This window comes from Nycticebus coucang, chromosome 11 (assembly GCF_027406575.1).
Source record: "Nycticebus coucang isolate mNycCou1 chromosome 11, mNycCou1.pri, whole genome shotgun sequence".
In the NCBI taxonomy this organism is placed as follows: Eukaryota; Metazoa; Chordata; class Mammalia; order Primates; family Lorisidae; genus Nycticebus; species Nycticebus coucang.
The window spans coordinates 42,871,845-42,983,462 of NC_069790.1; the positions used below are offsets into that span (position 1 = coordinate 42,871,845).

General features: G+C 38.2%; 2 protein-coding genes across 2 annotated transcripts; one reads left to right on the top strand and one right to left on the bottom strand.

Moving 5' to 3' along the window:
• Positions 1 to 44,159: 44,159 nt before the first annotated feature.
• AGR2 (anterior gradient 2, protein disulphide isomerase family member) lies at positions 44,160 to 57,805 on the top strand. The gene is made up of 8 exons (XM_053608936.1): positions 44,160 to 44,330; positions 48,171 to 48,316; positions 48,563 to 48,626; positions 48,739 to 48,791; positions 50,272 to 50,345; positions 52,313 to 52,376; positions 55,245 to 55,328; positions 57,508 to 57,805. Exons 2-8 carry the CDS (start codon positions 48,178 to 48,180, stop codon positions 57,555 to 57,557), a joined length of 528 nt encoding a protein of 175 aa, XP_053464911.1. The 5' UTR covers positions 44,160 to 44,330; positions 48,171 to 48,177; the 3' UTR covers positions 57,558 to 57,805.
• Positions 57,806 to 64,554: 6,749 nt separating this feature from the next.
• Positions 64,555 to 104,236, bottom strand: TSPAN13 (tetraspanin 13). The gene is made up of 6 exons (XM_053608937.1): positions 103,912 to 104,236; positions 75,652 to 75,819; positions 74,908 to 74,988; positions 73,967 to 74,080; positions 72,848 to 72,961; positions 64,555 to 65,619 (listed from the first exon to the last, which is right to left on the bottom strand). The coding sequence occupies exons 1-6, from the start codon at positions 103,972 to 103,974 to the stop codon at positions 65,545 to 65,547; spliced, it is 615 nt and encodes a 204-aa protein (XP_053464912.1). The 5' UTR covers positions 103,975 to 104,236; the 3' UTR covers positions 64,555 to 65,544.
• Between the last annotated feature and the right edge of the window lie 7,382 nt (positions 104,237 to 111,618).

The following is a 111,618-nucleotide window of genomic DNA, read 5'->3' on the forward strand; positions in this document are numbered from 1 at the left end:
ACTTCTCATTTGAACTTTTAGTCACATATTTCAGCATTAACCATCTCCTTCCTTTAAATTATAATAGATGTTTAAAATTTAATCATACTAAACTTAAAATACATTTATAAATTTCAAGTATATGTTTTCTTTAACTTAATTATTAAGTAGATGTTTTAAAGCTTTAAAGCCACCCCCCGCCCAAAAAAGAATTCCAAAATTGCTTTGAAGGTTGGACTAGGCTCTGACATTGGTGCATAGCTTGCCAAGGGGAGCTCTTCAAAGGTGATCATAGTGATGTTCAAAAATGAGGTATGTAGCATTTTTTCTAAAATTAATTCATGAACTTAATTGTCTGATTTTATATATATATATATTTACTTTTATTACCTTTACCCTTATCAATGACCTAACATTGAATACACAATTCTATATGCATAAACATTTTTATAGAGGAAATTTCAACACTTTCATTCATAGATATGAAATAGTCAAAAATGTTGTATATTCAAAAGAAATTATAATACAGTTGGCAGATAAAGTACTGAGCACTATGTAAATTTAAATTAGAGATAAACTTTTTTTTTAAATGTATGTCTCTTGCAATGTTTGAACTGTACTTATACTAAAATATATGCCTTGTTTATCTGAAATTTCAAATTTAACTGGGTGACATATATTTTCCTTTGCTAACATGGGCAACCATAGTTTAGAGCTACTATACTAGATCCTCCTCCTCTTCCTTATCCTCATTCCCTTTTTTCTTTTGCCTAAAACAGAAACATTTCTTTTATATTTCAAATCAATCTCTCCATTTCTGAGCACAAAAACTCAATTATTTTATAGCACTTAATCTTTCCCAATGATTCAACCCTGAATTGCTACTCTGTGCCAAATACCATGTTTACTATTGTAAATCCAAAGATGGACTGGATAAAAATAAAGCAATTTTGGGTGGCACTTGTGGCTCAGGGAGTAGGGCGCCGGTCCCATATACTGAGGGTGGCGGGTTCGAACCTAGCCCAGGCCAAAAAACTGCAACAACAACAAAAAATAATAATAAACATAAAAATATAATAAAAGTTTGTAAAAATAAATAAATAAATAAATAAATAAAGCAATTTTGTTCCTGAGGAATTTGCAGTCAAGTGGTAAGATAGATCACCGATGAGGAATAACCCATTAAACAACGTAATAGGAAGGCAGTGGGATTGCCAGGCTTCACTCAGGGTGGAGCACTGGTGAATCAGGAGTGATATGAGAATGTATTTTGTCATTATGGAAGTCAATATGATGAAATATAAAATAAGGTATACCATAGAGGCTAAAGAAACTCTTCTTTATTGATTTAACCCTAAAATATATAGGTATACAGAGTCTTCCTGGTAGGGTCTTTCATAATTTTAGGTTAGAATTATTAAGAGTGCACCAAGCTTCAGGTAAACTTCCTTTTTTGAACACATGAATGTACACATAAAGGTACATAGAGATTTACCAGTAGTACTTATTAAAATGTAATAATATATAATCTTTCCCAACTGAGTAAAGAAAGATCAGCATTTTGTTTCTGCTTTTCAAATTTTTTTCTTCTGCAATGTCTTTTTCATTAAATATAAAGCCCTTGGGAGCAAAAGACAAAAAAATTTCACCAGCACCCCCAGCCCTTGCTCTTGTCCTTATGCTCTCTCTCTCTGTGGGTTAGAGTTTAGTGGCATTCTTGAGGATCTGCTGGCAATAGCCCAGATTCCTTGACATACCCTTACTTCACTCCCCTTTATTGAACACAGTACCTGTGGGACAACACCAGGGGGTCAGGAACATTCAGCAGTTTAAATATAGATCTATGGGTCTTGTGTTGGAAAAGTCTCAAAGGTTGAAATCACTTAAGGGTTAAGATATAAAGTAGCAGCATAGAAGAGGGAAGATAAAGTTTACCCCCAAGGCATTGTACCGTTTCTTTTTTACCTCATAATCTTATGATAATCTCTTTTGTCTTTCTTTCCATTGTTTCCTCAATTCATTGGTTTCTTTGTTTCTTTCTATCTGTAATAACTTTGCATGTTCCGTATGTCTTGTACTAACGAATTTTTCCTGGTTCAATAAAAGACCCTTGAGGTTTTTGTTTAGGGCAATGCTTCCTTGCTTGCTACCTGCTTGGCATGTGAAGTTGCTTGCTTCTCTGAGCCTCATCAGTTATTTCTGTGAAAATAATTGAATGTATACGAATAATTTACTTTTTTAGCTTTCCCCTCATGGAGTCATCCCTAAGAGTAGAACAACAACACATCTCTTCCTCATGTTCACACAAAATAAGTTGTATTTGTGTTGCATATGTGGGTACCCACAACAGGAGGCCATTAACACTTGGCTGTCCTGGTGTTTGCAGTGACTCAGTTTAGAACATATTTTCTGGAATGATCCACCTGAATACAACTGAACTTTTACTGAGCGTTGAGTGCTACAACTTCTGGAAGTATACTACAGTTATTCTAGAATAGTTTTCCAGCAAACCGGCCAGGCAGCAGGCAGAAAATAAGTTCTCCCTTACAGCCCTTGGAAGGAACCAGCACTGCAGATACCCTGATCTTAGACCACGAGGTGCCAGAACTAAGACAATAAATTGCTGTTATTTAAGCCACCCAGTGGCAGTACTTTTTTATGACAATCCTAGCAAACCAACACAGATGCTTTCTTCTCCCATCTCCAATTTGAATATTTCCCTGTGATTCATGAGGAAACACCAAAACTTCCTATCACACGCTTAAAAAGATCCTCTGCTAGGCCAGGGATAAATGGCTCACAACTCTAATGCTAATACTGTGGAGGCTGAAGCAGGTTGATCCCTTGAGCTCCAGAGTTCAAGACAAGGCTGAGCAAGAGCAAGAGCCCATCTCTACTAAAAAAAAAAAAAAAGAAGAAAGAAAGAAAGAAAAACAGATTAGCCAGGCATCATGGTGGGTACCTGTAGTTTGAGCCACTAGGGAACCTGAGGCAAGAGGATTGCCTAAACCCAGGAGTTTGAGGTTACTATGAGCAAGGCTGACACTAGCACTGTAACCTGAGCAATAGCATGAGACTCTGTCTCAGGAAGAAAGAAAGAAAAGAAAAAGAAAAAAGCCTGCTAGATTAGAAGAACCATTTCTTACAATAAGTTTGTCAAGTTCTAGTTTTATCCTCTAAAGAAATTTCTGCCCAATTACATATTATTTAGGTACTTAAAGAGTCTTATGGTTAAATTAATCAAGTTTGGAATATGAAAAGTCAATGCTGTGGTTTTAATTCAAAAGCAGAAGTCATTCCCAGAGAAACCTGATTATTATATTTGGTATTTTTGTTACTATTAAAGCAAACACATATTGAAGGCTTTCTATGTTCCTGTCAGTGTGCTTCCATCTTTGCCTAGAGTATTTCATAAATACCTCACTATGAATGTGAAATACTGTATCCCCATTTTACTAAGAGTTGGATGTGGACTTAAGATGTTTCATAATGTGATAAAAAGGTCACACAGCCAGGACTCAGCCTAGCAAGTTTGGCTCCTGAGTCTGTACACTTAACTACCATACTATTCTGCTTTGGGATTTTATGCTATTTAAAAAAACAAAAATTGGAGATATGCAGATGATGGCGGATGGGACGGATGTGTAGCCCACCTCTCCCAAGTCATCAGGTGAAAGGGAGGGAGCTCTGGATCTTTTCCCTGCATGGATTATTTGTGTGAATAGACAGCTGGAGATGTGCAGCCAATTGGCAGATTGCTGTATATGAGGTATAATTTAAAACCACAGACTCTGTTGTAGAGATTTCCCCTGCCTGGCCACTGTGGCCGGCAGCCGGCCCCTCCCTCATGGAGGACAGCAGTTTGCAGTTCCTGGCAAAACCCAATTGATGGAAAATTATTCCTGAGCAGAGTTTGGAGACCAGAAAGGGATGCCACTCAGAGCCACAAGGGGCTAAGCAGCCCAGTGGAAAATTAAGGGGAAGGTATCCCGCCTGGGAAACAGACATTTTGAATTGTCTGAAATGGCGGACACCTCCTCCCAGAACAACAGGAGTGATTAAATAGACTGGACCATTCCTGGCAGGGAATATTGGTGTGGACTGGCAGTTCAGGCTGTGTGGTGAACTGGCAGGTGGCTGGACTCAAAAGTCCAGACTCAAAAGTGAGACTCTGAGCCACAGAAACTGAGGAAAAGGTCTCCACACACTTCAGTGGCGGGAGATGGTGGCAGCGGGAGCTGTGGCAGCCAGCCCCTCCCCCACAGCCGATTGTAGTTACCAGTTTGCCGGAGAATGTGCGAGCAGAGTGGAAAGATTTATGAAGCATGGACTCCTGCACTGAGTTGGGAGGTCAGATAAGAGTGCTGCCTGGAACAGAGCAGCCAAGGTTGGACAACAATAAGGAAATAAACTATTATAGAAACTCCAAAAATGACAATCGGCCAGGTAGGGTGGTTACTGATGTAAGAATGTAAAGTGCAAATCAGGTATAAGCCTGGGAACCACTCACATCGCCACCTGGTGTCCAGAAAGTATATTGCATTATAAATATATTCCTAGAAAAGTTAACCCCTAGGTCATACATATAGATGTATATTTCTATATATATACAAGAATAATATTTTTGTAATTGGTGCCTTTTTTTCTCTCTTTTTTCTCATCCTTTTCTTGGAGGAGCTATTGTTAATTTTTTTTATTTTTATTTTTCTATTTTTAATTTTTTTCCTTCTTCTTTTTTAACATTTTTATGAACACCACTTTTTTTTCTTCCCGCTTCCTCTTCTTCCCTTCTTATGGTTTCTGAGAGTGCTTACATCAGATTTTGAGACGTTTGTTTTTCCTTTTTTTTCAATTATTTTACAATTATTATTTTTATTGTAGTTTGTTTTTTTTTGTCTGTATGTCTATGTGTTTCTGATTGTTCGTGCATCTGTGGGCTTGTGTGTCTGGTAGCCCTTTTATCTGTTTATTTGCTCATTTGGTCTCAATGTGTTTGGTGTTTTGCTAAATCCTTGGGTTGGCTATTTTCCCTAACTCCAATTTTCACATTCAACAAGAACAAGGGAAAATGAGGGATGATAGCTGATTGGAGCCAGCTCTCAATAGAAGTTCCAGTTCAGAGGGAGAGATAATGGCCAGAAAGAACCCAACAAAGCTGAAGGAGGGGAGCTGAGCTGAGAAATGAGATAGATAATTGCTCATCTTCCCTGCTGAGGCAAGCTTCAACTCCAAAGAAACTATTTTCAGGTACAGATCTCATCCCAAAGAGGTTGTGTGGCCATCCCCTCCTCTAAAAGAGTCACTTGCTTACTGTGTGATCTCTACTAGTGAGCGATAAACTGAGGCTCTTCTTCCTCACCCCACCAAAGGGAATTTCTGGAAGTTGGGACCTTCTCAAGAGAGCCCCCGCTGTGAGTCTAGGAATTCCCTTGTCTGGCAAGAAATTTGAACAAATATTTTCCTTGCCACCTTGATCCTTCAGTCTACCCTACCCCCACCCACCCCCATCCTGGCAGTCTAGAAGTCCAACTCCTCCAGAATCCAGAATGTCTGCATTTCTTGGCTAGGATTGGGCATTGCATAGACGGTGGCAGTACAGCTGTGCTGTACCTGTGAATCTAGTAACTGTACAGAAAGACATAGAGGGAAAGGTGACTGACCTGGCCCCACAAAAGTATCTCAGCAACAGGCTTGGGTTCCTGCACTGCGGGTAAAGGTTCAGAAACTTCTGAGGTGCACGAACTCATCTAACTCCAGTAAGATTAGCCCATATCACAAAATCCCAAAACCAGAGATGTTGGCATGGATGTGGAGAAAAGGGAACACTTCTTCACTGCTGGTGGGAATGCAAACTAATACGGTCCTTTTGTAAAGATGTTTGGAGAATACTTAGAGATTTAAAAATAGATCTGCATTGGATCCTATAATTCCTCTTCTAGATATATATCCAGAAGACCAAAAATCACATTATAACAAAGACATTCGTACCAGAATGTTTATTGCAGCCCAATTCATAATTGCTAAGTCATGGAAAATTGCTAAGTGCCCATCAACTCATGAATGGATTAATAAATTGTGGTATCTGTACACCATGGAATATTATGCAGCCATAAAGAAAGATGGAGACTTTACCTCTTTCATGTTTACATGGATGGAGCTGGAAAATATTCTTCTTAGCAAGGTATCCAAAGAATGGAAGAAAAAGTACTCAGTGTATTCAGCCCTAATATGAAACTAATTTATAGCTTTCATACAAAGGCTATAACCCAATATCAGTACAAGAATATGGGGAAAGGGGCAAGGGAGGGGAAGGGAGGGGAAGAGAGGGGGAGGGAGGGTGGAGGGAGGGTGATTGGTGGGTCCACACCTAGAGTGCATCTTGGAAGAGTGCAGGTGAAGTTTACTAAGTGTAGAGTATAAGGGTTTGAACACAAAAATTAAGAAAATGCCATAAAGGCTATGTTAACCAGTTCGGTGAAAATATTTCAGACTGTATATGGAACCAGCACATTGTACCTCACGATTGCATTATTGTACATAGCTATGATTTAATAAAATAAATAAATAAATAAATAGGCTTCCAGTGTCCACATCTGGAGCAATTTAAAAATCAAAATAAATAAATAAATAACAAAAAATTAATCAGAACTTACATTGTACAAATGAAAACATGTAGCGTACATCCTTTATTTTAAAAGGGCAGTTAACATTGAATTCAATTATGTTTTATAAAAAATTACAGGCCACCCCTCCTTTCTCAGCCTTGTGCTTCCATTTTGCCTCCAACAAACCAAATAATAAGTTTCTAACACCCTTTGATGGCTCAATGTAACTATAATGCTCACTTGAGAATCTCAGAGGCCAGGAGAGGATGGACAGGCAGTATTATTTCAGTATCTCATACATGCACATTCACTAAAAACATACTGATCTACATGACCCAGTGTTCTTATGCACCATTATGCATAAGAAAACTTAAAGGACAACAGATGACCTTTATCAGTCTTAACTTTCTTCTGGAATCACACACTGCCCTCTTAATATTACCCACTACCCAGAGCACCGCCTACCTGCCCTGCCCTAGGTAAACTCCTACTTCAGGTGACCTTTGCCCTCCTCAATCTCTCTTGCTTTCCCTAATCTCTTTCAAAACTTGTTAGCCCTCTGTCCAGAACCCTCTTGGAAAGTTTAAAGAATAAACCTAAGTCTCTTCTGTAGAATATTTGTGATTAATTATGCTTCCCTTGTATTTCCATGTTTAACAGTAGAAATCTGAGGAAATAAATAAAAGCTCCAGAGGTTCCAAGTGCCAATAGTAAGTGGGACTCTCAACTGCCCCTTAAAACCATCTATATTATCCGCCTAAAACTTGTATCTAGTAACCACATTAAAGTCATACTCTTCTACTACAGGGGTATTTGCAAAACTTGGTAAATGTAGAATGTAAATGTTTTGGCACAGTAACTGAGATAACGCCAGAAAGGCTATGTTAACCACTGTGATAAAAATGTGTCAAATGGTTTATGAAGCGAGTGTATGATACCCCGTGATCATATCAATGTATACAGTTATGATTTAATAAAAAAAAAGCCCCCCCCCAAAAAAAAAATAAATAAAGTCATACTCTTCTGATTTTATAGATCCTAGGGGATACTTAAAAATCTTATTAACACTGATCATGTAATTTTGGGGTGCAATAAAAAAAATTGTACAGTAAAGCAAGATATGCCAAATGAGGTTTATCTTAATTCACTTTCATACCTGAATTTAGCAAATAGCATGGATAAACTTGTATAAACTTGTATAAATCACCTCAAGAGTCTTAGACAATCATGTTTCATGGTTCAGGCATATTGGTACCAGTATAGAACCTTGGTAAAAATTGCTTGGTGATTTGTTTCAGATCAAATTCTTAAATTCTAAAATACAATAACCAGTTAATTTTCTGACTTCATTTTGTATCAAGGGTTTGCCAAAGAACAATGATCTCACAGTAAGTCTTTCAGGAGAATATTTTATGTGATGGGATTAACCTAAAATTTATGTCCTCTGGAGGATTTCTTCCAAAAACAATTGTAGTTGCTTTAATGAAGAACTCCACCGCAAATTCATTTTCCGGCTCCTATAAACTTACTGGTAAGTGGCAAGAACAAACACTTTAGGGAAAACTATAAGGCAAACTATTGTCCAAAAGTCTGTGTTCACTTTAAAATAGAGACTTAAGGTCATTTAAAGATAAGCCACCTATGAGTAGTGTTTTTTTTCTTTTCTTTTCTTTTTTTTTTTTTTTTTGTAATCATTCTCTCACCACTTTCCAGAAAAAGGGCAATGAAGATCTCTTTCTTGTTGACATCATTGCAGACTGCAAATGGAATATTCATTTATTTCATTCTCTGCCCTAGAGCATCAAGAGAGGAGAAGCCCTGAGTGTACCCAAGTACCCAAAGCTGAATGCATTAGCCTCTTTCTGGTACCATTACTGTAAAAAGATTTCCCTACAAGAACCTGAAAGTAATCTTTATGAATTGCAACAAATGTACACACCCTTTAGGAATTTTATCAGGTAATCTTAGCATGGGGCAGCTCAAACAAACCAGGGCCCTATAGCGTCAATTGCCTTCACTTAGTAGCTGGAGGAACAGGATGCCAGGCTGCATTCGTATCCTTACAGGTGGGTGTTGGCTTGTTTTAAGCAGATGGTGGGTTTATGATTCTAATGTGCTATGTATTTCTCAATAGACTAATATTTGTATTGGACCGGAATCAATATGAAAAAAATTCCTCAGCTTAGCTTCCAAAGAATATTGGAAGTTTTAGGACACCTCAGCATTTAAGGTACTATAGGAAGTGAGTAAAGGACACATGTCCAATCTTTCCTTTTTCTTCTGCTTAAAACCTTCCCTAGCAAATAAAAGAACATGTTTGGAAGAAGGCACATGGTGTCCAACATGGCATCTTTAGCTCTAATGAAAGGATTCCAGTTAAATTCCCAACTTGAGCCAGGAAACATAGCCTAACTTTTGTTCTTTTTCTAGTAATTATGTTGTTTCTTTTCAAAGTACAATAATGGTCATTTTCCCCCCAGATGTGAATGCACTTTTGAAGGAATTTGAGTACGTGTTCAACAGGTTTAACAGAACATTAGTGTCATGTGACACCTTTAGAGCAATGGTATCTGGGAGAGGTTTGGGGAAAGCAGTAGAGAGAAAGAGACGTACACACACACACACACACACACACACACGTTCTTTCCTCACACTCCTCCCTCCCACAAGTTTCAGAGAATTAGGGAGGAAACCAAAAGATCTTATGAAAAGTCAGACTATCAATTATGACATGAATCTTCATTAATGTTCTTTGAAAAATGCAAGTAATAATGAGAATATTGTTAAATTCTTTTTGTTGGATGGAGCCACATAAGACCTAAGAGTTATGTGAGTTAGAATCATCGCTTCAGTAAAATACTCCGCTTAGTTATGATTCAACATTATGACGCATGGTCCTCGAAGTGCAGATATTAGAATATACCTGTCTTAAATAAATATAAAGCATAATTAAATTATTCTTTAATTATATCTCTCTCTCCCCCAACTCAAACTCTCAGCAGACTTCACAGAGTTAAGCTCTCTCATGAACACTTGCTCTTTTTGTTACTATAACTCTCCATGCTCTGTTTCCCTGCTGCTGTTCTGGTCAATCTTCCCTAACATCCTCCCAAGCTCTTCTAATCCACCCCCAGACTTTGAAAGCCCTGGGGCTCTACCCTTGGCCCTCCTTTATTCTTTATCTACGGTCTCTCCATGAGTTACTCACATAATTTCATTTACTGAAAAATCACTTATGTGCTGATGACTGGCAAACTTTTATCTCCAGCCCTGATTTCTTCACTGAATGACAAACTGATATAAAAGATTACATATTTGACATATTCTTGTCAAATAAAAAGTTATTTCACACTTTAACATATTCAAAACTGAAAACCCTTGCTTTCTACCCATCCCCCAACCCAGCTGCTCCCTCATGTCAGTAAATGGCACCAACTTAATTTTTTAAACCAAAACCTTCCCCATGTTTTGGGAGAAGTCATTCATAATTATTCCTATTCCTTGTTACCCACAACCAACCCTTTAATGAGCCCTACTGATTTCAGCACCAAAATATATTTGTTTCCATACATATTTTTCTCTAACTTCAAAGTCACCACCATAGGCATATTCACTTTACTCTCTCAAATATATCACTATCATTGCATCTGTTTTTTTTCTTTTTGTGAGTCAATAAACATCTTTAGTATTTAAATCAGAAAAACATTTATTTATTTTTTTAACTTTTTACTTTTTTAAATTTCAGATTACTATGAGGGTACATATGATTAGGCTATGATCTGCTTTGGTAAGGTTACAGTTCAAGTTGGAGTTGTGTCCTTCACCCAGGAAGTGTGCCATACACCCAGGCAATGTATCCGCTGGGTGACAACTTACCCACCCCCTTCCCTCTTCCATCTTAATTGAATTTAATTGAGTTTTTCTCTCATGTGAGCATATAGTTGTTAATCTACTAGTTTCAGTTTAGTATTGATCTGGAATAACAGTGCTACTCCCTGGCATAAATTGACTTAATGGCTTTTCAGTAGACAGTGATGCTATATGCTGAAATAAGAAAACCCAAATCAAATTGGCTCAAACAATGAAGGCAATTTGTTGACTCTTAAAAAAAATAATCCTGAAATAAAACAGCTTATAATTGTCATCAAAGTCCCAGCTTCTGCTTTCTTCTGCCATCCACAGTGTTGAATTTCTCCTGATGATAACTCATGTCTATAGGACACAATCAGGATAACAGGCTTTCTTGTTTTCATGTCTGAAAGAAGAGAGCAAGGGTCCTGTGGTTTCCCCTAACTGGCTGTGTTGGGTCATAGGCCCACCCCTAAAACAGTGACTTAACCATAGGATTGAAATACACCGATAGGCCAAAGCCAACCAGGACCCAGTTGGGCAGCTAGAGAGTGGGGTCAGCTACCCTGGATGTACATGATCAAGGCACAGAGGAGTGCAAGACTCAGAATATCGGGAAAACCAAAAGGGGAAAATGGAAGTTAGGGAGGTAGCTAACACTGTCAACTATGCAGTGTGTAAGGTGCTAACCATATGTTTCTGCCCCTCGGACTTTTCTCCAGCAGTCTTGTATCCATCTCCTTCTTGCTCACCACGTCCAGCAGCACCGGCTGCTTAGATTATTCTGCCGTCCCAAGAAACTTTCCCACCTCACATGATTTGCACTTGCTGGCCCTGCCAAAAAACACTCTTCTCAGGCAGCTCCTCAAATGACTGCTCCCTTTTGTTCTGATCTTAACTCTGAACATTGCTTCTTTTGCTGTTTACTAAATTGTGACAATTGTATATACCAACTATTTAACTGGGTGGCCTTAGAAATCATTATCTCTCTGTGGGATTTCATTGATACAATATAACTACTTAAAAGGTCGTTCTAGCTTTAATTACCAAAATTCATATACTAAGAACAGAAATAGATCTTTATTTAATCTAAAAATAGTTACTTGCTATTTTCCCTTTGACACAAAAGGAGGTTCTCAGAGAAATATGAAAGGAATCAACCTCTTGAAATGTTGGTTCACTAGCAGACAAGAAATTCTTGGAGCAATAGCCCCACTTAAAAAAAAAAAAAGTAAATAAGTAAACTAACAGTTTTGGAGCGATGCAATCAGGGATCATAGTTACAGTGGCTTCAGTAGAGGTAGCAGTGTTACCACCTGCTTAGTGTAATGCCTCCCTTTCAGAAACACTTTCTGAAAGAATTCCAGCTCTTACTGTCCTGTGGTCATTCCTTTCATGAATATCAAGAACTCAGACTGGCCTGTTGTGGAACACATAGTCACTAAGTTAAGCCTTAGTTTAGGAGAATGACTAAACTTTGAAAAATTAAATACTGTGGATGAAAAATAAGAATCAGGTGGTGCATCTCACAAGGGTACATGTGAAACTTAGTAAATGTAGAATATAAATGTCTTAACGCAATAACTAAGAAAATGCCAGGAAGGCTATGTTAACCAGTGTGATGAAAATGTGTCAAACTGTTTATAAAACCAGTGTATGGTGCCCCATGATCGCATTAATGTACACAGCTATGATTTAATAATAAATAAATAAATAAATAAGAAAAATAAGAATCAGCAACATTTAGCACATTTGCTACTACAGATGATTTTAAAAGCTACAAATTGATAACAAAAGCTTACAAATATGCTGTGACATTTTTGAAAAAGCTAAATTTATGATAATCAACTTAGAAAAAATAAAAGTTGCAAGAGAAATAAATGTCAGAAATGTCTCTCTGCTGTAGAAGTTGCCTTTATGCACAGAAGATGGACTGATCAGACAGCCCAACAGCTCCCCAATAAATTTCACTGGGTTCTGGCTGTGTCTTACAAAACCTTGGTCCAACAGAGACTTAGTTAAATATCGATTATCAAGTGCCGATATGTCAAGACAGTTACCTGAGTGAAATGGAATTTTATATGTGTATTTGCAAGGCTGTGATGCAGCCTAGGGGCCCCATGCTGATTCTGTGAGGACTTTTTTTCTTGCTTATCTGTGGTGTTGTTGGATATCATGAAAAGTATGCACTGAGGTTTTTGTTTTTGTTTTGTTTTTTGCTTATCAGCTTTCATTAGTGTTTGTGTGTCTAAGGTGTGGCCCAAGACAATGTTGCTCCTTCCAACATGAAGCAGGGGAAACAAAAGATTGGACATCCCTGTGCTAGATCTTGACACTCAAGTGTTGTGACAACCGTTGAGAAAGGCTCTTGAGTTGTCATTTTCTTAGGCATGTATGCTATTATTGCAACAATAGTGTACGTCAGATTCCAGTATCTGATAGATTATTTAAAACAGAAATTGTAAAATCTATGCATTTTACCAAAATAAGACAGAAACTATTGTAAGAAAGACCATTCTTTTATATAGAACACTAAAAATATTGCCAATTCAACTGTGACACATAACCAATTGTAAAAGTCATTCTCATGTAAGAGGTGGTAAGATGTTGGAAAATGTGTAATGGTAAAAGTCATTCTCATGGAAGAGTTGGTAAAATGTTGGAAAATGTGTACCACAGAAGAAACATCATTGTAAAAGACAGAATTTAATGCTCATCTTCATTTGCTTATATTCATATAAATTCATAAGATACAAGTGTAATTTTGTCGCATGGATATACTACATAATGAAGTCAGGATTTGAGTATATCCATCACCTGAATAATGCACACGGTACCTACCGTGTTTCCCCGAAAATAAAACATCCTCCGAAAATAAGACCTACTTACAGGTTTCCTTCTGGGTGAAATATAAGGCATCCCCCCGAAAATAAGGTCCCCCCCAGGCTCTGTCTCGGAATGAAAATTAATTTACCGTAAACTGGTTGCTAGGGCCGCCCGGACTGGCGTCTAGCAACCAGTGACATTATGCAGAGTCCTGACATCACTGCTGTGTGGAGGCAGAGCAGAGGTCGGAGTGAGCGGTGAGCACGGGGTGGGAGAGAGGAAGAGACTTTCACAGATGCGTATAGAAGAACAGGAGGATCAGAGTGGATGGGACGTGGCGAAGGTGGTGAGTGCTGGTCTGTCTTTGGTGACACTGCCTGATGCTCGTGGCCGCCCTCATGATGACTGAAGGTAGGATTCAGTTTGTCTGGTTGGTGTTGACAATTACCGTACTACCATACCGTATACAGGTAATAAATTTCCTTTATTTTCATTTAACAATAAATGTGTACCGTATTCTTCTTCATGGAAAAATAAGACATCCCCTGAAAATAAGACCTAGCACATCTTTGGGAGCAAAAATTAATACAAGACACTGTCTTATTTTCAGGGAAACAGGGTATTAAGTAAGTACCTTACCTTTTACCTCTGTTTCTATCCAAGTCTCCACTATCATTCCATATTGTACACACATGTGTACACACTATTTAGCTCCCACTTATAAGTGGGAACATGCTGTATTAGTTTGTTTCTGAGTTATTTGACTTAAAATAATGGCTTCCACTTCCATCCATGTGGCTACAAGACATGATTACGTTCTTTGTTAAGGTTGAATAATACTCCATTGTGTATATACCACATTTTCTTTATCCAGTCTTCTGTTGATGGGCACTAAGGTTGATTACATATCTTTGCTATTGTAATAGTGATGTGACGAACCTATGCACAGTTATCTTTTTGGTATAATGATTTCCTTTCTTTTGGGTAGATATCCAGTAGTGGGGTTGCTGGATCAAATGATAGGTCTATGTATAGCTCCTTGAAAAATCTCCATACTGTTTTCCATACAGGTCATGCTAATTTATATTCCCACCCACAGTATATAAGTGTTCCCTTTTCTCAGCATCCTTGCTAACATCTGTTATTTTTTGTCTTTTTACTGATAACTATTCTGACTACTGAAAGATGATGTCTTATTGTGGTTTTGATTTGTGTATCTCTGATGATGAGTGATGTTGAACCTTTTTTTATATGCTTTTTAACCATTTGAATTTTTTTTAAATGTCTATTCATTTTCTTTGCCCACTATTGAGATGGTCACTGTGCTGTTGGAGCTTTTGGAAAATTCTGGACATTAGTGCCCTGTCAGATATATAGTTGGCAAATATTTTCTCCCATTCAGCAGGTTGTCTGTTAACTCTGTTAATTATTTTTCTGTGCAGAAGCATTGTAGCTTAATTAGGTCCCATTTGTCTATTTTTGTTTTTGTTGCCTATACTTTTGAGGTCTTAGTCATGAATTCTTTACTTAAACCAATGTCCAGAGAGTTTTCCCTGAGTTTTCTTCTAGTATTTTTATAGTTTCAGGTTTTACACTTAAGTTTTTAATTCATCTTGAGTTTTTTTTTATATATGGTGAGAGATAGAGGTCTGGTTTCATTCTTCTGCAAATGGCAATCCAATTTTCCAAAAACCTTTTACTGAAAAGGATGTACTTTCCCAAATATCTGTAGAAATGTGGCGTTGTTTCTTGGTTCTCTATTCTGTTCCATTAATTAATCTTGATTTCTAAGCTTAGATTTACTAATTCACAGTTCCTTGGATCCCAGAAACAGGTTACCAAAAAAAGGTAGGTAACTTCTTGTATTTTGTTTCATTCAAAGTTTAAAAGCAAGTAATTTTAAATGATTAAAATGTTTTTAGTATATTTGGAATTTAACATTTTCAAATCTAGATAGCTAAAAGTAGATTGAGTTCTTTCTTACCCAGAATTTTAATATTATTTTCATTTGCCTTGATAGAATATTAGACAGTTTCAGAGCCAAAGGTTAGTAGATATTTCACTTGAGCAAATTTTAGAACTTATTTATGACTCATTTTTTTTTTCATTTTTAAGTAGGAATAATAATATAAGTAATAGTTCTCTTTAGTATTATTGGAAAATTTTAAAAAGATATATACAGTGTTCAGAATGAATGGTGCCTGGCACATAGCGAACACTGAATAAAGGTACACTATTATTATCATTGCACATCCATTCAAAATACACACATAAATAACACAGAATTTAATTCTATTGACATGACCATGGGAAGAGGAAATGGGAAAAAAAGGAATTCATATTGTTCCAGACATGAATACTAAATAATGAAGCACCTGAAAACTTAATACTGTATCTTAAAGGAGTCATTTTATTATGCACACTAATTCTGTGGGTCAAAATTTCGTACAGAGCACAGCTCCACGATGGCAGAGACGTCAGCCAGGCAGATTTGAAGGTGGGAGGGGGAAGGCTGACTCAGAAGCTGAGGGCTAGAAGCACCCTAAGGAGCTCTCACTGACGTCTCTAGCAGTCAATGCTGGCTGTGAGCGGGGACTTCAGCAGGTCTGTCTGCCAGAAAATGTGTCTGTGAGTTCTTCATGTGGTCTTTCAACGTGATCTGGTCTGGGTAGCTGCTTCCAAGAGCAAGCATCTCAAGAGAACGAGACAGAAGTCTTATTGCTTTTATGACCGAGGCTTGGAACTTGTATAGTGTCACATCGTACTGCCAGCTTTATAAGAAGGAAACACGTAACACACATTTCAACTGGAGAAAAGCAGGATCACACTGAAAGAAGAGCATGTGGAATGCAAGATACTGTTGCAAGTTGTTTGAAATAATACAATCTGTGTGGAGAATAAGAGAGAGTCAGAGAAATTTTAAGACAACCTAAAAGATAAGGACCTTTTTTGCCACAATTTTATGCAAGTGTCAAATAACCACTACCTAAACAGAGAAACTCATTCAGAACTATTAAAAGCATATAGGGTTATAGTCTCTGAAAGAGACAGTCACAAATTTTTCAAAGTTGCTTCTCAAAGTAAGCACAGAAAGGTAAACAACATTAAGTTTTTGTTCTATTGACAGTCAGGACTTACAAATTAAATAAGGAGAAATTCAGTAAAGCTAGCATGTGCCTAGAAAAGGAAGTGAGCAAAAACAACTCGGTATGTTTATGGTTCTGTTTGTTTTTAGGATTAAATTGTAGAATTCATATGATTTTAACATCAGGACCCTTTATTGTGTACTTATGCACAAAGTGCTTCAGTACAATGTTTACTTTTTAAAATATCTGGTCTTTTGCAACATTATGAGATTAGCATATTTACCCCCATTTTATAGATAAGAAAGCTGAAGTTCAGAGAGTCTGAACAACACGACCAATTCTACCAGCATCCAAAATTCATGCACTTTCTGTTACCAAGAACTACTTTTGATTTGTTTGTAGAATTATCTTTTACAGGACATTTACATTCAAAATTACCCAAACAGACTCTTCTAGCCAGACTTGGACACAGGGCCAAGTTGACTTTAAGTATTTTTGTGAAGTTAAAAATCAAGAGAAAAAAATAAATATATTAACTTGAAACAGGTGGACAGCGAAAATCTTCAGAGAGATTTCATTATGTGACATAACACAAACTTTGAATAAAAACTATAAATATTAAGAGATAGTTCCAGGAATCAGCAGGGACAAAAGAGCAAACAACATACGAATCTGAAGTTGTCTGCATAAATTAACTGGAAGACTAAATACAGATGTTAATGTTTCTGAAACGTAATATTGCCATAAAAAATAGACATTGACAGGAAAATATTTTAGAACTTTTAATAGGACAGACTTTTTCACAGATCCATTATTTTTCTTTATCCTTTTTTAACTTCTTCCTAGACTGTAAACTGAACTTCCCTCAGGGACATCTTTAGATTTGTATTTTTCTTACTGTCTAGAAGGATGAACATGTTCTTTCCAGTTTCTCTCAGATAATTAAGTATTTTATTGAGCTAGTAAAATTGTGTTATTTAGAAATATTCCTTTCAATATAGGGCAGTGGATTTTATTCTAGTTTGATACTTAAGCCAAAAGGAATCCTGAATATTTTAAAAATGTGTTGCAGCACAAAGCAAACCATAGAACTTTATCAGAGATAATCTAACACTGATACTTTCATCTAAGTAGGACATAAAGCTCCTATAAAGTTGGCCATTTACCTAAAATCTTGGGGAAGAAGTTTGCAAAAGTAAATTAAGAGTGTTTGTTGCACTACATTTTTTCCACAAATAAAGTGGCTCTGACTATTAAAAAAAAAGTTCTTTTCCGAAGCCTTTACCAACAAAAATTTACATAACACAGTCTTCTAACAAAATATCAAATTTACCCTGACTGGTTTTAAAATCCAAGCTATTGTACATATTTGAGAGTAATTTTAAATGTGAACAAGTAACTATACACATTACAAAGTAGAATAAGCCAAGTAATAAAAGGGTTGGGGAGGGATTCTTGTTTTGGTTTTTTAAGTATCTTTATATATTACCTAAATCTGGTTACTTTTGGTTTAATTCCTTCCCTATTCAAAAAGTTTCTACATTTGAGACTCAATTTTTTAACCTTTTGGTTTAAGTTTTAAAATAGCTAATTAAAAGAGTGTTCTTTACCATTTTCCCATGGAGTAAAAATTATAATTTAGAGGAAAACAACAGCTAAAATATTTTTGCAGTAAGCAAGGGATTACCAAGAGAACTATTTGCAGTTCACTGCTAGATTATCTGGTTTGAGATAGATGAATTTGAACAAAACAACCAGAAACCAGTCAGGTACTTCTTGGCTTATGTGTAAATGCACTGGCTGTTTCAACCTAGTCCTCGACAAGGGAAATGATAATTTCAGACAGACCTGAATACTTAATAAACATTCAACATCATGTAATTGGGTAGATAGTAAAGGGCCTCTCATCACACTCTTCATCTTCAAAAATAGAACAAAACCTCTCTTTTGGAAACAAACACTGTTATTAGTTTGCACTTAAGGATCTCAATCAACTCTACTGTTGAGTGGGAGGTCATCTGAGCTAGTTTTCCAAACTCTGATATGGAAATACAAGTGGGACCCAGGGGGAAGGCAACTAGTTAGCAGAAGTCCAACCTCATCTGCTGGGGACAGCTTCATAAAAATAAAAATTTCTTGAATACTAAAAGTATACAGAAAGATCCTTGGGTTGGAAATACTCCAAGGCTTTCTGATCCATTCCTTACAAGTACTTTTTTGTGTTGTTTTGTCTGTTACCTTCAGAACTCTCAAAGTCTCATAGACGCAAATTAACCATCAATCAACAACCAGGCAGACTATTGAATTGGTAACAGATCCAAACTCTCCCCAGATCCCCAGAAGATGCCTCATTCTTTTTACAGGAAATAATATGAAATAAACTGTTAAGAAATATAGTTTACATTCAAATTTAGAGAGTAACTGGAGCTAGCTTATCCAATTTCTATTAAAGACTTCAGTGAATGGAAAAAAAATGCTCTCTTTGTTTTTGTTTTTCTTTTCTTTTCTTTTCTTTTGTTTTTTAAATCACAGGGCCACAGAGTCTCACTCCGTTGCTCAGGCTAGAGCACCATGGCATCAGCCCAGCTTATAGTAACCTTAAACTCCTGGGTTTAAGTAATCCTCCTGCCCCAGCCTCCCAAGGAACTGAGACTACAGGCAATGGCCAAACACTCAGCTAATTTTTCTATTTTTAGTAGAGCCGGAGGTGGGGAAGTCTCCCTCTTGCTCAAACTGGTCTCAAACTCCTGGGCTCAAGCAATCCTCCCTCCTCAGCCTCCCAGAGTGCTAGGATTACAGGCCTGAGCTACCACACCTGGCCCCAAATGGTCTGTTTTTAACATTTAAGATAAACTGCATAAGACACATTTATCTCAACCTACTGATATTTAGTTTTATAATTGCTCAAGTTTTTAATTAATTTATTGTTTTAAATAGGTAAATGTTCCCACCTGAAATCTTATTTACACCATTTTTTGGCATAGATTCCTTTTTCCAGAAGCATATCAAAGTTTAACGTCAAACTAGCCGGATATATATTATCATAAAATCCAAATTAATGATAATTGAAAGTATGACTTCAGAGCAAGACAAAAGACACTATTCCAAAGCGGCGTTTGTCATTAAACAGTTGTAATATTAAAAGTGTTCAACCTCAAGTTAACTTTCTTTTTCCTCTGTTGCACCTAGCTACTCAGACACAGCAAAGACAAAGGTTTAGATTAAAAGAACAAAAAAAAAAAAAGGCATATAATAATGATGCCCTCTCCTCAGAAGTCACACAGCTGCTACAGAACTTTCTAGTCAGAACTATCAAAGCAAAATAAACTCAGGGCAAACTTCATAGGATCTTAGCGTCAAGACAAACCACCACCCCTTTTAAAAGGGTATGGAGCACTTTTTCTGGAACAAGTTCGAGAACTTAATTGTCAGCCTTAGTAAAGCTGTCAGCTACATTAATGTGAAGCCTTTTCAAAGAGACAGACCTGGGCCTAATACTAACAAAAACAGTACTGCTATCTTCCATTTATCAGGCCCTGTTATGTACTTCTTGTATAAATTATTATTAATCCTTAAAACAAACCCTGCAATGCAGATCTTATCTTATTTACAAGTGTCCGGGCCAAAAAGTAAGCTTATATCTGTCTAGCTCCACACACTCAGACTGTGACTATTTATAAAGAGAATTTATATAGAGAGAATTTTATTGTAAGAATTTTTTTTATTACTCCCAGAGTTGTCATTAAGAGGAAATACCGGAAGAAATTCTGAGTTCAGGAGAAAGAATAATCACTAACAGAGTTAAAATCACAAGGGCCAACGACAACCCAGAGCAATTAGGATGTGTTGTCAGGAGAGAGGACTGAATCTATGAACACTCACTGCAGGCAGAATAAAAGGAAAATCCTGGCACCCACCAGGAAGGAGAGCAAGGTGTCAACTACCCTGATGCTGAGTCTAGATTCTCATACAAGAAGCAGCTTTCTAAGAGCTCTTTAGGCAGGAGCTAATCATATTATGAGAATTCTAGAAATTTTAGAATGGCAGGATAATTAAATGCTCCTGGATCATAAGGGGACAAATGAAGACGCACATCTTACAGATTTGGGTGCACTAGTAAAGTTCTATTCACTTTATAGAGAGCTCTTAATATATGTGCACATCAGAAGCAATCAAGATGCGACCCCAGGAAGTCCCCCCACTGTCTTGCACTGTAACAAGCAGCTTTTTTTTGGAGAGTAAATGATTTGGAATCTTGTCTACTCTTGCATTAAAACAACCAAGTGTTTGGTAGGCCCTTTAACTCCTCTGAGCCTTTCCTCGCATTTATAAAATAAGGGATCTGTATTAACTAGTCTCTAAAACTGCTCTCAAAAGTAAAATGCTATGATTCTATTGAAAATATCTTAGAGACAAACCTCTAAGCCTACTTATTTGAGGCACACTGTAATTACAATTCCTGTCAACTTGTGAGTTACTACAAGTAATGAGTAGTAACTTTCATGAAAGCTAACACAACTTCACAATGACCAATCTTTACCGTTCTTTTAGTATGTCATTTTCAACTGCCAGAGCACACCTTGACACCACTGTTTTCTCATAGAACATTTACTTTTTTCCATTTTTGCTTCCACATCCATAAACTTCTCTTTCTGTGGCTGCTAATAATGGTCCCAATAACCATTACTGGGGATCTCAGAAAGCATGTTGATAGATCAGCACAAACTAATACCATTATGAAAAACACAACCCAAGTGCATGTCCCCCCAACCAAGCAAGATCATAAGAGATAAGGTAATTTGACACAATCATGAAAAAAGCAACTATCAGCCAACACAGCTCTGTTTGAGCAGCTGGAGTGACACTACCCTTTTGAGTCACACTTTTTTAAGCTGAATAATGATATCAGCCCTACTTTCTCAAGGAGTGGTTTTAAGACTCAAATGATAATGCACACGAAAGACATTGGTGCACACAGAAGTCATTGGCATTGAAGGGTAAAGTAGGTCCACCCATCTAGGAATAGATTGCACATTATCATGTCAACTAAGCTGTGGTCTGAGTCTCTGAAACATTTATTTTGGTTAAACTTTTTTATACTAATTCAAGATTTCCTGGATCTTGAATACCATAGAATGTTAATAGACATTTTATAAATAACAAATAACAGCAGTGAAACCCCGTTCAAATTTTTTTTGATCAAATAATCTGGAAAAAATGCTTGGTTAAGCAGAGTTAGACTTCTTTCCTGTAGAACTTCATAAATTCTTGAGTAGACTAATAAGCAATCCTCCATGGGCACTGTGTAATATATAGTGATTTCCAAGCTTATTTGACCATAAAACTATGTTCCCAGGGAACATTCCTTGGGAATAATGCCCAGCAAGTATCATTTAGGAAACAAAGTACTAATAGTTACTTTTCTCTTGTATAACTTGCAGATTGAAGCAAAATTATTCGGCATGCACCCCAGAGCTGGAAGTCCAGGCAGACACACAGAAGGAAGGCAACGTAGCTAATACTGATTCCAGTTGGGTTGATCACTTTTCTAACCATGTTAAAACAGAGAGGTCTTCTAAGCAGCAGATGTTTTAGAGATAATACATCTTCTGACTTTTAAAGTAAAACCATAGGGGCGGCGCCTGTGGCTCAGTGAGTAGGGCGCCGGCCCCATATACCGAGGGTGGCGGGTTCAAACCCAGCCCCGGCCGAACTGCAACAAAAAAATAGCCGGGCGTTGTGGCGGGCGCCTGTGGTCCCAGCTGCTCGGGAGGCTGAGGCAAGAGAATCGCGTAAGCCCAAGACTGTGAGGTTGCTGTGAGCCGTGTGATGCCACGGCACTCTACCAAGGGCGGTACAGTGAGACTCTGTCTCTACAAAAAAAAAAAAAAAAAAAGTAAAACCATAGATAAGTAGATGTTCTTTGGTCTAAATTAACCCAGGCCCTTCACTAAGCTGTTCTCTCTTCTCATCTCCACCCCCACCCCCCCATATTCTAACGCTCCATGTTTTGACTACATTCTTTCTTTTACTATTCAAAACTTAAGGCCCTGCACTTCCTGATACATGGGGGAGGGGTGGGGTGGGGAATCCTAGTGAAGAACAGAAAACTATGGTTAATAACAGCTTACTCAGGAGCTGGATGACCAAGACTGCAGCCCTAGGTCCAGCATCCACAACTTACTAGCTGCATAGCCTTGAACTCTTCCCTTGGCCTCTGTTTTCTCTTGTAAAAAGTAAATACCTAAATTTCAGAACTGAACAGATTTGAATAAATCCTTGCTATCCAAACTCCCACTACTTGCTATCTAAAAATCTGGAACCAGATTGATTTGGATAGTGTGACATCATCAGTTTCCAATTTTGCTACCCAGACTCAATAACAAAGTAGATTTGATACTGTGGTACTGACATCACAGAATTGTTATAAGGATAAAATTAACCCAGCACTTAAGAGCTTATCTGGCAATAGTGTAATATTTGCTATTCCTATTATAATAGAACATTCCAGAAGGAATATTAATGATAGACTTCTTCCAGGCACTTTATTCTTATTTAACACAGGCTCTTGCTACTTTAATCCAGAGTTCTATTTAAAGATTTAAAGGACTGATCTTCAGATTTTATTTATGTACTCATCTGTTTTACTTTGTTTGGTTTCTTTTCTTAGGAAAGAAGAGAACATGGGCCTATGAACTAGAAGATCTCATTTCTAGTCCTGTCTCTGAAAAGTACTATTCATAACACATTAGGCAGGGAAATAACCTCTTGAAATCTCAGTTTACTCTTTGGAAAAATGGAACCAATGCCTACCCTTCATACTCAGTAGTATCAGCAGAGAAAATGAATATAAAAATACTGTGCAAATGGTAACATTAACACTCAGGAAAGAGACTGATTATCCCTCCACTGAAGTCACTTATTCTAAGACCTCCAAACTACAGTCCTAATCCTAAAACCCACATGAAACCCATAGTCATGGAAAATTTTGTTCTTGCAGAGGAAACAAGAGCATATTTCACACTGATTAACAGACTGGTGGTTATACAAATATTTTAGACATTTTTCAAACAATATTCTTTGACACAAACAATGTTTATTGAACATTTATTAGGTACTCAGAGCTGTTCTTGTTGCAAGCCTGTCTGAATCGGGGACATGTGACTCATTACTAACAGAACCAGAGGTTAATGTCAGTTTCCTCTCTCATCTGCCTTCTTGTTGATCCTTAGCAAGTCACACATATTCTTTGATCAACCTTCCTTTCTTTGTAACAATGGCCCCCTGCTTAATTAGAGTAGGGCTATTTGTAAGATCATGTTACTAACGTGTTTGCATTTCCTCAAAAAGAAAATGTAGACTGGAAACCAGTCTACTTATCAGTCCTGTATCAGGGGACTGATTTCCAGGGGCAATGCCTGCTTTGTTATTCCTTCATGTTCTTTCCTCAGAAATGTAATAACTTTATCTAAAAGGTTATGAGTCCTTCCTGCAGAGCAGTACCAAAGGTATTTGCAAAGCATTTAATATTTAGCTAACCCTTTACAATATCACTGTTTATTTTCCTCCTAGAAACCCAACATAATTCATTATTTTCATATTCTTTTTTAAAAAATGGAGACATGGAGGCCCCAATGGATACACAATTTATCAAATGTAACCACCAGTGTTATATTCATTTCTTTAAAGTCAAGTGAGTGTTAAGTCTTCGAGTTACACATCATTTTTAGCATTTTAAAAAAGTTTTATCCCATAAGTACAATTGACAATGCAAAGATTTAGTTCTACCAGGGGGAAAAAAGGCTCAGACAGGATATACACCCAGAACGAAGCAATAAAAAAATACTACTGTGTTATTTTATATGAAAATAAAATCTCCTTTCTCTCTCCCTTCAATATCCTTTTCCCCTTATCCCAATTTATCTGCTAAGTTACCCACAAAATATGCTGTCAGTTCATTTTATACCTATATGAAATTGCAAAACTGAGAAAGATGAACAACAAAGGCAACTAAAAATTTTAAGTTAAAAACAAATGGAAAAAGTCACTAAATAAATTGCAACTCCACAGTCTTTACTATATGACTTCTCCAAGTCAAAAGTAATTTGTTTTTCTGAATAAAAGGTGATAAACCCTGGCTGCCTGAGGACACTTTGACATCATGCTGTCTAATCTCAGCTTTCTGTCCAACAATTATTTTATACACCTTCATTAATTCTTATCCCATCCCCTGTTGTTCCAAATCCTTTCTTCCTCTAATACCTAACTTCATTTAAGTAAACAAAACCATCTGTTATTTTCCAGGGAAATTAAAGCCGGCTACACTGAACTCCATCAACTTCCCTCCCTTCTACCCCAATTTTTACCTGCTTCCACAGAAGAGATATATTCTACTCTCTTGTCAAGGAAAACCTTTCCACCAAAGTTTTTTCTCTGCCTCACTATGACTCCTCCTCTCTCTTTAATTTGAGCAATACTTCAGGATCCTTTTTCTGTTAACACCAATAAGCTTTGAAGGCTATTACTTTAAAATAAACCTTTATCAACTCTGCTACTGCCTCAAACTATCATCCTCTCTCTTGCATTCAATTTCTTGGATGATCAGTATTTTGTTTTTCACAAATTAATCTTTACCCAATTATATTTTAAAACCCTAAAAACTGGCTTTTGTTCCCAACAATCTATTTTCACTTTTTTATTCACTTACCAAATCCATTTGTAGCACATTCTTTGCAAGGTGCTAGGATAGTGATTGAGAGCTTGCAGCAGTCTAGTGGGAAATACAGCTAAGACACAGCTGAACAGAAAAAAAGCCACAAATATTGAGGTACTCCAGGAACAAAACGAATAGATAAAATGATAGGTGACAGTAAAGGAAGCCTACTTATTTGGGTACAGTGGTCAGGGAGGCTTTTCTGAAATAGTAGCCCAAATAGACAATTGTTCTAAGAACAAGGTAGAATAACTCTTAAGATAAAGCAATCAGATCCACAAAGACCGGAGGCAGGAAAGCACGCGGTGCCATTGAGGAGTGATCTAGTTCAGTTCAGCAGGTAGGACATAAAGTAAAGGGCCAAGGATGCTGAAAAGAGAACTCTTACAGTCTGGTAACCACTGAATGCTCAGACTCTGATACCAGTTTTGGTAGAAAATCCAGGCAGGCAGCAGAAAATATTGTCTAGAAGTGGCGGTTAAGTTCAGTCAAACAATCCCAGAAGAGAGGTTCAATTTGGAGAACTTGAGAGCCCTAAAATGGCCTGTTTCAGAGCATGGGAATACTCCGAAACAGGCCATGTTCAGAGATTTCAGTGGGTAACATGAGGGAGTTCTGTGAGCAGATTGCAGAGTCCCTGTTATTAAATTTCAATTCCAGGGAGGTTCTAGAAGAGTAAGGATGAAGCCCTATTCAGAAGGAGCAAGGAAAGGAGGAACTTATACGTGGGGACCAAAAGGAAGATGTAAGCATGGGAAATAAGATGAAAACCATTTATCAAAACTGGAGGAACTTGTTGGGCCTGAGCTCCTGAGTTTCAGCTTTTGAGTGGCAGAAAGTGAATACTAGGAAAGTTTAGATAAAAAATAAACTGTAGTTTCAAAGATTAAATCAAAGGTGTCCTTGTTACCTTTTCTCATGATTTGTTTCCAGTCTTCATCATCCACCGCCCCTCAGATACAATATGTCCATTCCACATTTATTCTCTTTCACCCAGTCACCAGACACCTTTTAGGCTAAAAAAGCTCATAAATATGTTGCCTCCATTTTTATACCAAATTGGTTGCCAATTCAGTCTCTTCTACCTCCTTTGTTCCTCATTTTTATTCCCACTGGAATTTAGTGTATCATTAAAGTCTCATCTAAAATTCCAAACAGTCTTCTACAGTACCTTTTCTCGCTATTCAAAACAATATAACAGATTTTTTTCTTTATTAAAAGCCTAGCTCCAATCATATGAGTCTCCCTTAAAAACATCACTATGTTAGAAGAAAACCTTTAGACAAATTAAATTTCATGGAGTTTATTTGAGCAAAGAACAATTCATGACTTGGGCATCAATCAAAACCAGAAGAGGTTCAGAGAGCTCCACCCAGCAGTGTAAGCAGGTGAGTTTTCATAGGTTGAACACAGAGTAAAGAAATCACTTGAATTGGCTACAGCTAGGCAGCTGCCTTATTTGAGAATAGTCTGATAAGGCAATTTCCTTATTTGGGCATGGTGTGATTAGTTGGCTGCAAGTGATAGGCTAAAACCTAGCTATTTGTTACAAAAATATACTCCTAAATTAGATTTCAGTTTCTTTGTGTACTAAGTTAGGTTGCAGTTTGTTATATAAAGAAACTCGAAGTACAAAGAAAGCCTCTGGTGAATTTCCTCCTACTTATGTAATTTAACAAGTAGTTTCCATTACTGACCAAATGAAGTGTAAACCCCTTATTGTGGCAATTTCATGTCTCCTCGGGTTTCAGTCACAGCTGCCTTGTTTGGAGTTGTGGCCTCTACCCCTGCCCCAAATATATTCTATGCTGTAATCAAATGGATGACGTGCATTTTTCTATCTCCTTTTACTCACTGAGTGCGTATTTACTGAACTTCCCCTGTGTGCCAGGCATATGTTAGATGCTGGCCATTTGGGGCTGGGCAAAATAAACAAGAGTAGCAATGAAAAACACAGTCGCTACCAAAACCTTTCACATGTTTTGTCTCTAAATTTGTTCAAAAGGAGTTTTTACTTAGGCATTTACTATGTAAAACAAAGTGAGAGTTGTTCTGAATGAGATTTGGGGCTGCTTGGTTTTCCTCTTCCCCCACAATCTCTTCAGAGATTCTGCAAAACTCTTTAGGCATCTTGATTTTTATATACTATATTTTAAAACACACACACTTCTTATAGTAGAACATAACTTTCCCCTTTTGCCAACTACTACTGTGATTGTCCTCCCTCAATCATATGCTCCTTTATGCAAACCTGGGCCAAGTTTTATTTGGTAACAGCTGTGCTACTACATAAGACTTTTTTTTTTTTTTTTAAACGAAGTTAAGCATGAATCGGGTGTCCTATAAATCTGCTTATTCATAAGCAAATACCTTAGCAAATCCTCAGATTACAGATGTGAAGTGTGAGTGGACAATTGTACAATAGCTTCTGAGAAATTCAAACATTTTTAGCTTCCTTGTATGTTGTATATTATACATTCTGTTCAAAACCTTAGAAAGATTCTTTAAAAATTCTATACAAAAATAAAGAAACAGCTTTCCCTGGGTCCACTGGACTGCTTGCAGAGCATCCCTGCTCCCTCTCCCTTACCTCACAACCAGCAAAACTTGTCTTTGTCATTGGAAATTAAAGGGATTTGCAGATGTTTGATGTAAACTTAGAATGACAGAAATGCTTTTAAAATGCCTATTGTCTGTATTAAGAAAGAATTGATGTTTTTATAATTTGATTTTACTGCTAAATAAATGATCAACTTTTCACATGGAAAAAAAATGATGCAGGTGAGAGACAGAGAGAAAAAAATTCTAAGTTTTCATTTACAAATGACACAGAAAATTTAAATGCACAGAAGTCACTTTTAATTTTATATATATTATTCTTGGTTTTAATTATCTTTACTGAAATTCTTTCTATAAAAATGATAGATTGAAAGACTATTAATAACTATTCATAAAAGCTTAACTCTAGAAGCTCAGTTATCCAAAAACTTCTGTATCATCTAAAAATTCTGAGATTTAAAACTCCCCCCATTACAGAATCTCTCCTATAGATCTCTTAAAAGTCTCTAGATGGTTCTTAATGGAGGAAGAAGTTGTATTATTTGTTTATGCAAGCAACAATTTTCCATGAAAACAGTGCAACTAGAAAGATGTGGTGGCTAGAGAAGAGGAAGAGGAGCAAGTTTGCTACTGGGAATAATATATAACATCTGTAATAACTGTTCTTAGTTCACGACAGATGTTAGGTCGTTTGTTCTTTTAAAACACCCTGTGCAGTAGCTACTATCTTATCCCTCATTTATCCATGAGAAAACTGACCTATGGAGAGATTAAAGCACTTCCTCAGGTCCCCCAGCAATTAGCCTGCATCCCACCAGGCACAGTCTTCGCAGTCCAGGCTCTTAGTCCTGCACCACACCATCCCGCAGTCCTACTGACATTCTGAAGCCAGAAAAGCCATCTGCTAGATGGAGTCTCAGAAGCTAAGCTGAAGCAGTACAGCTGACCTGGTCTACTCAGCCTCCCACTCTGTCCCCCACACCCCGTGATTATCTAGCTAAGGTCTCACTGTGATTGTGAGGATGTTCATCTCAGGAGACTCAGAGGAGGTAGTCACACATGGACAGCAGGTGTTGTGATACACGGTAGAATAGAGGTTACTTATGATGTTTCCTCTGATGATTCTCTTAGCTATTTTGTTAAGGTAAAAATCACCTTTCTGTCGTTTAAACATTTTCCATTGTTAGAATGGAGGCTGCATTAAAATGTTACTTCCTATCCGATAAAGTTAAAATTTTCTAGGCTAGTTTCCTTTGTATTTTGTTATAAAAGTTATTAAAATTATAACTGAGACAAAACAGAATTGAGAAGCTGCTCTTGCTCCGACAAACAGGGCTTGTTGGACCTAAACCCCATCTCTACATATTGGCTAACAGTGACAGGTGGCTGGACCCTCTCCGTCTGGTAACATTTCCAGCATAAAATAAGGCAATTTGTGATCACAGCTAAACACAAAACCAGATTTGTGGTTGCTTATGTCCTTGTATTTCAAAAATTACCAGTAAGTTCGCCCTCCCAGGAAATACCTCCTATTTATACATACTGCGGGTAACCGTGTCTAAAATTCTATCATTAGTGGAATTTTACGGTTCTTTGTGCAAGTCCCTTGCCTCCCCATCCCTCTTGCACTAAGTTCTCTGGGAGCAGGTGTCATGTGTCACCCCTCTTTACAACTCCCTGAGGCACCCAGCATAAATGGAACACGTAGTTACATGCAAAAGTAATTTTCTATGTGCAAGGAATCAAATTATCTTGGACCCTTCAAGGAGATTTATCTTCAAGCATCCTAAAGAGACAAAGTGGGTGACCTTACATCAGTTATCAGCAGGTGGCAGGAGGGGCAAGTTCACCAGACGAGTTAGGAAGCAGCCCAGCTGAGGGGAGGCTGCCGCAGGGCAGGGCAGGCCGAGCCTGCTGACGGGGGTGAGGTGAGCGTCAGAGAGAAGCTATGCGGGCCCCACCTCTCCCAGCGCTGACTCTGGGAACAAAAATACACCCTCTCTTACATCCACACATAATCTCAGTTCTACTCTTAAATCCAGAGAATCAGTTTGCCCCAGTACTCCAGAGCTGTGGCCCAGCGTTCTCAGTTCTGTGGCGACTGCTTCATGCTATCTGTCTGCACGGCCACTGGGTGTTTCCCTGGTGGCATCCCCTGTGCTGCCGGCCCCCAGCTCACATGGCTCTGGCCAAATGACCCCTTCCATGTCCCACCTTGGGCAGGCTTCTGCCCTGGCTCTTCCTCTGCCTCACGGGCTCCCTCACCGCCCTCTCTATCAGGCTTCCCTAAGCACACTATATAAAATCAGATACCTTCTGCCAGTGCCATGTCCCCTGACTTGCCATATTTTCCTCCATCCTTGTTATCTCCATCTGACACTCCATATGTTTTACCAGCTTATTTTGTTTCATGCCTGCCTCTTTGCACAAGATTGTAAATCCCATGAGGCTGGGAATTTTGCTCTGTTTTATTCACAGCTGAATCTTCTGTACTGAGAGGAGTACCTAGAAATAGTGGGGATGCCACAGTTCCTTTTTTTTGAGACTTTTACCCTGGGCAGAGTGCCTTGGCATCATCATAACTCACAGCAACCCGAACCTCTTGGGCTTCAGCAATCCTTTTGCCTCAACCTCCTGAGTAACCAAGACTGCAGCATCCACCCTTAAGCCCAGTTAGTTTTTATATTTTTAGTAGAGATGGAGTCTCACTCTTGCTCAGGCTGTTCTCGAACTCCTGAGCTCAAGCAGTCCACCTGCCTTGGTCTTTCAGAGTGCTAGGGTTACAGGCGTGAGCCACTGCACACAGCCCATAGTTACTTTTTGATTGAATGAAGTGTCTTTCAACTTGCATCATTTATCCCCACCAAAGATGCTAGCTGGTTATGTGCATACACGCATGCATAAATACACACCCCGCACACACAGGTAGTCTACTATATATATTAAAAACTGGCTAGTATTAAACAGAGTCTTCTTGGAATAAAGATGGAACATCCGGGAAAATCTCCTATCTCTCTCTCCCATCAGCTTAATTTCTTATTTGTGCATCCTAGGGCACTAGGGCACACACATCCTGAATGTTATCATTTCTCATTCCAAGTACAAATATGTAAAAGCAGGAAATAGAGGCCTTCTTCCACTTCTACAGGAAGAATTAGGTGCTATTGCCATTCCACCCACCCTGAAGCGGGCACCCATCTGCTGCTCAGCCTCTCTGTCATCGTGATTGGACTAGACCCCACTTTCCGGGACTCCCTCACCCACTGCCTTCTTCAGTCTCCCTGTCACCAATCAATATGAGTAAAGCCCGGGATGTCCCCACCAAAACTTTAAATAAAGCCACTCCCATGTTACCATGGCAATAATCACTCCTTAGACAACACTCTTTATGCTGTTATGCTGTCTCGCTGGGTCCTCTTTTCCAGGGAGCAAATACAACACTTAGTAAAAAGTAATCATGAGAGCTCGCATTAACACAAATCAATTCAGACCCAGCTAGTGCGGCAGACTGGGTTGCTTTTATTCCTTACTCCCCTCTACCTGACATTTCTACAGAATATTTGGAAATGTCAAGTGGATTCAGGAAAAATGATTTGGGTGTAAAGAAAAGAGCTGAAACTCAGAGCTCTGCTGAAACTATGGACCCTGAGGAAAGAAGTTAGAGAAACCACTCAGTAACCAAGATACCCAGGAAAGAAACTTGGCTTTTGCAGAGAGACCTACAAAGAAAATCAAAATAAAACAAAACATGCTCTTGTGAAAAAGCATAATCTTCCAAAGAAGTGCAATTAAAATAAAACTGACTATGCACCAAAGTTACCATCCAGGTATGTGTCGGAGACAAATTCAAAAAGGCTGTATTGCAGAGGTGTCCAACCTGCAGACTGCTGGCTACATGCTGACTTTTGTAAGGTGATTTTTGCTTGTCTGTGGTGTCAGACATGATAAAAAGTATACATGGGCCTTTTTTTTTTTTTTTGCTAAATAGCTCTCACTTATGTATTTACTGTGTGGCCCAGGGCAACTCTTATTCTTCCAATGTATGGCAGAAAAAAGGCTAGACACCCAGAAACTTGTCTATAACCCAGCACACCATTCTCTAACAGAAAAATAATCACCATAGATGATGCGTTCACAAAAAATGTAGACCATGGCAAGAAAAATGTCCCCTGAAAGGACAGTGAACAAGCAAAACAAATGGGCTTGTTTAGCACTTCCATTTTAAATATATTTAGCTTATTAAAGAAATACTTACAAAGAAAGAAACAGTAATGATAGAATGCTATAAAAATAAACAGGTAGGCTGGGAAAGAACCCAGTAAAACTTCTAGAAATGAAAATTAAAACCAGATACTCTCTGGGAGGAACTGATGTGATTCCATTTGTATTCTATTCAAGGAATCCCTTCCCCAAATGTCAAAAGAACAGACAATCGTCTGCCCCAATTCTAGCAATGAGAAGGCTGAATACTTCTCTCTTGATCCCAAGCGGCCTTATGCTAACAGTTCTGGTTTACAAGACTTCTTGTCCTAAGACAGCACTCTGCATACTGAATGCACAGGCATCCCTGAAGAGCATCTTTGAGGACAGCAAAGCTAGCTGCTGGGGCAGAAGCTGAGGGCGTAAAGAGGGCCAAGCAGTCCTAAAGTAGAGGAAGGTACTGTTGTATTTCTTTCCTTTTGCATTAAGCACTGAGTGCAAATGAGACCCTAGAACTGCTTCTCTCTCAGACTTTAGATAATAAGACAGAGTAAACAATGCATTTCTGTGGTCCCTGATGCTGACCTATGGTTAGAAATAAAATATAAAACTCTTTGGATTTAGTCAGCATCCCAGTTTCTAATTAGCTGCATACACTGGCCCCCTGACACCATGTTTGCACTGGCAACTTCCTTCTTCTGAGATTAATAAAACCGCTGGATTATTGCCTAACCTGAAATGCTCCCCCAGAGTGCCTTGCAAAAGAGAAAATGGCCTTGAAATCGGAATCTCAGCCTGGTGTGCACAGCTCTCTGTGAACGCTGTCGTTTGTAAAAGTCAGTCCTAGTCTGCATAGTCAGTTCCACTGACACTGGTGGTGTTTCTGAGTGACAAGATGTAGCAGGATGTTCTATTGCTTCTGGTATGATAAGATTTGGGGATTAGTTTTTTAATTTTAATCTTTCTTGGATTGCATAGGCCAGAATAAATATTATATTACTTTATGCCTGATCTTTGGTTTACTCTAGCTCAGAACATGTAGTCAGTCAATAAAGGAAGGCTGCTTTGCCAAATTCATTAGTGCACGCTGCTCAAAGGGTTACAAAGGTAACGCCCATAAACTATAAAAACATAAATTCCTCTTTTACTCATAAGATTAAAATTGTAGAAAAATTATTCCTTAAAATTCATGCCTTGGTGATCTTAAAGCAATCATTTTAGGTCCTTTTATCAACTCTTCCATAGTTCAGTAATACTAAACTATTCTCAATGACTCTAATAGGAAAAACTATGATAAGCTTATGATAAAAAGCTGACAAATAGTGCTGAAAGGAAAGTGGTGTGACCATGGCAACTAGTTTACTACAAAGATTAAAAAATATATAAAACATCAGATGAGTGATCAATTATATTTTAACAATACCATGCTTAATATATGAACCCCATAGTAAAACTTTACAAATTATAGTTGTAGATATTAACAATTGAAGATATATATTAAGATGTGCTTTCAGAAATTTTTACAATTTTCACAGTTTTTCTGTTTTATTTCTATTCCCCGTATTCAGGAAGTAACTAATCTCAGTTTTCTAAACTAATTTAAGCTATAAATGATATGGTTTGGACATGTCACATAAAAATCATATGAAAGTACTTTGGGGAAATAAAGATTTTTATTTAAGAGCAGTATAAAATGAGTCTCAGCCAGGCTAGCAAAAATGAATTGAATAAAACTAGTCTTTAAATCATAAACAAAATGTCTAGGTATTCATTTGAAAATGTATAAGTTACTTGCCTATGCATGCATAGTTTGGTGCTGATCTGAGTGGTAAGTCTAGTATTTTAGCAAAGCAAGCTTAATAATGCCACATGGAAATCTCCTTATAAAATGTTTACATTCCATGCCCTAGACGTATTCAGATATCTGCCAACCCATATTGGCAGCCTCAGCAAATTCATCAAATTCATCAAACAGTTTGATGCTCAAAGTAATTAGTTGATTGAATTACTTTACTGAGAGAACCTTTCAGTTGGCAACCCAACTTAAAATGGGAATAATAGAAAACTGGTTTAACTGTAATTAAGATACTCTTCTAAAATTACATCCTAAATATTTGCTGAATTGAAACCCATTTTCCCCATTTGCAGAACCTATAAATAATAAACAATTGAGACCTTTTCCTAAAAGCTCAGATTAGAGAAAAAATGCAGTGCTGTGAACATAGCAAAAGTCAGTCTTGAAATGATGACGAGGTCTTAAAGAAATCAGGAAGAAAGGAAATGGGACAAGTCTCTTCTCTGTTTGCTTTCTGGGCTAACCTATTGCTAAGGACTATGAATATAAAGTTATTACAGAATGAGTCATGTGGAAAACACCTGCAGACAGAAGAATACTGAGAACAAAGGATGTGTTATATTCTCATTGGTACTGAACTTTAAGGATAAAATGCAAGAACTGGACAGTGCAAATCATCCCAAAACGATCAATCTGTGAAAGCAATAAGTGATTCTGTTTTCTTTTTCAAGTAACAATCATAGCAGTTTTTTTTAATCCCTTGAGTTATTCAAACTCTGATTTTTTTTAAACCAATTCTTTCATTTAAAGAAATAGTATAACAAAATTAATTGGTATTAAAGACACACAAAACACATTAACCAAAGACAAATTGGAATAATATATCCCAGAAAAGTTATTTTGATTTTCCACAAAAATGAAGTCTCAGAAAAGTTATTTTTATTTTCCACAAAAATGAAGTCTTAGAAAGTTATTTATGGGTGGCGCCTGTGGCTCAGTGAGTAGGGCGTCGGCCCCATATACCGAGGGTGGTGGGTTCAAACCCAGCCCCCACTGAACTACAACCAAAAAATAGCTGGGTGTTGTGGTGGGCGCCTGTAGCCCCAGCTGCTCGGGAGGCTGAGGCAGGAGAATCGCGAAAGCCCAAGAGCTAGAGGTTGCTGTGAGTCCTGTGATATCATGGCACTCTACCGAAGGTGGTAAAGTGAGACTCTGTCTCTACAAAAAAAAAAAAAAGAAAGTTATTTATTACTATTTAATGGATTAAAAAATTATAAGCATAATACTTTTCTTTGAGTCATTTGTTTAATAGTAAAGTATGTTTCCTGTTGTGGATCCAAAATATTAAAATTCTTGGATTTTGCCTGTTAAAGAAAATGTTGCAAACTGAAGAGTTATGTGATCTAGTATACCATGAGTTATAGTTACCAAAATGGTATTTATATGTAATATGCTTGTTATTTCCATATTACATTGATATTCATTTGTTTCTTCCAAAACACCTGCCATTCCAGTATACAGATGGGTAGATAATAAGCTAGAAAACTCTATGCATGACCACAAGACATTAGATATAATAGCTTGCAAAGGAGTAAAGTAAAAAAAAGAATCAGAAATTTCACAGAACTTAAGTCCAAGTAAATCTATCTTCCAAAGTAAAATCAGGCTTTTGTAAAAAGTCACTTTCATGCTTCAAGAGAAACAACAGCTTCTGACAGCATCTCTGCTTATTCAGTGCTCCACCCTAAGAAGTATATTTGCCATCTAACAATATTGACTCTAGGGTCAGACGTCAACTGCTAAGGCCACGTCTGCTTAATATATATGAAATCTCCCCTTCATCTATGACTGAGGTATCTACTAGATCCAGGTTTTTGACCCCTGTGTCCAGCCTATTTGACCTCCTTAACAGCATATCACTTTATTGGAAATTCTAAGTATTTACTGAGATTATTCGCTTCAAATTCCAAAAGAATGATGTTAATGTGTCCTTTCTAAATGCCCATCTTCCTTCAAAAAGATTAGAGTTCGTGAGGAAATCTCTTAAGCACTTTGGAGGCTCATACATTTTAAATTACTTTTTATTCCTCCTTCCCTACAAAGTGTCCCTCTACTATGATCTAAAAGGATTTCCTGCTGTGTGCCTTTATTCAAGGAAAACAAGAGACTTGAATGGCTCTGAGACTAGGATTTCTTCCTCCTTAATATGGAGCATGAAATTTCTGCTAGCCAAGAAGAAATATTAGATTAGTGTGGAGACCTGCATGCCAAATTCTAAAGCTGTGAGCTCCTTAAAAATGGCTAAGCATAGAAACTTGAATGCTGGAGCAAATGTTTTTAACCTGGAATTTATGGTACCCTAAAAGAGATCTTTGGGTTTATTCATTTGTTTAAGTAAACCCTCTGAAATAATTGTAAAATTATGTGTGCACATACTGTATATATGTGCACACATAATTGCATTTTTGCTGCAAAGAAAGCTGGTAGAGTTCATCATGTAGACCATGTAATTTATTGCCCAAATCAAATATTTTTTGGACCCAATGTAAACATTCTGAATTAGTAGTATGCCTAACATCAGGCTTAAACTGAGGGTCTTCTGGGCAAACTGGGAAGTATTTTATTTTATTTATTTATTTATTTATTTATTTGCAGTTTTTGGCCAGGGCCAGGTTTGAACCCACCACCTCTGGTATATGGGGCTAGCACCCTACTCCTTGAGCCACAGGCGCTGCCCCCAGTAGGCGCCGCCCCCAAACTGGGAAGTATTTATGACCCTATTCACAACCCCAAATGGTAATACATTCCTGCAATGAGGACTTGGCTTTTTATTACTTTAACATAAGCAGTATTCTTGAATTTTGATTTAAGGCAACTGATCTTTATATAATCAGGTGTATCATCCAATTATCTGGCTAGGTTGCTGCCTTGTGGTTTGAAGTTCCTACTAAACTTGCATTCAGGGTCATGGCCCTATCCTGGATGCCCTCATACTTCCTAACTACTTTTTGTGCTTTCCAACTACCTCTTTTCATCACCCTCCTAAATGGATGATTATTACAGAGATGGATGCTGAGCTTCCTGCTCTACACTTGCCCACAAGAAATGCATCTAATTGTACAACATTAAATATATCAATGACTGGTTCTCAGCCTTTAACCCCATGTCATGGTCCCAAACTTTAGAACTAGGATCCTCTGTCCACCTGAGGAGTAAATCTGTTCCTTCTTTATTATCCCCTGAAAAGAACAGAAAGAAGAATAGAGCCAAAGAAGTTACTCAAACCCATAGTATTAAGACTTTTATGTTAAATTTAAGCTTTGAACAATATTGTAATAACATTTAGGTGGTTGTCATTTAAATGTTTGTAAAATATAAAAGAAATGTATATTTTAGGCAATCTGAATATTAGCCTTATGACTTTAAAGATGTGCCTAGAATTAAAATTCTAATTTGAAAAGTACAAAATAATTTATTATGAAGCAGCTTCTTGAGGAAGACACAGTCTTGGCTGCAGGAACCATGGTCTTTCCACTCCTACACCTGACTCACTACTTATCACTCCTGGCAAAGAATAAGTTTGTCAGGAAGCCTCGCCACAGCCAAGGCTTCTAAAGATACTAGAAAAACACCATGGAACTAGAGGTGGCAATTCACCAATTTAGAATTACCTTAAGGACATAATCAATAGACAACCTACAAAATAGGGAGAAAATATCTGCTATATATCATGCTATGTATCTGATAGAGGGCTTATAACCAGAATCTACAGAAAAACTCAAGCAAATCCCCAAGAAAAAAAAATCAACCCTGTTAAAATGTGGACAGAAGATATGAACAGAAACTTTTCAAATGAATATAGCCTAATGGCCAATAAACATATGAAAAAATGTTCAACATCTCTAATCATAAAAGAAATGCAAATCAAAACTACCATGAAACATCACCTAACTCCAGTGGGAATGGCTCTTATCAAAAAGTCTCAAAACAACAGATGCTGGTGCAGATGTGGAGACAAAGGAACACTTACATACTGTTAGTGGGACTGCAAACTAGTATAACCTTTATGGAAAATAGTATGGAGATACCTCAAAGAACGATTTGACCTAGAAATTTCACTAGAGGGTGTTTACTCAAAGGGGGGAAATTTTTTATGAAAAAGACACTTTCACTGGAATGTTTGCAGCAGCATAATTCACAATTGCAAAGATGTGGAAACACCCCAAGTGTCCATCAATACATGAATGGATGAATACTATTCAGCCATAAAAAAATGGTGATCTAGTGTCTTTTGTGACAACCTGGATGGAATTGGAGACCATTCTTTTAAGTGAAGTATCATAAGAATAGAAAAACAAACATCACATACTCAATACCAAATTGAGTATTTTAATACTTGATGAATACATCAACATTATGTACTCAATACTAAATTGAAACTAGTTGATCAACACTTATGCGCACAGTCAGGTAGACTGGCTCATGCCTATAAGCCTAATACTCTGGGAGACCAAGACAGGTAGATTGCTTGAGCTCAGGAGTTCAAGACCAGCCTGAGCTAAAACAAGACCCCACCTCTATTAAAAATTAGAATAACTAGCAGGGCATGGTGGTGGGTGCCTATAGTCCCAGCTACTTGGAAGGCTGACTTAAGAAGATTGTTCAAGTCCAAAAGTTTGAGGTTGCCATGTGTTAGGATGCCATGGCAATCTATCCAGGACAACAGAGTGAAATTCTGTCTCAAAAAAAAAACAACCCCAAAACATATATGGAAGTAAAACTCAATGCAAAACAAGTAGTAGGAAGAGGGAGGAGGATTTAGATAAATTCACACCAAACAGGTATAAAGTGCCCATTCTGGGCAAAGAGCACACATAACTTTGACTTTAAAATGTACAAAAAGAAACTATTTTGTAACCAAAGCATGCATATCCCTGTAATATTCTGAATTTTTTATGTTTTTAAAATTAAATATTAAATTATGACCTACTGACTTTAAAATGCTAGTCTAGAATGTATTTTCCTTTGGACAATGCTACATTATTAATGAAAAGAAAACATTATTAAACTAGAAAGTTAAACTTTAAAAAAATTACCTTAACCAGCAACAACATAAAATCCCTGGAGAAGAGGTATGCTGACTTGATCAGAGGAGCAAAGAAAATGCATCTCAAGTAAAAGGACCATCTCAAGTTTGGCTGCCTACCAAGACTATGAGAATCACTACAGGAAAAATTCCTTGTGAAGGTTCTGAGGTGTGGAATGATTCCAGATGAGAATGCAAAAGCAGTTCATTGACTTGCACAGTCCTTCTGAGATCATTAAGCAGTTTACTCCATCAATATTGACCTAGGAGGTGATGAAGACACCATTGCTGATGCTTAAGTCAACTGTTTTAATACACTGATTACCAGTTCTTAAAAATAACAATGACAATAATTTATTGTGAAGCCATATAAAAATAATTAGTATAATTTGATTTGCTATGTAGTAATTTGTTATTTATGATATTTATAAGGTGATATTTATGTTATTTATTAAACCCTTCTAAAATACTTAGAAGGGCTTTGCTAATTATGTTTGCAAGCCTGCTCTGTTGTGCATTTACAAAGTTTAAGAGAATTAGATACACAGGTATTAAATTATAAATATAGTTTTAACTAATTTAAAGATAAAATTGAATTTATTCTATTGAATTTATTATTTTATCTATTGAATTTAATCCATTTACATGAAATCTAGTTATTTCAGGTGAATTTAATATATCTGAGCTAAATGATGTATTAAAATTGTACCAATTTTGATATTAATTTTAAATAATGAGCAAAATTGAGCAAATAAACCACTAAGAAATCAGTAAAATAGGTGACTTTTATTTTTAGACCAATTTACTGTTTTCATAAGTAAAATATATTTTTGTATACTTTAGACAAATATATAAAGTATATATAATTTAAAATTAATGTGCAGTTGTCAATTTCAAAAAAAAACTAGATTATAAAGTCTTTCAGCTTCAATACCCAAAATATCAATTAAAACCCAGGTAGCTGGAAACAATTATTTCTGTTCACAAAAGCCTCCTTCAGACATTAAGATAAACTCAAATGAGAGCCAATTCTTCCTCCATATCAAAACAAAAATTTTTATGTGTCTGTTTCTCTAAGATAGAGTTAAAGAAAACTTATTTATTCAATAACTTGGGTCTGCAGTTAAATGCATGTTTTTGCTAAGTCTCCTTTGAGGCTTACCCCTTGTGTACAAGAAATCATATGCAATTCTCTCTGCATAAGGCTCATCATAATTCATTTTTGTTGAATTAGCATGAGTCTACGGATTTGCCTCATTACTTTCTGACATCAGAAGGCAGCCTGATGGACTGAAAGAAATATTGCATTAATTATCAACAATTATGGGAAATTTTAGGTCTTTACTCATCAGCTTTGTGGTTTCAGACAAATTATGTCCACTCATCTGAACCTATTTCTTTATTTTTTGAAGAAAAATAATGAAGTCTGGTGAAGTTGTTACCAAGTTAAATTAATTTTTCCAATACATAATACATCAAAAGTTTAAGGCTTGTGATAGGCTACAAAGAGCAATCAAACAAAAATTCTGCTATCATAGAGTTAATAGACTGAGACCTAAGAGATCATAAGAAAAGTGACCACATTCTGCATTAATAATTAAGATTTTTGAGTGCTTACTATGTGCCAGTCTGAACTCTATATCTATTATCTAGTCTTCCACAGATCCTCAAAAGCAGCTTACTTTTCCCATTTGGTAAGTATCTAAAGCACAGAGAAGATAAGGGATTTGCCTGGGTTAGTAAGGTAAGTAATAGTCATAAACTAGTGTCAGACTCAAACCAATCTGAATCTACACCTGGTTCTCCTACACTCCCTCCCAATATTTCATCTTGAGGGTAAAGTCTAACCTCAGAATGGCATTAAAACCCTCAGGCAAATAGCCCTGAGACACCTTTCCAACCTCATTGTCTATGAGCCACCAGTTAGGCTGGTCCTTAATATCCCACATATTTCACAAATTCTATGTCACTGCATCCATTTCCAAATGTTGCTTTCTATCGTCAGTTTGAGCATTCTAACGGGTAGAAATCTCTACCTCCTCTGAAAAATAATAACACCTGATGTCTATGCCCCTAGCATGTCCTTTATTGCATGCTGTTCTAATATGAATAGTTTTTAGTGTGGCTCTATCTTAATTCTTCCATCAGTTTATAAATAACATTAGAATAAGGACAGTGTTATAAACTATGGCTTTTCCCTATGGCATGGCTTATCGCCCTGAATTGCAATGTCCAAATATGTGTCTGACTACCTAAATAACCGGTCGTGTCTTTTTCATTTTTCTATTTTTAATGCCTGGCATAATATTTGCTACATAAATCAAGTTGATGAATATTTGACAAAGGAATGAATGAGTAAATAAATGAAACAATAGAGTCAACTACACAATGAATACTGGATACTCAATAATTGCTAGTTACTATTTATAAGCTTCTAGATTTTACTCAAAAATAGAAAAAAACTACTTTAAAATATGCTTGAATGAGAACCTCTGAAGTCATGACACAAATGTTTAAAACACAAAGGTGTAACATTCAGTTCATTATGACCATTGTTAGGGTCACTGGTTCTGAGTTTAGTTTTACTTACCCACCATTATACCTATAAATTTTACCTAGTAACAACATTTTTTTCTTTTTTTGAGACAGACTTTCACCCTGTTGTCCTGGCTAGAGTGTTGTGGCATCATAGCTCACAACAACCTCAAACTTTTGGGCTCAAGTGATCTCCTGTCTCAGTCTCCAAAATAGCTGGGACTACAGGCGCCCGCCACACTTGGCTAGTTCTTCTGTTTTTAGTAGAGATGGGGTCTTGCTCTTGCTCAGACTGGTCCTGAACTCCTAAGCTCAAGCAGTACACCCACCACACCTCCCAGAGTGCTAGGATTATGAGTTACTACACCCAGATAACAACATATTTTTAAAATATCAGGCAATTCCGGAAGACTGATCTATAACTGTTAAAAGTAATGAAGTTTTACAGCATGTAAGAAAAATCCCTCATCCTCTCGTCTGAAAGCATATTTGCACCATCTACAAAACCCTAATTGCTTCACACCAAGACTGCTATGCCAAAGATTCTGCAGCTACAATAGCATATGTAGATAAGTTCTAATAATTACCCCCCTCGTGCCACACCTTACCCACCAGGCAGACACTAAGTCTTACTGATGTAAGATTAGGCACAGAAGTACAGTGGAATAATTGTGATATCGTTACAGTTAATTATAACAAATCAGAGATATTTTTAATTACCAAGCGTTATCAGTTGTGTTCGTTCAGACTTCATATATTGATGTTCTAATACCTGGCACCTCAGAATGTGGCTATATGTGGAGAGAGAGTCTTTAAAGAGGTAAATAAGTTAAAATAGGTCATTTTGCTAGGCCTTAATACCATATAACTGGTGTACTTATTTTTTTTTTTTTAAAGTACATTATGTCACAGACAGGTACCATAGAAAAAGGCCATGTGGAGTCCCAGGGAAAAGAGATCATCCACAAGCCAAGGAGAAAGGGCCTCAGAAGAACCTAACCCCGCCAACACCATGATCTTGGTTTTCCAGCTTCCAGACAGTGAGAAAATAAATTTCTATTGGTAAAGCCCCCAGTGTGTGACATTTTATTATGACAGTCTTACAGGACTAATACACCAAATACTTTCTCATTCCTTAACTCATTTTATATTTAAAATAGTCATATAAGACAATATTATGCCCATTTTATGGATAGGAAAACCAAAGTTTCAGAGTTGTTAAATAATGCCTCTGAAATCATTCAGTGAGCAGTCACTAGGATGCAGGACTCAGGCTGAAATCCCATTACTCCAAATCCCATCCACTGTGCAGTTTCAGCAGATGAAGGACTAGAGAATACCTGGGCTCTGGTTCCAGCCTTGACCTAAAGCAGTGGTCCTCAACCTGTGGGTCACGACCCACAGGAACTGTATTAAAGGGCCACAGCATTAGGAAAGTGGAGAACCACTGCCCTAAAGCTTTCTGCAGCTTGTGGGACATATTCAGAAATCTCTAATTTTTTTGACATCTTTATTTCTTCATCTGCAAAATAAAGGAGTTGAATTGAATATTCCATGGGCTAAAAAGGTTAAGGATCTGTATAAGAAAGAGCCTTTCTAGTGTTGAGAGTTTAGCTTAAATCATTGTTCTTAGTCAAACTCCTAAAGAAATTATCTTTGTAAATTCACGTAGGATTGAAAGAAAATTTAATATTTTGAGAATCACTGTTTTGCCCACAGAATTCAAGGTTTTATTGAAAAAAATACATACTTAAAATGTTTTTGAAATATGTTTTTAAATATTTTAACTCATTTTAAGAAGATATTTTTCTAGGGCTTGCATTCTATTAGTTAATTTTCAGTTGTTAAAGGTTTCTCCATTCTGAGCTGTTGAAGACCAAATACAGCTTCATGAACAAAATATAGGATTAAAATTTTCTCTTTTTTTTTTTCTAGAGACAGAGTCTCACTTTATCGCCGTTGGTAGAGTGCGGTGGCATCACACAGCTCACAGCAACCTCCAACTCCTGGGCTTAGGCGATTCTCTTGCCTCAGCCTACCGAGTAGCAGGGACTACAGGCGCCCGCCACAACGCCGGGCTATTTTTTTGTTGCAGTTTGGCCTGGACCGGGCTTGAACCCACCACCCTCGGCATATGGGGCCGGCGCCCTACCCGCTGAGCCACAGGCGCTGCCAGGATTAAAATTTTCTGACAGAAAACTCCAGTTCTAAAAAAATTTGAAAAATTTTTCAAAATTTTAAAATTGAAAAATTGTACAATCTTCAGTGAAAAAAAAATAGTCGCAGACCTTAGTTTTTAGATCTGAAAAAATGTGGCAAATGATTTTCTGCGTGCCTGGGAGGAAAATTTGCCTTTTAATGAGAGAGTATCTATGAAATACCTTTGAACTCTTTGGAGAGAAGTTACTGCATATATCCAACAGTAAGGTAATTATTACAAGCTCACAGTATTAGGCTGTTTTTTTCCAAGAACTTCCTCAAGCTTTGAAATATTATATTGATTTGTATTTTTTCATACCTGTAGTTAAGGTATAATATATTTTTTTGACAGGCGGAGGGAAGTATATCGTGGAAAATATTTGTATCATAATGGAGTTTGGCAGGTTATATGACTCTAAGGGTTAGAATTGTGAATCATCTCTTGTGTGTTTTCAACTAAATAAAGGCAGTCTGCCCAAGGGGGAGAAAAAAAAATCTACAACCCACAAACTCCAACCAATCACAAAAAGACAAATCAGCCTTCAGGCAAATCAAAAGTCTTCATTTAAAGCTTACCTGGATTTGGCACTCTGCCCATGGTTTCCAAACCACTTAACAATATATTTTCACAAACAGTTAAAAAACCTGACTACTGAAAAGCATACAGCTTTGCCACGTTTGTTTTTAAAAAATAAGGAACCCTTTAACCCAGGGAAGACAATCGCTTGGGAAAAGGAAGGTTCCTTTCCGAGTTAGCAACATGTAAATACAGGATCAGTGGGTGGGATTGAGGTGCGTCTCGGTGCATAAATAGAGGCTGGAGCTGCACCTGCACACTAAGAAGCTTGGACTGACCTGGCTGGCTGCCTCACACAGGCAGGTGGGTGGGGAAATACAGGTAAGGCTCCTGACAGTAGCTGCAGAAGCGTACTGGCTAGAATGAGTTTTAGACTCTAATCGCTGTGTAAAGTTGCAGGCAATCAATAGACAAATGCAAGTTTCTAAGGGCAAGGAAGTGGGATTTGGAAAGGGAATGATGGAATTTCCACCAAAGGCTTATAGGGGCCTTTGTCTGGCTAGAGTTGACAGAGTGTTATGTTCCTGGACTGGTTCAAAGTAACGCTTTTTCCTGTAGGAAACAAGAGGGTTAAGAGTAGGTGAACTCTAGTTTTCAAGCCTGGGATGGGGCCCAGGGATTTCAGTCACCATCTAACGCTCTGCTTCTCTCCCCCGGGGTTAAAGCAAAGGCTTGTAGGCTCCTCAACTGTTACACCTCAGCTCAGACTGACCACTCGGAATGTCTCATTGCAAATCAAGAAACAATTTTCATTCTCTGTCTGGTATAAAGATACTCTTGTTGTTTCAATCTTTAAACTGATGGGACAGACTGTCAAATGAAAGATTTGCTTGTGAGGCGTTCACAAACGTGGACACTGAAACGTCCTGCAAGTTCATCCCTTGCTAAGGACAAGAAGACAGGGATATAGTGGCCACTAAAAACTGCTGGTTTCAGTGTGTGCATGTATATGTGTTTGTGTGTGCCTCCATAATATCAATACTTGCATGGTTAGCGTTGTATTTTGAGGTGGTTTATGCGGGAAGTTTGCAGAGCAGTCATTCCTGTTTTGAAAACTCAGTAGAGTGAATCTCAGAAAGTCACCCCAGTGCAGGATGTTTGGATAGCAGGAGTTATATTAGGCTTCTTTGAGTCATCATGCCATAAGACATAAGCAATAATGTATCAATAGTTCCAACCTGTAATCTGTGGAGCTATAGCAAAGGGTCCTGATGGCTACTGTACAACAAGAATTGTCAGTGGACTAAATGAAATGCTTTGCCATTGATTTACTACGATCTTTGCAAATTACACATAAATGCTGTTATAAATAGAATACCAAATGAGAGGCTTATTGATAAATTAGTCACTTGTCATGATAAATTTCTGAACCAGCCAATATTCCAAAAGTATAATTTTTCCCACATAAAAGTTCTAGGTTGTTTTAACATTAAAAAGAAGTGTTTACATAAGAGGGCTGGATATTATGGACTCACAGTACACTTGAGTTGTTTTTACAGAACTCTAGAAAACAAAAATTGACATTGGCATTTCCGCATCTTTATGGGTGCAGAAAATGAAGAAAGTATTTCCTTGCTTTCTGCTTATGTCTTTTCTGAGTAAGATATTTTGTGGCTATGTACTATGACTTTGATAATAATTGGTGGGTTTAACGCAAGACATCATTTGTATTTGGTAACTTAGCAACACCTTTTTAAAAATCAACTAATGCTTAGCAAAGGCTCCCACTCAAGCTATCAGATTGTAAAAAACTTCCCTCTTAAAAACACTAAGCAAACACAGTCCATCCCACATCCTTTGCCGAGTATAACTTAATTGAAAACCTATACCGATATTAGAGTTAGATGCTGTAGTTTCACATTTTATGAAATTTTAGTGTTTGGCTTTACCAGAATCTCAAATCTCTAGCTTTTCATGTTATGGCCCCTGGATCACCTTCGTGACTTGCTAGTGCTACTCTCTTCCACTCTTTCCCTCCCTCTCCTCCCCCCTCATGGAACTCATCTAGCCCTTCACTTTCCTGTTCATAGGCATTGGCTTTTAGCTTTTAGCCCTCTTAGCTTTTCCTAGGAATCAACTGTCATGTACCAAATGGGATCCAAGAATTTGATAAAGAGACATTGATGGTGTTTATTTCTCTGTGTTATGAATCCCACCTGAATATTCTAGTGCACTAAAGTGGATGCCCACCACCCCCTCCCTATATAGGCCCACACAGAGATTCAAAAAATCATTTCACTGGAAGAAGCTTAATGTGTCTTGGAGCTAAAATGGAGTTTATTCAGAGCTAATATGGAGTTTGAATAAATGTTACATGAGAGAAAGAGTTGCGTGGGTACCAGTCTTCAGTTAAGTGACAAACATGGCAGGTTCTAAATGAAATAATCACTTTACTCCTATTTCAGTCTTCAGTGGCAATGTTTCTACTTCAGCTGAAGTTATAGAAGTGTTTGTTCTAATTGTTTCTGGGAAGATGGGACCCAGCACTGCAATGTAGCAAAATCCAGAAACCTTTTGACCCCGCCTCTATTTGTCTCTCTTAACTTCATATTTTTATCTCTATAGCAAGGCATTGGGAGGTGGAAAAGAGGACATGACTCCCGAAGTGTTTTCCAGTACTGTGTTTTTTGACCTGCTCCATTTCCGACATGGGCCCGTTTACCCCTCCTTAGGCAACCTCATGACCCCATACTCCTGTAAGTCACCGTATTAATGCAGAACTTAGTGTAGACACCCCATAGGCATAGTGCACTACAGCACAGAACTCCTGGACTCAGGTGATCCTTCTGGCCTTACCCTCCCAAGTAGCTGGACCCATAGGCATGGGCCACCACATCCAACAATATATATATATATATATATATATATATATATATATTTTTTTTTTTTTTTTTTTTTGTAGAGACAGAGTCTCACTTTATGGCCCTCTGTAGAGTGCCCTGGCCTCACACAGCTCACAGCAACCTCCAACTTCTGGGCTTAGGCGATTCTCTTGCCTCAGCCTCCCGAGTAGCTGGGACTACAGGCGCCCACCACAACGCCCGGCTATTTTTTTGGTTGCAGTTTGGCCAGGGCCGGGCTTGAACCCACCACCCTCGGTATACAGGGCCGGCGCCTTACTGACTGAGCCACAGGCGCCGCCCCCAACAATATTTTTTAAATATAAAATTTAAATGTAGCTGTTTTCTTAAAATATAGCTATATTTATATCTACATACATAATTCCATATCTTTAGACATCTACATTTTTATATCTACGTGGATAGTTAGATATCTACACTATGTACAGAAAGTCCCAACTTATGATGTTTCAACTTAATTTTTTTACTTTATTATGATAGTGTGAAAACAGTATGACCTAAGTAGAAATGACACTTCTATTTACTCATACAACTATTCTGTTTTTCATTTTCAGTATAGTATTCACTAAATTAAATGAGATACTCAACACTTTATTATAAAATAGGCTTTGTGTTGGATTCTTTTGCATAACTGTAAGCTAATATAAGTGTTCTGAGCATGGTTAAGGTAGGCAAGGCTAAGCTATGATGGTCAGCAGGTGTATCACAGTGGTCCCCCTCATCCATGGGGGAGACATTCTAAGTCCCCTCATGGATGCCTGAAAGTGCAGATAGCACTAAAATATACACAGGGAAGCCATAAAGTTTGTGTGCAATTTAAATAGTGTACTGTTTTTTTCTATATATGCATACCAATGATGAAGTTTAATTTATAAATTAGGCACAATAAGAGATTTATGATAACAAAATAGAACAATTATAACAACATAGTATAATAATGTGAATGTGGCTTCTCTCTCAAAAGTATCTTGCTGTGCTGTGCTCACCTATCTCAGACCGTACTCAACCATGAGCAGTTGAAACCATAGAAAGTGAAACCTCAGGAATGGAGGGACTATCGTAAATGCATTTTAACTTAGATATTTTCAACTTATGATGGATTTATTGGCATATAACCTAATTATGAGTCGAAGAGCATGTGTGTTCTTAGGAAAATGGCTGTTTACTCCAATCTCCTGTGTCCAATCTCAACAGCCTTAGGTCCTGTTGTTTTCCACTATCGCGGCACTGCAATCAGCAGATCTTGAAGATGGCTAATTCCTTTTCGTTTGATTGACTTTGTGTTTGTTTTCTGTATCAGATTTGCCATGGAGAGAATTTCAGTGTCAGCCCTCCTGCTCCTTGTGGCCCTCTCCTACACTCTGGCCAAAGATACCACAGTCAAACCTGGAGCTAAAAAGGACTCAAAGGATCCTCAACCCAAACTGCCCCAGACCCTGTCCAGAGGTAGGAGTCAGCTTCTCATTGGCTTACAACTGCTACTTAATTGGAAAGGACTTTTCTAACTCTTAGCACTGAAACCTGTGTGTTTAACATTTTTTGGTATGTGTTCCTCCTAGATTTATCTTTTGTAATTTCTACTTTCTCCAGAGGTTTTTCTTCTTCTTTAGCACACAGAATATATTTATCTTTATGGTTGCTTTGGATCTGAAATTATGAAAGTTTTAAATATACTGGTTCCTTTTGTTTTAGGCTGGGGTGATCAACTCATCTGGACTCAGACATATGAAGAAGCTTTATACAAATCCAAGACAAGGTAAAGATGAGGGTTACGCAGAGCTCTCTCAAAGCTCTCATGAGCACCATCTAGTGGCATCTGTATGTAAATGAAATCTTATTAAAATTTATCCAATCTCTGTCTCTTAAAGCAACAAACCCTTGATGATCATTCACCACTTGGATGAATGCCCACACAGTCAAGGTAATTTATTCTTCTAAGTGTAATTTTGTATAGGTTTTTGGCCTTAGGGCCAGAGTTCAATTCACTTATCTTTGTATCCTTAGAACCTAGAACAGGTGAAAGAGTATTTCATGTAATAAAAACGTTTTATAGTAACTTCAAATATTTTCATGTTTTGTGTTAACCAGTGGTGCATATTTTGAAAAACAAGCTCTAGGATTTATCATCAATGTCTTTATTTCTCTTATATCCCACATCCAATACATCAGCAAATACAAGCTTTACTTTTTTTTTTTTTTTTGAGACAGAGTCTCATTTTGTTACCCTCAGTAGAGTGTTGTGGCATCACAGCTCACAGCAACCTCCAGCTCCTGGGCTTAGGTGATCCTCCTGCCTCAGCCTCCCGAGTAGCTGGGATTATAGGTGCCCACTGCAACACCTGGCTATTTTTTGTTGCAGTTTGGCAGGGACCGGGTTTGAACCCACCACCCTCAGTGTATGGGGCCGGGGCCCTACTCACTGAGCCACAGGTGCCGCCCACTAGCTTTACTTTCAAAACATGTCCTAAAACCAGGACCAGCTTTATGGGCACGTAATTCTTCAATCGGGGCTGCACATTTTCATTTTGCACTGGACTTAATATACAGAGTGACCGTCCACACGAACTTTATGGCCACCCTATATTATGTAGCTGGCCTTCCGCAAATCCATCCATTTCCTATTGCTTCCATAATCAGGTCTTGTCTCAACTACAGTAACTGGTCACCCTATAGCCGGTTCTCGACACAGAAGCTGGAGTGAGGCTTAAACATAAGTCAGACCCTATTGTTCATGTGTTCAAGTGGTCAAATTAAAACCAAATTCCTGACCATGAGTCACAAGGCTGGTCGTGATCTGGCCTACAGTTTCCTTTCCTTTCCTGTCCCTCTCTTGCCTTCTCTGTTCTCTCTGCCTGGCCTTCATTCTAACCCTCAGACACGCTCTATATTCAGCTCATTCCTACCTCTAACCTATTGCCCCTGCCGTCCCTTCGAAATGTATCACTCCTTCACATCAAGGGACCTTCTCAGAGACATCTCCCTTGACTAGCCCATAGTTCTTAATCACCTTCCTTGCTTTAGCTTTCTTCAAAGTACATATCTACACTGGAAATTGTTTATTTGCTTACTTATTTATGATCTGTCTCCCACATGAGCATTTGTGCTTTATGAGCAAAACACGTTCTTTTTTTTCCACTGTGTTATCCCTAGTGCATAACACAGTGCTTTCCTCTAGTAGCCATTCAATAAATATAATCTGGAAAGAAGTGGATAGATGCATGAATGAGTGAATGCAAAAAGCAGAGGTGGTCAATACCATACATACTAACTTCACTCATCGCTTGCTCAAAGCGCAGAGTAGAATATTGTATTTAAAATGCAATTCGGCATAAAATAGAACAGAGAACAATGATTTTAACCAATGCTAATATGAATGCTTGATGATTGTCTTTATATTATAGCTTTAAAGAAAGTGTTTGCTGAGAATAAAGATATCCAGAAATTGGCAGAGCAGTTCGTCCTCCTCAATCTAGTGGTAAGTTTACTTTTCATCATCACTAACACCCCCCATGGCTCTTTAACTGCAATGGGTGGTTTATTTATCCTGTACATCTTAGTCACACCACGTTAACTGGGATCTCTTCCAAATATCCTATCTCATGAATTGCAGAGAAGAAAAGAAATTTCATTTTATCCATAATCCATCTAACATGTCTGTTTTTATGGAGTAGTTAATAATCTTGGTTTGTCTGAAAAATACTCTCCTGTAGTATTTTCTCTGTTGCTATATTAAGTGGAAAGTTTCTGTATTTTGGAAATTACTCCCTGTGCGCATCGTCCTATAAGCCTGGCTTCTCTGCATCCATTTTTAATCCCTCTCTGCCTTCCCAATGCAGTCGTGGCCTCCTGTGCTTTAGTTTCACGCATTCTCACCTTACTTCACCTTCACCACCCCTCCTCATACACAGCTTTTCTGTCTTTGCAAGAGCTTTCTACTGTACACAAATGGGCTCCGTTTTCCTTCTGAATGCAAACAAATAAAAAATGACACTGACTAATCGTATGTGGCCATGACGGCCACCCCGGCCCATGCACAGCTCAGCTTCTGTAAAGATCAATCCACACCACCAGTCCTCTCGCCTCCCTGCCACGGTTTCCTCATCCTCTTTCTACCCTCGTTAGTGACTTGATGAATCTCTGCTGGACCCACTTTTCTTTTCCCAGTTCATGTTCTCAATGGACAACTTCATCTACACCTGCCTCTAATAGATTCCTACACACAGATAGTTCCCACATCTGACCCAAACATAAAACAACTTCCAACTCATCTATCCAACCATATTCCAGACATCTCATAACTAGCTTGGACCCAATATGCTGCACCCTGAATTAATGATCTTGGTTCGCATTTTTCAAATAGCTCTTCTTGCTCTATCCCTATTGGATTTAAAGTGGTGCTATTCAAGAAGCTTTGCACTTTTAAATTCTAAGTACTCCTGTTATTAGTGACTTCGCTATACACTCAGGACCATTCTTTCAATGTAAGACTTTTCCACTTTCCTATCTTGCTGTGGTGTGACTCAATGGCTTCCTGCCTACAAGATAAACTCTGTCTAATCTCACATGGCTGTCAGGGTAATTGCTTTAAAGACCAAACTGGGGTTCTGGTGCCTCTCTGACACCCCTTCAGTGGTTCTTAACTATTTCTGCACAAGCAACAGCAACTGTGCACAGTTGTCCCTGCACTGGCTCCTGAAGCAGCTCCAGCAGCCTCCATCAACACTGCCCCCTGCATTTCTGGTACTTTAGTCCTTCCCAGCCCCTGGTCATATGAGAAAATGCTGTGCCTTTGCTCTCCACACCTTTACACATGCTCTTCCCCTGCACAGGGTGGCTTTCTGTTCCACACGACTGGCTCCTGCTGATTTGTTTGGATTCCCTCTCATCCACTTTAGACAGTCTTAGTGGAACCTGCACCCTGGGCACCTACTACCCCTGCACATCCTCCATCCCATTTCACCCACTGGATCCTCAATATTCACTTTCCTGCCTCTCTTAGTGGACTCTGCATTCATGAGATAAGCGCTGTGCCTTGCTAAACAAATTCTAATAAAAATCGCTAAATGAATTATGAACACTCAAGAGAATCCTGCTTGTCTTTGTAATTTCTCCAGAAATGTCTTCTACACTTTTCATTCATTGATATTCTCCTACCTCATCCAAGATCTCTTCCACAAACATGATAACTGCTTCCCAACTCTTCCTTTATGAACTCCTTTGCTCTTTACCACATCCATTCTGCATCTTTCCTCATGCTCCACAGCACATGCTGGTCTTACTTACTATTTCATGCATATAACTTGACTCCCCATCTATATTATGAAACTCTTTGTGGAAGAGGTGTGCCTTGTGATATATTAAGGTGCCTGACCCAATAGTGGACACATTCTTGTGTTAAGTTTGAAAATAGCTGAAGAGCTCTTTTTTTTTTTTTAATCTTAGTATGAAACAACTGACAAGCATCTGTCTCCCGATGGCCAGTATGTCCCCAGGATAATGTTTGTTGGTAAGTGGAAACGTGAGATGACACGCACTCTGACAATGACACGGGGGCTGCCACACCCCTTCCCCTGTCCTCCCACTTCACCAAGGCCAGTGTCATCACTGTGCTCCAGCAAGGGGAACATTCCTTCAAATCCTGCAATGTATTTTTCATTAGAAAATGTGAGTTTCTCCCTATTTCCCAGAAGACTTTCTCCTCTCATTTGCTCCTTTAAACTTTTCATCTTCTGCCACGATACATCTGAGAACGAACACCCTGTTCACTGTTTAAATATATCAATAATTTTCCTGAATATGTCAAGCCTGCAAATATTTTTTAATCAGGCAAATTTTCAATTGGCGTACTGAATTTTTCTTTCTGACATTTTTGTTCATTATTTTTAGGAAAGTTAGGAATAGGGAGTGGGGGAAAAAAAATCAAAGGAGTCATTCCTCTTCCTGGTGCCACTACTTTGCAAATGCTTTTCCCTTCTTCTAGGAAGCAATTTTCCTGCTTCCCTCTGTCCCCCAAGTTCACCTCCTTAACTTCTTGATCATCACTGCCATTCATTGACCAGCTTCCCACTACATGCTCCTGTGGCTCATTTATTGAGCACCCTGTCCTCAATTATAATTTTGTGTTTAAGTGGATTGTGTAATAAATGTTCCCCATAGAACTCTAAGCCCCATGGGGCAGGGACTGTACCTATTTCTTCTCACCATCATATTCCCGGCACAAACCTCTGGCAGGTTCTCCATAAATATCTGTTGAATTACCAAATGAATGTATTGAGTCTGACTTTGTTCAAAGTCCTACTGATTTAAGGATAATCCATAATTAAATCCATCACATAGAAGAGCTCACTCTAATAGAGTGGCTCATCTCTGTAATTCATTAAAATTTACATTAAAGGTATAAAACAGGGTAAAGAAAAAGAGAAGGCGGACCTTAGAGCACTCATTTCATGGATTTGGTTCTGTTAGAATTTATAACATTTGGAACCCTAACATCGAAAGGATGTTCTAAGGTCATCCAGTCATACCTTGTGCAGGAATTCTTTTTACAGTTTCTCTGTCACAGGGCATTTTAACAAATGTTCAATTTCTTCATTTGGAAGAAACAACATCAGGCAACTTGCTCTTACCCCTCAGCCACTGTCCCCTGTGGCTGCCCAGGAGAATCACCTGAAGGATGTTAACAACCAAGCCACCCAGGCCACCCCTTGTATCAATCAAGTCAGAATATCTGGGCATGGGACTCAGGCAGGATGGTTTTTGCAGCTCTGCAGGTGACTGCAATGTACAGCCAGGACTGTGAGCCACAGGCTGGGTAGTCACAAAGCCTTTCTTGTGTTAATTTGTTACAAAGATTTGTGATACAAACATTGTTTTTGTTTCCTCTGCCCCAAGCAGAAGCATAGTCAGTCTCAATTTTGGTGAAAAAATAAACCTCTGATTCTTGTGACTTAACATCCGTTGGTCCTAGCCCCAGCATTCTGAAATGACAAATTCTCTATTCCGGTACTAGAAACAGACTTTAGAAATAAGCAGATGGTTCTCACCTGTCCTTTCCATTGACCTTTCAGGACACTTGTCTTGGGTTCCTTCAATCGCCTCTCCTGAGGCATGGTTTGCAGACTTCCCTCTATCCCACAACTTCCCTATTGTGTGCAACTTAATTTTAAAATTTTAAAAACCTTTTTCCCCATGAATTAGGTAAGTTCAAGTTAAATAGAAAACACTACAAAATGGATTTAAATTTAGAGAAATATATTCACACATAAGACTCAAATCCTTATTTTTAAAATATAGGTATTAACAATAACAGTGAGAGTACCAGATAGTTATTTGACCTTTGTTCTTAAAGGTTTGCATTCTCTTATTCATTATAAATAAACAAAAATCCCTTTTCACTTTTGAAAACAGGCATTGGATGTGGGTTTCTGTTTATGCTGCTCATGGTAAAACGTGTCAACTACAATGTTTTAAAAAAGGTTTTTTTTTTTTTTGTAGAGACAGAGTTTCACTTTATCGCCCTCGGTAGAGTGCCGTGGCGTCACACAGCTCACAGCAACCTCCAACTCCTGGGCCTAGGTGATTCTCCTGCCTCAGCCTCCCGAGTAGCTGGGACTACAGGCGCCCGCCACAACGCCCGGCTATTTTTTTTTGTTGTTGTTGCAGTTTGGCTGGGGCCGGGTTTGAACCTGCCACCCTCGGTATATGGGGCCGGCGCCCTGCTCACTGAGCCACAGGCGCCGCCTGTTTTAAAAAAGTTTTAAAACAATTTTTCAGTAAAGAATGTTAACATTGGAGGTGCCTGTAGCTCAGTGTATTGAGCGCCAGACATACACACCCAGGCTAGTGGGTTCGAACCTGGTCCAGGCTTGCTAAACAACAATGACAACTGCAACAAAAAAGTAGACAGACGTTATGGCGGGCACCTGTAATCCCAGCTACTTGGGAGGCTGAGGTAAGGGATCAATCACTTAAGCCCAAGAGTTGGAGGTTGCTGTGAGCTGTGACGCCATGGCACTCTACTGAGGGTGACATAGTGAGACTCTGTCTCAAAAAAAAAAAAAAGAACGTTAACATTTTCACCAGAAACAAACACCACACTACTCTCAAAATATATATATTGTTCTGATTGAAGGTTGCTATAGATAGGACATCAGGGTTTATAACCTTTTCCACAAATAGCAGTGCACAGCTGCTGAGGGCTCCCTCCCAGCTACTAACTGGCAGAGGCTGGGGAGCAGAGTGGATGGAGCTCAGTCGGACAGGGACACACACCCTGTTCCTTCACAGGACACTGAACACAGATAGGTCAGCTTTGGCGTTATCAGGCCACAGAGATCATGTGAAACAAAGCATTCCATTCCCTTTATCTTTTCAGACCCGTCCCTGACAGTGAGAGCCGACATCACCGGCAGATATACAAATCGTCTCTATGCTTATGAACCTTCAGATACAGCTTTACGTAAGTGTTACCGCCAACTTGAATTCTGTCCAGGGGCTGATCATCTCTATTGCTCTAGTGAAGGACAAGAGGCCACAGGGCCAGGTGAGAGGACCTCTGTCTGGGGATGCCAGAGAATCGGTCTGGCCCCAACTAGCCTTGTTTCCTTAGGCAAACCCTCTTTCCATCTCAGGTTGTTTTTTTTTTTTTTTAAATTATCTCGGTTGAAGATGAATTATTTAGATAAGGTACTTTGTTCTCTAAAGAGGATTCTATGACCACATACCTGTTTTTCAGGTTCCCTGTTAGGTAGACTAACACAATTTTTCTAGCACAGAATTGACTGCAATAATTGTGATAACCTGTGTGAAATTTTTTTTCCCAAGTAACAAAAGTGAAATAATTTAGTCGGGCTTGAAGTTAAATTCAGGCTCAATTGAAAGATCAGGAGGAAAGATGACCAAATAATTGTTAAGATATTCATTTTCCTGGGGGCACCAGCCGCGTATATGGAGGGTAGCAGGTGCAAGCCTGGCCCCGGCCAAATTACAACAAAAAAATAGGCGGGAGATGTGGCGGGCGCCTGTAGTCCCAGCTACTTGGGAGGCTGAGGCAAGAGAATCACCTAAGCCCAGGAGTTGGAGGTTGCTGCGATGCCACGGCACTCTACTGAGGGTGATAAAGTGAGACTCTGTCTCTTTAAAAAAAACCTGTGGTGCATCTTACAAGGGTATGTGTGAAACTTAGTAAATGTAAAATATAAATGTCTTAACACAATAACTAAGAAAATGCCAGGAAGGCTATGTTAACCAGTGTGATGAAAATGTGTCCAACTGTTTATAAAACCAGTGTATAGTGCCCCATGATCGCATTAATGTACACAGCTATGATTTAATATTAATAAAAAATAATAAAATTTAAAAAAACATAAAAAAATAAAAAAGTTAAAAATTTCAAAAAAAAAAAAAAGATCCTCACTTTCCTTGTGGTTGATGTGAGGGGGTTGTGGGGGGAGAAAGAGCCTTAGGACAGATGAAGTATCTAAAGGCAAGGCTACACCTAGCTATGACATCTGATTAATCCTCTGGGAAGAAAAGTGGTTTTTATCCTAGGAACCATTCTGGCCAACTAGGAGTGGCTGCCTACAATTATGCTATCCCTTGGCCACACGTTACTAATCTAGAATTAAAATCGAAAACTCAGTTCTTTAGCCATACCAACCACATTCCAAGTGCTCAATGCCTAGACACAGAATATTTTAACCATCTCAGAAATTTTTATTGGCTAGCATGGGCTTAGAACATCACGTTGGGAAGAAATGTGAGGCTGTCTGGGTAGCAGGCAAGAGCCTCATGGCCCTTGAGCAATGTTTCCAGTCTACACTGGGAGGACCCAGGGAAGCATATTCTAAGTAGTAGTGGCCATTTTGGATAAAACCCTGGGCCTTAATAAGATGAAACTCTTTACAGGCAGGTATCTTAAACAAGTAAGGTCATAGAGCTTTGCAGAACAGGCATTTAATAAATACCTGTAGAAAGAGCAAGCAGCTGCTGCCTGCCTGACACGTGGACATCTTATCCTAGTACAGCACAAACCTCCCTTTCCTGAACTGCTGCTGCAGGAACAGTTTTCTAAGGTTTGGGCTCTGGAGTAAGGAGCTCCTTCCCTGGTTAGCTATGTGATTTTGAGTAAGCTATTCGGCCTCTCTCTGCCTATTTCATTACCTGCATACAAACTTCTGAGAGAGTTTTGGTAAAGACTACAGAAATTCATGTGTGCAAATTGGTTTGCGGTAACTTATATTCTACCTACTTCCCATAATCAGGAGCTGCACACACCTACTAACAGATTATTTCCTACAGGCAAGATTTAAAATTTACTTTAGATTTACTTTTAAAATTTAAAATGTACTAAATTAGCCAGACTTGTTTCCTGCTGATGAAGCTTATAAAGGGATTCTTTTGGAAGTAGAGGTTAGAGATGGAAGATATGAGAAGAAATGAAGACACTCGAGAACTGGATTGTCACAAAAGCCATTTCATGTAATTTTAGGAAAAAAATTACACTGAGATTACCAACTATTTACTGCGAGATTAAAAAGTACCCCAGTAAGCAACAGAGTACCAAGTTTGAGGCTTATTATATCTATTCATATAATTCCTGATGATGTCTTGACTCTCCTATTCATATCCCCCATTAGTGCTCGACAACATGAGGAAAGCTCTCAAGTTGCTGAAAACTGAATTGTAAAGAAAAAAAACAAAATCTGGAAGCTCTTCCCTCTGTGTTAGACCTTGAGACTTGGAACCTGAAGAGATTTCAGAAGACTGGAGAACACAGAAGCTTAGCTGACACACTGATCAGATTATGGTCTAATGTTACAATAGCTATTTTTTTAATTGGTTTCAAGTATTCATACATAAAAACAATATTGTATACTACCATCGTGAGCCATGATTTTCTAAAAAATAAATCCTTTTGGGGGTATTCTAACTAAAGCTATTTTTCTTCTCCCAACTTGGTAGAAAAGCTAATTGGTTTGTTCAACAGAAGGGACTATTGGACACACCTACACTGCTCAAGGAAGGGACAAAACAATACTAAATCCAGTGATGGAGACTGAAGAAAAAGTATCATCTCACCACAACACAGGTTCTCACGGGGTGACTCAATGTAGGCGTAAGGTTAATAGAAGTCTGAAACAGCCTATGCTTTAGCAGGAAAAAACACCTTGAAAGTCATCCCAAGAGAATCAGGTTTCTACTTAGAGATCACCCTCCCCACCTAGGTTGGAAACTCTTACATACACACTTTTGTAGTTCAATTTTAGTCAGATTTTTCCCAACTTAAGTCTCAGAGAAGGCCCCTGGCAGGTAGCACCCTCCTTCGGAAAACTAATTCTATGAAAAAGTTATCAAAAGAACTTCTACCTCCCTGAACATACCCTAAAGAAATGCTACGAATTGGCCCTGAAATAGATTTGGTCTCTCAAAGCCTTAGAGTACTGAGCTAGGATACATTCAGTTTGAATGATTCCCATCTTCACCAACACATGACTGACTGGGAGATGTGCCAAGGGCAGTGATATCATGCAGGTGGGGTAGAGATCAGAGGTCACTAATGTTTGGAAAAAATAGTGAAAGGGTGCGGCCTCAGAGGGGAATATTCTGCCTAACAGAAATTAGAACTGGGTATTCATTTCTTCACTGCATCCATGATCTCACATCCATTATTACATGAAATTCCTCTATTACCCAACCACACCACTTCTTTGGCCCTTAGACTGTGGTGGTCTGTGTAATGCTTTGTGTGCTGATCATCTATTACTTGTCTTTATTAACTCTTTAGGAAAGCTATTTTCTGAACAAATCCTTTGGAATTATTAATTTTTTCAGGGCAGGAAAAACATATTTTCAATGTGGTTTTGTCTCTCGCAGTGACTATTATTAGTAGTTGTGCAGCATATATTTTCGACTTAATGACATACAAATGTTCACCACAAGTCTTGAGGGAATAAGTTCCCATCTCACAAGCAGGGAACCAACATGTGCTATAAAAGGTAAAACATCTCATTTAGAAAGTTTTCTGAGAGCTACTAGGGGTAAAATAAGAAGCTGCACTTCTACAAACAAATAACTTCTAAGGGATTTGAGTTTCTTCTATAGTGCAAAAAAATAATGTTTATATTTTCATTAGGCTGATATGAAATAAGATTACATCATTTGAAAATATATTGAAGAAAATATTATCTTAACACACATTAACAATTTTTTAAAATATAAACCAATATTTAGGACATGAAATGTCAAAGTTGTAGGCAAAATGTGCCCACCCCCCCCCCTTAGGAAAGCATTAAAGAAACAGAGAGCAAGAGTTATAAAAAATATTGACTTTGCCCACACCTCCTCTACTTCTAAAAATTTATCCTCAGGAAATCATTCAAGAAAAACAGAGGTCTTTGAAAATTCCAAAATACTATTATTTTAATGCCATTATTAAAATACATTATTTATATATACTAAAAAGTAGCAGCCTTCAAATGGGTTACATAATTATAGACTGTACCATGTTGTCATCTCTAAAATTAATATAACAGAGAAACAAAAAAGGCCTAAGTGAAAAAGAATTTATGACTTCCTATACTATCATTACTACTACAGGAAATGCATACCTACAAGGTTAAAAATAGAATTAAAAGCCAGAAACAAGAAAATAAATGTTTTAAGCTCATAAAAATACGTTAGAAACGCTTTTTTCTATCAAATTCCTCTACTGTCATCTCACAAACTTTCATCTGTGCTTAACTTGATTGTCTCTCTGCTACAGAGAAGCAGAAGAGGACTATAAAACGCGAGAGTGTTATTTCAAACAGTTGAATAAACATGTTGGTAACATGTGCTGAATATAAAATGGTGCAGCCACTGTGGAAAATGCATTAAAAAATTAAACCTAGAATTACAACACAATCTAGCAACTCCACTTCTGAGTATATATTGAATGCTCAGAAGAACTGAAAGAAAAGAACAGATATTTGTATGTCTGTGCTTGAAGCATAATTCACAACAGCTACAAGATGAAGGCAACGCAAATGTTCATCAGTGGATGAATGGATAAACAAAATGTGGTACGTAAATACAAGGAAATATTATTTAGCCTTAGAAAAAGAAGGACATTTCAGCACGTATTACAACATGAATGAAATGGATACAGAGTTCCCGTTTGGGATGGTAGAATGTTGTGAAAATGAATGGCGTAGGCCAGGCACAGTGAGACTCACACTGTAATCCTAGCACTTTGAAACGGCAAGGTGGGAAGACTGTTTGAGGACATAAGTTTAATACCAGCCTGAGCAACACAGCAAGACCTCATCTCTAAAAAAAAAAAAAAACAGGAAAATTAACTGCCTGGCTACCTGTCATCCCAGCTACATAGAAGGCTGAGGCAGGAGGATGGCTTGAGCCTAGGTGCTTGAGGTTGCAGTGAGTTATGATAATGTTACTGCACTCCAGCCCAGGCAACAGAGTGAGACTGTGTCACAAAAAAAGAAGAAAAAGAGTGTAATGGTTGCACAACAATGTGAATATACTTAATACTACTGAATTGTATACTTAAAAATGGTTAAAATAATAAATGTTATACCACACATATTTTACCACAATAAAATTTTTTCTCAGTTTTATCTGAGATCCAACAGCTTGAGAGGAAAAAAGAGTTAACTATAAAAAATGTTGCTTATATAAATCATCTATAAAAGTCATTTACACAGATGGTCAACGTGCCTGATTAAACCATTTTTACCTGTTTTAGAGCTGCAGTCTTCTTTGAATGATCATCTGTGACTGCCTGCCTGTTTTGTATTATTTTTTTCCTTTCACTTTCATCCTAAGCAGCAACTGAGGACCTCGTTTTGCAGCCACCGCTGTTAAGAGCAAGAGCCAAGGGGTAGCAAAAAAAAGCTCTAAGGCAAGAATAGAACTTTGTTCAGTTCATAAGCTTAACTTCAAAGGCCAAGTCAAGTCAGCTTAACTTATGATAAGGTCACTTCTCAGGTTACAAACTCAACTACCTTAAAAAGAAACATCCTAAAAGTAAGCAAAAGAAAGTGGTTTTGCCATCTAAGTGATGTCAAAGTCCATTCGTAAACATACATTTTAAGTTATAGGCAACTCCTTCAAGCCCTCTCTTGAAAATGAATTCCAAATGCTAGTTTTCCTAAGGAGAATGATCTGAAGTAGTCCAGTATGTGATAGGGGAGTCTGATTTACCCTTTGCCATTATCACAAGAGGTAGTTCAATGACTACAACTGTTAAGTTTTGGTATGACATTTAAGAAAAATATCAACAGGCTCGGTGGGGTGGCTCACGCCTGTAATCCTAGCACTCTGAGAGGCTGAGGCGGGTGGATTGCTTGAGCTCAGGAGTTGGAGACCACCCTGAGCAAGAGTAAAACCCTGTCTCTAAAAATAGCAGGGCACTGTGGCCACCACCTATAGTCCCAAGAGTTTGAGGTTGCTGTGAGCTATGATGCCATGGCACTGTACCCAGGGTGACAAAGTGAGACTGTCTGAAAAAAAAAAAAAAAGAAAAAGAAAAAAGAAAAATATCAATGTGACAAATCCTGGTCCCTCTCTCTCCTCTTTTTCTCCCTCTCTTTTCTATGGAGTAGAGGTGTGGGCTAACGGGCTAATTGTGCCCTTAAAATTGTTTAGAACACTTTCACCAACACATATTGTCATTTCAGTTGGCATAAAGAGCCTGGTATAAAAACTATGTTAGCCTCCACCGTACCAAGTACAGAACAAAAACTTTACAGAAATCCCCTCACTGGCCTTCAACTTCATCAGCATCTCTAATCAAATAAAATAATCCACATGTGAATGATCATGACCGTACAATCACGATGCCTCAAAGTAGTTTTTTCCTATGAAATACTACATGAAAATGTGATTCAAACTTCTTTAGTGCCACCTGAAAGTGAAATCATTTCATGTATTTGGGGTACTTTCAGACGAATGAATAAACTTTAAGAGTCACACAAATATTTAGAAAAATTGAGAACTACAAGCCCCAGTTGTGGTTTCCTTCCCCTCACTGAAAGGTTCCATTCAATGGCACATTACTTGAGCTGAACATGCAAAACTGGTTTTCATACCAAACACATTGTTGCTTGAATAACAGAATGTCTGAGATGAACTCGAGCCACAGTAAGCTCAGATGTTAGAAGTTACAGCTGAACTTACTTTCCTTCGTATTCACATTAAATTCTCTAGCTAAAATTTCACCTTTAACATCAAGGCTGACTGGGCAAATGTTCTAAGAAACATTCCTCTAAATGAAATATGTAAACGGAGAAGAGACTTTCTTACAGCCGTATAGTTCCAGTTAAAGGAAATGCTAGGAAAAATAAATAAATAAATAAATAAAAAATAAAAAGGAAATGCTAGGATTGGAAGAAAGGACATCTTAGGGTCTGGAGTTCTCCTGACGGCCTTTTTTGTGCTTGGAGGACAGGCCTTGATCTCAGACTCACTCTCCTTGGATGGGACGTGTTTATGGCAGCCTCTCCATGCACACGGACAGTGGACCTCCTGCAATTCTGGGAATGAGCCTGCAGGTTCATAACAGGGCCATCTGGGGTTCAGGATGGACCTACTCAGAGGCCTTTCCAGTAGGCATGCAACCAGCTGCAAAGATCACAGGCTATGGCACAGAAGGGGCTGCATAATCAATCATCTTCAGACCTTAGAAGAAGGAAAAGCGTGCGTTCACTTGACAGGGCTGCCGTGGTGGTTCAGAATGTATGCTACTCGAGCAGCTGCTCATCATTACTACCCACTATAATGCTACAGTTTAGTAGTCCTAAAAAGATGCTTCCATCCATCCCATACCCTTTCTGTTTTAAGACCTCATTTTATTAAAATCTTAACATCGTCTTAGATAACTTCAAATATCTTTGTTCTATTCAATACTTCAAATGCAAATAATTTTTTCTTAGCCATAATTATTTAAAATCCTAACTGATGAACTCAGTTTCAGCATGATTTGAGGCATTTTGTCAGCACCATGCTACTCAGAAATGTGTTTAGACTTCTCACCCTGACAGCTGTTCTCTTTGCACTCTGCTTTTTAAGTAATACACTTGAGGCAGGGTGACATCAGTGGAGATATATTTGAACAGAAGAGAGAGTTCTTGGTGTTAGAATTACCAGATGATGTACAACACAAACTGGGTTGACCCAAATAAGGCCATTGCAATTAGAACACAAATGGGATGATTCTTTCTGCAATAGCCATTTCCACATGCCATCATTTGCACCAAGAAAAGTATTACCTTTGGACAGAACCTCATAGAAATTTCAAAATGTAATAAAACAGAGAAAACACAGAATGCCTTAAAGGAAGATAGAATTCAAAAAACCCCTTCATGTGTCACTTACAATCTCAACTTAGGGTATAAGTGAGAACACTGCCAGAAATGCCCCAGAGCTCAAAATGACATTGTGGGAATAATTCAATCTTGTTTTCTGGTAAGACAAGCTGATGTTGCAGGTCATGGAAGTGAAAAAACTACGAAATGCTCTAAAATTCTGTAGACTAACCATTGATCCTTTCTTGCTCCAAAACCTACCAAGACAATTACCAACAAAATACCATATGCTACCCAGAATGCAAGATAAGATGAATAACTGTTAGTGTTGGGAAAGGACTTGCATATTTTTGCCCATATAAATATGAATGACTTCTCTTAAAAAAAAAAAGCCGTTTCTCTCTATAGAGAGTATCAACCACTGAAACACGTTAAGAAAAGATTTGAGGATGACTGCAAAAAACATTAGTGCTGAACATGCGTTTCCACAGTTTGATTATACATTAAAATAGCAATGTCCCACCCTAAGTTTGTCAAAGAGAACCTACGGTAGAAAGAAAGAATTGCATCTCACTTAGTTTACCCATCTTCCATTGTCACATCTCATTCCTGACACCACTTGTCAGGGCCCAGGACTGGCTAGGTTTCCGGCAGGCTTAACTAGGTTCTGGACGCGGACTGCTAAGTTACCTTGTTCAGGTCTGTTAGGTGCCTGAGGGTTATCTACTTTAGCTGGAGAGAGAGAGTGTGTCTTAGAGAGAGTAAAGCAAAGCAGTCTTCTTAGAAAGATAGATCTTAGTCTTTAACAGAGCTTGGTAATCTTCAGCAGAGAGACACCGTGCTGGCGTTCTGCAGGCAGGAGAGGAGACAGAGTCAGAGTAAGCGCATGCATGATAGAATGCGCCGCATGCTCCCGACTGCCTCCTCCTCCAGCCTATAAGGCTGATGTCGTGCCTCTCAACACCACAGGTGTAGAGACTGCCAATTCACCACTGCGCTCATCTCGCCAGCTCTCATGCTTGTTAGGAGCGCTAAATCCCTCTCCATGCCCTTTCCACCAAGGTGTTCCATTGAGCTATTTCTTTTTTTTGTGTGGAGACAGAGTCTCACTTTATAGCCCTCGGTAGAGTGCCGTGGCCTCACACAGCTCACAGCAACCTCCAACTCCTAGGCTCAAGCGATTCTCCTGCCTCAGCCTCCGGAGCAGCTGGGACTACAGGCACCCGCCACAACGCTCGGCTATTTTTTGGTTGCAGTTTGGCCGGGCCGGGCTTGAACCCACCACCCTCGGTACCGACTGAACCACACTCACTCCCCCTAGCCATAGGCTATATGGGCTGCTATATTCTATTACCTAAAATCAAATATGCGCACACAAAGAAAGATTTCTATCTTTTAATATGTTAACATAATATACAGAACCACAATACTATTTCAATATCAAATTATGAGCGATCACATTCAAATATGCTTGGGTTTGATAAGTTGCTGTCACAATACTGAGAAATTTCATCAAAAAGGTATTTAACAATTTTTAAGATAATCAAACATCTTTTTGCTACATGGGCCAATGCATTAATAGTAACTTACCTAAAAATGGAGTCTTTTAGACATCAAATTAATACAAAATAATACCACTATTATATAGATCTACTTCCTGAATTACTCAAACTTATTCCATTCTGAAAGCTGAAGGTAAATTTTATACATTAGGAAATTTCATGAGCCTACTTCTCCTTTGCACTTACCTGTAAAAGTCAAAAATGAAGCCACAATTCCTAAAGACATAACTATTTCTAAAATACCCTAGTGTAATCATAAAAGACTACTAGAAGTAAATTACCAGTTTTACATTAACGCAGTTCACTACAACACATCTTTCCTAAACAGACAAAAAATATTGGGACTTTTGAACTTCTGTTATTGAACTTAACATAATAAGATCTCATACTTCCTGGTTTTAACAAACTTCAACTCTTTTTCCAATAGGAACTATTGGAATTGATACAGCACAGTGCTACCTACAATTACTCCAGTGAGATGTACGTGTAGATTCACCCATGTGACCGACACAGAGTGCCACACAAAGTTTTCTGCAGGTAAAAATGCTAAGATAGGCCGGATACTGTGAACACAGCAGAGTCCAGGTACGACTGGGCTTCAGAGGACACCACAAGTTTCCATTTTTTTTTTCAGCAATGGAAAAAAGAAAAACACATAGAGAAACATAAGAATAAAAATATATAATTCCACTGTTAATAATGTAATTTTTCAGACATTGTTTCCTTCCTTAAATGGGCGAATCAGCTTAAGTTAAAATTAAAGGACATGAACAAGATCAGAATATGAAAGATTTTCCTTCTTTTCTCATTAAAGAAATGCACTAGGATTTGCACGAGGATCTTTCTGGTTCCTGTATCTGTAGGTCAGCCAAACACCCAGGATCTGGAATGGAAAAAAAAAGTAATGAAGAAAAAGAAACTAACATTTGCATGTACAGTAGAATTGCACGGTTGACCACCTACATATGTTGGCTGGTTTGTTACAGTTCATAGTTGGTCAATATAACAAGAGAGTCTATTGTATTTATTCAGTATATCAATAAAATAACTCTGGAACCTCTGAATCACTGAGCATTTTTTGTTCAAAGGGTATTTTCCTTCCTTCCTCCCTTTTCTTTTAAAGAAGTAAATCAAACGAGAAGTGCTAAGAAACATTCATGTGAACATTGTGCTAAACTGAATGAATGTCCCCTAAGGATGGCCACCCGTCCAATCCCCAGAACCTGGGAACACATCACTTCACAGGGTAACAGGGAATTTGTAGGTGTGACCAAGTGAAAGATCTGGAGATAAAGAGATTATCCCAGCAGGCTCAGTGACACAAACACAGGGACCCTTGTAAGAGTGAGGGGAAGGGACAGAGTACATATGGAGATAAGGCATCTGCTGACAGAAACAAAGGGAAGCAGAGTCAGAGATGCTGTCAGCTTTGAGAATGGAAAAGCAGGTGTCTTTGAACTGTAAGACAATAAATTTGCAGTGTTTTAAGCAACTAAGTTTGTGGTAACTTGTAAAGAGCAAGTGTATAGGAAACTCATACAAACACTGAGTAGTCTAAATGGCTAAAATATCATGTATTTTTATAATTCAGGAACTAACTGGGTTCCGCACAAATTAAGCAAGAGCAAAAATCTTAATATAAGCAAGTTTCCAACACAGATTATTAGAAATGTTATAATTTCTGCCTTGCCAAGGAGAGGAAAAGCCTTTAATTTTAGAAAATTGATTAAGTTTCCCAAGTTCACTAAATTATTAGCCAACATAGGTTTTTCAAAGTTACAAAATTTCTTCTGTGTCTACTATTTGAAAGTTGATTTATTTTACATAATCAAAAGTTCCAACTTGTTGACCTAAAAAAGGTTCAAAATTTTAATGGAATTCCAAACCATAGTTCTCACTTTCCACGTGTGGCAATTTTTAACCTAAATTTTGTTTGACTTCTTAGCTATGCACCACTCCTTTAACAAACTAATGGAAAATTGTGTAAGTCCTACATTTTCTCAACCAGAATAATAAAGCCTAAGTTACTGAAAAATTCACAGTGTTTACAGCTACAACATTTTTGGTCTGATAAGCTGATTTGCTGGTTGAATCAAGAAAAGGTAAGCCTAATTTGAAGAAGTGAAAAGTCTACTTTGGAGTCTGCTTGATGGAGGGGAGGAGAAAGGGAGAAATGTATTTAATAAACACATAGAGTACTTTGCGAAAGGTATTATTCTACAAACTTCACAAATTCATATAATCCTGGTTCTGCGCCTGTAGCTCAGCCAGCTAGGGCTCCAGCCACATACACTGGAGCTGGAGGGTTCAAATCCAGCCCTGGCCTGCCAAACAATAAAGACAACTACAACCAAACAAATAGCTGGGCATTGTGGAGGGTGCCTGTAGTCCCAGCTACTTGGGAGGCTGAGGTAAGAGAATCACTTAAGCCCAAAAAGCCCAAAAAGAGTTGCTGTGACCTGTGATACTATGGCACTCTACTGAGGCTGACATAGTGAAACTCTGTCTTAAAAAAAAAAAAAAAATTCATATAATCGTCTCAACAATCTGCACAAAATAGGAAGTGTTTAACAATAATGCAGTCATTTTGGCCGGTGCCTGTGGCTCAGTGAGTAGGGCACTGGCCCCATATACTGAGGGTGGTGGATTTGAACCTGGCTCCAGCCAAACTACAATAAAAAATAACTGAGCGTTGCGGCAGGTGCCTGTAGTCCCAGCTACTCAGGAGGCTGAGGCAAGAGAATCGCCCAAGCCCAAGAGATGGAGGTTACTGTGAGCTGTGACACCACAGCACTCTACCGAGGGTGACAAAGTAAGACTCTGTCTCTAAAAAAAAATAAAAAGAAAGAAAAGAAAAGAAAAAAATGCAGTCATTTTACCAGTGAGAAAACTGAGGCACTGAAAAGATAAATAACTGGCTAATAGTCACACCAGTGCTGAGTGGGAGAGTCAGTGCTCAAACCTGGAATCCATGCTCTGCCCCACTATCGCAGTTTTATGTATCAATCTGGTGTGTTACTGGCCTCTCTCAGACTAACATTTCACCTGCTATTTCAGTCACTAGTTTTTACAACCCTGAAATACTGACATGCCTGTTGTTAGACAACAACTTCTCTGAGACACCCTTTCAACCTGCCCAACCATCATTTCCCTTGCTCCCCACCTCAGAAATTGTGGCACACAGGAGTCTTCTCATCAGAATTTTTGAGGCTGTTAAATGTCGTATTATCACCCCTGGATAATATGCCAAGAGTGTCAATCACAGTTCTTAGGGGAAGCAATGAAACCTGGTAAATTAAATACAATAATCTGGAGCCACATCTTAGCAGCATTTGATTCCTCCAACTCACCCATAAATGGCAAGAGAACATTACCCCACCGCTGATCTACCACCTCCTCCTGTACTCCCAGGGAGGAGGACAGAAAGGGAGGCCATATCCAAAAATGTAAACAGACTAAAATTAGACAATTATTAGATTTCAAGCTTACAAAGGTGCTCAGGACTTAGAGATTTGCAAAGGTAACTCTGACTAGACCTGATTAGCAACTCTGCTGACTCCATGACCTGTGCTCAGTATATATAGTAGGTCACCAAAGTATATCTCATTTTTATAATTTTTTTAAAAGATACATGCACACTCATTTTTTTTTTCTTTTATTTTTTCTTGTTGAAACAGTCTCACTCTATCACCCAGGCTGCAGTGCCCTGAACTTACAAGGTCAACCAATCCCACTGCCTCAGCCTCCTGAGTAGCTAGGACAGAAGGTATACGCCACCACACCTAACTAATATTTTTTTAATCTACTAATTGTTTGTAGAGACAGGTTCTGGCTATGTTGCCCAGGGTGGTATCACACTCCTGGCCTCAAGCAATTCTCCCAGCTCTGACTTGCAAAGATAATCCAACAGTTTGCAATAAGTTTGTACTCATTTGATTAAATACAGAGAAGGCAGAAAGAAATACGCCAAAATACAAATAATTATTTCTCATTAGGCAATTTGTTTGTAAATATATTTGATTTTTTTCAGTTTTCTTAATAACCTGAATATGTTTAATTTTTCATCTTTGTTTTTTATTTTCTTTTGTTTCTACAAAGTCCAGGTATTAACCTTTTTTTTTTTTTTAGATTCTAAGTCAGTATTTCTTGACGGAATTCAAATCAAATCTTTCTATTTCACCTGTGATAGAAACTCACCAGCTAATTAGCCTTATCCCTTCAAATTCTGAGAACCTGGGATTCTGTGAAATACTGAATAAATAAAAAACTTAAAAAGTAAGAAAATCTACTAAGTATTCACTATCCAGAAAAATATCAGGTTGGACAAGTTATTATTAAAATCCCTAGCCAGTTTCAAAAGGAAATGGTATGTAAAATATAGAGCAGGATTTGATGAAAGAACACTTTAGAAATCTGAGCTCATGCATTTCTATTTTTAAAGAAGTGCTATGTTAAAAACTAGCATAACTGAAGGCAGTGTGATCTGATGACAAGAGAGGAGGACTGCTCAAAAGAACTCAATTCTCAAAATAAACCTCCAGATATAAAAAAGAAACCACGTGGCAAAATTCTGATAACTGCTGAAACTGGCTAATGTATGTATAGAGAGTCTTCATTCCAGTTTTTCTCTATCTATATTTCTAAGTTTTCATAACAAAAATCTATGTTCTCTAAAGGAAAGAAAAAAATGCCCAATTTTTTTTTTACAAGCTGTCTATGAAGTTTCTTGAATTAATGTCACAACCAACTCACAAGTCAGATAGTTCTTTTCTGAGAAAAAATGAAATAAAAAAATGGTCAGAGTAAGGAGAAGATGATGAGGAAAACTTCAAAAAGAAATTAACATAAAATGTTAATTGCTCATTTTTTTTGCTTTTTACCACTCTATTAATGACAGTCAAAATGTTCATTTTTCATTATTAAATGGAAAAAATAAATTAGAATAAAATACATGATAAATACCCACACATACATAATATACTATACATAAATCATATATTACATAATTATATACACACTGTCTACACGAATGCAATGTATACATTACACATACACAGGTGGCCATAAAGTTCATGTGCATTTAAAATAGATGTCTATTTTATGGCCACCCTGTATTTTAAAAACACATAAAATACCAAAGGAATAAACCATAAGTGGGAAAAAGTGATAGATTTGAGTACTTGAAAAGTCAAATCTCCTTTAAATTAAAAAAAGTCATTCCAAAAAAGTTAAGGCAAGGACACTGAAAGCAGAATACAGTAAAGATCACAGAAAAAAAGAAGAGGAGCAGGAAGCATTAGCGGTCACAGGAAAGCAGAGCCCGGCTTTCCAAGGCCACCCTTCCTGAGGCCCAGCTGTGAGCTAGCTGCTTCCTACACACAGCCCAGCCCCCGAGACTGGGGGGAAGGGGGAAGCCGCGGGGGGAGTTGGGGGGAGTCTTATAAAAAAAAAAAGTCCCTGTTTTGTATATGCTATTCTGAGTTTATCATTTGCAATCTAAAGAGCCTGGACTAAGGCAAAAGTAAAGGAGCAATTCACAAGAGAAGAAATATAAAGGGTAAAGAAAAAAAACAGGAATATATGGCCAAATTCACCAGTCACTTTTTCAAAAACAGCACATAGAATTACGATACTCTTTTCACCTATAAAACTGTTGATTTTTTTTATAATAAAAATATCTAGAGTTAGTGCTTAAATCAAAAGTTGGTAAAATTTCTCCCAGAAGCCAATTAGACAGTATTTACCAAAATCTTTTAAAATGTCCACATACTGTGTCCTATGTTACCTTAAGAAATGTATTCTATCATTCTATGATGATCTTTAAAAAGGAGAGAGAGAGAAATGCATTCTAAGGAAAAAAGCTAGAAAATACACATTAAAGAGTTAAGTACAAGGAAGTTGACCATGGGATTATTTATTATAGTGATATATTGAAGGTAAGGTTGTATATCCAACAGATTAAATATATTAAACTTCACCCATATAAAACAGGACTTTAATAATTTTATTTAAAGATACATGCTCACTCTTCTTTTTTTTTTTTGAGACACAGTCTCACCCAGGCTGGAATACCTCAAACTTACCAGCTCAAGCTATCCCACTGCCTCAGCCTCCCGAGTAGCCAGTACAACAGGTGCACACCCCACCATGCCTAATTAATTTTTTTAGTCTATTTATTGTTTATAGAGACAGGGTCTGGCTATGTTGCCCAGACTGGGATCATACTCCCGGCCTCAAGCAATTTTCCCATCTCTGCCTCCCAAAATGCTAGATTATAGGCATGGGCCACTGCATCCAGCCTCATATTCACTCTTACAAATAGCCTACCACAAACAGTAGAAATTCTGCTAAGCTGACCACCCAAGTGACTGTAACACACAGGTCAACATATGTAGGTGGTTAGCATAAGGACCTAGGCTTACTTGACTGATACATACATGTGGTGCATGTCTGCCTCTATGAAAATTAGGTCAATGTAAGGAAGCGGTCAACTATGGAAGTTCCACTGTATTCTTCTAGCTATATATACAACCTTACTTAAAAAAAACTATTCTGGAATAAAAGCACTCTTCTGTAAAAAAAAAAAAAAAAACTATTCTGTAGTGCCAGGTGTGGTGGCTCACACTGTAATTCCAGCACTTTGGGAGGCTGAGGCAGGTGGATTGCTTAAGCTCAGGAGTTAGAGACCCACCTAAGCAAGAGCAAAACCCAATCTCTACTAAAATTAGAAAAACTAGCTAGGCATTGTGGCAGGTGCCTCTAATCCCAACTACTCAGGAGGCTAAGTCAAAAGGATCACTTGACCCCAAGAGTTTGAGATTGCTGCAAGCAATGACACCAAGACACTCAACTCAGGGCAACAGAGTGAGACTCTGTCTCAAAAAAAACAAAACAATTGCTCTCTGTATATTATTCTTTTATCTGTTTTAAATAGGAGTGTGATACAGGCATCCAAATGTGACAATAACAGGGTCCCATCATCTTTTTTTTGATGGGGCAGAATATGATGAGATTTGTCAATAATCTATTAATGGCTACAAAATGACAGATAACACGCAGCATCTGCCATGAACAGGTCCTATTCAAAAGTATTACAAGTTTTACGGATACTAACTCCTTTAAAGATCATTACAACAACCCTATGACTATCTATCGTGACCTTTGTTTTCAAAGATGAGAAACAGAGACACAGAAAGGTTAAAATAACTTGCCAAGGTCCATGATTAAGAAGCAGCAAGACCCAGATGGCACAGCTCCTGCATCCGTTCCTTAACCATTTGCTCCTGTGTGATACACATTAATTTAACCAGAGCCTTGTTGAGGAACACAAGCTGGCCCGAAAGTTTGATGAATAAACAATCAATATTCTCATGTATTCATTTTACAAAATCATACAATTATCTCCATGAGAGAAAATAATGTGAATGGAATTTGTGAGTTAAAGAAAAAAAATTAATCTTGAAACATATTGCTAACTCAGAAACACAAAAAACTATTTACAGATACTCAGAGTTTGAAAAGGACAAATTAGCATTCCTTAAAAATTATCAAATAATATGTATGTGGGGGTTTGCTTATAGATATATATACTTTAATATATAAAAATATTAGTATAAATATATCTATATAGTATAGATGTATATTTTATGCATGTAAGAAATTGATAACAGTGGTGATCTGTCTCACGGCTAGGAATGGAAGGGAAGGGGGATGGTATTAGAAAGTAATTTTTCAAAGTACGCCTTTCTATATACATGTGTATGTGCTACATATTAAACAATACGAATGTCCTACATCTTCCGAAATTAATTTTAAATTGTAATTTATCATACAACTTTATAAAAAGAAGAGACTTTATAGTCCAGTCTAGTCTCATTTCATTAATTCATTAAATTTAGGTAACAAGAAACAGATCAAGCATTTCACCCTTAGTGTTTGATTTGTAAGATTTTGTATTCCACGCCAAGGTTCTTCTTTTCACAATGCTAATTCTCAATGAAAATATCCATTTAAATGTTCCGAAAATTAAGGTAAAATGCCATAGCCTTTTGCTGTACAAAACAGGAATCTTTGTGACAAAGGAGGAAAAATACTGAGCTATTTGCACATACCTCTGTAAAACTGAAGAAGAGGCCAATGCCACCAACAAATCTCAAGACCTCTCCAGCATATTCTCCTATTATTGGAGCACAAGGTGAGCACCCATGGCCACTTTTAAAACAGCTCTGTATGAAAGAAAGTAACTTTTACTTCAAAGTATATTTATAAAGAGCATATAAAGCTTCACACAATATCTGGGGATATTATATCCAATCTGAGGTCTTAGCTTTTAGTATGCAAGTTTCTAAGATGGCCCCAAGACTTCCATCTGCTGGAGTATATGCACTACAGAATTCTTCCTCTTGGGTGTGGAGGGAGCTTGTGAATGTGATGGGATAATCACGCCCATGTCTACCCTGTATTACCTAAAACTCCATCTCAGCAGAATGAAGAGATTCTCAGAGTGACTTTGTGCTGCCATGCTATGAAAGGGTAGCACGGTTAAAACCTGAGAGAAGATCCCTAGGACCTTTCTAGTTGCTGAGAAAGACTTTCCACCAACAGGCAGCAAGAAAAAGGATGTGTGGTCCTGCAAGCACCACTGAGCTTAAAAGGATCCCAAGCCTGAGAAGAGACTGTGGCGTCAGCTGACATCTTGATTTCAGACAGGTGAAATAGCTGAGCAGAGGACCCAGACTCCTGACCCATGGAAACAGAGAGAGATAACAAATGACTGTTGTTTGGAGCCTGTGAATTTGTGATTATGGGTTATACAGTGATAGAAAAGTAAGGCAGACCCCAACCAGGAGATAATCTCATACAAGAGCCCTCCTTGGTGGGCTATCCAGCTCAGGGTAGTGGGAACAGGAATTTCTCCAAAATATCAAAACACGTGGTCTGAGCTACTGTTTTTTTACCATTTTCAAAACTTGTTCTAAGAGGAGCAGAATGAGAAGAAATCAGGAACAACAAACCAAAAACTTCTGTATAATAACAATAAACCAAAGCCCTAAACTACTCAGCACTCTTGGGAGCAGATATTTGGGAACTAGCAAATGATATGAGTATGTAAAAAAAAATCCGAAACACAATTCAGCACCAGGAAGACCAGCCCTTCCACAATTAATCATTACGCATACTCATCTGTATATAAGACATTTCTAAAAGAATATTTTATATTTCATACTTACAGCCAGACAAGTCTCATTTGGATTAAAAGTTCGGAACCCACAGCAGTTTAAATTTCTCTGGATGTCATTTCGAGCACTTGCTGTGTTGTTCCAACCAACCTCCAGCAGCTGACCCTAGAAAATGTATTTAATACACAGTAAATGCATTAAAAGGTATCATCTCTGCATAAAATGTATAAAGCTAGAGCCTTTGGTACTGAGTATACCCGATATAAATACAGTAGGACCTCTGTGAGTTAACTACCCAAGGTACTATAACAAAACGGTCAACACAGAAAGGTGGCCAACCTAAGAACTAGGCCCACAGCACTGATACGTACTTGTGGTGCACGTCCAGTTACAAAAATTAGGTCAACGTAAGGAAGTGGTCAATGCAGAGAAGTGGTCATCTATGGAGATTCTACTGTACTCTTTATAAAGCCATGATAAAATTATAAAACTTTTCAAAGGCAATCAGCAACAAAAATTAAAGCACTATGTCTACCCCAGGAATGAAAAAGTCTTAATTTTTGCACACAATTTAAAAGCACTTGGTTCAAAGACATAATTCTCAGAGTATAACAAGACAAACTTTCTGTTGCCCCAAGACAGAAACCCATATTCCTCTATAGAGCTTTAAAAGAATAATTGCTGGAAAGCAACTGCAAATGTTTCACTGCATAATGGTGAGAAAGACTGGAAAAACATTCTTTAGCAATAGATCTTCTTACCCAGTGACAGGAAATTCCTATTTAAAACCTACAAAAAATAGCAACACCTGATGGTGTCTTTGGCTGCTGTCAGCTCCACTAACGCAATGCATCAGGGGAGAGTTTAGCTTTTCAGAGAGAAGCGGCATTCTGAGCAGTAAGAAATTATTTTCTATTCTAATTATTTCTCTCCCTTTTTTCATACTTGTGCTATGGTCTATAATAAAGTAGAAGGAAAAGGTCTTTGCTTACCTGTTGCTCCTGGTTCAGGGCTAAACAGGCACAAGATACAGAAAACTGAACAATAAATACAAGTAAGAGAATAATCATATACTGAGAGTTAAAAGTTAAGGATACTTCTAAATATTCTTAAAACAGCATAAAACAGAGGCACTAACAACTTTAGAATGCGCTAGAAACAATTCATATAGAAAACAGAACAGATGGCACTTAGCTCAAAAAAGGATACAGATTATTATTCTGATAAAGTGCTATAGCTGTAAGTTCATACAGAATAATTCTAACAATAGTAATACATAACTAAAACGTATCTATTAGAATTTCACTCGGAATAGAAAAATTCTTACACATATAAAATAGGAAATAAGTATAGATAAATGTAGTTTTCTTAATATTAAATTATTAAATTAAAAAAAACCCTGAAATTCTCAACTGAGTATTAGTGTATTAGAAAGGGGCTAAAAGTCACTAAATCAATTCAATTGAACTTTGAATTTGAAATACATAAATAAGATAATACTGAATTTGCAGGATAAATTCTTCAAGATGTGACAAGGAAAGAGTGGAAATATGGAAATACATTAATAACTTTACCTCAAGAAATGACCAAATATGCATAGCACTTAGTAGGAATTGATTTCTGGCAATTAATTTCCTAATGACAACATTAAATTAGTTGTAGCAATCAAAACAGTAATCAATAATGAGTAAGACTCACCCCAATTAGGATAAAAATACCAGGTTAAAAAAGGATACAAAAAATAGCAACACCTGATGGTGTTTCACCGCTCCGATCAGTCCCACTAATGCAATGAGGAACAAGAAGATGCCCACTGCAATGACCACGCCGACCACACGGAGACTGGAAATCAGCCCAAAGCCAATGCCCCAGGCAGCAATTCCAATTAGCAAGAGACTGACCAACTGTAAAAACAACCGGGGAGGGAGGCAGAGAGAAGAGGGAGAGAATGGAGAAAATGTCAGTTTATCAAGAACATTTTTTAGGCACCTACCTACCCTGTTTCCCCAAAAATAAGACAGTGTCTTATTTTAAGGTGTGCTCCCAAAGATGCTCTAGGTCTTGTTTTCAGGGACGTCTTATCTTTCCTGTAAGTAGGTCTTATTTTTGGAGGATGTCTTATTTTCGGGGAAGCGGGGTAGTATCTCACAAATGAGAAGTGCTTATAAATAAATACCCAATACTAGGATACACACGAGATCTCAGTAGGTAGTGTTGTTTTAAAAAATTACATTAATTCTCGGTTATGCTTTAAAAATAAAATGTCTAACAATAATACATAAAATTATCCTCAGTGGTCACCTGGTTTTCTACACCTAGTACATGTCTCATAATGTTTTTAAGTAATATTATATGTCAAACTTCCACACGCCGATACATGTTGGTCCAACATGTTAATCTCTTGCCATGGAAATCCTTTATCTTTCTTTCAAAGCCCAGCTGGACTATAACCTTCTCTATGATTCCCTCCTAGTCCTAAATAGATGGAATTAATCCCTCCCTTCTCTGGGCAATCTCTGTTGCTTAAATATGGTTCTATTGTTCCCTTCATCACACATTGTGTTTCCAGCTTGTCTCTTTAAGAAACTGGAAGCAACTGAGAGTAAGGACCCACATTTTTTAACTTCTCTTTATCCCCAGAAGCTATCACAGGACTGGGGAACACTCAAAAATTGTTCACAGAACTATTGTTAAAATGAATTGCATTAAATGTCATTATCTGGTCTATTAGAAATCATATACGAGTATATATAGAGAGAGACCATTAAAACTTAGCACAATAAAAAGAATATGTGAGATTTCAGCTATTTAGAGTAAAATGGCATCCTGGGCAAAAAGAAATTATTTTATATTCCAGTCACTTTATTTCTATATTTATAAAACACCATCTGTAAAAACAGAACACAGAACTGATGATTAGGATCTATCAAATTCAAAGGCACAATTACTTCTTTACAATAATACTTAAATAAGGCTCAGCTCCCGTAGCACAGTGGTTACGGCACCAGCCACATGCACCGAGGGTGGTGGGTTCGAGCCCGACCTGGGACAACTAAACAATAATGACAACTGCAATAAGAAAATAGCCGGGCGTTGAGGCAGGCACCTGTAGTCCCAGCTACTTGGAAGGCGGAGGCAAGAGAATCGCTTAAGCTCAAGAATTTGAGGATGCTGTAAACTGTAACACCATGGCACTCTACCCAGGGCGACACAGTAAGACTCTGTCTCAAAAAAATAAATAAATAAATAAAAATAATACTTAAATAAATAGCATGTCATATAAAGATGATGATATACTGGTAGAAGATGTAGCTTAAACAGGTAACAGGAAGGACAAGGGATTTTCAGTGCAACCCTGGATCAGCTATTTCCTGGAGCAATCTGACAGTCCAATATCCAATATATAAGGTAAGAATATAAAAGTATATTTTCTAGCACCCTTTAAAATCTGATACACTTTTTGAGAAACATAAAAATACATCGCCACTTAGTCAAATGGATCTTTTTCTGCTTAAAGGTATAATTGTTCACATGTAATATACAGTTTTATTAGACAGACAACATTTACTGGTATGTAAAACTTCTTACATATGTAGAAATATAAGCAAAACTGCTAAATATCAAGTATCTATTTGTATTTTTACCCAAAATATTTTTGCGTTTTTTTTCTGAAGAGGCAAAACTTGAAAATAAAAGAAATCATCTATGGTGTGATAGAACCAAGTTAGGGAGTTGCATGGAGTTGGTGTCTCCACTGCAGTTGGTACACAGCAAGCTTTTATTTACAGAGAGAGAGGGAGAGGGAAAATTTTTGACTAATTTTTCCACTCAGAAGTGCATCTAGTCCCTCTCAACTGCTCCTTATCAGCAGGCCCATGACTTGTTTCACTTTTGCCATCCTCACTCACAAACTTCTCACAGCTTGCAACAATCTTGGGCTGAGAAAGTCTTCTGTTCCTTCACAAGAGAGCTTATTTCTGACTTTGTGGAATTCAAATAGAACACATCTCCTCTCACAAGCCATAAGAGCCAGAAGCCTGAAGGAGGCGAGAAGGAAGAAAGGTAGGGTGATGTGAGGCAAGAGGGCTAGGCTTGGCATCCTCGCCGCGTCGTGGGTCCCCATAGTGAAGATGGGCCACATGTGCACCACATCAGAGCAGCTTGCTGGATTTCTGTGTCTAGAGAAACTGAACCAATAGGAAATAAATCTAGATCTAGAGCTATCTCTCTGTCGAGAGAGAAAACAAGACGGACACAGAAAGACACAGAGACAGATCTTAAAGACTCAGCTCACATGATTGTCTGACAAGTAAGAAATCTGTACATGGGTCTAGCCAGTAGGCTGGAAACAAGGGGCTTTCCTTCTTCCTCAGAAAACCTCATGTTTGTTTTTAAGGCCTTTAACTGATGGGATGAGGGCTGCCCACATGATGGAGGGTAATATGATTTACTTGAAGTCAACTAATTATAAAAGATAGTCACATCTGACTCGGCGCCGGTAGCACAGCGGTTACGCTGCCAGCCACATAACACCTAGGCTGGCAGGTTTGAACCTGGCCCTGGGCCTGCTAAACAACCATGACAACTGCAACAAAAAAATAGCCAGGCATTGTGGCGGGCGCCTGTAATCCCAGCTACTTGGGAGGCTGAGGCAAGAGAATTGCTTAAGCCTAAGAGTTGGAGGTTGCAGTGAGCTGTGACATCATAGCACTCTACCAAGTGCAACATAGTGAGACTCTGTCTCAAAAAAAAAAAAAAGATAGTCGCATCCACAAAAAATGCCTTCACAGCAACATTTACAGACTAGTGTTCAATCCAACAACCTAGCCAAGTTGACACATAAAATTAACCATGCCATTAGCCAACACCAAGTCCTGAGGGTGAGGGTTATTTCTAATTCAGTTAAGCTTATGAGCAGGACTATCTACATTTCATCCTTTAAGTTTTAGAGCCAAAAATTTAAGAAGCATGAATCATCTATATATCACATTCTTAGCCTCCTAGTTTTAAAACATCCTTTCAGAAATCATATCAAATCCTTATTAATGAAATTCTTAAATATAAGAACATCAAAAATTATATATTCTTAAATATTAATTATAATAATGATATTATTAAGTAGTAATTATTCATCAACAAATGATGGTGCTGACTATGGGCTGAAAGCCAGAGATAAGATATTCCTACTAGGGGCGGCACCTGTGGCTCAGTTGGTAAGGCGCTGGCCCCATATACCGAGGGTGGCGGGTTCAAACCCGGCCCTGGCTGAACTGCAACCAAAAAATAGCCGGGCGTTGTGGCGGGCGCCTGTAGTCCCAGCTACTTGGGAGGCTGAGGCAGGAGAATCGCTTAGGCCCAGGAGTTGGAGGTTGCTATGAGCTATGTGATGCCATGGTACTCTACCAAGGGCCATAAAGTGAGACTTTTCTACAAAAAAAAAAAAAAAAAAGATAGTCCTACTAGAAGAGGGGTTGGCAAACTCTACCTGTAAAAGGCCAGATATTTATCATCAGGTGTTACAGATCACACAGTCTTTGCTGTAACTATTCCACTCTGCCGATGTACACAGAGATACACAAAAGCAAATCTGTGTTTTAATAACACCTTATTCATGGATGCTGAAATTTTCTTTTTTAAATTCTTCCATTTTTTAATAACTCTTTCGTTTGTTTTGTTTTGAGATGGAGTCTCACTCTGTTGCCCTGGGTGAAGTGCCATGGTGTCATCATAGCTCACAGCAACCTCAAACTTTTGAGCCCAAGCGATCCTCTAGCCTCGGCCTCCCCAACAGCTGGAACTACAAGAGCCCACCATGACACCTGGCTATTTTTTTTTATTTTTAGTAGAGACAGGATCTTGGTCTTGCTCAGGCTGGTCTCAAACTCATGAGCTCAAATAATCCACCCTCCTCGGCCTCCCAGATCGCCAGGATTACAGGCATGAGTCGCTATGCCTAGCCACAATGATAAAATTTGAATTCATTTATTCTAAGCTTGTAAAAAAATATTATTCTTCCTTTGATTTTTTTCAATCATTTAAAAATGTAAAAACATTCTTAGTTTGTAGGCTATACAAAAATGGACAATGGGATGGATTTGGGCTGTGAGCTGTATTTAGTTCTCTCACCCTTTCTCTCCTAGTCAGTGCAAGAGAGAATGAAGAATTACAATATGGCTAATCATTACTACACCTGAGATTGTTGCAAGGTGGGTCAGAATGTAGAAGAATAATTCAAAGCAATCCAGATAAATGGAAGAGGCCAAAGACCACAAAAGAACGGTAAAGAAGAAGGAAATGGCTGAAAAATGACACACACACCCCCCATGAATATTACCTCACATAGCAAAAGGATGATTATTGCTTTTTATGGCAAAACATATGACTAAATTAAGGATTTTAAAAGGAGGAGCTTGTCCTGGATTATCGAGTGAGCCCTAAACGTCATCACAAGCATCCTCATAAGAGTGAGGCAGAGAGAAATCAGAGAGACACACACAAAGGAGAAGGTGATGTAGCAAAGAGGCAGGGACTGCTGCAGCCACAAGCCAAGGAATGCTGGCAGCCATCAGAAGACAGAAGAGACAAGGAACAAGTTCCTCCCAGGGTCTCCCGAGAGAGCCTGGCGTGATTTCAAATGTCTGGTCTCTAGGACTATGAGAGAATAAATTCCTGTTGTTTTTAATTCATCACTGTGTGTGGTAGTTTGCCACAGTTTGCCACAGTTTGTCTAGAAAACAAATACAGAAAAATTCACACATTTGGAATTAGATGTCAGTAACCTGTCACTGTTACAGAAACTGCCTGATATTTTACTGTCAATGGAATCCCTACCATGCAGCTAGAAGAAAGCATTCAGGCATCCTTGTCCGCTTCCTCCCACCCAGCAAATGAAATACAGTGTACTTTATTTACAACACCAGCATTTTGGCAAAATAGGAAAAACTGTTCAATGCTCACTCGGTTGCCAACTAATAGGCTCATTAACAATGAGAATCTATTCCCCTTTTAAATAATGATTTCAGCAACCAGAGGGAAAGTACTAGTTTAGCTCTCAGAATAGGCGTTAGGCTTCTTGAAAACATCATCAAGAACAAACATTTCTGTTCTGACTTTTTTCCATACAGGAGAGCTCTATGCAGCTCTCTGCCAAGGGGACTCTCAACAAAGTTGATTCTACTGCATCTTTAATACAGTTTTCAGTCTATACTAAACTATTGCCAGACAACCCTCTAAAACCCCTGAACCCCTGAAGAAGTTTACCTATTGCTGCTTTTCCAAATCACTACAAGCATAACGGCTTAAAACATAAATTTATTGTCTTACAGTTGTGGTGATCAGAAGCCCAACACAGGCCTTAGCAGGCTAAAGCCAGTGTCAGTCAGACTGTATTCTTGGAAACCCTTCAGGGGGAAATCTGTTTCTCTGCCTCGTTTACAGAGGCCACCTGCATTCCTTGGAGCACAGCGCTTTATATACTTGCAAGCCAGCAACATCCCATCTTCAAATCTCTCCGACTACCACCTGCTTCCCTCAGCCCATTCCCTGTTCTGGCTCCAATCCTCATGTCTTCCTCTTATAAGAACCTACATGATTACATAAACCTCACCTGGATAATCCAGAGTAATCACTCCATCTACAGATTCTTAATTTAATCACTCCTGCAAAGTCCCCCTTGCTATATAACACATTTGTACATTCCAAGGATTACAATATGGACAACTTCTTGGGACTGGGAGTAACTGAGCCTACCAGAGAGACTCCTGGGAACATGGACAACTACCACATTTCCATAGATTCCTTCCTGCTACAAATACTTTAGACATAAAAAAGATTGTAATAATTTATTTAATGACAGTCACATCCCAAAAAGGAGGTTAAGGACTGACCCCATGGATGGGTTTTTACATATTTGTTTATCTAAGACAATAGAACATACAAAACCAAAATGTCGATGGGGTCAGTCCCTGGTCACCTCCAGCCCTATTCATATGATACCTATATATAGCTGAGCACAGAGAAACTAGGGGAAATTCCCACAGGCCAAAAAGAAAGGAGAATTGAAAGTTAGCTGTCAGCATACAACTGGTGTGATGGGGTCCCATCACGGCTGGAGAAGGAGTTCCTGGATCAGAAAAGTCCCTTAAAGGGGAAGGATTTAGGTTTTAAGCCAGACAGAGCTGGGAAGTAAAACTGAGAGAGGCCTACAGAGCTAGAATCTCCAAAAAGCTAAATCCTCAGTATAAAGGGTTATAGAAAAACTTCAATACATCCAGGATGACAACAAAGATTCTTCAGTCTCGTCAAGAACTCTGGAAGAAAGAGAAACACCAAGACTATCACGCCCATGTTTAAAGTCAAAATGTGCACTATCTTAGGCATGCAGGAATCTTCGAGACAAGCTGTTCAAATAAAAGCTCATCGCAGGAGATGATGGCATTTGGGAGAAGAAAACTCACAAATTACATCCAAAATGACTCAGGTGGGAACCTTCCAAGTCTCAAAGAAAAAAAGGAAAGGAAGAAAATAAAAACTTGACTGCTAATTAAAAATCACAAAATGCATAACAAAAAAACTTACCATGAAGGAGTGGTGGCAAACACAGCACCAGAAGGTTTAGAGCGCCCAAGAACTTGAGATGTAACAGGACTGAAGGAGGCTAAAATTAATAAACTTAAACTGACTAGAAAGATAAAAGAGAAATTAAAACAATATGGAAAAAAACTTTTTTAAAATACAGACTTGAAAAAGTCAAATAAATAAAACCAAAGAAAAGAAGAGGGGGAAATGATAATAGAAAGAATAAATAAAGCTTCATGAAAAGAGAAAAAAAAGTAAGCCCAGGCATGATGGCTCACGCCTGTAATCCTCACACTCTGGGAGTCTGAGGCATGCAGACCTCTTGAGCTCAGGAGATCAAGACCAGCCTGAGCAAAAAGGAGATCTCGTCTTTCCAAAAAATATAAAAACTAGTAGGGTGTATTGGTGCACACCTGTAGTCCCAGCTACTCGGGAGGCTGAGGAAAGAGGATTGCTTAAGCCCAAGAGTTTGAGGTGGCTGTGAGCTATGACAGCACAGCACTCTACCCAAAGGGACAGAGTAAGACTCTGTCTCAAAAAAAAGAAGAAGAAGAAGAAGAAAAGAAAAAGGAAAAAAAGACTGCCCTCAGCATTTTTTTTTTTTTTCCCAAGGGAAAGAACAAGGGTAACTCCTTTCAATTTTTTTTTTTTTTTTTTTTTTGGCCAGGGCTGGGTTTGAACCCACCACCTCCGGCATACGGGGCCGGTGCCCTACCCCTTTGAGCCACAGGTGTCACCCCCTTCCAATATTTTTTTAATGAATAAAGAATACCTAAAAGAAACTCAAAGCAAAAATCATACTCAATAATGAAACATAAGAAATATTTCCTCCAAAATTCAGGAATAAAACAAAGGTATGAGGCTTTGCCACTTCTATTCTGCATTGTAATGGAGGAGTCTTAGACAACTGAAGGAGAGTGAATATGGAACAAATGAGAGGAGGGGAATACAGCTATTATTATTCACAATAGGATATTAAAAAGAATCAAAAAATTATTAAAATGTTAAAAACCAGAAAAGTTGCTAGAAACAAGATCAATATATAAACATTAACAGCATGCTGACGCACCAAAAATAATTTTAATGTATTATTTAGGAGATCATTTGTGAAATGCTCCCCAAATATAAGGTACCTGAGAATATAAATCTAATGATAGTATAAGACCTTTGTGAAGAAAATTGTGAAATATGGGCGGTGCCTGTGGCTTAGATGAGTAAAGCACCAGCCCCATATACCAGAGGTGGCGGGTTCAAACCCAGCCCTAGCCAAAAACTGCAAAAATAAATAAATAAATAAATAAAGTTGATTAAAAAAGAAAAGAAAAGAAAATTGTGAAATATATTGAAGAACATGAAAAAAGAACTAAAATAAATGAAGAGTGATTATCGTATTTATGGATAGAAACACGCACTATCACAAAGTATTAATTCACACCCAATTTAACCTACAAATTCAATCTAATTCCAGTAAAATATCTCAATAGGGTTTTGGATGGAAATTTACACAATGATCCATTAATTCCTATGGAGACATAAATGTCACAGAAAAGCCAGGAACATCTTTCAGAAGATTAAAGAGAAAAGCATGTGTCTGCTGCACTTTTTGTCAGCCCAACTGCACTGTCACCAGCACCGTGCAGAAGAAATGTTCCTGGTGGCAAGTGAATCCTGTCAGGGGTTCCATCTAACTGCCTTGCATCCTGCCTTTGTTATTGTTTTCACCTACGCTCCACAAAATTTGTGCCTGACTGTAGGGATTTTGGGGGAGACATGTTTCAGTTTCTTTAATTAGTAAAATGAAATACAGAGATAAAATTAAAAGAACTAAAGAAGTTAAAAATCATCTAACAAATATCACAACGTGCTATAGTGGTTCAGTGATTAGAACCAAGTGAGTGACACAGACCTAAGTCAACCAACACTGTAGCCTTTAGGGAGATGGAGTTCCACCCGGTAGGGAGAGGTGGGCCCTAATAAATAGCCTTGTGCCAATTACTTTCCCATTTCTTTTTCTTTTCTTTTCTTTCTTTTTTTTTTTTTTTATTGTTTCGGATTCATTTAGGGTACAGAGAATTAGGTTACACTGATTGCATTTGTTAGGCAAAATCCCTCTTATAATTGTGTCCCACCCTCTACTTTCCCATTTTGAAAAAGGAGAGGATGAGTTCCTACTCCACACCATAGATTAAGCTCTACACATAGAAAGCGCAACTTAAAGGGGCAGCGCCTGTGGCTCAAGGAGTAGGGTGCCAGCCCCATATACCGGGGGTGGTGGGTTCAAGCCCGGCCCAGGCCAAAACTGCAAAAAAAAAGCACAACTTAAAGGTATAAAAACCATTTTAATGACTGTGGTTAAAGAAAAATTGCTCAAGATCCCCCAAAACTACATATAATACTGATATGGTATTTACCGTGTTTAAGGAAGTATTTTAAGTGCTTTACAGCTATTAACCAATTTAATCTGCACAACAAGCCTGAGAGATCAACAGTACTGTTGCCTCCATTTCCAGATGGGGAAAGTTGTGCATGAGAGACATGTTAAGTTACTTGCCCAAGGTTATCCAGTAGGAAATAGGTGGGACCAGGATATGAACCCAGGCTGTATGGCTGCTGATTCTGTGTTTTTACCTACCATGCTATACTACACATTAAAAATTTAAAATTTTAGAAAGAAAATATAATGCCTGAGGTGATGGAAAAAATATTTTTTAAATACTCTACTGTACAATGAAAACTACCAGACAAATGTGGGATAAGCCTAGGACAAGAAGCTATTTCTAGCACACACCTATGAACTCCTACAAATCACCTTTGGACAAAAAGCAAACTGAAAGGGTCAAAAGTAAGAAGAGACAATTCAGAAGGTCAATCAACATGTGAATCATGTGAAAATGCATTAAAAATCAGGAAAACAAAAATTAAAACAATTAAGACACCACTCACGTGCACCCAGATTGGCAAAAACGAAGGCTGATGACACCAAGGATGTGGGGGATCTAGAACTCAAGTACAAGTAGAAAGGTAAATCGTTGAGCCACTTTACAAAACAAATAAACAGCACCTAGGAAAATTAAAGATACGAATCTCTTACTAACCCAGCAATTCTGTCTCTAGGTTAATCCCCAACAGAAACACCCATATCCCCAACTAGACATAACTAGGACTCTGCGGCAGCCTTTTTGTTAACAACCTCAAATACAACTAGGGAAATCACAGACTCTGGTGTAATCACACAACAGAATACAAATGATGTTTATACATTCCTATAAAATCAACAAACTTCAAAAATATAAAAGAATGAATCAGACAAGCTGCAAAAATATAAAGCAAAATATTGGTGTACATTTTCCAACCCAAGAAACAATACTACATTTTCTTTGTGGACAATTAATAGGTGAAATTGTCATAAACACGCATGGAAATGACATATGGTTGATTCAGGATAGTGCCTTCTTCTGAGATGGGAAAAATGGGGAAAGCATGTAGAATGGACCTTTAGCTCATTTAACTTCTTAAAAAGAGAGATTAGCCAGGTATCTTGGCGTGTGCCTGCAGTCCTAGCAACTTGGCAGGCTAAGACAGGAGGACTGCTTGAGGGCAGGACTTTAAGGCTGTAGTGTGCTATGATCACAACTGTGAATAGGCACCACACTCCAGCCTGGGCAGTACAGTAAGACCCCTTCTCTTACACACACAAAAAAAAAGAGAGAGAGGGAGAGAGAATAAGGCAAAACACTGGCATCTATGAAATCTAACTAGTGAATTCACAGGCATCTACCACATTAATTTCTGTGCATATGAAATATTCCCTAATTAAAATGCCTTGAAAATTTTAACAACCTTCTTCTTACTAAGTCCCAAATTCCAAGTTCTTTTGCTTTGCTTTTTCTCTGTAAATGAAGTCTGACTTTCCTCATCCAGCGTTAGCTGCCACTATTTCCCAATCATAGCTGCTTAAATCAAGACTCTCTCATTTCTTTTTCAGATATTTCATATTAATTCCTATCTGTGCATATTCAGGTACAGTCCACGTTCCTTCCTATACTTTGTTCCCATTTTGGAAAAAGGAGGTTTTTAAATGAAGATGTACACACCTGAAAGTGACAGGCAATAATGTGTAGATTCTTCACGTTTGTAACAGAAGGCAATTCTCCAGCTCCATCACACTTAGATGGTCTCTAATGTGAATCAAGACACTGCCCTACCCCCTTCTCATACACAACTCCCAGGTGTTGACACACACAAATACACATTCTCATTTGAAAGGGCCATACTTGAAGGTGAAAAAGATTCAATTGTCCAGTCTGAGAAAAGTTTGCAATTATTATTACAACAGTGAAACCACACAAAAGAACTTAATCAATTTTCTGATAATCCCCGAAGAGTATATTGAGGGTTTTTTTAGCTTAAAAGTGAAAACAATACGTTTTCTTGTGACTGTTGTTTCTAACACCTTGTAACAAAAGTCTTCCACTTATCCACAATTAACTTTTTAATTTAGAAATAACACCTAAAAATTTATATCCCTCCAGTAAGCTTTGATTATCAGTGTTTAACTTTTTATTAAACAGGAGCCTTTCAAAGATAATAATGAAACAACTTATTTCTGAGTAGTGGTAATTATGTGTTATGGTTAGTTTGTACTTTTGGAGAGAAGGAGATTATAGGAAGTCTTCCAAATCGGTAATGTGAAAATAACTGATTAAATAAAATTAATTCTAACTTCATAATTAAAGAGTCTAAGTCTGTCTCTAGAACTTGGTAGACAAAGGCACTGCAAAGAATCCTTTGTTCAATAATAACAACAGTTTTCTTATTAAATTAATTGTAAAGGAAAGTAAATATAGACCTATGATAAATAGTTTCCTTCCTTTGGGAGACAGAATGCTGATAAAAACAAATTACGCATCTGCTAAGTCATCGATAGTAATGGCTTTATGAGCAGGAAGCATCAAACCTTTCCTGTTTTCGCTTTAAAACAAAGAAAAGTGAATTATATAAAAAGAGTTTTTGAAAGAGAAGAGAGATAGATAATACAAAATGCACACCAGAACAAGACTTCAAAGTGTCTAAAACAAGGAATCCAGTGCCATTGATTCCTCAAGCACATCTTAAGGTAGACAACAGTGACAAAACTACCAATCATGCTCGAATAGATTCTAATGAGGGTGACGGAACAGAGGGGTGCTGGTGCTAGTGAGGGTGGAGAAACTCTCAACCAAGGCTCACAAGATAGCACAAACTCACAGAACACCAATGCCAAAGGTGCCAGGCCAGTGATATTCATCTGATCCTTTCATTTTACTGGTGAGGAATCAGACACAGCAGCAGAGTTGCAGCAGACTGGTTGGTGCATTTTTTGCCTATAGCTGTATTCCTAAACTCCACAGACCCACACCAGTCCCTGGGCCTGTTAGGAGCTAGATCACAAAGCATCCCTGCCTGAGCCTCACCTCCTGTCCCATCCCTCACCCCAGGTCCATGGAAAAAAATCATCTTCCATGAAACTGGTCCCTGGAGCCAAAAGGTTGGGGATTGCTGCCCTACAGGACTATTTCATATTTAATGACTTATTTACTCAATATGTCACCAACATATTTAAGTACTTTTTAACACTGTGGGATGTAATATTAAACACACTATCATAATGCATAAGAAATTATAGTTCTTGCTTCGTACCAGATCAACATGTATTTGAATAGTGTCTCTTTCATGTACTCCCCATGAGACCTGTCTGCAAAGTCATGTTTAAGCAACAATAAAACCTCTACCTACATGACTTTCCACTAATTAAGCACCAAATGCTAGCTTATTTGTTTTGTGCTTTATTTTTCTTTTATCTGACCCAGTTGTTACATATACCTACATTCACACAATGTGCTGCCTACAGGTGGAACAAGAAATTCTACTTAGGGGCGGCACCTGTGGCTCAGTGAGTAGGGTGCCAGCCTCAAATACTGAGGGTGGCAGGTTCAAACCTGGCCCTGGCCAAACTGCAACAAAAGAAAAAAGAAAGAAAAGAAATTCTACTTGGTATTAAGAGACTTTATCTTTGAGATCACTTCAGCAATCAGAACTGTTTAAAACTAATCAACATGTGTTTATGCACCTTTTGAATTGATACATGCAGTGCTACTAAAGACAGGCTGTTCTGTATAATCCAGCATTAGTAGGTGTTGAAATGTTAAACCTGTATACTAAGACTTTCTAGTAATGAAGAAAGTGCTACCATATCCTAAAATTAAGAAGAAACCAACAAATTGCTGCCCAGAGCAGGAATGACCTCTGTCCTAGACATATGTTGTTTTTGCAAACCACTACGTGTATTTCTTATACAACTTTTTTTTTTTTAGAGACAGAGTCTCATTTTGTTGCCCTCGGTAGAGTGCCAAAGTGTCACAGCTCACAGCAACCTCCAGCTCTTGGGCTTAGGCGATTCTCTTGCCTCAGCCTCCCAAGTAGCTGGGACTAAAGGCGCCCGCCACAATGCCCAGCTATGTTTTGTTGCAGTTTGTCTGGGGCCAGGTTCAAACCCGCCACCCTTGGTATATGGGGCCGGCGCCCTACATACTGAGCCACAGCCAGCGCCCTACACACTGAGCCACAGGTGCTGCCCTCTTACACAACTCTTAGTCAAACTGCTTCACTGTTCCTCTGTGACCACTAGCAGCAGGAGACACACCAGATTCAGGCCCACCAATCCCAGCTGCACATCCTTCCATCATCAATGACAGATCCAAGGGCTGAGTCCATACAAGGTCAGTAATTATGCACCATAAGATCTGTTACAGAGATAGTAAAAAAAGAAAAAAATATGGGTTCTTCTGCTATGGCAAGTTATAAGGACAAGATTGGGGCTTGTCCAAGTGGATAGAAGGAGAAACAGAGTCCAGACCTTCCCTGAGCTTCTTGATCCAGTCAAACTTTATTACCCAACTATTGGCTGTTCCAGGTAGATAAGCCACACGTTCCTTAAAGATCAATAACCCATAAGGAATCCTGATTAATACAAGAGTCATCTTTCAGGAGTTCATCGTAAATGTTTTAATATCTGCAAAGTTACATCGACGCTGTTTACCTTCACCACTATGACCACTCTACCTTCTAAAACCAAATCCAAATTCTTCACCCCGTCAATAAACTTTAAAAAAGCATGATCTTAGGCTGGGTACAATGGCTTACACAGTAATCCTAGTACTGGGGGGCGAAGGCAGGTGGATTGCTTAAGCTCAGGAGTTTGAGACTAGCCTGAGCAAGAGCAAGATCCTGTCTCTATTAAGAAAAGAAAAAATTTTTTTCTTCTTCTGTGTAGATGCCTAGTAGTGGTACTGGCTGTTTATGGCAGCTCAATTTACAATTGCCAAAATGTAAAAACAACCAAAATGCCATTAACCCAGGAATGGATTAATAAACTGTGGTATATGTATATCATGAAATACTATTAGCCATTTAAAAAGATGGAGACTTTTCATCTTTTCTATTAATGTGGACAGAGTTACAACACATTCTTCTTTATAAAGTATCACAAGAAGGGAGAAGCAAAAATCCAATGTACTCAATTCTAATATGAACCCAGTAGACGATCTAATACACACCCACATAAGAGAAAAAGAAGCGGGAAGAGGAGAGGCCAGTGGGGGATGGGTGTGCTCCAACTTAATGAACACAATATTAGGGTGTATAACACACATCTTGGAGGCAGGACACAATTTTAAAAGGGGCTTTACTTAACAAATGCAAACATTGTAACCTAATTTGCTATACCCTCAATTAACCTGAAACAATATTTAAAAAAAAAAAAAAATAGAGGCGGGGCGCCAGCCACATACACTGAAGCTGAATCTAGTTTGAATCCAGTCCAGGCCAACTACAACCAAAAAATAGCTATAGGTGGATGGTTGTAGTCCCATAGTCCCAGCTACGAGGGAGGCTGAGGCAAGAGAATCGCTTAAACCCAAGAGTTGGAGGTTGCTGTGAGCTGTGATGCCATAGCACTCTACCAAGGGTGACACAGTGAGACTATGTCTCAAAAAAAAAAAAAAAGAAAAAGAAAGAAAAATTAGCTGGGCATTGTAGCAGGCGCCAGTAGTTCCAGCTATTCAGGAGTCTGAGACAGGAGGATCTCTTGAGCCAAGAATTTGAGGTTGCTGTGAGCTATGATGACGCTACAGCACTCTACCAAAAAATAAATAAATAAATAAATAAAAATCATGATCTTAGCCAAAAACAACTTCCTTAAAGATTCTTATTCTAAGGTCAAAAGAAAAAAAGAATCAATGAGCCACAGTAACATCCGAGACAAGGGTGTCCAACCCGGGCCCATGGGCCACATGCAGCCCAGGATGGCTATAAATACAAAATCATAAACTTAAAACATTACAAGACTTGCAATTCTTTTGGTGGAACTCAACTGAGCAGTTCTTATGCATGAACTCTGTAGACAATAAACAATGTTGTGTTGCAATGTCATGTAAAATAAGCATCTTTACACTTTGGCTATTTGTATACACGTGTGACTTCACTTTTATGGTGGTGTGTGGCTTCCAGTTTGTTAATTTCCAAGCGCAGACAGTTGAATTAACACCATCAGATGTTACATGTGCTTGTGGTGACTTGGTGAGGCAACAATTATCAATAACATTTCAACCTACCATTACAACATTAGGCATTTAATGTTTTTAGAAGTCAGGTAAACATTCTTATTTGATTATTAAGGGAACTTCCACAACTTGTTGGCACCTCACAATTACCTGCCAGACTTTACCACAGGCACTTGGCCTTGCCCCGCATCAGCAGCTAAGATGTAGACCTTGCTTTCTATTTTCCCGCCAATTTTCCTTATCTATTATTATTTTTTGAATCCCAGCAAGGCTTCTATAGTGTCTCAAAAGAAAACAGAACCCAAGAAAAGAAAAATAACAGATGAAGGAAGATTGTTCAATTAAAAAGTAAACAGATGACTACTTTTTTGTCAAGGCAAAAATAGTAAGGCATTCTCCTTAATTTGGAGGGAATTTGTGTAAGTTTTCAAAGTCTATAATTTGAAAAGTCTATACGCAAAAACATGCAGCCAAATTCAAGGCATATGAAGGATTGTGGGGTAAGGACAAAATAACAGAATGGAAAAAAGTCTGTCTTCTCAACAAAAAAATTTTCTTAATTTATAACTCAGATTCCATTGTGGCAGCATATTTAACAGCAAAAAAATCAAAACCATTTACTGATTGTAAGTTTATTAAGCAATGTATGGAAAGCATGACAGATATAATTTAACCTGAAAAATGGGAGTATTTCTAAAATCAATTGGTCTCAGTAGACTATAACCAGCAGAGTTGAAGAAACTAGAAAATCTATCAAAAGAACTTTGGAGAGCAAAGCTGCTAATTTAAAATTTTACATTTTGGAGCTGGATGACAGCATTGATGCTACGAATAGGGCTCAACTTGCCATCTTTATGGGAGGTATTGTTGGGGGTCGGGGGTCTTGGTTCCCTTAACCCGATTGACCTGGTTCGATTACTTGACTGAGCTAGAAAGTTCAACAGAGGCACAGCAATAACAGAAAGATAAAGTGAGTGGAAGCTGAAAATAAAACTGGAGTGGCTCAAGCGGCATGGACAGAAAGCAAAAGTAACCTCCACAAGTGTCAGGATAACTAATAGAGATGTTATTTAGGAAGAACAAAAAGAAAGCTTAGAGCACTTCCAAAGAAAGCTGGAAGTAGGTCCCTCTCATGAAGGAGAAAAGGTAAAAGAGAGCAAGGCCCGCCAGGGGGGTTAAATACTCCTTGTGAAGTCTTTCATTGGCCTCTCTGAACAGCCTTTTTCTATTCCTCATTGGTCTATATTGGTCATTGGTTACCTTGGTTACTTTGTACCCATACTCTGATGGGCCTTCCAGACTTCCTGGTGCAGCAGGCCTGGTTTTCCTTCTATCCCCCTTAAGTATCCTTTTTGGTGTTCCTTCTCATTATTGATGACAAATAATGTTTTTGTTTGTTTGTTTGTCTGTTTGTTTTTGCAGTTTTTGGCCAGGGCTGGGTTTGAACCCGCCATCTCTGGCATATGGGACCGGCACTCTACTCCTTTGAGCCACAGGCGCTACCCGATGACAAATAATGTTAAAACAATTTTCTTTGTCCATTGTCAATGTAACTGCTATGGCTTACTGATAGTAGGTAAAAAAGAGGGACTTTAAAATTAATAGAATACGGTGCAATTGCCACCCCAAACTCACATTTGATGAAGTATCATTGCATTGCACGTCAAGAAAATTTATGCACAAAAGCTTTAAGAATGGATAACATCGTGCAAATTGTCATTAAGTCTGTGAATTTCATATGGGATAGGGATTGAATCATTGCCAACTCCAGAACTTTTTAAAAGTACCGATGCTGACTAGACTGTCATTAACTTTTTAGAAGTAAGAAGGCTAAGTCGAAGCCAAATGTCAAAGGGATTTTGTGATTCACAGTATGTTATCAAGTCATTTATGGTGTCAAAAATTAAATTTGTGCCAGGACTTGACGATGAAAACCAGTTTACAGATTTAACATTTTTAGTGGACTTAACTGCTCATTTAAATGAGTTAAATTTAATAAGCGTGTGACTTTAAGGTGAAAACCAATTTAGCAATACAGTGTTTCAAATCATAACAGCAAGGTTCAGAGTAAACTTCCAAATGAAACTAAAATTATGACAAGCTCAAATTAAAGCAAATAGTTTTATACACTTTGACACACGGGCCAAACACAGTCCTGTAAACAGCAAAAAATATGCAGCTTAGCATTTCAATTTGATACAGTAATTTGAAAATATTTCAATATTTCTGGGAACCTAATTGATATTTTTGTGCATTTGAGACTCTAATTTCAGTTGACATAAATGTTACCTGCCAATTTGCAAATAAATACATAAATCTGCCATCTGACAGTCTCTTTACTGAACTTTAACTTCCCAGAGGCAAATATCCCTCACTCACCCAACCACGCCTTATCGCTTTTTTGGCAACACCTAAATTTGTAAACAAATATTTTCAAGAATAAGGCACATTTAGAGTAAAACTAGAACCAAAATATCTGATCAGCACCTTGAGAACTCACCGAGAATTGCAACTGCTTCCATTGAACCAAACACTGATACATTAGTTTCTCAAAAACAATGTCAAATATCCCACTAGTTTTATGTTGCCTACCTTTATATTTATACTAAAAAAAATCAAAAAAACACAAAGACAATTTTATTACTTAGATATGTACATTTTCTATATTAGTGATTACCTGCTTGACAATTTCAAAAGACTTTCTGAACAGGCACGGACCTTTATTTTTTTCTTTGCTCATCAGCTTTCATTACTATTTGTGTATTTAATGTATGGACCAAGACAATGATTCTTCCCAGGTAACCGAGAGAAGCTAAAAGGTTGGACACCCCTGTTCTAGATCATCTTTTTACTGCAAACCCTGCCCCTTACTAAATTTAACACCAAACACCAAGCGAAGTTATACTGCCGAGCAGGTCAGTGACTGCCTGAATATCAGGAGCATGGGTTTGGGGACAGTAAAGAGGAATTACAAAAAAGGATGAAGAGACTTTTAGGTTGAGAAATATTTTCAAGGTTTTGAATGCAATAAAGAGTTTACAGGTGTAGACATATGACAAAACTTATCAAATGCTGTACTTTTAGTATGTGCAGCTTACTACGTCAATAACACCATGATAAATCTGTACACTCCCACCTCACCCCCCCAAAAAATAGAGCTTTACAAGGAAAGGCATTTTAAAGTGTATTCCTTTCTCTGACACAAAACATATCACAGTCCCTAGAGTTGCAGATGTAATCTGATGGCCAGGCAGAAAGCCACATGCCAAGGATGGTTGGGCAGGAAGACAGAGACTGTGTCCATGATTACATGCTTGCCTTGTGCACCTGTTCCAGGTTACCTACCTGTGTCGTAACGTCTTCTTACATGAAAATAATAAACAACCATTTTAAGCAGTGGTAGCAAGTTTTCCATTATTGTAGCTAAACTATTTCTAATATTATAGTCTTGTTTTCAAAGCCAATCAGACTGGGTCATTCCTATGCTCGCCATCCTTTGTTTCTGATCTTAGGATAAAGTCCAACTGCCAAGATATGAAGGGCCTAGATTACCTCTGTAGGTAATTCATTAGCCACTATTTCTTACCCCAGACATATTTTGCATTCTTCTGACGAGCCCTCTACACTTTAAGTGCCATACAATCAAGGCATATCTTGATCTTACAAGACTAGCACCTGGCTAAGCGCTTGGTCCAGAAGACATGTTCGAATATACTGTGAAATGAAACAGCTTATGATATTGCTCATCACACTTTAAGGACAAATGGTAATTCACCAACCTATGCAATATCTGGGGGGAAGAAAATTCACTTTAATGATATTCCATATTATTGATAATATATAACTTATGAAAGAGATTTTTCACTCCTTCAAATATCTACCATGTTTCAAGAACAAGAAGAAATGATACATTTTAATATTACTAAGATAGCTACTATTTTGGAACTTCAAAATTCTCCCAGGGTAAGTAGATTGTTTTGAGAATAAAAGAGGTATTTAGAACATTTGAAAAAACTGTATTTGATGTTGTAGTTAACTTTTTTTTTTTTTTTGAGACAGAGCCTTACTCTGTCACCCTGGGAGGTGCTAGAGCATCATAGTTCACAGCAACTACAAACTTTTAGACTCAAATGTTCAAACGACCCTCTTGCCTTAACCTCCAGAGCAGCAGGGAACAGGTGCCTACCACAATGCTCTACTGTTTTTTCTATTTTTAGTAGCGATGGGGTCTCACTCTTGCTTAGGCTGGTCTCAAACTCCTGAGCTCAAGCAATCCTCCTGCCTTGGCCTCCCAGAGTACTAGGAATACAGGCATGAGCCATGGTGCCAGCCTATAGTTAAATTATTCAAAAATATTTTGTTAACACTAAAGCAGGAGAGCAGTTATGATGGTAATAGATGGCAGACAAATATAAAACAATATAAGATCAAAGAGTAACGGGATCAAATAAAAAAAATTAAAACAGTAATAAGATACAGAAACTGTAGCACCAAAATGTAACACAGTATCCATAGACATGTAAAGAAAACAAAGGCCCCAGACTATTTTCCTCCATAGGCTTCAACATTTGTAATGAGGAATTACAAGAACATCGAACTCTCTTCTGAACTTCTGCTTAATGTGGAAAACTGAAGCACAATTTAAAGATCAAACATGTGTTTCCTTGATGCCAAACATCTGGATGGAAATGTGAAAGTTCTATAAATAATCTAGATTTTGATAAATAACCAGATGTGTAACGTTGAAGGCAAAACCTCCATTCTTTGATTGTTCTATTTTTTCATTCTTCAAATGACACAGAAAGTCTGATACGTTCCTGCCAGTATTTTTCTTCTTTCTGGTTCTCCATAATGCCAAAATGCAAAGCATATAATATCCCCTGAAAAAAATTATATAAAGGTAATTGAAAATAAGGGACCCACACCTTCTAAGGATAACCAGTTTGCGGTGACATCCACACCTGCCAACAAAGTTTCAACCCCACCCTATCCCTTCTTCGTTGGAGAGTTTCTGGGAGAGAAGAAATGAAATTAGGGGCGGAACAATGCTGCAGTGATTCCTGTACTCTATTATTTAAATACCAACCATATGTCAGGGCTGTTTCGGGCACTCAGGAAAACAAGAATGATTAGTACATGGTCCTATGGTCGAGGAGTTTATATTTAAAAATAAATAAATAAAACATACTTTTAAATAATTACTTCACTAACAAATTCAAGAATCAAGTCTCATTCCTCATCTTACCTATTAACAGCATTTGACACAGACATGCAATTCCACATCCTTGAAAGGGACTGCACTCGGCTTCTGGGACACCTACCTCTCCCCAGTTTTCCTCCTACCTGAGGGGTCATTCCTTTGCAGGCTCCTTCGCTGAATCTTCATCTCCCAAACCTCTTAATATATGAATATCACTGCTTCAGTCCATGGGCTGAGCCCTTCTCCATCTATCCTAACTTGATTTCATCCAGTCTCAACTCTCTGAACGGCTCCCTAAATTTTCATCTACAGACAGTCCTCTGCCCTGAGGCACAGTGTTGTTAGGATGAGTGCTGCTTGAAGAGCTACTGATATTCCATCTAATAATGAATGCTATGTTCTTCCCACAGGCTGTTCCACTCATTGTCTTCCCATCCCAGGTAATGGTGAATCTATCCTGTCAGTTGCTATATCCCGAGTGACTTGTCGATTTTTCTCAGAAAAATCAAGACCAGTCCCACCTACAAAGTAGGCCCAGAACCTATTTCATTGAATTCCATTGCTACCATACTAGTCCAGGTTTCCTTTGTCTTGTGTCTAAATTACAATCATAGCCTTATAACTAGTCTCACTGCTTCCCCCGGTGCCATCTACAATTTACTCTTAATTCAAGACCCAGATGATGTTTACATGAAAATTGGACCATGTCACCCTTCGGGCCCAAACCCACCAACAGTTCCCCAGTTCAGTGGGTATAGCAGCTCATGTCCTTACAGGGCTTTCAAGGCCTGGGTAATCTGGGTTCCATAACTTCTCTGCCCTCATTTCCTAGCACTGCACTGTTTGCTCACTTTGTCTCATGCGTAAACCAGGAATGCTTCACAGGGCCTTTTCAAAGCCTGTTCCCTCTACCTGAAACACTCTTCCCAGACCCTTGTTCTTCTTTTTCTTCAAGCAGACCAATTGTAACCACCATATATGACACAATGAACCTGTCCTTCCCATCCACCCACCACTCTCCATTCCATTTACTCTTCTTCTCCATAGCACTCATTTACCTTCCACTGTAATTTACTTGTTTAGCATCTGTCTGCCACCATAAATGTAACCTTCATCAAGATATGTCATTTTGGTTTATACTGTTCACTACTGTTGGTACTCAATTGATATTTATGATTGAAATGAATAAGACAAAGAAAATGACTTGGGTACATCTTATAGCACACTACAGTAGACTCATAATACAAATTACCATTATAATACATTTTAACAGAAAGCAGATTAGTTCATGCAAAAGGCTATAGGAAACCCATAGAGGCATTTGAAAGGCTGGCCAAGCATGGAACAAAAGATGGTGTTTCAAGAAACAGATTCCACAGTAGACAGATAAAAGTAATTCCTACTTAATATGTTAATTTTTAATCTAATGCTAACTTTCATGCTTTAAAATATTTATCTGTGCTTCTGGATTTAATTTTGTGTGTGTATATATGTGTGTGTGTGTGTGTGTGTGTAATTTTACAAAAGTTTTCCTTATGCAAGTTTTACCTGTAAAGAATAGTTGGAAAGGAAAGCAGTAAATTCTGCAAGTTCATTTCAGGAAGTATTTAAAAAACAAAGGTTCTATGTTAAAAAACAAACAACAACAACACACTGAAGGACGCAAGAAGAGAAAAAATAGATCCAAGAGAAAGCTATGATCTTGGCCAAAAGAAAGTCAATGGCCTAGCAGGGAGAAAAATAGGCTCGCAATTAATTTCAAAAACAAAGTAAAAGAAAACCTTACAACACCAGCTCTCAACTCCCATGGTAGTTTAGAATTATCTAAAAAACTTAAAAAACAATCAGATGACTGAATTAGTTGGGGATGGCACTCAAATATTAAGATACCAAAGAGAAAATTCTAAAATGAAGATAGTTTCCTATTTCTTTATGACTAAAAAAATAGGAGGCTTCATTGAGTAACTTTCCAAACACAGAAGGGTTTAAGATTAGCAAAGACCAGGAAGACAGGAATGGGCAAAAGGGAATCCCAGGTAATTGAAATATATAAAACACTGTACACTAAAGGTTAGTGAGTACTCAAGGATCTTGAGTGGCATGTAATGAATTTGGGTTATTAAAGTTTTCATAAATTATTACAAGCGGGTTTGGATTATTCCTTTTACAGTGTTTAGATAGTCAGAAGATGAATTCAGGTGAAATGTGATAAGAAGAGGAGAACAAAACAAGCCTGTTTTTACCAAAAACTCAAATGGGTACAAAATAACACCTACTGGTAGGCCACCTAAAACTTTATATAAATTAAGGCATTGAGATGTTCTAATCTCACTTTTAAAATACGGGCTGAATTTTCCCCCATTTGTTTCCTTCTTTGAAACTGCCTTTAGTAATTTTGTAAACTTTTTGAACCTTAACAAGGATATTTCAAGCAAAAAATGGCATTAACAAACATTTTGCTACTGTATTTTTAAATCGAAAGTTAAGAAATTTTAAGAACATATTTGCCACAAAAGGGCAAGATGGTTAATATCAGATAATGATGTCCTCTGTAGGTTCTGTAAATAGTGAATCATTTTCATAATTCAAAATGTAACTAAATATTCAACAACTAAATATTATAAATTCATTCAGTAATTTTAATAATGACAGAGACTATCACAAACCTAATCACTCATTAAAATTTAAACTAGAATTTGAAAAATGATCAAAAAATAGCAAATGCAATAATTTGAAAGCAAATATAAAACCTTTCTTTGATGGAAACATTAGTGTTTTTCATTTATTTTTGGGTTTATACTGAACAAAATTACCATTTTATAATTACAAATATTCCACTGACCAAGTTAGCATGTAAAAAAAAAAGCATGCAATTAAATCTAAAAATTGCAGTGCCAAATTTATACTTACCACACCTTAGTCATTTTCTCTTACAACAGAAAGATTATGTTTACTTTGAAGGTATAAACTCTTGTCCCCAGGGACTGTGTTGATTTAACTCCACCCTGTACATGCTAAATATCCCAATAGCTTAATAATCTTTTCATTATAGTACATAAGTTTGTAATTCAGATGTTTGTAACTTCAACTTTTCCACCTGAAGCTGTAACAACTTTATTTCTGTAGTACATCAAAAGTATTTATACATATTATCTCATTTTATCCTCACTACAACTCCAGGAGGGAAGAATGGAAAATATCATCATCAGTTTATAAATGAAGAAACTGTAACAAATAAAGTAATAAATAATAAATTAAAGTAAGCTGTTTGAGTAGTAGAGTTGAAGATGTTCCATTTTCTTCATATTCCAGTGATAGTTCTCCTCATAACTGTATAAACTTTTTTTTAATCCGACAGACACGGCACATTTATCTACTATAAAATGCATCCCTTGGCTCGGTGCCCATAGCACAGTGGTTACAGCACAGGCCATAAGCACCAAGGGTGGCAGGCTCGAACCCAGCCTGGGCCAGCTAAACCACAACGACAACTGCAACAAAAAAATAGGGCATTGTGGCAGGCGCCTGTAGCCCCAGCTGCTTAGCAGGCTGAGGCAAGAGAATTGTGTAAGCCCAGGAGTTTGAGGTTGCTGTGAGCTTTGACACCACAGCACTCTACCGAGGCCAACATAGTAAAACTCTATCTCAAAAAAAAAAAAAAAAAGCATCTCAATTTAAGATGTTAAAATCTATACCACTGTGTCTTAGAATGGATATAAATCAGTATAATTTCTGATGCTGTGTGAAAAGTTTTAGCAAAACAACCAAAAATGTAGGGGAAAAAAATCACAAAAGAAAAAGAAACACAGAAAGATTTTAGAAGAACAATAAACAGAAAAAGAAAACTGCAATTCCAAAATTTCTCTTCTGATTTAAAGACCATAAGTTAGAACTGTTCATTCATATATATATATATATTTGTGTGTATACACATACACACACACACACACAGTGGCCATGTGCATATGGACTTTATGGCCACCCTGCTGTATTTATAACTGGCAGTGAACTCTTAAAAGTCCCAGTCAATATGTGTTTTGATCACATTTTTCAGTTTGGTTTTATTTAACAAAGTCAGCTACCTGTTTTTAAAACTAATCCCATGATAGATTGTGCCTTCAAAAAAAAAAAGAGCTTTTTTTCCTCCGGTTGAAAGAAGTACAAGCAGACGTATTACAAAGCTTTGAAATGTTACATATTTTAATAGGTACGTATAATATTTATTTCATAGTTCTTAAAATTCCCCACAAATTACTAGATATAATTTTTAAAAGTCCCTTTTTGCTATTTGTCAAATATTTTCAACCTAAAGTATTCACATTAAAAATAACATTGAAAATAAATCATTTTCTCATAATAGATTTAATTTTTATCCATATCCTAAATGGTATCAGAACAATCCACACACTATTTCTACATTCTTTCAATTCAATAACACATTCTTTATTCCTCCAACTTCTCTAAATCAAATATCTCCCCCAGACCTGAACTTTATGACACCTAAAGTCAGTACCTATCTTTTATGTATTAGCTAATTTTCCCACTGCATTTTTCCCAACTAGATCCTGTCTTCGCAGAGTATTCACCTTTAGATTTAATTAGTATTTCCCACAATTCTCAGCAAAGTGCACACAGTCAGCAAATGCTTACTAAATACAATTCCTGAGATCATACGTGGAAAAAGCAGTAAATTTTTTTAAAAGTCTTCAAAAAAGCATATTGATTATTAAGCCTGTTTGGTTTGCTGCTGTGTTTCCAAACTGAGAACAGAGTCTGGTACATAGTACACACCCAATAAATATTTGTTGAATGAAGAAACTTTCAGTTTCTTTAAATGTAGAAAGTTCTAAGGGAAGTCATTCTCTCAGTTAGAACACCATGAAGATGAAATAAGGACTAGCTTTCCCCCTCCTTCTACACATAGAAATTGTTAAAAATATACTAAACTAATTTAAAGATATCCAGTACTAGGAATCTCATTAATTAAAACAATCAAGCCATAAACAAAGAAAAATCAACCCTTAACCTCTGCTCAGCAATCGAATTTCCATGACATGTTTCTACTTCCAACTTGCTTTAATGATATGGTTTCTGGACTGATTATTAACACAAATCTCAAAACTCATAAGTGGGCCACCTGAGCTTGTAGACAGGTCAGCTGGGTAAGTCCTAAGTTCCTCGACAAAACGCTTCAACAGGACAGTAATGATGCTTAAGACAGCTACAGCCTTTATACCTGCCATTCCTATATGCAATCCTGGTTTTTTACCAACACTTCTAGAAATGACCTCAGACCTAATCCTGCAGCTTTGTGCATACTTTGGAGACAGTGACCAGGATAAGATTAGAACTTAGGAAGGATGCTTCCATTCATGACATAAAAAGAAATATCTCCCAGACCCTCAAGCTCCACCCTACCCCCAACCACCTCACATTTTTTTCATCTTAAAATGTTGAAGGAAAGACCAGAAAAGATAAAGAATCTAAGTAATAGCTATGACACATTTTCAGCATCTTTTTATGACTTGACCCAACTTTTACCTGTCATTAGCTTCCTCTTTATACTATTGAACTTATTTAAGCCTATTCACAAAGTATAAGAAGTAGCCACTACCATTAGGTAATTGTAAGAAAGGTCTCTTTGCCTAAAAAGTCCATGATTTAAGGGGACTAACCATTTTTATATTCCCATGAATTTCCTATGCATTAAGTTTTACTACATAATGATTAAAATGAATAGAATACACTTCGAAGGTCAATAATTTAGACTAGATAGTAATAAATAGCTTAATATGTCCCTTTAGAATCATCTTTTTTAACCTCGCTTTCCTGATACATTGTAAATACAAATAAAAATGGTATATCTTGAAAGCATGGGAACTTGACTTAAAAATAACTTGCCTTTTAAAAAACATTGCACATTAACCTATATAGACCCTTCAGTCAACAAAACATGCAAAATAGACATTCTGTGTGTAAGGAGACACTTTTAAGATTAAGTGTCTGACAAACAGATGGCTAATCAATGACAGGAAAGAAAAAACAGAAGTCAGTGTACGAAATAGGAAATTCTGAAGTTCCACGTAAACCACCACACTGATTTAAAAAAAAAAAAAAAAAACCTGGAAAATTGGTCAGCATTTACCAAATAAATGACCAGTGTGATAAGCATGCATCAAGCGAGACAAGGATGGATTTTGATCTAAAACTTGATGTGCATCTCCAAGAAACTGTATCACCAGATGTTCTAAAATTCCCGTCCCCACCCTCAAGTACCGTAAGTGACCATCTTGACTAAATTCCTTGTAACTAGCCAGGAAAGCACACTCCATGTCTGCTTCCGTCTTGCCGTCAAAGCTTTGCAACCATGTTCACATACAAAGAAACAGTCATGGAAAAATGACCCAGGCTCTTTCTCCTGTTGGTGACCACAAGGCAGCCTCTCTATTGCAAGGATGTAACCTAAGCTTGCACAGATGGCCTGGCTCTCCACTAACGGAGGAGCACTGGGTTTGTTTTCAGGGTGGGTGCTGCAAAGCACCAGGTGTATTTATAGAAGGGAGCAAGACTATGATGAAGGGATGATGGCAGAAGAGGAAGTTTCATCCCCCCGGACCCCGTAAAGACAGCCTATGGAAAGATCTGGATTCTACAGTCTAGGTTCTACTCCTGACTCACCAACTTCTAGCTATGTAAACTTATTAAAAGCCTTTCTGGTCTGTTACCTTATGTTTAAAATTTAGACAATGCCCCTTCCCTCGGATGGTTGTCCTATGAACATCGTGTATGTGAAGTCGGATGAGGTAGGCATTCAGCAAACGTCAATCGATCCTCCCATCCTCCCGTTCACCCACAACTGCGCCTCAAAAATCACAAAGACAGCCTGTAGCGGTAGAGCCAAGAGGCCCGAGCTGGTTAGCAGGAAGGAAACGACTTAGGTGGGTGGAGGTTCGCTTATTTCCCGAGGACTTCGTTTAAAATGGAGTTAGGCTATTGATAAGGGGGCAGACACGACGAAAAACCATCAAGTAGGGGCAAACCCTGCAACAACAACAACGAAAAGACATCCCTTTATTGTACGCAGGAAACAAACTTCGGAAGCAGCGGATATCCTGTGAACCTACTCGGTGGCCTCAATTAAAATCACAAGAGCACGTAGAGCTGAGCAGCAGACCATCCATATGCCGCCTCATCAGTTTCAGACCACGCCAATAGACAAAACCTTCCGCAAACCCGGGGCAGCTCCCCTGCCTCCAAATCTCCGCAGAGGGGTTTGGCAGCCAGGAACCAGCAGCAGCAGCAGCAGCAGCAGCAGGGATCGGGATGGGAAAGTGGGAAGGTCTGATTAAATGTCTGAAAAACTAGGCGGTGGGTGAGGGGGCGGGGTGGAGCAATGTGGCAGAGACGCGGCCGGCGAGCCTGAAAGCTGCTGCTTCACAATGAAGGGAAAGGCACAGACTGCGACAAGCTAGGCTCCTGGTCCCCTGCGATGGCGAGACCCGGGCGCTCGGAGCGTGGGAAGACGGGAAGGGCGAGCGGGATGAAGCGAGTGAGTCGCTGGAGCGCTCAAGCAGGTGCAAAGCCCCCTAGGAGGGGAGGAACTGGCTCCGGATACTTACGGTGTAGAGCAGGTTGAGGGCGCACAGGCAATTCTTGGAACACGCGAAACCCCCGCAAACCATCTTGGAGCTGGTGATTGCCGGCAGCTGCGCGTAAATTCGATCCCTGCGGAGTTTCCCAGGAAGCTGCTTTGTCCTTGCCTTAGGGGCCTGGCCGAGGCGGGGCAGCAGAACCGACGCGGGTTGTGGGCCGGGGCCGGGCCAGGGCCTGGGGCTGCACTGCGCCGCGCACCCGCGGCGGCTCAAACCCACTCTGGAACCTGCGGCCGCCGGGGCTCCAGCCAGAGCCCGAGCCCCGCCCAGCCTCCGGTCTCGTCCTGCGCGCTCATTGGTCGCTGGCTGGGAACAAAGGTAGAAATATGCAAATAAATGCGCTCCGCGGGCCGGGATCCGGGAGGGGCGGAGCGGTCTCTGGGGAGGAAGAGGGGGCCCGAGGCAGTGGGGGAGGGAGCCCTAGGCCAGAGCTTGTGACAGCGGCCTCTGTGTCATTTCCCAGGAAGCAGGTGAGGAGAAGAAGGCGGGGCTCGGAGGAAATCCACGCTGGCTGGAGAACTGTGACAGCACCTCTGGATTCTTGGCCCTAGTAGATGACGTGGCACCATTTTGAATGAGATTTTAAAGTTACGTACTGGCCTTGTATGAATGAAGTCAGGCAGGTAGGAAGTACAGAAGGTGAAAGATTTAAAAGAAAGAATGAACTAGGGAGAAATGAAAAGGAGAAAATAGAAATAATAAAAGGAAAGAATAAAATTTCTGCCTCTCAGAAAATAGGTGTATTGTAATTGAGACTGGTGTCAGATCAGAAAGGCTTATCTTACAAAGATTTGCAAAATACTTATGAATACATGCATGCAAAAGAAAATCTATCAGTAAGCCTATTTTTCCCACAAACAAAAACTGTGAACGTCTTTGAATAACACATTCACCTCAGTTAATTCATTATCACTTTATTGCTTGTCAACCATAGAAATGCTTCTTGTATCCTCAATTTCTCACCTATAAATTAGGGTTATTAAAAGTATGCCAAGCACTTTTTTGTGTAATGCCTGGCACAGGGTAAAGGTTCAATAAATTTCAGCTAGTTTCAGTAGATATAACATGTTTTAAATACCCGCTATGTTCTTGTCACTAAGCCAGACCAATAGAAGTTTGGTTATTTCCCAGTACCATTTGCCAAAAAACGTTTTGTGAAGAGATTTTCAAGTTTACAATACTTACATGGTTCATACTAAGTAAATTTTCAAGTTCACAATACTTATGTAGTACATACTGAGTAAATTAGGTCATTACAAAGGGTACATTTGTGCTAAATAAAACATTACAGCTTACTAAAGTAATTTGTCATCTTAGAATTCTCTATTTCCTCTTCCAGTCTGTCCTTACCTCCCCACCATACCAACAAAACTTCATTGATTCTTTAGCTTTTGTAATTTACATGAACCTTTTAAATACACGCAGAAATATTCCAAAATTTAAACTGGAGAATGTCCTTCAGACACAGTAGTTTGATGCTCAGCATTCTATGTTAAAAGCTAAAGGCTTACTAAAGATAAGGTGTTGGCAGAAAAATATGTTCATTCTCTTCTTATTCCTAGGTGTTACTAGCATTACTGCCACTTCAACCATTACTCAACCAACAAGGAAACTCTCTCTTTACCTTTTTTTTAGTACTCTTCACTATCTTCCTGTGGGTTGAATCACTGTCTTTTTCTCAGGGAAGGACAACCTACTTGTTAGAGGCCCAGCAGGAAGGAAAAGTCTCATTCAAATAGCATAATTGAGAAGAGTTTTGTAAAAAGACTATTTGAAAAGTATAGACAAGATTAAAAGAAGCCAGAAAAGTATGATAAAGCAGCTCAGAGCTGGTAAGGATAAGAAGTTATAATTACCACTAAGTTTAAAGGGGTAATTTAAGAGAGCAGTTAACAGAGACCAGGCAAGAGCTATGGCTGTAAGAGCATTGTCTAATAGGAGCTGTAGCCTTTGATGGAGGAAACAAAGGAACTATTGCAAATAGGGAAAGAAAACAAATGGATGTGTTAGGATTTCTAATTATAATTTGGATGTAGAAATTTTCAAAAGACTGTTTGCTCCCACCCTAATGAAAACAAGCTTGATAAGGTACAAAATCATATTTTTTAAAAAAATGTATCTGTGAAAGGAACTAAAATCTATTATTGATGAGACATTATTTGGGAAAACCCCATAGTCACCTTTTCCCCTTATAGAATGGCTAAAGAAGGAAGACCTTGCTATAGAGAGGTGTAAGGAGAAACTAGCTGAATATTTAACCATCTTTTAATGCCCACATGTGGACTAATGTAACCGTTTATCATCCCTAGACACAGAGTGTGTCTGTAACTCCCTGCCTTGCCAGCTCTAACACATGGGCCTTTACTTAGAACAGGTGTTCTAAATTCCAAAGGCTATGGTCAGGCAAGAATACTAACAGATTCTTTCTCCCTGATAATTTCAAAGTGCACAGGAATCCTCCAAGACAAAATAGCAGCTAAAACCTGAGGAGAAGGCAGGGAAGGTGGGGAAAATCCCTACAAAGCAATCTGGGTCCTTACCTAATCCAAGGCTAAGGGAGTGTAAGAAAAGAAAATAATCTTTCTGGTAAGAGATATAAGAGCCCTCCAAAGACTGGGCCAGAACAGCAGAACAGAGACAAATCTCACAAGGTACAGAAAGCCAAGGACATTACTGGAGAGCTCCCAGCAAAGGTAACAACTAGGCTGTAAAGCACAGAGATCTCCCAAGGCTAAGAAAGCTGGTAGCTGGGCTATAAAACACAAGGAGAGTTCCATGTATACCTCCTTCCTATAAAAGGAAAGTCTTGATCATACCCTCAAAAATATTTGAAGACAAGAATGAACTGAGTATACTAACTATAACAAGTCCTGACCCAGCTCAACTACAGTTTAGACTGCCTAAGGCACCCATATAAGCAGCATGACAGGAAAAAAGGGTGTGCCATTATCTGTGGGTAAATATTATTTACTTCAAGCTCAATTTTTCTTTTATACACACTATCTGATGCATAATCAAAAATTATGAAAGACCACTTTGGGAGGCTAGGGCAGGTGCATTGCTTGATTTTGGGAGTTCAAGACCAGCCCTAACAAGAGCAAGACCCCATCTCTATTAAAAAGAGGAAAACTAGCCAAGCATTGTGGTGAGTGCCTTTAGTCTCAGCTTCTTGGGGGACTGAGGCAAGAAAATTGCTTGAGCCCAAAGTTTGAGGTTTCTGTGAACTGTGACACCACAACACTCTACCCAAGGTGACAGAGTAAGACTCTGTCTCCAAACAAAAAAGTGTGAAAGACTTGGATGATCAAGAAAAGTTACCCTGGGAGAGCGAGCAAGATGGGGGCCGAGTAACAGCTTCCTCGCATCTGGGCAGCGTGAATCTGGGGAGATAAGACTCCAGGCATCTCTGGCTGGTGGGATCTGCCTATAATCATCCCTTTGAGGATACAGGGAGTCAGCGAGAGACTTCTGGACCCCAAGAGGAGGACAAAAACAGTGGAAAACTGGCACGTGGTCGCATGTGTTCAATTGGCCTAATCCCGCCGCCAGCTGTAAGTACAGTAGCAGCCAGACTGCAAACCAGAAAAGCCGTACCTATGAACTGTTTTGGTGTTTTTGCAGTTGGCACGCAGTTGAACTGCCTTGGGGAGAGCTTGAGCGGGAGTGAGGAGAACTTTGGGTGTTGTCTAGGGCCCCAGACTGAGCTGCTGAGCCTGATGGAGCTAATAGTGTTTGGCTGTGGGCCACAGGGAGTCACTGGGAGAGAACTGCCCCAGCAAGGTCCACCCTCAGGGTTGCAGAGCAAGGATCAGGTGGGACCCAGTAACCTAGTGACTGAGCAGCCTACAGGCGGGGACTGAGCCGCCTTACAGCCCTAACCCTCACGGGCAGAGTGAGACTGGTTTTGGCACACTGGGTAAGTGGATAGCCACTTCAACAGTGATTCCAGTGACAAGCACTTTCCTGGGAAAGCTTCTGCTTAGCAAGTTTAGAAGTTTAAAGTGCCTTTTAAGAGGGCTGAAGAGAGATTTAGGGGTCTACGCTGTGGGGTTTGAGAAATCAACAGAGGCCACCAGTCGTATCAGCATTGTGATTAACAGCTCATACTGCAGAGGACCACCTGTTGCCCAGACAATATTCAAGAAGATATACATACTGCTTTGTTTTTGGTTGGTTTTTCTTTTTGATTGTTTGGTTTTTGTTTATTATGATGTTGTTGTTGTTATTCTGTTTTTTAATTTCAACCTTTTCCATGCAGATTTTTTTTCTTTCTCAATTTTTCTAGTTTAAATACAATTTCCAATTGCTGCCTTTTTCAATAACTAGAACTTCATTTATGCTAGTGTTTCTACCCCTATTGTTTGGTTTTTCACCCAATTTTATCCTGTAAGGTCTTCTCTTTTCTTGTTTTGGTTTGATTTATAGCATTTTTGTCTTTCCTCTCTACTTGGTGGAGGTGAGGTTCTGTGTCTGATCAGGTTAGCAAAGAGCTGCTAACCTCAAGGGAACTACCCAACCGGGCACCCCCAGAGGTTGGGTTTTCTTTAAGGTTGTGTCAAATTACCCTACTGTACACCTATATTGCTCTGTCTCCCTCTTTCTGTGCCTATCTTCTTTTTGTCAATATTGCTTTTACCCACCTCCCCCTTCTTTCTCTATTTTCTTATTGTTCCTTCCTTCTTTCTCTTGCTCTTCCTTCCTCTCTTGCTTTTCATCCTTCTCATCCTTCTGGTCCTGTACCAAAAGAACTCATCAAAACCTTAGTCCACAGGCACAGGAACTTAAAGAGCAAGAGGAAGTGAAAGGAAAATTAGGGCAAGGAAATAGATAAAAGAAATCAATCATGAGGAAGAATCAGCACAAAACTCCAGGCAACATGAAGAACCAGTACAGAACAACCCCGCCAAGGGACCATGAGGTAGCTACTACAGAGGATTCCATCTGTAAAGAAATGTTAGGAATGACAGAAAGGGAATTTAGAATACACATGTTGAAAACAATGAAAGAAATGATGGAAACAATGAAGGAAACTGCTAATAAAGTGGAAAATACCCAAAAGGAAATCCAAAAACAGAATCAAATAAGAGATGAACGATATGAAGAATATGAAAAGGATATAGCAGAGCTGAAGGAACTGAAACAGTCAATTAGGGAACTTAAAGATGCAATGGAAAGTATCAGCAATAGGTTAGACCATGCAGAAGAAAGAATTTCAGAGGTAGAAGGCAAAGTTCTTGAGATAACTCAGATAGTAAAAGAGGCAGAAAAGAAGAGAGAGAAAGCAGAACGTTCACTGTCAGAATTATGGGACTTTATGAAGCGTTCCAACATATGAGTTATAGGAATCGCAGAAGGGGAAGAAGAATGCCCCCAGAGGAATGGAAGCCATACTAAAGAATATTATAAAAGAAAATTTCCCAAATATCACCAAAGATTCTGACACACTGCTTTCAGAGGGATATTGGACCCCAGGTCACCTCAACTCTAACTGAGCTTCTCCAAGAAACATTGTGATGAACCTGTCAAGACAAAGAAAAGAGTCTGCAAGCTGCCAGGCTTAAGCACCAGTTTACCTACAGGGGCAAATCCATCAGAGTGACTGCAGACTTCTCTAACGAAACTTTCCACGCAAGAAGGCAATGTTCATCTAACTTTAATCACTTAAACAGAAAAATTTTCAGCCCAGAATTCTGTATCCTGATAAGCTAACCTTTAAAACTGACGGAGAAATCAAATCATTTATGGATATACAAACATTGAGGAAATTTTCCACAAGACCAGCTCTACGTAAAATACTTCAACCTGTTCTACACACTGACCAGCAAAATAGACCAGCAGCAAAGTAAAAACTCAGAAATTAAAGGACAGAACCTCCACACTGATGCAAAAGATAAAACTAAGCAATGGACACACACAAAATAAGATGAATAGAATACTACCACACTTATCAATTGTCTCAATAAATGTTAATGGCTTGAATTCCCCACTGAAGAGACATAGATTGGCTGACTGGATTAAAAAAAACAAACCATCCATTTGCTGTCTGCAAGAAACACACTTGGCTTCAAAAGATAAATTAAAACTCTGAGTCAAGGGTTGGAAGACAATTTTTCAGGCAAATGGAATTCAGAAGAAAAGAGGAGTTGCAATCTTATTTTCAGATGCATGTGGATTTAAAGCAACTAAAGTCAAAAAAGACAAAGATGGTGACTTTATACTGGTCAAGGGAAAAATACAACAAGAAGACATTTCAATTCTAAATATTTATGCACCCAATTGAAATGCTCCCAGATTCTTGAAACAGACCTTACTCAGTCTGAGCAATATGATATCTGATAATACCATAATAACAGGAGACCTTAACAGTCCTCTTACAGAGCTGGACAGATCCTCTAAACAGAAATTAAACAAAGATATAAGAGATTTAAATGAGACCCTAGAACAACTGTGCTTGATAGACGCATATAGAACACTCCATCCCAAAGATAAAGAATATACATTCTTCTCATCACCCCATGGAACATTCTCCAAAATTGATCATATCCTGGGACACAAAACAAATATCAACAGAATCAAAAGAATTGAAATTTTACCTTGTATCTTCTCAGACCATAAGGCACTAAAGGTGGAACTCAACTCTAACAAAAATGCTTGACCCCACCCAAAGGCATGGAAATTAAACAATCTTCTGTTGAATAACAGATGGGTGCAGGAAGAAATAAAACAGGAAATCATTAACTTCCTTGAGCATAACAACAATGAAGACACAAGCTACCAAAACCTGTGGGATACTGCAAAAGCAGTTTTGAGAGGAAAATTCATCACTTTAGATGCCTACATTCGAAAAACAGAAAGAGAGCACATCAACAATCTCACAAGAGATCTTATGGAATTGGAAAAAGAAGAACAATCTAAGCCTAAACTCAGTAGAAGAAAAGAAATCTCCAAAATCAAATCAGAGATCAATGAAATTGAAAACAAAAGAATCATTCAGAAAATTAATGAAACAAGGAGTTGGTTTTTTGAAAAAATAAATAAAATAGATAAACTGTTGGTCAGACTAACTAGAAATAGAAAAGTAAAATCTCTAGTAACCTCACTCAGAAACGATAAAGGGGAAATAACAACTGATCCCACAGAGATACAAGAGATCATCTCTGAATACTACCAGAAACTCTATGCCCAGAAATTTGACAATGTGAAGGAAATGGATAAATATTTGGAATCACACCCTCTCCCTAGACTCAGCCAGGAAGAAATAGAGCTCCTGAACAGACCAATTTCAAGCACTGAGATCAAAGAAACAATAAAAAATCTTCCAACCAAAAAATGCCCTGGTCCAGATGGCTTCACACCAGAATTCTATCAAACCTTCAAGGAAGAGCTTATTCCTGTACTGCAGAAATTATTCCAAAAAATTGAGGAAGAAGGAATCTTCCCCAACACATTCTATGAAGCAAACATCACCCTGATACCAAAACCAGGAAAAGACCCAAACAAAAAGGAGAATTTCAGACCAATCTCACTCATGAATATAGATGCAAAAATTCTCAACAAAATCCTAGCCAATAGATTATAGCTTATCATCAAAAAAGTCATACATCATGATCAAGTAGGTTTCATGCCAGGGATGCAAGGCTGGTTTAACATACCCAAGTCCATAAACATTATCCA

Excerpts from the sequence above, each read along its gene's own strand:
- AGR2 (XM_053608936.1), top strand. The coding sequence starts at position 48,178 with ATGGAGAGAATTTCAGTGTCAGCCCTCCTGCTCCTTGTGGCCCTCTCC. Across the intron at positions 48,317-48,562 it reads GCCCCAGACCCTGTCCAGAG|GCTGGGGTGATCAACTCATC; the intron begins GTAGGAGTCAGC and ends CTTTTGTTTTAG. Across the intron at positions 55,329-57,507 it reads ACCTTCAGATACAGCTTTAC|TGCTCGACAACATGAGGAAA; the intron begins GTAAGTGTTACC and ends ATCCCCCATTAG.
- TSPAN13 (XM_053608937.1), bottom strand. The coding sequence starts at position 103,974 with ATGGTTTGCGGGGGTTTCGCGTGTTCCAAGAATTGCCTGTGCGCCCTC. Across the intron at positions 75,820-103,911 it reads CCCTCAACCTGCTCTACACC|TTGGTCAGTCTCTTGCTAAT; the intron begins GTAAGTATCCGG and ends TTGTTTTTACAG. Across the intron at positions 72,962-73,966 it reads CAAATGAGACTTGTCTGGCT|AGCTGTTTTAAAAGTGGCCA; the intron begins GTAAGTATGAAA and ends TCTTTCATACAG.